The 129,295-nt window shown below is 47.2% G+C and overlaps 1 protein-coding gene across 2 annotated transcripts; it reads left to right on the top strand.

Annotated features, from left to right (window-relative positions):
- Positions 1-21,410: 21,410 nt before the first annotated feature.
- LOC146858112 (gamma-crystallin-1-like) lies at positions 21,411-99,688 on the top strand. 2 transcript variants are annotated; one of them, XM_085648866.1, is made up of 3 exons: positions 21,411-21,489; positions 96,789-97,031; positions 99,359-99,688. In XM_085648866.1, exons 1-3 carry the CDS (start codon positions 21,430-21,432, stop codon positions 99,629-99,631), a joined length of 576 nt encoding a protein of 191 aa, XP_085504992.1. In that variant the 5' UTR covers positions 21,411-21,429; the 3' UTR covers positions 99,632-99,688. The 2 variants fall into 2 exon arrangements, with proteins under 2 accessions (XP_085504992.1, XP_085504993.1); XM_085648867.1 differs by lacking the exon at positions 21,411-21,489 and adding an exon at positions 86,891-86,922.
- The last annotated feature ends 29,607 nt before the right edge of the window (positions 99,689-129,295 follow it).

Here is a 129,295-nt window from a genome sequence, read left to right as displayed (position 1 = left end):
AGTCCTACCCCCACCCCTGTACATGTCGTACCACCGTGTACCCACACCCCAGTACGTTCGAGTCCTACCCCCACCCCTGTACGTGTCGTACCATCGTGTACCTACACCCCAGTACGTTCGAGTCCTACCCCCACCCCTGTACGTGTCGTACCACCGTCCATGTACACCCCAGTACGTTCGAGTCGTACCCCCACCCCTGTACGTGTCATACCCCCGTTTAAGTACACCCCAGTACGTTCGAGTCCTACCCCCACCCCTGTACGTGTCGTACCACCGTCTATGTACACCCCAGTACGTTCGAGTCCTACCCCCACCCCTGTACGTGTCGTACCACCGTCTATGTACACCCCAGTACGTTCGAGTCCTACCCCCACCCCTGTACGTGTCATACCCCCGTTTAAGTACACCCCAGTACGTTCGAGTCCTTCCCCCACCCCTGTACGTGTCATACCCCCGTCTAAGTACACCCCAGTACGTTCGAGTCCTACCCCCACCCCTGTACGTGTCGTACCATCGTGTACCCACACCCCAGTACGTTCGAGTCCTACCCCCACCCCTGTACGTGTCGTACCACCGTCTATGTACACCCCAGTACGTTCCGGTCCTACCCCCAACACAACCTCCTAAGTACGGAGCGCACCCCAGGCCCCAACATCACAACCGCATGTACGAGTCGTACCAACCCACACACAAGGACAGCACCGTACAACCAAATGGCCCATGTACACACCGTACACACGCTCAAAACGCACGTACGCAACCAGGCCAAAACTAAACAACACAAGAATACACCATACGAATGGCACAAAGCCACCAAACATGGCCAACAAACACTACAAAAACACTTTCACTGACCTGCAACTGCCAAAGACAAACAGAGGCCCAAAACACCACCACTACTTATAACACACCCACCCAAACTTCAAACACTGCCACACCCACCCATGGACCAATAAAAAGGGCCCACACACACAAACCATGAGCCTTTGCAACAGACTCACTGCTGCCAGACACCACAGAACCATACTACAAGCTACACCACACCTGACACTTGCACACCTTCACACAACCACCTTCACAAACACCCCCTCATCACATTCACACACACACACCCACAACCATCCACACCCCCCCCCCCCACCATCCCCACCCACACCCCTCACCATGCCCACTACCAAGAATCCAAAGTTCAGTACCCGAGAGTTGGAGGTCCTTGTTGATCAAATCCTCAGAGTCGAGCCACAGATCTTTGGAACATTGGTCAGAAACACCAGCCTGGCAGCAAAAACAGCCATGTGGCAGACCATCGTCGATGCTGTGAATGCTGTTGCGGACACCAGAAGGACCAGGCAGGAATGCCAGAACAGGTGGTACGATCTGCGGAGGAGGGTCCGAGCCAAGAGGCAGGAGGAACACGACCAGGCCAACGCCACCGGAGGAGGGCCCTCCCGCAGACCCGTACACTACCATCCCTGGGAGGAGAGGGTGATGGCCATACTGCCGGTGGAGGCAGTCGAAGGATTAGAAGGACTCCGAGACCCGGGTGAGTACACAAACAACGCACCTCACATGGGGGAAACGGCATCCACAACCAAAATCACTAACATCCACGCAACCACCACAAGCCATCGCATGACTCAACCACACTCCATGAGCACGCACATGCCACTGCTGCCACCATGCCCCATGCACCCAGCTGGACAATGTCAAGTCACAGGCCACAGAAGACAACAACACATGACACGGTAACCCGGATGGCGGGAGGCTGGGCACCAAAAATCACATAGTGCGACTCCGAAGCAGACAACAATGCACTCTGCCCATATGGCCTAGGTCACAGCCAGACAAACAGTGTGTCCCAACACAGGAATGACTTGCCAGCAAATGGCGGACGCCTTGCATCAACACATGGGGGTGAAGGCACTGTTTTGCACATGACAGCAGCTAATGAACAGCCAACATTGTGAAAGAGTGGCAGCACACACCACCACAGCAGCAGCGCACAGACACACATCACACCCAATGGGTGCCTGGAGATCAGAAACAAACTCACATCAACAAGCCAAGGGCCACTCAAAGATCTGCTAACAGTGTGTGCCCAGGAAGCTGGGCTGAGATGACAGAGGGTGACACACAGAGGGAGGGAGAGGGGGACAGAGAGGGAGGGAGAGGGGGACAGAGAGGGAGGGAGACACAGGGAGACGGACAGAGGGAGGAGGCTGACACACAGAGGGAGGGAGAGGGGGACAGAGAGGGAGGGAGAGGGGGACAGAGAGGGAGGGAGACACAGGGAGACGGACAGAGGGAGGAGGCTGACACACAGAGGGAGGGAGAGGGGGACACAGAGGGAGGGAGAGGGGGACAGAGAGGGAGGGAGAGGGGGACAGAGAGGGAGGGAGACACAGGGAGACGGACAGAGGGAGGAGGCTGACACACAGAGGGAGGGAGAGGGGGACAGAGAGGGAGGGAGACACAGGGAGACGGACAGAGGGAGGAGGCTGACACACAGAGGGAGGGAGAGGGGGACACAGAGGGAGGGAGAGGGGGACAGAGAGGGAGGGAGAGGGGGACAGAGAGGGAGGGAGACACAGGGAGACGGACAGAGGGAGGAGGCTGACACACGGAGGGAGGGAGAGGGGGACAGAGAGGGAGCGAGACACAGGGAGAGCAAATCAGCCGTGTGGCGTGTGCGAATGTCTGCTCGTCAGCAGGTAGACTGCGTGCATGTAGACAAGGGTGGCCAGTCCCAGAACCCCCCCTCTTCACCATGGCAAAACACAGGGCCATGTCACAACCTGTTCACGAGCACAACGACAGCTACCTGGATCATATAAGTGTGTGGATCCACTCCATGTGCACATGTACAGTGCTACACGGAAGGCGCCAATGCATGGCTCGCAACACCTGCCCACTCCACTGCTGACTGCAGTCACACTTGACGCAGCAAGTAAGACTGTGCCACACATAGTTAAAGGGGCCAAAGTGGTGCCCAAGGGACACACCCATGCACAAGTGCACTGTGAGTGGAATGCAAGACAGATCCTAATTCCAAGAGGAAATGTGCCAACTTTGAAACTGATGAAACATGGATGTTGCATGGACCAAAATTAACATTGTCTCTCTCACACACAGGTCAACGTCGTGGTGCACCCCCCAACACAGGGGGGGAAGACTCACAGGACCTGGATCTGCAGGAGCCCGATCCCACCGGCAGCGACCACTCTCACCACTCTGTGGATGACCCCGACCGACCTGGCCCCTCTGGTGTCCAACCACCTGCAGCACCTGCGTCAGGTACAACTGTGCCAACCACCACCCCCACTCCTGCCACATCCCAGGAGACACCCAGGATCCCTGCTCCAACACCACAATGCAGCCAGGCTGGCCAGGAGGGACACGGTGTCCCGGGCACCCAGGAGGAGGCAGGCGACAACGCCAATGCCACCCCTCAGGGGTCCCGGAGACCCGATGTGCCCACAAGGGCAGGCCAGGCGCAAGTGGGCAGGGGTGGTGGGAGTGGAGGACGGCGGAGGCGCGAGCCTGACCAGTTGGCTGGGGATCCGGTATTTTCCCATGTCCGTAACATCCTGGACTCATACCGGCAGGACACCACGGGCATGGCCCAGGTTGTGTCCACCCTCAATGAGATCAAGGGGAGCCTCGATGAGATAAAGACCCAGCAGGCCCAGCAACATGCGGAGCTACATGCCTGTCTACTGGTACACCAACGGAGGATGGAGGACAGACAGGCTGAGCAAGTGACGGCATTCCAGGGGATTCACGCTACACTCCGTCGGATGGCCGACAACATGGCCGACCCTCCCTGTGCCAGAAGGCGGAGAACATCACCACCCACAGGAAGGGATCAGGAGGAGGAGGAGGAAACATCCGACGGAGCATCCCAGATGTCGTCACGGCCTGCTGCTGAGGTTCCCCGCAGGAGGGCGGGTCGTCCACGGAAAGGACCGTGAGGGTCGGCGCTACATCACCATCTCCCAGGACACCTGGCCTGGCACCTGGCCCACTTGAGCAACAGCATCACAGCATCAAGAGACATTCTCTGCCACATGGCCCTGCTGGTCACTGGCTGACCAATGTTGACAAAGACTGTGGCATGGACTCTGAGGATTTCCAATGGCAAGGACACCAACTCCCCTACTGAACTTTGGATTCCAAAATCCCGGAAAGACCCTCACTTTGTCCCCCCTTCCCCCCCAATAATAAATCACACTATGAAGAGTAGATGTCTGCTGGTAGCATTATTACCTAACATGTGTCTTGTAAAGTCAAAACATGCCTGAGTCATCTTTTGTCTTCAACCACCCACACCCTGGGGCCTGAGTCTGGCACAGGACACATGGGTCACAGTGTATTAGGCAAGACAGACATGGAGCACCATACACACCCGTGATGGGCCCAACCAGCTGAGGGGGTTACCGAACAACCGTGCTGACACACACATTGAGTACAGCAACAGTCATGCGCAGAGGTCAGGGATCCAGTCCAGTGTCTTGGGGGGCACCCAGGTATGTGTAGACAGGTGGCAGAACCATGTCCTGCAAGCTTGAGTCCGGTGGATGCAGAGAATGGGGGCCTGGCCAACGTTGGATGCATGGGGATGGCACATGTCACAATACCCACACAGTCATGGACATCATGCCCAATACACAGTCTCAGCCCACACACACAGCTTGCATCTTGCCACTCGACACATTGACACATAGCCACAATCAGGGAATACCATGCCAGACAAGCAGGATGCACCGTGGCAACACACCAGCATTGACTGAGAAGAGGCACCTTGGAGGCATAGGGACACCTTTATTAGTCATGTATTCGGGATTGCAGAGGCAACTCGAAGTACACATGAACACATCATGTGGAGTAACATGTGGGTCCAACACTGGCACCCCCCTTCAGCAGCACACATGCGTGTTCGCCATGGAACTGGCACACAAGCGTCGGCTAACAGCTAAATACCCACAGCTGCACACGGAGAGCCTGCCATACACCATAGATCTGCTGATGTCGAAGTCCCACACCATGTCAAGCCAAAGCTAACCGTATGTGTCCGAGGGCAGTGTCACACACATTGATGCCATCATCACAATCCCCTATCCCATCACTGATGACTGTCAACCAGGCAGACCATCTATTCAGGTGTACACAGCTGCATGTCGTGTCCCATGGGGATGCGACATGGCTGCAGAGGAACCAAACATTGACAGGGGCAGTGTGCATACATCGTGAACAACTGCCACACCCAATACACCCCAGATGCATCCCTTACCCCATGGAGACTTCCAAACGTGTCCGTGCCTGTAACGCTGAGTCAGCCCACGATGTCATGTCCATGAGGAATAGCAGTGCCACAACAATGCAACCAGCAGACGTCATGCGCAGGTACCTGGGGATGAGAGACACACAAGAAGTCAGCCACAAAAAGCACAGCCACTTGCATGTGCATTTACTCGACACATGTATGGATGACAACATGCTAGGTCACAATTATGACTGGGGAAGTACAACCATCACTGGCACCATCACTCCAGTGACACACCCACACACACCTCTGACTCACGTGCCATACACGTAGGTGGAGACACACATCACAACGCATGCCACACGGGGCCAAATGCGTGCACACTCAGACACTGGTACTCACCACTAAGCAAAGAAGTCGCGTATGAGCCGAGTCCGGATGTCCTCTTGCGGCTCCACATCCTCCACATCACTAGCCCCATTGCCAAGCCCTTCGTCCTCCACGGGTGGATGTCCTCGTCATGTTGATCCAGGATGAGTGGCACAGCTCTTTCAACTGCCATGTTGTGCAGCATGCAGCAGACCATGAAGATCTTGCAGACCTTCGCCGGGGCATATGGGAGTGCGCCGCCGGTCTTGTGGAGGCACCTGAATCGGCTCTTCAGCATGCCAAACGTCCTCGCTATCACTCGCCTTGTCCGGCCATGGGCGGTTATGTAGCGGAGCTGGGCCGGCGTGATGGGGTTGCGGAGAGGTGTGAGCAGCCAAGGCATGTTGGGATAGCCAGCGTCCCCTACATGGGAAGCACATGGTCATCGTTAGAAGGGGTGAAGCGGTCGTGCTGGTAGGCTATACAGAATACAGGACAGACAGACTGTACCCACCAACAACACATGCCCGTTCGTTGCGCAGCTGCATCATCATATCAGGCATCCCGCTACGCCTCATGATGTAGGCATCGTGTGCTGATCCAGGAAAACGAGCACAGACATGTGAAATCACCATGTTGGACTGACACACCACAAGGGCATTGATGGAGTGGTAGTGCTTCCGATTGCGGTACGCCACCTCCCGTGCGTGTGGTAGTACCAAAGCTACATGTGTACCATCTATGGACCCAATGACATGGTGCATCCCTCCCAGGGCATAGAATCCACGCTTGACCTCAGTCATCTGTTCAGGGGTTGGGAACTTGATGAAGTCATGCAGGTGAATCAACATGGCCTCTAAGAAATCATGCAGCACACCGCTGAACGTGCTCTGGGACATGCCACCAACATGAGCTATGGTATTTTGAAAGGTACCCGTGGCAAGAAAATGTAGGGCAGCCATTACCTTCAGCTGGGGTGTCAGTGCCGTGGGATACCTGTGCTGCAGTTGCAGGTGTGGTGCCAGTCTCGCCGTCAACTCCAGAATCAACGGTTGGGTGAAGCGGTAGAGCCGGATGCTGTCATTCTCCTGCATGGCAGCCAAGTCTGGAATTCTTCGGGCAAGAGGCGGCGCTCTGCAGTAATTTGGAAGTGACAAGGAAGAGTGAGTGCACTACGACAACAACTCATGTGTACTGAGCACATGTTAATCTGTCAATACACACATGCTACATAGGGAGTCAGGTATGTGCTACATGGCCAGGACACGTATGGATGCAAGGTGACACTCCTTCCAAGACCCAGCTACACACGGAGATTGAGAACCTCCCCATGCCACGCCATGGGAATAGCTGTGTCCCAGTGCAAGTGAACAGCCAGACGCAACACAGGAGTGACATACGCCCACACATCAGCAGCAGTAGGATGCCGATTGCAGAGACTGGTAGCGGAACACTGGAGCCACAGGTCACATGACATTACACTAGGACAGCCCACACACCTTGCCATGAAGGTGCACATGTCATGACTCACCACACATACCTTGTGAGGATGCTGACATGTCCTTGTCACGCTACTCCGTGTCCCATGCATACATGTGCACCTCACATCCGATACCACATGTGGCATGGTGTGCGGAACAGTGTGCAATGACAATCTACACACAGACACATGTTGGTTGCTGCAACGGCTGCAGCTTTTGAGGGTGCTCCAACATCAACCTGATGGGAAGCCCCCACACATACATGACATAGTCACATTGTGCACCGTGGGTAGTGACAAGTCAGGTGTCATAACCCCTGTACCGGGTATCAGGGGACACTTCCGTGTGTTGGTGTCTGTGCCATGCCAGTGACGCTCACCCCAAGTGCGCAGTACGACATGCACACATGTCAAAGGAGTCAAGGGCATGCCTGGCACACATCGCACCATCACACAGTACATCTGTACACATCTCATCATACATCTGGTGCCTTCTCGACTCAGGAGTAATGTTCCACATCACAGGCCGTCACACCTGTGCCCCACACATGTAGTGATGCACAGATGATGCCTCGATGTCAATTAATGGACAAGTATGTCCATCCATGGACAAGTATGTCCGCCCGATCCCTACCTGTGTGCCGCCTGTCACCACTGTGATGTGTGAAAACCGCTGTACTGCTGCCAAGAGGGCCTGTGTACGTTCCCATATCACTATGGGAGTGCTGCCGTATGTGTACCCATCGTGATGGCGAGCGTACAGGCATGTGTACGGCCCACACCACTACGAGTACGCATACGCGAGGCCACCCATAGTGGTACGGGCCGTACACACGCCTGTACGCTCCCTATCACTACCAGTACGCATACGTGAGGACACCCATAGTGATAGGGAGCGTACAGGCGTGTGTACGGCCCGTACCACTATGGGTGGCCTCGCGTATGCGTACTCGTAGTGGTACGGGCCGTACACACGCCTGTACGCTCCCTATCAGTATGGGTGGCCTCGCGTATGCGTACTCGTAGTGGTACGGGCCGTACACACGCCTGTACGCTCCCTATCACTACGAGTACGCATACGCGAGGCCACCCATAGTGGTACGGGCCGTACACACGCCTGTACGCTCCCTATCACTACGAGTACGCATACGTGAGGACACCCATAGTGATAGGGAGCGTACAGGCGTGTGTACGGCCCGTACCACTATGGGTGGCCTCGCGTATGCGTACTCGTAGTGGTACGGGCCGTACACACGCCTGTACGCTCCCTATCAGTATGGGTGGCCTCGCGTATGCGTACTCGTAGTGGTACGGGCCGTACACACGCCTGTACGCTCCCTATCAGTATGGGTGGCTTCGCGTATGCGTACTCGTAGTGGTACGGGCCGTACACACGCCTGTACGCTCCCTATCACTACGAGTACGCATACGTGAGGACACCCATAGTGATAGGGAGGGTACAGGCGTGTGTACGGCCCGTACCACTATGGGTGTCCTCGCGTATGCGTACTCGTAGTGATAGGGAGCGTACAGGCGTGTGTACGGCCCGTACCACTACGAGTACGCATACGCGAGGCCACCCATAGTGATAGTGAACGTAGTCACGCGTGTACGGGCCGCTGCAATGCATTTGGGGTGCCCTAGGGCCCCGGAACGCACCGTACCTGTGTGTGAAGCTCCAAATTACATAGGGGACACATGAGGGACAAGTATTAAGGCCTACATGCATGCTGGTTGTCATGGAGACCAAGTTCAAAATTCGAATTTCTTCTGGAAGGTGAACAGCAGAAGTCAGTTGGAATTAAAATACTTTGTTGCAATGTGTTTGTGGAGCTGACATCATGCAGGAGAATGAAACCGATAGAGTACACACAGACTGCTAGGTTTGAAGGGATTGGTGGAAACATAGGATGCAAATGTGAGTGACCAATCACTCTGTACTCCTGTGCATGAGACAGGGCAGAAAGGCACATATAAGGCAGCCAGGTCCCATGAGGGAGAACTTGCCTGCACATCTTTGAATTCGTCGACCCAGCTGCTGCTACTGATTCCCTGGAACCATGTCAAGGGCTGTTGAGAGGTCACAGCCATTCACCCTGGAGGAGAACATGGCATTGCTGGATGTGATCCTCCCACAGTACCCCATGCTGTATGGGCGACCAGGGTATCAGGTGAGTGCATAGGCCACTGGCACAGACTGTCCCTATGTTGTGACTGTGACTTCTGGCATTGTGTCCTGGTGTGACACACATGCCATGTACTGTTGGGGGGGTCCCGGGGGGGGATGCCTGATGTCTCCCAGCAGTGCCCTGAGACAGGAGGGGTGGGTGTGGAGTCCTCACAGCAGTGCCCTGAGACAGGAGGGGTGTGTGCCTATCACTCCCAGCAGTGCCCTGAGACAGGAGGGGTGGGTACAGAGTGCTCCCAGCAGTGCCCTGAGACAGGAGGGGTGTGTGCCTATCACTAACAGCAGTGCCCTGAGACAGGAGGGGTGGGTGTGGAGTCCTCCCAGCAGTGCCCTGAGACAGGAGGGGTGTGTGCCTATCACTAACAGCAGTGCCCTGAGACAGGAGGGGTGGGTGTGGAGTCCTCCCAGCAGTGCCCTGAGACAGGAGGGGTGTGTGCCTATCACTAACAGCAGTGCCCTGAGACAGGAGGGGTGGGTGTGGAGTCCTCCCAGCAGTGCTCTGAGACAGGAGGGGTGTGTGCCTATCACTAACAGCAGTGCCCTGAGACAGGAGGGGTGGGTGTGGAGTCCTCACAGCAGTGCCCTAAAACAGGAGGGGTGTGTGCCTATCACTAACAGCAGTGCCCTGAGACAGGAGGGGTGGGTGTGGAGTCCTCCCAGCAGTGCCCTGAGACAGGAGGGGTGTGTGCCTATCACTAACAGCAGTGCCCTGAGACAGGAGGGGTGGGTGTGGAGTCCTCCCAGCAGTGCCCTGAGACAGGAGGGGTGGGTGTGGAGTCCTCCCAGCAGTGCCCTGAGACAGGAGGGGTGTGTGCCTATCACTAACAGCAGTTCCCTGAGACAGGAGGGGTGATGCACAGTGTGAGCCTTGATCATTGATTGTGACATTGCCATCATTCCACCTGTGTACCCACTATGGCACGTACTGCTTTTTCCCTCACCAGAGGATCATGTCCCTATGACAAAGGTGCAATGCGTTGGCTGCATGACATGCCTTGTTGTTACCAGCTAATTTGTTCTCATATGTCTCTCTGTGACATGTGGCTGGTGTATTGATGTGGTGTCACTTGTTCTTCCTCACAGGTAGGTGCCACTGCCAAGGAGCAGATCTGGCTGACCGCCGTCAGTGCCGTGAGGGGTGTGGATGGTCGGAGGCGGAGCCTGTCCCAGGTGAGGAAACGCTGGCAGGATATCCGGTGCTGGACGCGGAGGATTGCACGGGTCCTGCTGGGGGACTCACCTGAGAGCCACAAGAACCGCGGCCGCCGCCGTCTGAGCCACCTCCACAGGCGTGTGCTGCCGGTGGTCTTTCCAGACTTGGAGAGGCACTTACAGGCGAAGCAGCAGCCGGAAGGGGGTAGGTACATGTGTGTTTGTTGTGTGTCACCGGCATTTGTAAGGGCACAGTAGCATGAATTCACTGCCAGGGTTTAAAGGTGCTGTGCAGATCCAGTTTGCCCCAGTATAGCGCTGCGCCCCTGCCACCCTTCCCCTCCTTGCAATGTGTTCCCTGGTCTGTGTGTAGTCACTCCTTCACAAGGTAATGTAGGCTGGCGCTTTGTCCACGAGAACTATGCCTGTAGCATCATGTGTGGGGGTGGTGTGTAACAGGTTTTGGGACCTTGGCTGTGCCCTGTCAAGTTCACTGCATGTGGGTTCCATGTCAGTTGGCACTGATGCTGACTCAAGACATGGGAGTTGGTCTCTCATGTGTCATGCCTTACAGCGCGCATGTCCTATGTAGTGGCCTGTGACATGATGTGCATGAGTGTGCGATACGCATAGTGCAGGGATGGTGGCGTGTGTTGCAGTCATTACCATTCAGGAGCATGGAGTTGCGTGGCCACTACTGTCCCCTGGGGCACCTTTTCATCAGTGTTGTATGTGTCATCATAAACGTGGACACTCTCAGTGTCTACAGCGTAGGTTGTGCTCTGTGCCATTGTCCCCTGGCACCATGTATATAGACGTGCTATTTTGTACAGGTGTCCACTGTGCAGCCTGACCTGAATGTCCTTCTTCATACTCACAGTTGCTAGTGCCTGTGTGTCTTGTTATACTCATCTGAGGATGGCCACTGGTACCTCATTATTTGTACAGGTGCACCTTGGCTGTTTGGCGTCCAATCTTGCATTTTGCCTGCCCCTGTGTTTATCACCCAGACTATGAGATGTTGGTGCCACCTGTGTCTCAACTATTTGCCTCGTGTAGGGGGTGGTTGGGGCGGGCAAAGCCTATATGTCAAAACCAGATTTCTACTTGCTGGGTCTGGGCAGTGTGTGATGTTTGTCTGGACACACACGCAAGGTGCAGTGACCGAGTCATGTTGGGCATGTGCATAGGCTATGAATTGGCAATGAATTGTAAGCTGTAATTTTAAATGGAAATCTGAATCACCAAATAAAGAAAACTCACCTTCAAGACTTCGAAGTTTATTGTGAATCTTTGGGGATACAATATTCATTTGCTTATACATTGACTATGACGAATAATTGTGTCCATTACAATTGTATTCAAGTTGTGTGCTGAGCCACCTCTGTCTATGCAATGTTACCTATGTAGATTGGACTCATGTGACAGATGTGTACAGGTGTCTGATTAATTTCTGTCTCTCCACCCTGCCCACAGCATCGTCGGGGGACACAGAGGGAGACATGGACACAGACAAGGTGGAGGGACCGAGCACCAGTGCCAGCCGTGACATCGGGGCTGGCACATCGAGTGGGACAGAGGCGGAGGATAGTGCGGCCGAGGACCTGTCGACTGGCACGTCAGAATACGAAGCTGACAGGTCCGAGGAGGATGTCTCCGAGTGGGCGGTGGCTGCACCAGCAGCTGACAGCGGAACAACACCTCACACCGCCCCCTCAGTTCCCATCAGCCGCCTCCCACTTGCTCGTGTCCCTTCCCAGCGTGCCCGGTCACCGCATGTCTCCTTCATGCCAGGCACCGCACCCCCTGCCCCTGTCTCCACTGCTGCCGCCAATGCTGAGTCTGTGGACATCCAGCGGCAACTGCAGGTTGGTCAGGCTGCGATCCTTAATGTCCTCCATGCCCACGGCCAAACCCTCACCAACATCGAGGCATACTTGGAGGGCATTCATTCATCGCAGGCTGACCAACGCAACTTGCTGAGGTCCATAGACTCCACACTGACTGCAGCAGTGGGTCTCCTGCAGCGCGACCTCCCCCCCACCTACCCCTGCCCCATCCACACTTCCCCCTCCCATGTCTGTCCCACGTACACCCAGACGTCGGCATGCACCCACATCAACAGACACAGGCACCACACCAGCAGGGAAGGTCCACCGCACTCCTCCTGACACGCACACACAGGGTGAGGTAGGCACACCCACTGGGTCGGGGGGCAAACGTGTGACACGCAGCCATAGTGGGAGTCCGCATTCCACCCAGTCCACTCCCTCCAAATCCCCTCCCCTCAGCTCTCCTGGCCACATCTCCCCCAAGGACTCCTTCATGGCCGCTCTGTCCCTGAGCCCCACAGTGACACCACCACGCAAGCGGTCAAGGAAGTCCTCAGTCAGGGTGGTTGATTCTCCCCCCCTGTCTACACCCTCCCCCGGTGGCGCTGCGACCCATCCCTCTGACCCCCCCCCCCTCCTTGGGGCCTGTGGATCCTTCGGGTGCAGGGGAATCCCTGGAGGACCTTGCAAAGGTGTGTAGTGCCATCCTGGCCTCCGCCTTTGGCCCTGCCCCACCCCCTGTGGTGGAGTCCTCCATCCCTGCACCCACAACGCCTCCCCTTTGCCCTGATGTCCCTGCGGTGCCTGTTGCTTCCCCCCCCCATGATGCCCTCACCCCTGTGGAAGACGATGGCATGTAACTGTGCAGGCAAGGTAGGGGACACGCATCCCACTGTGTCCCCCATCCAGCTGAGACTCATTGACTGCCCTATGGGCTTTGTGAATATTGAACTGCCTGCGATCCACGGACATTGTGCTCATGCTGAATAAAGCTTAATTTTTTTTTCATTATAACACTACTGCTATGCTGGTATTGGTGTTGGTGGGGCTGCTACATGGTTTTGGGTGGTGTTTATGTGTTGGGTGTGTGGGATATGTAGTAGTGTGCTGCTCATTGGGGGGACCCTGGGATCTGTGTGCCATCACAAGGTGTTAGCTAACTTTCTTTGTTCATGTAAGCAGTTACTGCATGGTGCAATTGTCCCAGGGTGTATTCCTTCCTCTGTGTACCCTGATAGCTTCCCTGCAGGGTGTTCCCAATGTTTAGCGCAGAGCTGTGTCTACATGAGCTGTGTGTGTGACGGAGCCCTTCTACTTTGGCCATGCATGCAGGGCCATGTCTCCACCTGCAACATTCGTGGCATCCTTGGTGATCACTGTACTTGTGTGTGGAGTCTGTTGACATGAGTTCATGGGGACATGTTCCCTTGTAGGCAGTATGCATGTGGGTACTTCCAGCCTCACACACATGTGTTACACCCCTCCTGTCTCAGGGCACTGCTGGGAGCACTCTGTACCCACCCCTCCTGTCTCAGGGCACTGCTGTGAGGACTCCACACCCACCCCTCCTGTCTCAGGGCACTGCTGGGAGTGATAGGCACACACCCCTTCTGTCTCAGGGCACTGCTGGTAGTGATAGGCACTCACCCCTCCTGTCTCAGGGCACTGCTGGGAGGACTCCACACCCACCCCTCCTGTCTCAGGGCACTGCTGGGAGGACTCTGCACACACACCTCCTATTTCTGGATATGTACGCTTGGAACATACACGGTGGGGGTACACTCCATGCATTCGAGGTGAGGGTACGAGTCGTACTTACACTGGTGTGGTGGGGGTAGGCTCCATGCATACGGGGGTGGGGGTACGAGTCGTACTTACACTGGTGGGGGTGGGGGTACGGTCCGTACGTCCGCGGGTGAGGGTACGAGTCGTACTTACACTGGTGGGGTGGGGGTAGGCTCCATGCATACGGGGGTGGGGGTACGAGTCGTACTTACACTGGTGGGGGTGGGGGTACGGTCCGTACGTCCGCGGGTGAGGGTACGAGTCGTACTTACACTGGTGGGGTGGGGGTAGGCTCCATGCATACGGGGGTGGGGGTACGAGTCGTACTTCCACTGGTGGGGGTGGGGGTACGGTCCGTACGTCTGCGGGTGAGGGTACGAGTCGTACTTACACTGGTGGGGTGGGGGTAGGCTCCATGCATACGGGGGTGAGGGTACGAGTTGTACTTACACTGGTGTGGTGGGGGTACGGTCCGTACGTCCGCGGGTGAGGGTACGAGTCGTACTTACACTGTTGGGGTGGGGGTACGCTCCATGCATACGCGGGTGAGGGTACGAGTCGTACTTACACTGGTGTGGTGGGGGTACGGTCCGTACGTCCACGGGTGAGGGTACGAGTCGTACTTACACTGGTGGGGTGGGGGTAGGCTCCATGCATACGGGGGTGAGGGTACGAGTCGTACTTACACTGGTGTGGTGGGGGTACGGTCCGTACGTCCGCGGGTGAGGGTACGAGTCGTACTTACACTGTTGGGGTGGGGGTAGGCTCCATGCATACGCGGGTGAGGGTACGAGTCGTACTTACACTGGTGTGGTGGGGGTGCGGTCCGTACGTCCGCGGGTGAGGGTACGAGTCGTACTTACACTGGTGTGGTGAGGGTACGGTCCGTACGTCCGCGGGTGAGGGTACGAGTCGTACTTACACTGTTGGGGTGGGGGTACGCTCCATGCATACGCGGGTGAGGGTACGAGTCGTACTTACACTGGTGTGGTGGGGGTGCGGTCCGTACGTCCGCGGGTGTGGGTACGAGTCGTACTTACACTGGTGGGGTGGGTGTACGCTCCATACGTACGCGGGTGGGGGTAGGGTCTGTACATATCCGTCCCCACGCTATGTGATGCTTGTGCGGGCCGTACCCAGGCCTTTGCCACGTAGGTACGATCCGTCCCGCCATTGTTGGGGTGACGTGGGTGTGGGCGTGGTACGTCTCGTACCCACGCTCTTCAGGCGTGGGTACGGGACGTACCGGTCTGGTTGTGTTGCCGGTTCGCGTGGTGACGGACTTCCGTTGTGGCGGTCGCTGGCTTAGCTGGACACGCCCCCACCCCCTTGTAGTGACCGGGGCATGGGTGTCAGGTATGTCCTGGGCATGTGTGGTGTGTGACTTTGGTGGGGGTTTTGTGGCCTGCCCTGGTCCTGCCACCCCCACCCCACCCCACTTTCTCCCCTCCCTTAGTTATTCTGACCTTCTGCGGCGTCTGTGTCGTAACCTGTAGAGGAGGTGGACTGCTATGAGGGCCGGGATGACACGTAGGTTTGGGTCCATGTCTGTCCGTCGCGTACGGGTCCTCCTTGTTTGCGTCGTCCTGTGTGTCCGTCGCGTACTGGTCCTCCTTGATCGCGTCGTCCTGTGTGTCCATCGCGTACTGGTACTCCTTGATCGCGTCGTCCTGTCGCGTACTGGTCCTCCTTGCTCGCATCGTCCTGTCTGTCCGTCGCGTACTGGTGGTCCTTGTTCGCGTCGTCCTGATTTCCCGGCAGTTCTTGGCAGCCGTAAAATTTTCACCGTGCGGGATGACGTCGGTGCGAATCGTGATTCCTGGTTCGTGAATGGCAGGCTGCGAGCGTCCCGACGTCAGGTCGGCGCTTTCCCGGATCGCATTGGTAGGTTTATTTTGTTCGGTCGGGCTTTTTTACGAATCGTACGGAAATGGTGTTCCGTGCGAATCGTAATTCCTTGTTTGTAAATTTTGACGACCGGGTACGCGTCGGACGGAGAATATGCTCCGTCCGACGGTTCGTACCCGGTTTTTACCGGATCGTGATCGGCACCTTTGTCTAGAGAGTAATGATTTCAACACCATTGGGGGACTGTGGTACACATACCATGTCTCGGGCACCTATTGGATATGGTTGCCATATAAGCTACAATTTCTCTGCTTGTGACATGCTATTTCGCTTTTGACCATGGTCACGTGTATATATTTTTATTGACTATCTTAAACCATGCTTGTCGAATTTTCCTCATTTATCCTTCCAGTGACCAGTAGAGATAGTTCTCTCTTTCTACACCCACAGGTGCTGGATGAGGGGTGGATCTGTCCCTTTTTTTCTTAAAGATCTGTCCGGACTGTATGATATACAGGTCAAATGATTTTCATGATGGAGGATACATCGGGCATTTTATGATTATCTACTCATGTTTGTCCTATTTGGTGAGTAATTTTATGTAGTCACTTTCCAACATACCTCCACTCCTTACCATACATTTGTTCTTTAACCTCGACCTTAGCGCAGTGGGAGGGTTCTGGATCCAGTACTTAGTACATCAGATGAATTATTTCAGGAATTTTTATTTCTATCCTTGATGATATTATTGAACAGACTTAGAATCTCTATTAATGGATGAAGAATACCTTTCTCAGATTTTCTGTGGTATGCATTTACTGTTAGTAATTCTACCTCTTTCATCTTCTTGAGTTTCTGTCCACTCGCTTCTCATAATGTTACAACAGACTGGAACTCTCTTTGTTTTCATTTATTTCTGCAGACTCTTTCTGTCATCGGCAGACATCCTTTATTCAGTGACACTACGGGTGAATGATTTTTAATTAATCGATTAAACATGTTCATGAGCATATTTTTTTGTACAGCGATGTGATGTTCACGTACAAACTAGTGGCAGTGGAATCATTAGGGGATGCATTGTATGTGTTTTTTAACCTATAAATGGGTGTCTTTTCGAGGTCGAACCTAGACAGTGTATGCGCTGTCTGGAAGACCTCTTGTAGTAGGAAAAAAACTGGATAGGAATTATGACCCACCTGCATCTTTCCTATTGGTTTAATGCATTGTCGCTCCTCTTTGCTGCCTCTTTAATGGTTAAACGGCGCGATACCTCACTTCTGTTTAACGAAGAGCAGCGGCGACCAACTACAGTTACTCTCCGCCTGCATTGTTCATGTGTTCCTCAGAAGTACTCTTTTTCCAGTTTTTGGCGTGCCAAGATCATAACACCCTTCGCGGATCGGCATGCGCATAACTTTAATGTACACAGGCTCTGCTCTGTATTCTTTAGCACAGCGCCCATATCCTGGCGCCACTCCTTTTCCATGCTCCATATTCAGCATTATGGTACGGGCTGAATGAGGCGATTCTCCCTCACCACCCTGGTGGTGATTGCTTGTTTTTTATTTGCTTTGACTTTTTGGGTCCCAGGGGGAACTTGGCGTGAGACGGTGTCCCCCTGTGCATTTTCGCGCATTGGGACGGTCCACGTGGCGCGATAGGTTTAGTCAGGGCAAGGGACGCGACTAGCAGGTAAGTATTTATAGGTAGTTTTGGCGGGAGGCTTTATGTGAGGGAAACTAGTGGCGATTTTGGATAACCCACCCACCCACCCCCTTTTCTGTATGTACATGTTTTGTATATATATTAAATAAATAAATAAATAACAAAAATATATATATACATAAATAAATACATTTGAAAAAAAAAAAAAAGTTTACGTCACATTACGACAGGTAGCAGTTTCTTCATGTTTTAGGTAGTACATTATCATGCAGAGTTTTTTTGGGGGGGTCGGATAGTCTCGAGCGGGCTTATCCATCCCTCTGCGGTGGGGGGGGGGGGGGGGGGGGGAAAGTTCAATAAAACAAATGAAGGGGAAGGAATGAGGTTTTTCTACAGTACCTGCGGGGTATTTCTAAAGTCTTGTTTGAAATAGTTGGTTTTAGTATGATAAGATGTTTTGGGGGATTTTGAATTGCAAATGGGGGTTGTTTTGATACGGCAATGTTTGTTCTTATGGAAATAATATGCTGTTTACCTGTCTTAATAAAGTGACCTTTTCTGCTAAGATATTAATAACAGTGAGTGGATTGTCATTATTCCGCGAAAACATGTTATGATAAAGCACAGTCGCTTTACACACCAGTTTTCATTAAGAAAAACATTTTTGCACTTTGGTTTTCATTTAAGTTACAACCCGGATCAGTAATTAAAAAGAAAACAAATATTTGCAGCCCCCATGCTTTATTTTTAAACATGCTAAGCTAAAATTCAGGTGGCGCGATTTCTTCGAAAGAAAAAGCAAAAACAAATATATTTTTCTATTTCTTTACTTTGCAAAAATCACGGGACCCGCACTTTAGCTTACCATGTTTAAAGGTAAATCGTGGGTGCTGCGATTGTAACAAAAGTAAACAAATAGAGAAACAAAAAGCATGCAGCCGCCATTTTTTTTTATTTGTTTACTCTTGTTAAAATTGCAGCACCCGCGCTTTACCTTTAAACATGTTAAACTAAAGCGTGAGTGCTGCGATTGCTGCAAAAGTAAAGAAATAGAAAAAAATGTCTTGGTGAAACCCCGAAACCGGTCCTAGGATGCTTGTTTCCAGTCCAGGGAGGACCTGGCTTGGCAGTTCGGGCTGGACTGTTCCCATGAGGCACAGGGTCAAGACTGATTTGCATATGGCTGGGTTCAAACTGGAATGGTATGATGAGCAAAAAAACGATGGATTTAGGCCCAGATCTCTGTACTGGGGTGAATGTATGACATTGTTCTGCATTCTGTCCATCAACTGTTGTTTTTGCATTTCTTTACTTTTGCAGCAATCACGACAGCCACACTTTAGCTTAGCATGTTTAAAGGTAAAGCGCAGGTGCTGTGAATTACTTTTTTCTTTTTAATTACTGATCCAAGTTGTAACTAAAATGAACCAAAGTGCAAAAACCTTTTTTTAACGAAAACTGGTGTGGGGGAAGCAACAAGGGGTGAGGATGGATGGCTACTGTAGAACATCTACCAAACCTCATACATTATATGAAGACCAACATACTTTGGAAATGCTGTTTCAGAAAATGGAGACTGGAAAGAAGCAAAGTCTGCAGTGTGATTTAAATAATCCTATGTCCGTAGTGTATGCTTTCACTCCCAAACATTTCAGAGTCACGGAATTGAATGAAATGGAATTCCTTCCCCTTGGCAAGAGCAAACGGAGAGGAGAAGCGCGCGAGCACTGTAAGCCTATCTTTCTACCAATTCAAACAGCCTGCAATCTGTGGCGCATTCCCTCACTGCCACGAACACTTCACCGTATGCAAATACGGCGGCCCGAGGTGTAGCTCCAGTGAGTGGCATGCCCACAGTGCAAGTAAAAGTAATATAGCAATTTCATTGGGCCTGTCACATACTATGAGGAAGCAGGTCATTGGAAAAACGATTTAATTCTTGCTGGCTCAGGAGCTAATTTTCTCCTTCTGAAATTGTTCTTTGAACATTTCCTTTTTTGAAATTAATATTAGTCCCTGATGTTTCTTTATTGCTAATTTGGTTAATGAATGAGCCGTTGACAGTGGAATTATTGTCTATTTAAACATTATTTAATTGTGATTCTTAATTGTTAGCCTCTGTTTCAAGGTACACATCGACGGGAAAGCTGCACTTTCAGAAAAAACACGTAACCCACTTATATTTAGTAACTGAAATTATTGTAAATATTAAAGTCGGTCATACCATACCACGTATGCACCCCAACACCATTTTGTACGTCCTCCATAAACATTCACTGTGCGATGGACATTCCTGTTAAGTTGTCCATGAACCTTCAAGCTAATATTTTTCATCAGACCAAGCGTTACATTGGCTATTGCTTTGTACCAGTGAGCATTAAGCACCGTCAGTTATTTTAACAGGGCAGGAGTGTCCCATGTCGAGAAGCCAGTTCTGGCCACAGCGTTAAATGTGTTTACGTTTGGATTATTCCTCAGTGTGATTAACAGGTTTGTATTGTTCCAGACTCAGTGGTACTCATTTTATCTTCCTCAGGAGGATGAACGCTTGCCTGTTGCACTCCTACACCAAAATAAGTCTGGCCTGCAGGAAGCAGAGGCAACACAGTAAAGGCAGAGCAGCTCAGCTCTTATTTTAGCTGACCGTGCACAAGCAACGGTTGTAAAAGTCCGGCGTCTATTTCTTAAATAGATTAACAACTCCAATTGCTCCAACTTTTGACAATGCGAGACCTATTGCTTGTTGGAAAATTACATTACTCTGTATTTTGTTTTGTATGTCGCACTAGGTCGACATGCATGCTGTCTCTATTTTTAACATGTTGTATATCTCTTTTTGCATGTGGGTTTTTGTTCACATGTATTGTCTTTTTAGGTCTCGCTGAGCCCAGCGCATGCGCTGGCTCGGAGAGACATTTTGTAAGGGACTTTTCAGTGCTACCGCTGGCATAGAGCTACAGTGCATGAGGCGTGCACACGCGCAAAGCAGCCATATGGCTTTACATCGGGATCATGCGCTAGGCCAGCCAGCAGCACTAGCGCGTCATCGCGATCACTTTCACTTTCACAGCGATCGTGATCGCGATGACTTTCGTGGCTAATGCTTGTTTTCCTTAACTCTCGGTATAATCGCGGCACCCGTGCTTTACTTTTAACGTTAAAAGTAAAGCGTGGGTGCCGCGATTATACCAAAAGTAAAGAAATATAAAAAACATCTATTTCTTTACTTTTGGTAGGATCACGGCACCCGCGCTTTACTTTTAACGTTATAAGTAAAGCGCGGGTGCCGCGATTATACCAAAAGTAAAGAAATAGAAAAAAACATCTATTTCTTTACTTTTGGTATAATTGCGGCACCCGCGCTTTGCTCTTAATGTTATAAGGAAAGCGCGGGTGCCGCGGCTGCCTGGCAAGCGCTTGTTAGTAATCTTCTCTTAACCAGAGTTGCTGAAAAAACAATATTCATACTCCTTATTCTGGAACCTTTCTCACACCCGCATCGTTTGTCTTCTCCTCTTTAGCCAGTAGTTGCCTTTGATCCTTCTCAGGGTCCCGCCACCGGTACAATCTCTCTGAATAAAAACACAAGGGAGGCCTTATACAAACCCTACAATGCATTACAGTGTCTTCTCTTTCTATCTGTCTGTGCACTGATCTCGTGCAGCTGTTTGCACAAACAGCTGTGGCCAGATTCACTTTATTCATGTTTGTTCTGCCTACATCACAGGGAGGTAAGTGTCACTGATTCATAAGCACCAGGCATGCAGTTGGCACTGCAGTGCGGTCTCCATGCCCTTCACCTTTGTGATTCGTGCCTCTTTTTTGCAGGAGAGTGAAGTATTTGAACATGAAGGGGAAGTTTGTGAATAAGCATACAGTCTGCGGTTTAACAAAGTCGGGGAAAGAGGTGAGTGTCTGTGGAGCAGCGCTGTGAGCTGTGCGGTTCTTGTGTAGGCACCTGTGCAGCGAGGTTTGTGGTCATTGCATAGAGAATGCATGCAAGGTGGGTTATATAGGCCTGGCCCGACCAGTCTTTGCTTTCTGCTGCAACGCCTTACAATATTCCACATACACCCTATGTACCATCTACCTCTGTCCTTGCTCCAACACTGCGATTGGCTCCTGTGTCTGTCACTCTCATCAGTCATTCACTTCCCGGGTAAAGGCCGTTCCTGCCTGACCTCACTAGTAAACTGAGACTGATGTAGCGCCTTCTTTGAATACCTTCAGAGTTTGTATAAGCAGCCAGTTCACAGCTATAGGTCTAGGGGAAGAGGCGAGATTACCTTATGGCAACATTGGAGTTATGTGTTTGGGAATGCTGCATCTATGAACACACAGACAGGGTTCGAATGTCTCGTAACACAAATAGGGATTTTTACTGAGAGTTTTTAGCCTCCAAGGTGAGAGCATTTGTGCCCAAGGCTTATTGTCCACTAAGGCTCCTTAAAGCTGTGGCACTGTTAGCTGGCTCTGGTCTGTTTGCTTCCCATGTCAATACCATCCGCGAATGAAATAGGATTTTGTGGCAGAACTTTTTTTTTAGCTGATGCAAAGGTGTTGAATTATCACAACAGTGCATTTATGCAAGCATTATGCAGAATGTATTTATGTAGTATGACAAATAGAGTTACAAAAAAGTAGGAACATTCCATACAGTGTCAACAAGACCGCTTGAAAAGTTACATTCATGTTTTTTGCTAAAGAGAGATGCCCTTTCCTTTGAAACCGAGCATTGCCCAGCACAGGGGCGATCTGTATACAAAGCCTGTGCTCTCTGAGTACAGAGTCATCAACATCTCTCATAACAAAGTGTCAACATGGGAAAAGAATGCAGCAGATTTACAAGCCCCTTGCGCTGCCGATGTGTCACGTTGTGTCACGCACCGGCAGCGCAACCTGCTGCCTGTTATTTCCAAGAACACGTAAAGGCACTCTGAATGACTTTACCTGTGCTTGTAAATATCTTCCCTTTTCAAACAACACTTTGGGCCCAATTCTGATGCAATTTGGAAAAGCTTCCCGACCAAATCGGTTGGGAAATGGTTTCCGACCCACTCGGATCAGGAGAGTCCGACCGGCGGATTACGATGCATCCGGATGCTTTCAGAAATGATTTCGTTGGACTCTCATTGACTTCAATGGGAGCATATGTTCCTAACCGCATCATAATTGGGCCCTCGGTCAGGAAGACACATTCCCGATCCGATTTGGAAGGAGCAAATGCCATTAGGAGGCCTTTCTAACCGCATCAGAATCAGGCGCTAGGTGGGAATGCTTTCCTAACTGCATCAGAATCAGGCCCTTTGCGTGACATGGGTGTTCCAAAGCAACACCTATGTCCACTGATGTATTGCCAGTTTTATGAGCAATCGTAAATCTGGAAATGCGTCAGAATGCTACACCACGCTAGGGGTGGCGTAGCGAGGTGCAATGAGGAGAAATGTTTTAATTTCTCCCCGTTTTTTTCCTCTTTCAATGCGTGCTGCATTCTGTAGCACGCATTGGAAGAGGAGATCACCTCAATTGATAGTTTTTCTGCAGGAAGGTGCCCCTTCCTCACAAAAACAATCTCCCCACGATGAAGGCATCCTAGCACCATGGTGCAAGGGTGCCTGCGCCGGTGCATGGCAGCAGGATGTGCGCCAGCGGAGGGGGAAGTACAGAGATGCAACATATTGTTCTAAATATGTGCTTCGAAACTAACGCAGCGCGGCACAGCAACATGATTTGATGACCGTGCTGCATGTGTTTCTTGTAAATCTGCCCTTATATTTTTATTTCTCATGTATCTTAGAGAATGTAATTTAATATTGTACACATGCTTCTTTACAGTCTAGGGCAGATGCATCTTGTGTGTAAATGTATTGCTATATGCCATAGATGTATTTAATCATAACTATATCATCAGGTATAAAAGGTGTTCATGTGCTTTAATCCATAAAGCTGTCTAATGACATCACCAAGGCCTTCATTATGAGTGTCCTGGTAATTACAAGATTTCAGTAACTCTAGGTATCCATAGTGTTTAGCCGCGATCTCTGTATGAAATACTGTGCTAACATTTGGGTGGGTCACTAGGTATAGTGGGCAAAAATCAGCCCTGCGTATAAAGGAGCCGTAAGATTTTTCTGAACTGTAATTCCTCCTAGTGGATATTTTTCATGATGAAATACGTAGATGCGCAAGTCTGGGTTCGTTTTCACACCAGTGTTTCTGATTTACAAAGATTGCACTGGTCCCTATAGTATTGTGCACTGAGTGTATCAGCATTTGGAATGCTCTTTGCAGTTTTGCATTTCACAGACAGTACAAATGTTGGTGCATAGTTGCATTAGCCTAAATGAAATGTGTGTCGGGCCGAAATATTGCACCGCTGAATTTTTTGTAATCTGACCTGTTATGGTAATGCGAATGCACTTTATAATATTATTCAGAGATAGAGGTCAGCTGAATTTACATGTATAAGTTTGCTGATTCCTGTATGTTGCTGGTTACCTACAAGCTCCCTCTTCTTCAACTGTGTCCATAGCTGACGATGCTACAATGCAATTCTAGACCACTGCCTATGATTTAAGGAACTGCTTTGCGCTGAGAAGTGTGAAATATGGCCCAGCTGCCTAGGCAGGAGCAGCACATGGGACCAGATGTACATGCAATGCATTCAGCAAAAGTCATTGCAGTTTGCTCACTGACTATTACCAAATGCATCGGTATTTTGCGAACAGACCTACGTACTAATAAATAAATTAAACAAATACTGAACTGCAGTGGGTCTCAGTTTCATTGACTTCATTAATATTAATGAGGTAGGTTGCAAATTGTTTTTCTTTTTTTTTTTTTTTTAAATATTGATGTTTGGGCAGCTCAACATAATATGTGACCAATTGGCGTGTATATAATTCATGCAGCGAAAGCATTGAGAGGACTGGTTAGTGAACATCTTGGCTAAAACAGCGGGAGTTCGATACAATAACCACTTACTAAAAAACAACATCCTACGCCAATTAGCCCCTCTGAGAGTACAGAAATTTAACTTATTAATTGTAGACCAAATCTGAGGAGAGACTACGCAATTCTCATGATCAGCCCATTTCTTAATTGCTTTTGACTCAAGATCCGGTTGTTTGAGAGAAGCCAGGAATGTTTTCCAAGTACCTGGATTCTTATTGACTGCTTTAGCTAACAAATCCTCTACAAGCTGATTTTGGGTCATAAAAGAAGTGGGGTTTATTTCTACTAGATATTTATATAGACAGCCATAAGAGTTAATCAAAATAAAATCCTTAGCAATCCCTAGAGATATTTCTGCTACCGTCATCCAGTTACCATCCCTTAAGTAATCTGATACTTTAAAGTACCCGGCTTCCGCCCATTTTGATGTCAGGTGGATAGGTTGTTTAATTCCTATTGAGGGGAGGATTTCTTCTATTAAGGTGGGTGAATTAATTGCTGGGATAGAATATTTTTTAAAGAAGGCCTAACGTCTTTTGATAATACATTGGAGACATTTATATCGTACCAGCTTTGGGTACCTGAACAATAACATGGGAGGGTTAATCTTAGTTTCAGTACAAATTAGATTTAAAAACAAAATTGCAATAAAAATGTGTTTGTGGTAAAGGCTTGAACCTAGATAAATACTGTGCAAAGTAAGCATCATAGTAATATTTCAGATTCGGAAGTGCAAGCCCTCCCTGATCTATATCTTCATAGAAAGTGCCAAGTGCTAAACGTGTTTTTTTTTTTGCTCATTCGAAAGTTGTAAACATGGACTCAACCTGTGAGAAAAACAAGCTTGATTTAAAGAGAGAAAAAGATCATCATATGCTTTGGCATCATCTTCAACGGGTGCATAGTAGCTTACAAAAGTCAGAGGGCATGGTTTGGATCTAAAAGAGCATGTCACCCAACACCACCTCCCAAATAGATCCTTACCCGAATTAATACACTCTACTTGGAAGCCTTTTTTTATAAATATAGCAGTCCCTCTATGGGATGCAGAGGCAGATGAAAAACCCCTGTAGCTGGCCCAGGTTTTAAACATTAAAAATTCCAAAATGTTTATAGTCGAGATATGAGTTTCTTGTAACAGAATAATTTCAGGGTTTTCTGTTTTTAGCCATGCTTCAATAGCCCGCATTTTTTATGATTATTCAGGCCGTTAACATTAAACGAAATTATTTTTAGCCTATTAGCCATTTAAATAGGGGAAAAAGAACCAATCAATGTAACATTCCAAGAAAAAAAAAGAAAATGTAGCATACAAAATAACCAACCAAGCATTAAAACTACCGGTTGCATTTTCCCTATTTTTTAGTCCCCCAACCCACCCCCAGAAAAGTAGATTATCCCCCCTTCACCGCTCCTTCCACTTTCCCCAGCCCCCACTCAGTTTGGGTGTCATGTTATTACACCCGGTGAATCCGCCCCTTACCCACCCCTATGCACTGAGATACGTGTTACTTTTTTTGCCCTCCAGAATTCAATTTTTCGGACGAACCTTGCAATGGTAGTGAAGCCCTCTAAGCTAATCTTCCTAAACCAAAAGAATAGAGAAAGAAGGAAGGGAAAAGAGAGAGAAAAGAGGAGAAAAAAAAGTTCTTAATTTTCTCCTAACCTGGCGAGCTTTATATCGAGTTTACACTTATTTCCATGAATCCTGCAGAAAGGGGGCGAATATAGAACATTGGCTATATCAACCTAACACTATTCTAATCCCTCGTGATTTTCTCCAGAAAACCATGTGCCTCACCAACATCCGTAAACAAAAAAAACTTTCCCTTCACTAGTACTTGCAATTTGCATTGTTGTTCAATTGATGCTTGTGCCCCCTTTGCCTTAAATAACTGCAACATTTTAACAAATTCCTTCCTGCTGCGGGCAGCAGCGGCAGACATGTCCGAAAAGATTCTACATTTAATAGTCTCGTTGACTGTGAACTGTCTCTGCTGAATAGCCTTTGTAAGAACTGCTTCCTTGATTCAAAATCTGCAAAGTTGATCAGAATCGTGCGTGGAAGGGTTGAGTTAGGGAAAGGATGAGCAGGGACGCGATGGGCTCTCATAATTGTAAGGTCTTCCTGGAAGTCCGGAATAACTTTTTGTTTAATGAAGGTGTTGACCCAGCTTAAAGTTTGCGACCCTTCTATTCCTTCAGGTACGCCTACCAGGCGCAGGTTAGATTTACGTGAATGGTTTTCCAACTCCTCCAGTTTGGATTCCAACGCCTGTTTGCTTTTAGCTCCTACTTTAACCTCTTTTGTCATTTTATATAACTGGTCCTCCAATACGGAAATTCTCTCCTCTGCCTCCTGGAGCTTAACAGGGAGACTACCCATAATATTTTCCATTTTCTCCAGACGTTGATTTAAGGAGTCCAGTTCCGCCTTCTGAGTTTTTTTTCATATCTCGTATTTCATCTAGAATCAAATTTAGCATGTCCTTGACGCCGATCTGAAAATCTCCAGTCAGATCTATGGATCGATGAGGGTCCAGAACAGTATTAACATTGGAAGTGGATGACATTACAGTTGTGGCCCCTGGGGAAGGTAGGGAAGATCTTGACCCCCCTTCCTGAACTCCTTCCGCCTGATGTATTAGGGCCTCAGTTGATATAACTGACCCCACTTTCTTGGTAGAGTTAGCCTGCTTATCAAATCTCTGCGCCAAGCTTCATCCCTTCCTTAACTCCTGGGGATCACCACTAAGATCTTGACTCTGAGTGATAGCTGTAAAATCCGGACCTCTGTCTAAAACACTAGATGGAGCAGAGTTAATTAACTCGGTTGATAGTATAGCGAGAGCAGGATCTAGAGAAATCATGGGCTCATGATGCGACTGAGGGGATTGAGAGAGTTGAGGACTGTCTATATCTTTGATGAGCTTTTTCTGAAAGAGTGGAAATTGCTTGGTCGCCATTTTGTCACTTTTATCTCTGGATTTTTTCTGTGTACTGCCTTCGCCTCCTGCTTGCAGATTTATCGAAGAGGCTACAGTGTTTGTACTATCTGAATATTTAACAGCACTCTGATCTAACGAGGCTTGCTGTTGCCTATCAACTGCTGAGCTTTCTTCCTCTATTTCCCCCTCCGAGGTCTCTGCCGTAGAGTCTGTAAAATGAGAGGGCGGAGAGGGCGAGGCACCTTCTACACCGATTAAACGGGCTGCCTTTTTAGCCTCTCTTGCTTCCCTAGCAAGAAGTCGGTTGGTCTTCGCTTTCGCCAGGCGGGTATTCAGTAACTTCCCCATCTCTAAAAGCCCCGACCCACAGACTTATGATAACCTAAAGTCCACCTTCAGGAGCAGGGCTATTCTTTCTGGCTGGATTTCTCTATTCCACCACACTCTTTTTCACTTAGACGTCTGCACCGGGATCGAATCTTGAACCCAGGAGTGCCCGTAATAAATGCTGTGAAGTATGTCAAGGAGGAATATCAAAGGGGCTACCTCTCGAGGATAAGTAGTGCGATTGCACTACTCGAGCCTTGGAGCCTTTAAATCTTCGAGCTTTAACCAGAAAGCTGACAAGGTTATATCTTTACAGGGCTTTCCTCTCAGCGCCTTACAAATTCCTTATGCAGGTTTGTCATCATACAGCTGATCCAATCTCTACCGAACTCCAACACCCAGAATGCAGCTCTAAACACTATACAGAGTGCGGCCCGACACAGCTGAGCATTTTCACCTTCATATAGTCCGGATAAAGGCTCCTTATCCAAGCTGTAGTTTTCCAAAAAAAAAAAAAATTTACTAAAGGAAATAGCAGACCAGGAGAAAGCAAAACAAAAAAAAAAAGGGGGGTAGCAGTTTTCTCCTTTCTTTTCTCCTTTTTCCCCTCTCCTTCCTCTCCCCCCTTTGTAAGGTTTTCAAACTGTCGCTATCTGGCTACTGTCTCTTCTTAGAGTCCACTGTGCTATTTAGTGGCTCCAATTTGCAAAGACTAGTTAGCAGGCTTTTATGAGGCCGCGCACCTCCCTCATTTTGCAACCTCTTACCGGACGCGTAGTTAGTTGCTGGTTTTGCTCCTTAGTCCTCAGCCGTCCGCTTTTAGCATTTGTCTGAAGCTGCTTCCCCACAGCGACTCGCCGCCTTTCGCTGCAATCTTTACACCTCCATTAAGGTGCTAAATATGTCTGACAAATCTGCTCCCCATGGGGTGTCAGTAAGTGATCTTTATCAGCTTCACTATCGGGCTCATTAACCTTAGGGCGCTTCAAAGAAGATTTTCAAGCGGCGTGCCGCGTTCGCCATTCTCTCCACTCCACTCCACTACAGGCTTCCCTCAGGTGGGCGGGGCTTCAATCACCTCGGCTACGGCTACGGAGAGGCGTGAATCTCCATCCAGCCATCGCTCAGGTAGGTTGCAAATTGTGACCCACTACGATTTGTTTCCTTCACAGGGATGGTAGCCTGCTTAGGTCAGCTGATCATGTTGTATAAGATCGCTTTTATTTAGAGCAATCACTTTTTTATTTAAATTCAGTATGGCTTCCTAGGCACATTTTAAATTCAGAAAAGTTTTTCTGAATTGCTAAATGGGCTTAGCTCATTTGATGAAGGGTTTATTTGTTTGCAGATTCTATGATTTACCAAATCTGAGGGTTTGTAAACGATAAAACCCGTTGGACAACAAGTCCACTGCTCTGCACCCCAGAGCTGACTTGCATCAGTTTTTAGTGTATCTTATTGACACATCAGAGCATGAGGTAATCATGCATGCTTTTGGTGCCATAGTAAGGAGAGCCAGCAAAAGAGAGCCAGCATGCACAAATACGGTTGTAATAATTATGAGCAGCACAGTTTTTCTAGCAGATGACGGCAATTCTTTGCAAGATATGCACAGAGGATGGCACAAACCAGTGTGATGATGAGTAAGACAATGAAAGGAACGCCTACGAGAATATAATTCCATTGGAGTTAATAACATACAATCTGCATCCTTTGTGAAGACCATTTTGAAAAAGTTATTCGGAACACAATATTTACATCAGACAATATTTCTTTATACAACATTCTGACATGCAACCGTTTGTGAATGGGTATTTAATTTGTGATACGATCTTTACACTAATAAGTAGCACCGGAAATTGCACATTCTTAGCTGGTTGAAAATTGACTTGACTAATTAATATTAATTACGAAGGTTGAAATTTGTGAGCCCATGTAAATGTCTGTAAATGTCTGTGAATGAGGGAACGGTGAGCTATGAGAGACAACAGACCACTATCCTTTCCACTGCTTTCCCAAATTGTTCTTTTTTTCCGGTACTTTAAAATAAATTATTACTTGCTTTTCTTTTGTAAATGAATCTTTTGAGCTATTGGTAACTTTGTAATGGTCGTGGTTGCAAACCAATGATACATACCATTGTGATTTACAATTGGGAGGGGAGAATCCCCTTAAATATAGATCTTCCTAATAGTGATTTGTACTGATTTGTAAAATCCCTTTCGTGAACCAGAAAGGCTTTTCCAACTAGCAAAAGGGGTGTAGTTCATGGACAAAGAAACACTTTGCAGGTGCAAATCCTGTGATTTTGCAAAATCGTTTACTGCATGAAGCCCATGGTATAGTTACATGATAGTTCTAGATAAAAGTATAAGAAATAATGCAAAATGTATTGTTTGTTTGTCCCGATTGCATGAATGGCATTTCAGGGATGTATTCAGTTCTTTGATTGATCGACATTCTTAAATCAACGGAAGCAGTTTTTCCACTAATGCAAGCTTAGAAAGTAAACTCTAGGGATGGGGACTGGAGCCACCTACCCCTTTGAGCATCTTTATCCCTTTTAACATGGTTGCCATTGTATCTTTCCTATTGCATACGATAGCCCACACACGCATTTGAAGTATTTATTGGGAGGAGTGTGGGAACACAGATTGAAGTACATTTGCTGTTTCCCACATAGTTAAGTTGTAATGTAATACATTAATGGGACATACAACCACTAGCTGCTTCCCCATCTTACCTCAATACTGTTCTTGAGGATGGAGGGATGCTTTTGTGGCAGTTTATGTGGTATTCTCATGGAATGGAAGAGAATCTGATTGTCGAAAGTTGTGAGAGGTTTTGGGAAATTCAATGAGTGGTCAGTAAGAAAGCACATGCTAGTGGTTGATGCACAAAGGGTAATAAACATGAAACTAGAGATTATTCCTCAGTGCACTTACGTCTTCGCACTGTCAATGAGAATTGAATCAGAAACCACATGTGTAAAATGTATCACCACCATTTTTAGGTTGAGCCTAGGCAGTGCGCATGCGCGTTCTGCAGGACCTGCTGTATTCAATAAAACAAGTTTGCTCCCACCTGCTGCTTACCATAGGTTGACTCTAGTTTTGCTCTTCTTAGCTGCCTCCTAACTGGGTCATGCAGCGGATACGTCACTTCCATTCAAGGTTCAGGAGCACTGGCCAAGTACAGTTTCCCCACGCTTTCATTGTTTATCTGTTGTTTGGGAGAAGTCTTTTTACATTTGTCCTGGTTATTAAAAACCACTTGTTGCTGAAAAGTATTGCTTCGGTGCTGCGTACTTCGTCTGTTTTCATTACAGTTTGAAGGGGATGAGGGAGAGGCAGCCAAACTCGAGATTGGTGGTTTATAGCATGGTTAACGTTTGCAACAGCTCGTGCTGCTATCGAGAAGCTTAAATTCCGTTGCAATTTTAATTTCAGCACGAGGAGAGTCGGAGCTTGAAATATGTTGTCAGGCTCAATTAAATTGATCAGAGTTCATACTATAAGCCTGTTTCTAATGTTCTGGACAAAAATTCTCACTGTGCTGACTTGGCTGGTTGTGTGCTATTAAGTAGCTGCTCTTCACTCGCAAACTACAGGCAAGGCTTTCAGCCATATCCTTCAAATATTCTGAGTGCCTTAACAGGGATCATATGGTGTGTGCCAAACTGGTATACAGCATACAATCCCTTCGTTTGTTGGCCAGCTACGATGGTGTCTGTGCTAGTAATCCAATTTATTTGTGTCCTATAAAGCTGCAATTGTTTGACTTTGTATCAGCGCCTATGAGATTAGGACTGAAATGTTATTGTTAGAAATATGCACCGTATAATTGTACCAGCGCTGAATGGTTTTGGTATTGCCCAGACTTTCCTTTATTTTTTGGGAATAGTGAGGCATCACACTTCCCTTTTTAGTTCTCAACTCTCTAAACTACTCCATATCATTCACTGGAAAGCAGGGCACTTGTTAAAAAAAACACACAAAAAACACAGTAGCGGTATGAAAGACAAGGACAGTGGTGTATTAATTGCAATGCCAGTAACTTTTCTGAAAGTGATGTCACCGTCACATTTGTCCTAACCTTGGCGTTGTTTACAATGCATACGTTTTCTAGTGTTTGCGGAGTTTCATTGATCTATCTGTCCATGGAGCATTCTGTCCAGTCATCTAGATTGGAATTGTTTTTTTACATCTCGTACTGGGCGGTCTTCTTGTTCCTTCTGTTTTCCTGCTCACGTCAATATAAGTCAGAGGGTTAAGATTTCAAGGCTATCTAGAAGTGACATGTTTCTTGCTTCAGCTCCCATAGTGGTCACCCTCAAAGGTCATTAGGATGAGTACTCCTCTGTGTAATGGATTCCTATGATCTAGAGTACTTTATGCCATCGAGCTGGCAGCCTGATGACATTCCTCGTGGCTCTGTGGTTAACATTGTTGCAGGAAGGAGTTTAGTTCTTGTGATACCTGCATTAATGCCTGGCTCTAAACCCAATTACACTTTGCTTGCTTGAATGGTTAAGGTCCGACATTAAGTCACAAATGTGAAACAACAATTCCCAGAATCCAAAGTACAACAGCGCCTGTGTACCCAAAACACGCATGGCCACTGTTTCTCTACTCTAAAATGGAGTGTGCAGGAAATCAGAATGCCACTTTGCTTGAATGTAATTACTTCTCAGCTTTGGTCTCATTGTGTTATCAATTAGCATGTGTGTCTGTTTATGTGTTACATATGAGTGTTACTACTATGTGCACACATCTTATGTTTTATAATGTGGGAATATGTGTATTTTCATGCCTATATATTTGCCTTTTTTGTTTGCTTGCATGATTGTTTAGGTGCACCTTTATGTGTAAGTATGTGTATTTCTGTGTTTTAATCAATGTCTTTTTATGTTATTTATGTATTCTTGTGTGAACGCGCATGTGTGTGTGTTTGTGTGCACGTCCCACCTTAGTGGTAAAGAATGTTGCACACACGTGTTTATCATGAGCAGGAAGTTCACTGGGGCACTTGGTGATTTCAATCTCAGAGCCCCAGTCTCTGTCCTGAGATGTCTTCCCTTATCTGTTTTGTGTGATATGCATCCTGCTTAGAAGTGCAGATACTTCCTGCCCAGGGAGAGGTGTAAACCTTGGGCTCTTTGCACATGAACACCCAGGATCACAACAACACCGATTTGTTGACAGGCCCCTGGCATCCCCTTTTTAAATGGAAGTCTCACACCCTCACACCTACAATCAGACCACCAAGGTTTTTTTCATTAACTCTTCTGGATTCACATCCAAGACGCCCCCTTACCTCCACGCCCCTCCCTCGCCTCACTTCCTCCAGCACTGGAAGTACAAATACGTACCAGAGAATGGCACTTGGTTGTCCGGATGCCATTTAAATAACAACAATAAAGCATCGCTCTTCAACATGTCACTTACTCAACCTGCAGAGTGCCCAGCATCCATTGCAGATGCCGCCCTACTGCTCAATTCTCTCTCCAACCCCTGCCCTGTGTGATACTTTGCTGAAGAAGGCATTGGGGGAAGCTATTCCAGATCAGCAGGCCAAAGGGAGCACACACCCTCTCCCCATCGTTGCTACCACTCTTTCACTTCCCACAACTTGCACAGCTAGCATCAAATGCTCAAAACAATCTTTACATTAGAATGTGGATCACTAATAAGAGGCCAATAAATATAAAGGAAGTAATGTATCCATGGAGCTTCAGTAGTTTAGCTTGACCTCCTGTTTCAATGTCCAGCTTCCTACACAGGGCAAGTGCCACTGCACACCCTCTAAGCGCTCTAGTATCCCTCCTCATTACAGTTCTGCAGACTACCTGACTACCTTGCATACAGTGAGGATTAATGCGTGAAGATGCAAATCTTAACATGCACTAATGCTCACCAAGGGATTAAATAGTACTGTAGCCCATCCTTGTTTTAGATACCACTGTTTTTTAAGTGCTTGCTTCATCCCCAGGACTACCAACAGGTTAGAGGCAATCATTTTTATACACATTTTTATTAGCCATTAAATGGCTTCATTCCCAACCCTACTAGCCGTTTACAAGCAGTGGTATATTATATATCTCTGCTTTATAAATGGCTGGTTCATTTCTTGCCCACCATGCCCTGTTTTGTTCGGAAAGCAGTTTTATATACCACACACTCCAAACCAAAACACATAAGTAAGAAACATTGTTATTTACATCGCCAGTAGCTCTAGCTCTTGTAAATGCAAGACCTATTGCATTGCAAGTGCTTGTTAACATTTCCTGGGGAACCTGATATAAGGTGGAAAACATGGAAAAAATCCTTTTCAAAATACGGCAGAGTATGTGAGACAAGCTTAAGTTCTGAGACGAAGACATTTCTATAGTAAACCTGTTTAGGGACAGAAGGGCAAGAGGTATTTGACTAGTTACCCGAACTGCTAAGTGATAAAGAGGTGGATTTCAATGAATATGAGGAATGTATAAAAAATGTCACTCTGCCAAAAGTATTAATAATTAAAATATGTAATCGGCATAGAAAATAACCTGCACCCCAAAAGACTCCACCAGAGTTGCCAGTGGAGCAAGATAGATATTAAACAATATCAAGGTTAATACTGAGCCCTGAGGAACTCCGTACTACACAGACTTGGGCTCAGAAGGAAAAGGTGGCATCCACACCGATTGAAAAAACGCAGCCACTGCAAAGCGGTCCCACCTATATCAATATCCTGCAAACGTTGCAGAAGGATGGGTGGGAAACCATATTGAATGCTGCCAAATGTTCCAGCAGCAATAAGGACACCTTTTTTCCACTATCCACTGCAAGTTTAATAATATTAGAAACTTCAACTAAAGCCGATTCTGTGCTAAAAACCTGGGCAAAAACCCGATTGTGAAGGATAAAGCAGTCAGGGGTATATTTACAAGGCGGCGATAGAAAATTATCGCCGCTTTTGCGGCCGTTTTCGGCCGAAAAGCGGCGATAGTTTTATCACCTAATTAGCAAGGTCACGCTAACGCGTGAAACCTTGCATTAGCGCACAAATTCTTAACGCCCAGCTTTGCATCTCTAATGAGATGCAAAGTGGGCATTCCTGACCTGACATGACAGGAGAAATGTCGCTAAGCGACATTTCTCCTATCGTCAAGCCTCACGCTATAAAGCATAGCGGCAAGAAAAGTAGCGATAACCCCTGTTATCACTACTTTCCTTACGCCTGCTTCAGGACTGACTTAGCCATGATATTCTATGGAAGGTGGATATCATGGCTAAGTTTGTGGGGCCCTATCAACAAGCTAACGCCACATTTCGTGAGATTATCGCTGGGTTTCCAGCGATAATCTCACGTTTGGCAATTAGCGCCAGGATTTTTATCGTTTTTGAGATATGCGTTGCTAATAGCACGCTATCTCAGCGATAAAACTCCACGTTAGCCGGCGATAATTATCCTTGCGTTAAGTGCGCTTAGCGATAATTATTGCCGGTTGTTGCTGATATGCCCCTAATTTGCCACCAGGTATCTTGAGAGCTGATAATTAACCAGTTTCTCAATATTTTTTTTAAAGCCAGCAGCAAAGAGATTGGCCTATAATTTGCCAAGAAGGATTTATTCGGTGAAGCCCTCTTCAACAGCGGTATCAATGTAGTCCTCTTCCAGCACATTGGAATAATAGCATGTCATAAAGACTCATTTAATAATTAATTTAGAGCCAGTTTAATGGCCACAGTATCAGTAGCTAGAATCTGAGGTGGGAACGGAACTACATGTTGTACTGTTGTTATCTCACCAATTAAATGTATTCTTGTTAATCTCAGTAACAACCTCATGTCCTGGAACATGGTTTATGTTGTTTGAGCCTGAACCCCCCAGTGACTCCATATTATTACAGATCTTCTCCAAAAAATCAGATAATTGAGAGCGGAGTGTAGGTGAAGCTATTAATGTTAGAGAAAGAGCAGATGGATTAGTGAATTTGTTTGCAATTTTGAGAAACCTCTCTAGGCTTATTTTTGCACCAAAAAATTCCAGGACCCATGCAGGTCCTGGTGAACAAAGTACCTTAACTGGTCGGAAACACTGAGATGCATCGATCTTTTCCATGGAGTGAAGGTGATTCGTCAGTTCCTTAGAGAGGTGCTGTAGTCGAGAGGCATTGACAGATGTGCCGAATTCTGCCACACAGTCGAGGGGATGTGTTGTTGACAGCAACACTCTGTATAATGAGTCTATCTCTGAAGGCAAATTGCTGGTCCTATTGCAATGCGTCAATTTTACTTTCACAACCAGGTTGATGCGCCGGTTCTGCTACATGCAGAAAGGAGAAGCATTGAAATCTGTGTTGCACGTATCTGCGCCACTCCCAATGATTCAGGCACAGGAGCAAGGGTAGAGACTTTGATATCTCTGAGTCTTAAGCAACAGGACGCAAGCCAACACGCCCCTGGAGATCATTTAGAGTGAAGGAAGAGTCCAGCTCTCCTTCAGCAGAGTCAGAGAGCAGGAGGGCAACTAACAGAAAAGCAGGTCTTTCAGATCAGCAGTCCAGTTTAGTCCTTTAAGCAGCCCATCAGTTTTTCTGGCAGAGCTTCAGTTAAAAGTCCATTAGTGTCTGATTTTAGAAGATCAGAGACCCAGTACTTATACCCAAAAGGGCCTTTGATGTAAGGGTGACTTCAAAGCAGCTCCTCTGAAGTGCACAATTATACCTTTCAACCCAGTCCTGTCTGACAGGCTATCTGTGGGGGTACCCTGTCCTTTGAGTGGGGACAGAACACTGCCTTTTTAAGTGAAGGGTTTGCTCCTCCCTTCTGTCCTGCCCAGGCAAGGCCATCAGCATGCAGATGTATGTAGATGGGTACTCAGAAAAATCTATCCTTCCTGTGTTGTGCTTGTCTAGAGGGAATGAAGAAAATGTAGCTGTCACCCACCCCTGACTTGTGTTGGAGACAAGCTGTCAGCCACACTGACCAGTAAGTGCAGAGAAATCTCTACTTTCTAAATTTAAAATTTCTAAAACAGTAATATTAGATGCAACTTCACCAGTAAGGAGGATTAATCATTAGCATTCCAAACATATGGAACATGAAAAGGCTTCTCCTCGCTGATCATGAATTGCTGCCTAAACGTGTATTAAGGAATTCCCAATGCTAGTATATGAGAGGAGTAGGACTCACAGTAGTAAAGAATGACATAAACTGTTTGTCAAAACCAGGACATGCAAAGCATGAAGGTACATGTCCTACCTTTTACTTACATACACCCTAACCTTAGGGTTATTTAGGGCCTAGCTTGGGGTGACTTATATGTAATAAAAGTGAAGCTTGAGGTTTGGCAACTAGTTTGAAATGCCAAGTCAAAGTGGCAGTAAACTGCATGCACAGGCACTGCAGTGGTAAGCCTGAGACAGATTTAAAAGGCTACTTCTGTGGGTGGCCCAATCAGTGCTGCAGACCACTAGTAGCATTTGAAGTACAAGCCCTGGGTATATGGTATACCACTTTACAAGGGATTTATCAGTGCAACAAATATGCCAATGTCATCAGGTTTACTGGAGAAGCACATGCGCTTGCATATGCACTTAAGCACTGATTGGCAGTGGTAAAATGCTCAGAATACTAAGGCCAACAAAAAGAATCAGTAAAAACAGGAGGTAAAATGTAGAAAGTCTGGGGAAAGACCATCATACGGATGACTGGTCTAACAAAAAGCAACTAGATGTTTCAACAAAAGGAGTTAGTCATCCCATCATAGATCCTCCAACAGTTTTGAAGAATAAAGCTTCAGTCAACATGGTAGCAAGAGAATAATTGGTAGTAAATAGAATTTGAAGGGCTATTTCCAGGACTTTTATTGTCAATTTAAATTGTTTACTATGATGCGTCAGTGAAAGATGAATAATGAAAAAATAGTAGAAGATACACATATATATGGTCAATAGTAATACATGTTTATATCAGAGCGCCAGGATACCCGTGGGGTGACAGCAGCGCTATATATGAACGATACAATGCAATACAGTGGAGAAAGAACAACATTGAAACAAGAAGGAAATTAATAAAAGAAAAGCAGTAAATAAATAAGTTTGTCAAGGATTAGAGCACCAGAAATGTATACGCACAAGTTATGGGATGGGGATGAAAGAATTTACATTTCATAAAAATGCTATCAAATCTGAAGGCTCATGGATTTGGAATTTAGACAAAGTTTTTTTTTTTTTTTTTAACTCTTTATTTAACTTTTCTTGTCATACAGTGCTTCAACATTACACACTTATTCGGACATTGGCAATATGGGTAAATGAAAAAGGCATCATCAGCAATACAAAACACAGTGTACAGTCTAGGCATTGACCAGTGGTGATCCAGACCCCTCCTCTCCAGAGCTTCCTCCATTTCCCCCTCCTAATCTGTATAGAGTCTCTACCCCTCAGCGCGTACTTATATACCCTCCCCTGCCATACAGGGCACCTCCGCAGCCATATAGTCGTGCCATCCCACCCCCACTTTCAGAGAGCCCATACGGGCTATAGCGGCAGTGTGCTAGAACGTCGTGGGGGAGAAGGATCGCAAGACAGCCGCCAGGGGAACCCCCAGGGCCAGCAGAGTCCACCCCTCCCATCCGCAGACTGGACGCCCCTCCCCAGGAGAAACCGCACCACATGCATCCCCCCTAGTCCGGGCCATCCACCGGTGAGTCCACCCCTACAGGGGCAAGCGGTGATCGCTGGGCGCTGTTCGCCGCCAGGTACTGTGACAGGGGTCCCCAAATGTCGGGGGGACGGGATTTGGGTGGGAGCAACTCTGAATACAGTAGAACATTCTCCTGGCAAGTAACCATATCCCGCAGCCATTCCTTAAATTTGGGCCGCCTTCCCCGCCCCCATCGGCACGCTATGCGGCGCTTGGCGAGCAGCAGTGCACAGGTTACAAAACGGCGATCCGGCTTCGGCACATCCCGAGTATACCCCAGAAGAGCCTGTATAGGAGAGGGCGGCAGCGGGGATCCCAGCATCTCCCCCAAGGCCTCATACACCTGATCCCAATATTCGTCTATGCTGGGGCAAGTCCAGGCCAGGTGCAAGAAGTCCGCTCCAGGAGAATGACACCTGTCGCAGCGGTCGTCGTCACGTAGACGGAATCTGTGCATCTGGGCAGGAGTACAGTAAAGGCGATGGAGAAACTTGTAGTGGATGATGCGGAACCGACTACTAGACGAGATCATCTCAGTCTGCGAGCAGCAGAACCCCCACTGTTCATCCGTGAGCTCAGTGCCAATCTCGGCCTCCCAGCCCGCACGGGACCGCAGCACCAGGCCCCGTCTCGGTCATATATCCCCCGATACAATGCAGAGACCATATGCGAAGGCGATGGAGAAGAAAGCATATTATGAAACGGCTCAAGAACTGGAGGTTCATTCGGATATGCCGGCAACACTTTCTGTAGCCCGCTTCGGAGGCGAATAAAGGCAAAAGTCTCCAGAGGGGTAGGGACAACGTCCCCATAGAGGAGCGGGAGATCGCGAAATCTACCCGCATGGAAGAGGTCACCCCAGTTAGCGAACCCCATCTTGAGCTTGATTCTCCGGAACAGTTCTTCCCCAAAAAGCGGAAGAGCCGGGTGGTACACCAGGGGCATCAGAGGGGAGTAGAGAAACGACGACCCCAGACGATCCGCGATCGCGCCCCAAGCATGCGCCGTGGCCTGCACAGGGTTGCGATCCGCACGGGACAACGGCACCTCCGCAAGGACTGCCCCCTCAAGCGGCACCGGATCAGCCAACCAGTGTTCCACCGCCGTCTGCGGCATGAAGGGCAAAGGTCGATACCAGTAATACGCATAGTGCGCCTGAGCACAGTTATAATAAAGGTGAAAGTCCGGTATATCGAAGCCACCCTGCCCATAGGGCCGAGTAAGGACCGACCATCTGAGCCGAGGTCTCTTCCCCCCCCATACCAACCGGATAAGCTCCGATCTTAATTCCCGGAAGAAAAAGCCGCCCGGGTGAAACGGAATATTGAGGAAGAGGTAGAGCAGCTTGGGGAGCACAACCATCTTTATAAGGGAAACTCCACCCGCCATGGTTAGGGGCAGGGTCAGCCACCGGGCCACATGCGAGCGTATGTTCTCGAGCGCCCTGCCATAATTCATTCGCAGTACCTCCTGCCGGTCCCTAGAGACCCAAACTCCCAAGTATTTCACGCTCTCATCGCACCATTCCAGCGGATAGTCAAGTGGAATTCTCTCTATACCATCCGTGAGGGGGAAGACCGTAGATTTGCCCCAATTGATGTGAATTCCCGAGTAGAGCGCAAAGCGGACAAACTCTCGAAGGATAGGGTTCAGATTGTCCCGCGGGTGCTTAACGTAGAGTGTGAGGTCATCTGCATAGAGTGACAGCAGAACCTGCCGCTGCTGGCATTGCAGGGAGGCCGCGAGATAGTTCTGCCGAAGACTGGACGCCAGAGGTTCGATTGCCAGCGCAAAAAGAAGGGGCGACAGCGGGCATCCCTGTCGGGTACCCCTAGTCACCCGGAATGGAGCTGAGACTCGGCCATTGATGAGAACCCTCGCCTTGGGGCTACTGTATAGTATCTGAACCCACCGAGAAAACGCCACAGGCATACCCATATTTTGAAGGATCAAGTGGAGGTAGTCCCACTCGACCGAGTCGAACGCCTTGGTGGCGTCCAGGAAAACCGCCACCAGAGCAAGAGAGGGGTCCGCATTATTCAGCACCGAGAAAAGCGTCCGCAGATTGTGGGATGTGGAGCGGCCCGGGATGAAACCCGCCTGATCCGGCAGTATCAGCCCCCCGACCAGAAGGTTCACCCGGTTCGCCAGCACCTTGGCCAGGACCTTTACATCACTGTTAATGAGAGAGAGCGGTCTGTACGAATCGCAGCTATCCGGGGGTTTCCCCGGTTTAAGGAGAGAGACAATGAGCGTCTCCGACATACTGGGCGGGAGGGTGCCAGTCTCGTTTGCCTCTTCAAACACCTCACGCAGAACCGCTGCGAGCGGGTCGACGAAAGTTTTGTAATAGTCAATTGGGAAACCGTCCAGGCCCGGGGATTTTCCCGACGCAGTCTGCATGATGGCTTCTTTGATCTCATCCAGGCCTATAGGGGCCGCCAGTAACTCACGCTGGGCACTCGACAACCATCCGAGGGTGAGCCCAGACAGGTAATCGGTCATCTCAAGGGGCGCCACCCGTTGGGACGTGTATAGGGCGGAATAATGAGACACGAAGGTAGACAGTATGGAGGGTGTGTCGCGCTGCAGGGTACCATCTGGAGCCCTGACCTCCAATATGTGATTAGTGCCGCGGGGGGGCGAACCGCTCCCGCCAGGAACCTGCCGGGGCGCTCACCCTCCCCATACGCGCGTGCCTTAAAGTGTTTACCGCGGAAGCGTACCTCCCTCTCAGCCGCAGTCCTGAACTCAGTCAGCTTAGTACGGTAGTCTAATTGGAGCGCGGGATCTCGCATGAAGGCAGGGTCAGTTTCCAGGGTTTGCAAAGCCCGCTCCAGAGCAGTCAGCTCCGCGCGAAGCGAGCGGAGCACGCCCGAGCCCTTAGAAATACACACCCCCCGCATGGTGGCCTTAAAGGCCTCCCATACCGTCGCCACGCTATCCACCGTCCCCCGATTACGATCGATGAACTCTGTGATCTCCTGGCCCATCTCAAATTTAAACAGGTCATCCAAGAGGATGTGAGGCTGCATGCGCCACGGAAGTGGATCCCCCACCAGGCCGGACCGGGCCAGGGTAAGGAGCACAGGCGCGTGGTCAGAGTAAGTGCGAGGTAAGTGTCTTGCCCCCAAGAGAGAGGTCCCCAGCGTCCTTGAGAGGAGCATGTAATCCAACCGGGCCCAAGTGGAATGCAACATCGACCAGTGCGTGCCCTCCCTAGCTCCCGGGTGCATGTATCGCCATGCATCAAGCAAGGAGTGCTGCGCCATGAGGTCTAGAACGTAAGCCTGGGAGCGAGGGTGATGCGCCGCGCCCGCGTTGGAACGGTCTAGGGCGGGGTCAAGTGTAACATTAAAGTCCCCTCCCCAAATCAGGTGTGCGGAGCCAATCTCCAAAATAACTTCCCATAAGGCAATGAAGTGTGCAGGACCATCCACGTTAGGCCCGTAGGAGGAGACAAGTGTAACAGTGGCATTGCCCAGCCGCCCCCACACCACACAGAAACGGCCCTCTGGATCAAGTCTATCCCCCAGGTGAACAAACGGGGCGTGTTTCTTGACAAGGATGGCCACTCCTCTAGAGTAAGTGGAGTAGGAAGAATAGAGACTGTATGCAGCCCACCGTGACGCGAATGTAGGCGCCCTTCGGGGGTCAGTGTGTGTCTCCTGTAATAACGCTATGTGTATGCAGTGGCGGTCTAGATAACCCAGGACCTGGCGACGCTTGCGTGGGTCCCCCAGCCCCCTAATATTCCACGTCAATATATTGAGCTTACTGTGCGGATCCAGCTGCTCCCTCCGTCCCCCAAGCAATGTTACTCGTGGAGAGCCCATTCAGTGATCTTGGTGAGATCCCGCAGACTGTCCCCCGCTCCCAGCAGAGCAGCCCGCCAAGCAGCAGGGCAGTGCCAAACACCCCCTCGCAGGTCCCAATACCCAATGCAGTGGAGCTGGAGCCTAAATAGCGAACAATGCATGTGCCGAGAGTAAAGTGTGTTTTCACAGATACAAATCCCCCCTCCCCCAAAAAACAATCCCCTGAAACAACCCCCAACCCCCATCCCGCCCCCACCCACCGCAGCAGCCCAATCCTGCCGGAATCTAGACCCCCACCCCTCCCTGTCAACGAACATAACAATTGAAATGGGGTACACCCTCAATAGGAGCCGCTAGGGTGCCAGACCCACCCTCCCCAATCCCTCTTTGCACCCACCGCGCCAACACCCCTGCGGGTGAGGAGACTGCGTGGGACAGGGGGGGGAGTGCCAGGACGAAACAGTTCAATGTCCGGTCCAAAAAACGGCATAAACAGTGAATAACAGTCCAAGCAGGGTTCCAGAAATTAGGGGCCGCCAGCCCCCCAGCACGGAGGACAAGGCAGAGGGCAGTAGCAGTTCCCGCCAGGACAAAGGCGAGCCCCCTCAGACAAACAGACACTCTATGGCGACAGCCCGGTCCCCAACCCAGCCAGCTGTAAAAAAACAGGAGTAAAGAGGGGCAGGGTAGTGCCCACCACGGGGAAGAGACAGTCGTAGGGGGAGAGAGACACAAAAAAAGGAGAAAAAAACCAGGATAACAGTACTCATCCTTCCGATGCATCCAGCGGGGAGCAGGAGCCCGCCTGCGCCCCAGGGCTACGACGTTGTGATGCCGCAGAGGGCAGCTCCCGCAGGAAGTCCTCCACCTGCTGCGGGTTACCGAAAAACAGGGGCTTGCCGTGGAGAGTAATCTTGAGTTTGGCAGGGTACTGCATGGCGTATGGTATGTCCCGTTGTTGCAGCTTTTTCTTCACTCCGGCAAATTTGCGGCGAGCCTCCTGCACCGCCTGGGTGAAGTCAGGGTAGAAGGAGATGGTGACATTCTCGTGCAGGATCGGTTGTTTCTCCCTGGCGAGTCGTAGCAGGGCATCACGGTCCCTGTAGTTGAGGAATTTGATGATGACTGGGCGCGGCGGAGCCCCGGGGACCGGCCGCGGCCCCAAGGAACGATGGGCACGCTCCACTACAAGCTGCGGCGAGAAGGAGTCTCGGCCAAATTTGTCAATGAGCAGACGCTCGATGAAGTCTTCCATGCGGCCTCCACCGCTAGATTCCGCTAGGCCGACCAGGCGCACGTTGTTGCGTCGGGAGCGCGCTTCTAGGTCTTCATTTTTATCAGCAATGACCTTAAGCAGTCGGTCCATCTGCGACATTTTAGCCCTGCCAGTCACAGCGCCGTCCTCCAGCTCCGAAATGCGACCTTCCGCCTCCTTCAAGCGCTCCCCATGTTGGTCCAGCCGGTGTACAACCGCCTCCAGTCGCGTGTTCATATTGTCGATTTTGGCATCGATGGAGGTGAGGCTCTTCTGCATGCTTAGGAGGATCGTCTTCCAGTCTACTTCCTCCTCCTCACCTGGGTCCCGCTCTCCGCCATGCCCCGTCGGCGCCCGCGTTTTTTTCTTTGAGGCGTTGAATTGGAGCGTCGATTGCTTCGCATCTGATTTGCCCATGGCGTCCGCCGGCGAGGGCCCAAGGCCACCAGTATAGAGTCCCCTCAGCAGCTCTCAACGATCCGACCGCAGGCGCGCCACAAGTGACCAGCCGTGTCCGGGTCCTCTAATCGTCCTGTCCCCCCGCAGTCCGGCCGGGGCACCCGGGCCCACAAGGCCTCAGCGCGCGACGCTCAGCCCCACTCGGGGGTCCGCCCCCTCTCAGCGGCCCCCTCGGCACCAGCACCACGGCTCCTTGCACCAGCGGTCCCGGGGCCCAGGCCGAACGGGGTCCCCGGATCACTCCATCCGCTCCATCAGCTCCCTCTGGCACCAGGGGTGACGGCCGCGATCCAAGACAGCGCTGGGGATCCCCTCTCCGATCCCCCCCGCAGCAGGCAGAGTCAGGGAAGCGCTCCAGAGCCCCCAGGCGCTTAAATCAGGCAGGCGGGTACAAGGCAGGTCCGTCGCGGAAGGCGCAGAGGCAGCGCAACCTCACCTCGGGGGCCCAGCACATCCACTGAAGGAGGGATCACCATCGGGGGCAGCGCGAAGGGGGAGGGTGACCGGTCCAGCCTCAAGATAGTCCGCAGGAGGGGAGACGATCTCAGCCACAAGGCCCTGCGGATCCCCGGGCTCACGCAGGCAGGGTCCGCCGCACATCAGCTCCGCCCAGACCGCTGCTCCGCGCCCTCCGGCAACCGCAGGCTGTAGCTCCCGCGTCCGGTCACCGATGCCCTCCAAACTCGCTCAGGATGTCCAGCACCGTTACGTTGCCCTCTCGCAGCGTTTCAGAGTAAATTATCGGCCCGGAGGATGGTATGGCAGGATAGATTTTCGCCCGGCCGGCGAGAGCCTCACAGAAGTGCGGCCATGACGGTCCGGCGCCACCTAGCGCCCCCCGGAATTTAGACAAAGTTGTGAAAACTTGAGGAATTTGGTAATGGAGATAGTGAAATTCTCAAGAAAGATGATTGGAAGGACACGAATCCAATGGGAATGCAAAATCAAAAGGAAATTGAAAGTGAAAGACAGAAGATAAGAAATATTGTAAGACTGCAAGAGTTAGATGATAACATTCTTGTGTGACACAAATCAAAATTGCTCACAAACAAAGTCTTTTTTTTTAATAACCAATTTTATCAAAGGTTTCAGTACAGTAAGGCGTGACCGGCCTTCGCATAGATGCACAGACATTGTTGCAACAAGTCTCGATTAGACTAGTAATACATAATCAAACAAAACGTGCACAGACATGGCACTTTCCTTCAGAACCCCGTACATCCGTAATGCACATAGACACATGTATTGTATATGGAAGAGCGACCCTGTTCTATATCTTATGCCCATATGATTGTCCCTCCATCTGTATTAAGGTCAGCAGGCTCTACATGTGGTAATGGGATGACTTGATAATCTACCCATCGCCGCCAAATCCTACCGTGTTTCTGGGGCTAACCCCTTGCCTGGAAGACTGCAATCTTCATTCCCATGCACCTATCCATAGCTGTCTTCCACACTCCCACCAAAGGCGTCGACTCTGCCTTCCAGTTCTGGACTATGTCCTGCTTGGCTAAGGTATGTCCCAAAAACAATAGATGCTGCTTGTAGGGATGCTCTTAGTACTGTGAAGGAGAATCAGTTTAGGATCAAGAGGAATTTCCCATGACAAAACCCAGGCGAGGCAAGAAGTCCGCCCCCTCCAGAAATGGTGCAAAGCATCTCAAACTCCAGACTGTGTGGAGGAAGGTCTCCCCCACACCATACATTGGAGGTAAATGGGGGATGATATCACACCCATCCGCCATAGCGGTGCCTGGTATAATAGGCCATATGTAAATACTTAAATTGGATCAGACGGTGGTGAGAGGATATGGCCCCACCGCAAGGGGCTACCAGATCCTCTGTCCAATCATCATCGTCCTCTATGTCTCCCCTGCAAGTCGTCCGCAAAGATGTTAAAATATCAGGGCTATGCATAACAAAAGTCTGATAAATATGTCTGATCTTGTGGACACCTAAATCTCCCATCAACAGCCTACCCTCCAATTGGCTGAACTCCTGCAGTTCCTGTAGGTTCCGAATATATGACAGTAAAGCATGTCAGAACTGTAGGTATTTGTAAAATTGGCTGCAGTGGAGTTTGTATTCGACCTGTAATTGTTGGAAGGATTTCAAGACAGTCCCTTCATAAGATCTCCTTACATACAAAGACCATTCATGTCTCAGCCCCAAAACCCCAGCAAAGCAGACACTTGCCATACAAAAACCCTGTGTCACAGTGTGGTCCGGCCAATCTCTGCCACCAGCCCAACTACCGAACGGTCTGCCTCCATATCCATATGGCCACCCTGGTCACTGGGGGAAGATGCTCCACCCCCCTACAACCATATAGTAAGTCAAGAATCAACTGGTTGCCCTTCACCCATCTCTCCACAGTGTAAGCTGCATCATCCTGGTCTCTGTACCACAAATCATTAATATTGAGAAGGTGAGAAGCAGCAAAATACAAATGTATGTCAGACGCAGTGATCCCCCCACAAAATGTGGTCTGAATACACATTTGCAGAGCCACACAGATTGCTCCTCCTCCCACAAGAAATGGTCATGGACAGCATTCATTTGTCAGAACCACGATCTCGGGACATTGTAGGGGTAATTTTGGAGCTGAGACAGCATTCGCAGCACAGACACCATCTTAAAGATGGCCGACCATCCCAGCAATGACAGGGGCAGTGGGGCCCATACCTTCACCTCCTCCCAAACCTAGGACAGCAGAGGACCAAATATTATGGTGCCACGAGACAGCCAGATCAGGGGAAATATAGGCCCCCAAGTAATGAAAACCATCAACAGCACACAGCAAGTCTGTTACCCACGTCATCCTGTCCTGGACATCACACACCGGAAGGATTATCAACTTTGACAAATTCATGTAGTGCCCCGATGTTTCGCCAAAGACTGGCATATTCTGAAATATCCATGGGCCAGAAAAGGCAGGGTCTGTAAGAAAAAACAGGACATCGTCCGCGGATAGCGATATCCTGTTGCATATCTCTGCGGACCAGTGAAAGGGGGTCTCACCTCATCCATGCAGCCAGCGGCTCCACAGTGAGTGCGAACAATAGGGGGAAAGCGGACACCCCTGTCTGGTGCCTCTATGTATAGGGAAGGGGTCGGACACTACACCCACCACTTGAACAGTATATAAAAGGCGAACAGTATATAAAAGGCGAACATACAAGAGGAATTGTAAGCCTAGGGCAGGACACCTTCGTCAGTGCATTGTGAACCCGTCAAATATTATGGTCCAACATGGCATAACACTGCCTGGTCTGGGTAAACCAGTTCGGAGATATGTTGAAGAAGTCGATCGGCCAATACTTTAGGAAGCAGTTTCACTTCTATATTTAAAAGTGAAATTGCCCGATAAGAGGACGGTTCTTTTGGGGGACGACCTGGCTTATGGAAAACCACAATTTCTGCACGTCGCCAGGCGGGCGGAAGGATCGCCATATAGGAGGCCTCCTGGATCACCCCCAACAAATGTTTCCCCAAAGAAACAAAGTCTTTGGAGGTATTTAGTACTGGTGTAAATAGGTTTCCACCATTTTGTAAGTATTTTAGTTTGTAGCATTTCCTGCCTTATTTCCTTTGTTACATGAGCCCATGTTTTTAGTTAAACAAGTTATATATGTTAAGTTATTATGTTTTACTAAGAGGGAGGTGTGATATATTCCCATGGAATTTAAGGGAGTTGAAGTTTAAGTAGATGCAATGAGTGGGCAGTTAGAACTTTAAAGCAGGCACAGTGGCTTAGGTGCAAAGGAGAATACATTTGAAAAGTTAAGATTACCCCTCTGTGCACTTTGTGAGTTCATTCTAACAAGATTATAAGGATGGGTATATGTTATACATATATGCTTAAAGAGAGTGTGAGATATAGAATATGAATTATGAGCCTCCCACCGCCCTTCTAGCTTATCCTGTAATACAAATTGGGGTCTTTGTGGTTATTACGAGTCTAGTCTGAAGCTCAGGAAACTGCACAGCTCGAATCGTCAATAGCTGCTCACCCCTACACATATGATTAGTAACACATTTGGCGCTGAACACCCGCTCGTGGAGGAGACTCAGGCAAGAACTCTAAACAGTGCTAGCAGCATCAACCACATCAAGCCCTGTCCTTGTGCCATTCTCATACCTCCGATGTGCAGACATCTGGTAACTCTCTGCTCCTCCTCTTTTGAGCAGCAAGTCTGGTGAGTAGGCACACATCTGAGAGAGGCAGCTTCTGCCTCTCCCAGCTTGCTAGCTAAGATGGTCTACTTCATTAGAAGTGCGGCACTGATTTATATAGAGACACCCTGCCATTTTGCAATTCCGCGCATGGAACAATTTTAGGTTCAAGAATATGAAAAGCTGTATGTTTGGATTTATTCTGACATTTTGTCCGGTGCATCCCCACATTCTGCATATATTGATGCACTGCATAGGAGCAATTGCACAATATTGCATTTCTGTATCTTCCAATGAAGTATAAATAAACATTGAAAATCTTTTGACATCTCCTGAGGATTTCTACCTTGAACATTCATAGAAGCATCTTGTTCTCAGAGGGCCTCTGTCCAAGCCAAGTAGACTCCCTAAATAAAGTCACCTACAAGCCCAGCTACTATTAGCGGGGGAAAAATAATTTCACTAATTAGTTTACACTGTAAAGGTCTAATTTGTGAATCATATTGTTTTAAGTAAGTTTGCTATTAGTTATCTGCCAACATATACTTATTTGGAATGTAGATTGTGAAATATTTAATATGAAATTTGTATGATCTAAACAAGCAGCAAAATCATTTTATTGCCACATTCTTTAATGTTGGCTTGTTTATCAAAGTTGCATGGCACATTATTCCTTTTAATACAGTCTTAGTTGGCTCTGAGATTGTCCAATATGCACAGGAGGTACCAGCCACTAAATAAAGCAAAGTATTCCAGTTTGTAGACATTAATTTTATACGGAAAATGGCAATACATAGTTTGGTTTTTTTCACAAGCTTAACTTTTCTGGATTCATTTATGTGGAGATTTTATTTATCTTTTTCAGATTAAAGAAAAGGTTGACAAAAATAGACAGATTACAAATGTTCATTACTGCCCCATCCTGGGGCCGATTCCGATTCCGGCCGCAAAACGAACCAACCAACACGGACCTGGACCGAATACCGACCGACACGGACCAGCGCCGTACGACCCGTGCAGTACGATGCAACGCGTGTGAATTACAACCGACACGTACGGAATACAAGCCGTACGACCGAGCCGTAGGGCAAATAGTGATCGGTTCGGAAAACCGATGCGATTTTCACCGGCCGACACAAACCCGGAATGATCCCGACCGACCCGTACCCGCGATGTACGATTCACGCAGTACGATGCAATGCGTGTAAAACCAGACCGACTCGCACAGAGACCAAGCCGCACGACCGACACGCTCAGACAACCGGGCACACAAGCAATAGAGACCATCGTGACCAACGCGTACCAAACACAGAAGATAGGCAGCGTGAACGAGGCGGAGAAGCACGCACGAGACAACAGCAGCGTTCGTTTCCGTCATATGAAGGTCTCCCTCATGCCTACAAAACCCAAAGGAAAAAAGACAAAAAAGGACCAAACAAGCAATGACAAAGCCAATAAATGCCAAAGAAAAAAACATGGGACAAAGACACACCCACAACTCAACCTATATAAAGGACGACAATCACTACCATCATCCCTTGCAAACAGGAGACACAGCCAGCAGCAAACACCATTACCCAGCAACCACAGACACACTCACAACTCACCCATCACACAACTCACACACCATCAGCACCTCATACAAAAGCACACACACATACACCCAGCAAAACCAACACCAAACCACCCTCACTTGCACCCTGACATACACATCCCTCACCACCACCACCCATCACCATGCCCCCAAAGAAGAATCCAAAGTTCACAGATAGTGAGTTAGAAGTGCTGGTAGACGAGATCATCAGAGTAGAGCCACATTTGTTTGGTACATTGGTCCAAAGGACCCCCATCTCACAGAAAACCAAGATGTGGGCGAGGATTGTGGACAAGGTGAACGCTCAAGCACCAGCAAGGTGCACAAAGGACGATATCCAGAACAGGTGGTATGACGTGCGCAGGAGGGTCAAGAAACTCATCGAAAAAGATCACACCCTGAATCAGTGCACCGGCTGTGGCCCTCCTGCCAAACCAGTCTACTTCAGTACCTGGGAGGAGAAGGTGCGGGACATCCTACCACCAGAGAGCGTCCATGGCCTAACAGACATCCCAGAGCCTGGTGAGTACACAAACAACATACCCAAGATTGTGTGGCAAGGGGACAGTGAAACCATGCACCGCAAGCAAAGCTACACTAACCAATAGATAATCATCCCAAGATGTGTATGCCAGTCAGACAAACACAATATCTGCCATCTCATAGTGACTGGGAACTGTGTCATGACATGCTCCAACCTACAAACAAATAGAGCAAGCCAGTGGCACAAAGCCAAATAGACCCTGCCAGACAGTTTGCCACCACAAACACACCACCTCACAGTGCAGCTGACTGTCAGGAAGGAATAGTGGGGATGCAGGTGAAGTGAGTGTATCCAAAAGCATGATGGGGCCTGTAGTCACAGATAATGCTCCCCCTCCTGATTGGCCCATTAAGACCTCTCTGAAATATGCCCACATCACAGGGAGTGGAAAATGACTGACAAGATGGCTGACACTGGGACCTGCTGTGGGGAGCACAAGGCCCTGCTCGGGGTTGTGTGCAAATCAGAAGCAGGACACCACTGACTGACATCCTGATAGACAACTTGCACGTCCTACAATGGAAGCACGTTTCATGATGGGAAAGAGGACTGACGGCCCTGACCATACTTACCAGCATGGGGAGACACCACCCAACACAAACTCCACACAACTCACCGGGTACAATGCATTGACACCAGTGCTTAATTTGTGCCGGTGCTTTCCGGTGCTTAGCACCGGCACTTATTTAACAGGGCCGGGGCTACAGCATTTTTCTCACTCATGCGATGGGCCAAGTGATTATTCAAATTAAATGCACCGACCTGTACTGCTTCGGTTCGGATGCATGTTTGCCTGGTATGTCTAAATGATGGCCCACCCAGGTCCAGGCATGATGACTGCATCACGTTAGTTATGTCAGTAGTGCACGCCTGCCTGAGTACATCCCTCCCATTGGTTTATTATGGTTGAGGGTGACACGGGCGGGCTGTTAGGTGCCGGTCGGTGACCTGGGTTCGAGGCAGGCTGGGTTCTGGAAAGTTTAGGTCTGTAACATTTATTTATTTATTGTACTTTATTTAATTTATTTAAACATCACATGATTACACTGCATGTTTTATTTATTTATAGTGGGCGGGATCGGGAGGGCACGGCGTGCCCCTACTTCTATAATTCATTAGATCCCGTGCCCCTACTTTTCTCGTTTTAATAATGCGTCGCAGGACGGCAGATATCGCCAAGGCCTGCAGAGAAGGCTGGTCGTTCCCGCCGTTCGGTGACGGCCGGTGTGCAGAGAAGGAAAAGGACTCTGTCTTTTCTTTCTTGCCAGAGAAGATAAGGACAGTGACCACTTCTGCTCCGTCGCTGGCAGCTGACCCCCCCTCCCTTTCTTCCTCTTAAAAACCGTGACTTCAAGAAAGGGTTCTCATCCTCTCTTTCCTCCTTTCGTGTATTTGTTCCCCTGTGAAATGGATCCAAAAAAGAAAAGTACTTTTGCTGCAAGTGTTGTCTTTTTCTGACATTATTCTATTCCAGAGTACAGCTTCGGGACGGAGAGAAATGAATGGTTCAAAATATGAAAAATAAAGAAAAAACTAAATAAAGCATGACAGTGTTCACAAAGCGGCCATATTGAGTTTCCCAGTGAAGCGCTACTTTTGTTTTATCTTTTCTTTGAAAAGCATTGTTTTTTCTGAATGAGGATGTGCACCATTCCTGGAGATACTGCAATGCCGGATTGATGGGTGGATTGGAAAATAAAATGCGTTTCGCGGCTAGGTGTTAATGGATGCGGTCTTTTTACCATACTGCTTGCCTTTTATAGCCCTTTTGTCTTCTGTAACATTTCCTATATAGTGATTTACACACGTATTATTGATTGTCTCTGTGTAGTGTGTGTGGTGTAAAGTGCTCTGAAACCCTACACTGGTATGAGTGGCGCTGTGAATCAAATTAAATGCATCTGAGAGAGAGCGTGGTTATGGAGACATTCGGGGCACTGTTAAAGGGTGGAATTGAGGGAATCTGTGGCAGAGGTGGTCATTGGGGGCACCAGCAACATTGTTGCACAGGGCGCCACCAGCGCTAAAGCCGGCCCTGCCCTTGAGGCCAGTCCGCCTCACCCATTGGTACCTCCATTGGCCTTGTTTCAGCAGTAGTAGCTGCAACTCACCAGGGATTGGCAAAGCAGGATTTGCATGCACAGCAAGCTATGTTCACAAACTTCACAGTCTCTCTGCTTCATGCTCAAGCACTTTTAAGACATGCTGCCTGCTTTGGGGCCACTGGAATTATGCAGCAAAAGAAGACAAAATTACGTCGCATTGTTGACTAGATTATGCAGCAAAAAAAGGCTGCAACATAATGCAGTATATTTTCTGACACTATTATTTTGACATTTTTACATTTGCTAACAGTCTCTGGAAAGATTTTGCCTCATTAGTACCAGTTTAACAAACAAATGCAGCAGTGAGAAAGGTGATCAGTCAACCTTTGCAAAGGGCCGTCCTCTTCGCAGCAACACAAGTCACATTTTTTTAGTAACTTTTCATCCGTTTGAGCTACAAACAATTTATTAGTTAAAATTGTCAGATAATGTAGCAGATATTGTATTATGTGGCAAATATGCAGAACCATAATTATATTGAAAACTTTTGCAAACTAGAATATTTTGTCATCTATGTTTGAACTGCTCTTGTGGAAAAAGGGAGAAGTGCTGATGACAGAAACTCCATGGACCAGAGACAAATGGTTTGTGCTTCCACTTTTAAGCGTATTTGGAACATTCTGTGATTGGAAACATATCCCACTTTGTGATTGTATTTTAATGTCAGTAACTCATATTAAACCTTAAATAATTATGTGTATCCATTCATTGAATTAAATAACATGATAAGCTGTAAGGGGTCAGTGAAATGTCCAACAAATACTAAAAATTGGGAGGTTTTGCGCATTCTGACCACACCTCTGACTCCGCCCACTGATCCAGTTCTTGGGTTATTCCTGCCCTCTGATTCTCCACCCACAGTTCCCCTACTTTTTTTACCCCACTTCGACCACTGGACTAGAGTGTGTCATGCACAGTCAGTGTAAACTGCATGTGCATCGAGCCACACTTGGTGAGATTGGCCTCCGCGCCAGAGATTGTTTTCATCTGAGTGTTGCCGTGCTTTGTAACGGCCCGGCACACTTAGTTGGCAAGATTGTTCATGCCTGCTGCAGGGTTGAATGCGAGGGATGGGGAGGATCGATCGATGATGTCACAGTCACTCTGTGAATCCTCGAGTTCTCATCTTTCTGAACGCTTGCAGCACAGCGCCCTTCTCCACTAACGCTGCAATCTATGCTAGAACTGGTCAAGCTTTCATCAGATTTTCCTTTCTGTTTCTGCTGCGGCCAATGCCCTTCAGGCGGCAACAGTGCAGCTGAAAGGCAATGGGTACAAGAATGTAGTTATTGCTATCTATCAACCCAGGCGTACCTGAAAAGGAAGATAATATCTCGAAAATTAAGGTACGACGAGAATGTTACTTCTTCCAACAACGTGAAATACTCATTGTGAAAATTTTTACCATTTGCATACTTTTGAAGAAGGCTCCGAACGTCATAATTCTTTCCTGTATTTAATCTGAATGTGGCTACGACCTACCACTGATATGTAAAAGACAGCACATATTGTCTTTTCTATGACTGGTGCATTTTAATGCCAAAGTGGTTTTCATTGGTGACATTAAAATGTGACAAAACTCTGTGTGTATATTGTATCCCTAAACATTTCAGTTGTAAATTTAATCTGTTTGACAGACGTGTATTCTAGCGCGGTTCTATGGTTGCAAGGAGCAGCTGTTTTTTGATGTCCAGGTTACCTAAATGACAAAAGTCAGATAACCTCTTTATTGAAAGTTTTGTGGCGGGTGTTATAAAGACTTGGGGGTAGGTAGCAAGTTGCAGCTTCAGCTTTGCAATCAACATGCCTTTTTATATTGTTTTTTTTTAAAACACATGTGTATTACACAAAACTACAGGGCCAGGCTCCGTGATTTAAAGTGATGTTGTGTACAAAGCCTGGAGTGATTGAACATGTCAGACAAAAAATCGAGCCTCCTAGCTGCGTTCAAATTGACACTCACACTACTTGTACAAATGATGGGAAAAGGCTCTAGTTTTAGAAAGGACAGATCAGAGACATCTTAAGGTTTTTGGGGGCCCAGGCCGAACGTATTTTGTGGGCTCCTGTTCGGAGCAGGTTTGAAGTTATGATCCAGTGGCCTACTCTCCAAATCTGTGTTTTCATCTAATCTTCAGGGATAGTGAGGTGTGTTTTCAATATTTTAATTGCCACAGTTGACTAATATAAATGATCTCAGTGACACTTTCCTGTTTTGAATATGTGAGGTCTTGTTTCGATCTAAGAGAAACTTTATGGATGTTGTATGGTGTGTATGATCAAAGTCCCACAGGGCCGTGGACCGCGTAATTTATCCCTCTGGTAAAGGTCTTGTGGTAAGACACACACGTTGTAAAAGCTGACAAATGCCAGAGTGGTAAAGCTCCCAGTAGAAGGATTAAGTTCTGTTTGTGTGGTAAAGTGCCCGGCGTGTGGAAAATGTCTATGTGGTAAAGTAAGTCACTAGGTTAAGATGATCCTGCATTGTGATTGTGTGTTAAACGTCCGAGTACTGTGTATTAAAATTGTTTTGTGTGATGCATGGTTCCTTCCATGTGGTAAATGTTCATGTGGATAAAAGGTCTCCCTTATGTTGTAGGGTCCCACTTCGTAAAAGTGTGTTTCGCGTGTAGTAAAGTGTTACTTACTGTCCATCAGACAGACTGGTGTTGAATCACTACATGTGGCTCAAGGCCCTGGGAACCACTGTATCTGTGCAGTGGTATTACCTCTGGCTTTTAGCAGTCCCAGTTGAGGATTTGTGAGTGGAGCTGATAACGTGAGTGGGTGGAGCCAATGGAGAAAGTGGGTGGAGCCTTGGACGTGGGTGTGGCTCCCCCAAAAATTTGTAGCACCTGGACTTAATATTTTACAAATTAAGCACTGATTGACACACACCTCATTGAAATATCAGCAAACGATACCCCGTACTGGGTGCTGCTGTGTGAAGCACAGGGGCTCACTTTGGACTTGTAGCCAAACAAACACCAGGATTTCACAGTCAGCCATCTTGCCACTGCTGTCACACCCCCTCACAGGGAAGCAGAGTCAAGAGGGAGGAAGTATGGGCATGCTGGGAAGGGGGTGTAGCCAAGAGTATGATGGGACTCGCAGTCACAGACAATCTACACCCACCCACATGGCCCAGCAAGATCAAACTGAACCATACTCGCCTAACAGGGAATGGGAAGGTACTGACAAGATGTCTGACACTGGGCTCTGTTGTGGGGAGCACAAGGCCATGCTGGGAAATGGCCAACAACAAACATCAGGACTTCACAGTCAGCCATCTTGCCATTGCTGTCACACCCCCTCACAGGGAAGCAGAGTCAAGAGGGAGGAAGTATGTGCATGCTGGGAAGGGGGGTGTAGCCAAGAGTATGATGGGACTCGCAGTCACAGACAATCTACACCCACCCACATGGCCCAGCCAGATCAAACTGAACCATACTCGCCTCACAGGGATTGGGAAGGGACTGACAAGATGTCTGACACTGGGCTCTGTTGTGGGGAGCACAAGGCTATGCTGGGAAATGGCCAACAACAATATCAATCTCTGTCCATGACAAGCTGGAAAAAAGCAGTGTACAGGCAGGCATCTGTTCGAAAAGTAGAAAAAGTCATGTTTGTGAACCATCAATGCATGTAGAAACATAACTCACATTGTGTGTCTCTTCCAAACACAAGTGGTGCTGGGCACCCAGCACCAAATGATGAGGATACCCAGTCCCAGACTCTGGCGTACACTGAACTCTCTGGTCTGACTCTCTCACTGTCCTCTTCGGATGATGACGACCAACCTGGCCCCTCCAGTGTGTGAGCTATCATGCAGCACCAGCAGCATCAACATCTGCACCCCCTGTACCCATGCCTCCAGCATCTGGACACTGACAGGGCACCCCCGCAAACACAGACAGACCAAGGTCAATCAACACCCACAGAACAGGGACACAGGAACCCCTGGAAGCTACAGCAAACACCACCAGCAACACCACCCCAGGGGCCACAGTGTCACCTGTGCGTCCTGCCGCTGGTCCTGCCCGTGCGGATAGGGGTGCTGGGAGGGGTGGGAGGCAGAGGGCGCGCCTTGCAGAGGGGTCTAGACTGCATGATGACCCGTACCTGGCACGCATCTTAGATGCGTATCAGGTTAGCACCGGAGGATTTGGCCAGGTAGTGGGGATCCTCAAGGACATGCAACACGAGCAGGTCGCCCACCATGCCCGCATGGAGGACAAGTGGGATGCCATTACTGCAGTGCATCGGGACATACTCCAATGCCTCAGCCAGATCAACACCAACCTGTCCACACCTCCGTGTGTGGCCACAACATCTGTCACAAAACCATTTGCCAGTGCCACAGGGAGGGAGGAGGACTCTGGCGGAGAGTCCCCTGCACCGCAGAGGACTGCACCTGAGGATACCCCCCCCCGGAAGAAGAGGGGTCGTCCGAAGAAGGACAAGTGAGAGGCAGATGTCCCAGCACATCCCCAGGGCCTCTAAACCTGTTCTGGACAATGTTCTTTGTGCGCAACCCGTTCACCTTGTCCAATCGCACACAACTCGCCCACATGACATGGAGGGTTCATGTTGGGCCAATGTAGCAGATGACTGTGGACTTTACTCTGGACATTTCATCTACCAGCACTTCCAACTCCAATGTGAACTTTGGATTCACAAACCACTGTACAGCACCATCATCCTGTGCACTTCCCACACACATGTTTGTAAATAAACTCACCCGTACACCATACTTGCCTCTGTTGTGATTCCAACTTGTCATGTTCAGGGAGATGTCAATCTGCTACACAACACAGTGCATGCCAAATACTGCAACAATGTGACCAAAGTAAGGTGAGTCATGGTGATGTGACACATGTGGGGGAGACACACCACTATGGCAACACAAAAGATGCTCACCATGGCCATGTTATTCATCACACACAATGATGTTGACCTGAAACACATTGGCATGCACAGACACAACACCAACCCCAGTCAGTGGTAACAAGTCCAAAGGTGAGGTAAGCAGATGCCACTCAGATGTGGGAAGACAGACAATGCACATAACAAAGCGTAGCGCAGGTTCATTACACATCAGCAACACGTTTATTCCACAATAGTTGCACGATAATCCTACGTAACAGTGGACACACGCTCTCAATGTGTTGGAGAATGGAAGTCCAGAGATGTGTGGTACATCAGTTGATGGGAATTGTCAACTTCCACACTGGTGTTGGCTTCTGGGTGTTGGGGTTCAGTGTTGACCACACAACAGGCAAAGTACCCTGGGAAAGACAGACAAGATACAGTCAAAAGCACAGAAGAACAGGAGAGAAATGCAATACACATACACAAAACATGTTGCAAGACACCTACACAAACACTAGTTAGCAGTACTACCCTATTGTGGAGTACACACACCCTGAATGGACACATCACAGCATGCATCCAGTCAAGTGGCACACAGACACACTCAGACAGCAACAGAGCTGGCACAACACATTCCAGCCTACCTCTATACATTCACATAACAACCCTGGAAACTCACATTCAGGTGAAGAAGTTGTTGATGAGCTGTGAGCAGACTTCACCATCATCTTCATCATCACTGGCATCTTGGCCCAGGCCGGGATCCTCCACAGGTGCCGGACGTTGGTCATCGTCATCCTGGATGAGAGACACCTCCTTCCGCACCGCCATGTTGTGTAGCATGCAGCAGACAAGGATTATTTTGCACACCTTTGCAGGCTCATATGGGAGGGCCCCTCCGGTCTTGTCCAGGCAACGAAAGCGGCTTTTCAGGAGGCCGAATGTCCGCTCAATCACCCTCCTGCTCCAACCACGTGCCTCATTGTAGCGCAGCTCGGCTGGTGTCACAGGGTTCCTGAGGGGTGTCAGCAACCACAGCATGTTGGGGTATCCGGAGTCACCTATACACACAAAAATGAACAAGTAGCTGAGTTTTGTAGGAGTGCGGAAGACAACATTGACAAACACACACAATGAGAAACAGTTAGTACACACCGACAAGCCAGGCATGCTGAGCTGGCATCTGTGACATCAGCGTTGCAATGCAACTACTCATAATGTAGGCATCGTGCGCAGAACCAGAGAACCGAGCACACACATGTGTGATCGACATGTCAGCAAGACAGACCACCAGAGCATTGATCGAATGGTAGTGCTTCCTGTTACGGTATGCCTGCTCATGTACCTGTGGTGGTATCAGGGCAGCATGTGTCCCATCAATAGATCCGATGACGTTCGGCATCCTCCCCAGTGTATAAAAGGCATCCTTAATGTCAGGGAGTTCAGCTGGACTCGGGAACTTGATATACAGGTCGAGGAATTGCAACATCCCCTCCAAGACATCAAGTAGCACCCGACTAAACATCGTTTGCGACATCCCACCATCAGTAGCCACAGTGTACTGGAAGGTACCAGTAGCAAAGAAGTGCAGGGCTGCCATCACCTTCACCTCTGGGGTCATTGCTGTAGGGTATGTCCGGCCAGGTAGCAGATGTGGCGCCAACTGCTCCGCCAACTCCGCAATCAGTGGCCTGGTGAAGCGCTACCGTCTGATGCAGTCGTGTTCCTGCATGGTTGCAAGGTCATGGAGCGGCCGATGGACAGCTGGTGCCCAGCAGTACAGGGATGCACAAAGTAAGATTGTCAGTTCATCCACCCATGTGGCCATAACCACGATCAATATCACATGCTAGATCATGACATTACACAATGTACTGAGGTGTGTGCTGTTAGGTATGGACACATATGTCACATACAAGACCACCACCTCACATCTCAATTCCACATGTCCACATGAGTCCCATGTAGTGCAATTGCCAATCATCTGGCTGTGTCACCCAACATATGTGCTGCTGTAACATTCCAAACACACACTGTCATAAATTGGCTGCGATTAAATTAGCGTTAGCGGAATCCATCTGGTATTTAGAGGCTATCCTGTACATTTTATGGAATCCATTTTGTATTTCTGGCAGCCATTTTGTTTACCCTTGTGCTCTGTTTAAAGGACTGGCTATACTTAGACTCTGCTACTCTGCACATGCGCAGAAGAGTCTACCTGTCCATGCATCTGTTTTTAGTCCGTAGCTGTCAGGTTGTTTCTACCAGAGTCAGCAACTGTTAGCTACTCCTTTACTGTTGACTGTGCATTTCTGTATGACCATCTATGTATGTAATTCTCCTATGTGTGCTTGTACCGCCCTCTTTTTTGAGCCCCTGTGTGGGTATACTGCTAGACAAGCACTCGGCACACTGCTTAGAAATATACATATGTACAAAAACTGGCAGAAGTTATTAAGCTTACCTCTGAATTGCTGGTGGGCAGGATTGCAGTGGGTTTGCTGTCGTGCTTTCAGTCTTCATGGTCACTTTGAATTTGTACGACTGCATGACAACCTTGTATACAAGATGGAACAGCTGCATAGGTTAAAGGCTGAGTCTTACATTTAGAAGCAGGGCCCGGCTTCACATGAGCTTTGACATTTCGACATTTGAAAGACGAAATGGCAGGGCAGGGAAAGAAAGGGGTTTGGCTTACCTTTTTTTGGGGGGGCAAAAGCAAGTTTTTGTGCACTCAATGAACATAGTATAATGGTATATGTGACCTCTCTTTAAAAGACATTGTCTCAGCCATATATATAGCACTAATGCTTTTAGGGCTGAATTCAGGAAGCAGTGGGATTTAGTTTGAATTCATGCGGCCTCATGTTACACTACTACATTTGCTAAGGGACAATGGGCCTCATGTAGGAAGCCAAATACCGGTCGGTAACGGCCGATTTTCGGTAATTATACCGTTACCGACCGGTATTTTGGCTTTTGAGATGTAGGGGGAGAATTTCATGATTCGGTATTTACCGAATCGGTAAAATTACCGAATCGGTAATATTACCGATTCGGTAAATTTACTGATTCGGTAAATACCGAATCATGAAATGAGATGTAGGGGGAGTGTGTGGTGGGTTTGGGGATTCGTTATTTACCACCAACTAAAGGTTGGTGGTAAATGACGAATAGGTGACAAAAAGCATTTTTGTGCACGTTTAAGTGTGCAATGTGGCAGACATACATGCCCTTAGGGCATGTATGTGCGCCACATGTGCACACATGGCCGAATCAGGGGTGCAACAGGGTGTCAATGTGACACCCTGCCACCCTTGCATGTGCTCCCCCATTACCGAATCAGTATTTACCGATTCGGTAATGAGGCATAGCTTCCCATCAATGGGAAGGTATGCCTCATTACCGAATCGGTAAATACCGATTCGGTAATTACCGAATTTTTCCGAATCGGTATTATTTACCGACTCATTACCTACATTGCATTTACCACTTCATAAATACCGAATCGGTATGATTCGGTATTTATGAAGTGGTAAATGCAAGCTCACCTACATAAGGCCCTATGTTCTTTAGCTAGCTCAATGTGCTATTTAGCTCCTCAGAGTTTGTTTATGCCCAGTTGCTATACATTGGGGTTGATAGTGTTGACAGAATGAAACCTATTATAGGTTTCCTACTGTCAAAACTGGGGGAGGAGGCTAGCTCCTCTACAAATTAAGGGTAGGCAAATGTATGTGTTCTCTCTCTTTTTCTAAATTTCTTTTGAGCCTGTCTAAACTGTCTGTGAAATAGCCATGAGACATTTAATTGGCTATTCAGTAATACTGTTTTAAACACTATTAGAATAGAATAGAATAGAAATAGATTTATTGAGCGCGGTTGCTGCCCAAGGGCGTCCAAGCGCTGAGATAAAAATTGGAGAGACATGCTGAGTGACAGATTAGAGCTCGGAGGCTTTGGTGAATAACAAAGTTTTCAACTTTTTTCGAAAAGATAGCAGGTGCGGGTTGGAACGGAGTGAGAGGGGGAGAGTGTTCCAAAGTTTAGCTGTGTTCAATGAGAACAACCTGCCCCCGGATCTGGCTCTCTTCACTCTAGGAACCTTTGCCAGGAAAGCCTCAGTGGAGCGGAGGTTCCTATTTGGGTGATAGGGGATGACAAGGTTGCTGTTAATTGCAGGCCCTGTTTTCCAAAAGGCCTGGTGCGCAATGCACTGTGCCTTGAATGTCACTCTGTACTTGACTGGTAGCCAGTGAAGACTTTTTAATGCAGGTCTAGCTGACTGGGCTCGTGGAATCTGTAACAGGGTGCGTGCTGCGCAATTTTGCACCACCTGGAGTTTCCGGAGAGTCATCTCGGGAGCCCCTACATATAGGGCATTGTTTGAGTCCAGGCGGGACTGGATGAGGCCTTGTACTGCCACTTTCTTGGCTTCTAGGGGCAGAAGTGGAAGGACTTTCCTCAGAGTCTTGAGGATGCCAAAACAGGTGGCGGACAACTTAGTAGCCTGGGTGGAAAAGGAGAGCTTCCTGTCCAGCCACACTCCTAGGCTCTTGACACTTTCCTTGGGGGTAGGGGGAGTGCCCAGAGCTTGGGGCCACAAGGAGGTGAAAGGTATTGGCGAGGCTGGGCCTAGAAGCAAGAGCTCTGTTTTATCTCCGTTTAGTTTAAGGGAGGAGTTGGTCATCCACTCCTTAACATTTTCTAGGCAGCTCAACAGGCCTCCATGGGGTTGGCTGATGTTCTCTTGAGCCAATGATACCACTAACTGAGTGTCGTCGGAGTACGACACAATTTTAATGCCGTACGGTTTGACGATCCCAGCCAGTGGTTTCATGTAGATATTGAATAGCACAGGGCTCAGAGAGGAGCATTAATAAAATGAATAAATATATTTTGCTATGTTACTACCCATCCTCTCTGATGGAATTATGAGAGGATGAGTAGCTAGATTGCTGTTTCCTTATTTGATCTTTAAGGGGAACTAGCTGTGGGTAGTTTTTGTTCGAAAATTCTCAGGTGACAACACCACTATTGCTTGTTATTCTCATGCTACATACAGTTTTTGCAAGGGCATTGCTAGTTTTTATTAGCTAGTCTGTGTAAATAAACTGACAGTCCTTGCTAGAACTGATGTTGCATAGTTTGGATTGAGAAAAAGTAGAATGCAGGGAAGATGCCCATGTGATCCTTAGCAAACATTTTTGAGGAAAATATTGTTTTATAGGAGTCTGTTAGTCACAAGATGTTCCGCTGAAGAACATGTACCCATTATGTTGAAATTTTTAGTTCTTTATGTAATGGGAATCCTTGTTAAATTAGCAGTGTTAAATTTTCCTGTTGCTCCTATAACATGAGAGCATGGTCCTAAGTATACAATGTAGGTGCTTTTATTAAGGAAAATCATTTTAGAAGTGTCTGCAGTCCTGTACAAGTAATGCAAAGTCTATGAGTAAAAGTGTAGAACATTTCCTTTTTTCTTGAGGGTCTTTAGATGATTAAGATAGGATATACAGATGTAAAGATTTGGAGAATGTCTGTATTGTTTTTCTCTTTTCCTCAGAATTTGGTAAATGAACACAGACTTCCTTGACTGCGTGGGATTGGGTGACGTATTACTCTTGTCAGTTCACCAAAGAGTTCCTTTTATACTTGCCAATAGCTCCAGGCTGTTGTTTTATTTACTCTCACATAGATTAAAGTGGTTCCAGGGTGCCTTGTTAATATATGGGGCGTCCCTAGACTAGGAAGTATTCTGAGACTATCCTCTCTGTTGATAGATTATTTCTGTGCCTTGTCTAAAGACCTTTTGTTCTGTCCACCATTAGATATTTGCTGCTTTACAACCATTGCCAGAGGGGCGCGGACATCAGATCCAGCTTGAGGAGTCAGCACCAGTCCAGCTTGAAGTCAAAGTGAAGGTAACCAGCACAGGCATTGCTGGCAACCAGGACCTCAGTGAAGGTAGAAGGCCAGAAGCACTGGGATGTGAAGTATGTACCCCTGCCACTGTCTTGGGCGAAAGACGGGGTCACAAATCAGAAAGGAGAAATCGTGGATCAAGTTTTTGATGCCCAGCCGAGAGTCACAGACCGACCAGGAAGGCGAGAAAGTTTTTGCTTGAGGTAACCCCCTTTGAACCAAGGGCTGCTTCAGAGATACTAGCATCAGGCCTCTGAAACCTGGTCCCAAAGTGGCTGTAAAGTTTTTACCTTTGTTGGTCAAGAGATACCTGGGCACACTGAATGCAATCTATGGCCCCAACGAAAGAGCAATGTGCCAGCAGAGCAATACAGGAGTTAGGGAAGGACTTGAGTTCAGGGTACAGGTGCTGTGTCTCTGGTGCCTGTTAGATTGAAATGAAGAAAACTGGTGCACTGCCTGAGACACTGGACAGGATCGCTGAGCGCATTTGCCCTGGTGGGTGATTGCCCTATCCTGAAAGAAGAAACTTTTCCCTTGCAACTAGGCCATGATTCCTGAGTTGCGAGTTGTGCAGCTCCACCGTGGGAACAACAAGAGCCTGCCTGTAAGGCTCAAACGGACACAGGAAGAAGACTCCCCTCTGGTTGGTTGTACAGCGGCTTTAATTTCCCAAGGACTTCTTTTTCTTTTTTGTTGAAAATGTACCCCATTGATCGTCCCATTTTTGAGGAGGAGCAGCCCTTTGCAGCTCTTCATCTTAATTCTCATGGTCCTGTGTAGTCCTCCTGGTCCTCTGGATCCAGGATCATTTTTGTAATAATATGTCTGACTGCTTTAATGTTTGTATTGGGTATAATGATAGATACTCTAGCCCTCATAAAGGAAACACTTGAAAAGTCTAGTGAAAATGTTTTTATTAGATATGTGCTGTTGAACTATTTTGATATTGAAATGAATGGTAACTGAAATGCATAGGAGCCTTGAAAATGTTTTTACTGGATGGTTCTAGGATTTGCTTAGGACTAGAAAGCTAATAGTTCTGTTTCTGATAATAGTAATTACTCTCTCCTGCTATCTGTGTGACCCAATTCTCTGTTCCCTTTGTACGTCTGCTTATACCTTATACATACCCGCTTAACAATATTTAGAATGAGAAATGCCCACCTAGCAATGAATTAGGATGTTGATAAATTTATGAAAAAAAAAAAAATTATTAAAAATTAATATGTTTATTTTTCGTTTTCCTACTGGATTATGGGAGATGTCTTCAGCTAACGCTAAAAGGGTCGTCTGTCGTAAATTGGCTGCGATTAAATTAGCGTTAGCTGAATCAATCTGGTATTTAGAGGCTATCCTGTACATTTTATGGAATCCATCTTGTATTTCTGGCAGCCATTTTGTTTACCCTTGTGCTCTGTTTAAAGGACTGGCTATACTTAGACTCTGCTACTCTGCACATGCGCAGAAGAGTCTACCTGTCCATGCATCTGTTTTGAGTCTGCAGCTGTCAGGTTGTTTCTACCGGAGTCAGCAACTGTTAGCTCCTCCTTTACTGTTGACTGTGCATTTCTGTATGACCATCTATGTATGTAATTCTCCTATGTGTGCTTGTACCGCCCTCTTTTTTGAGCCCCTGTGTGGGTATAAAAGACCCATGGTTGTTCTACTCTGTGTGCTACATTCATTCAGCACCACAGGGTGCTGGGCGAATGTGGTTCCACTTCATGAAGGTTTATTAAACTTTGTATTTTCTATTCCAGTTTCTGTGCCAACTTCTTCCCAAAAGTCTGAGGACTCTGTGCAGAGAAGGGCAAACCCCTTGCACTGGTAGGCCTAGCTGAGGTCTCTTTCAACAACACCACAGTGACAAGTGAGGCCTCTTGTCTCCCAGGCATCACAGATCATTGCCATGCAGAAAGCCAGGGTCCCTGTATTGCCACATCAACACAGCAATGGACATGGCGTAGCATGTACACACAACAAAGCAAGTGTAAGTCCCACAGGTAGTGGCCACTGTTGTTCCTGCCGGCCCTACATGTATGTCTCTTAGACACACACCCCATCAAGGATGATGCATATACCACATGGATGTGGAGACTGTCACCCATTGGGCACATTTGATCAGACACATCTGAGACACAACATGCACACAGACTGTGGGTGCACATCTGTATTGTGGCTACAGGTCTCACTGTGACGTACATGCCATCACCACCAGGACTCAGGGTGTATGTGACCTGTCCTAAACATATCCAACCTGACACTGTGTCCGTGACTCATGCCCATTACTGTACAATTGCACATCACAATTGTAATGTGCACAACACACAAAGGATTCTGCCCCCATGTACAAGTGCACAGCCTGAGAGTGGCTGCACAAAGTGCCAGCCAAAAAAACAGATGTGGCCCCCCCAAACACCCAGGGAATGCAGCCTTACATGCCATGGGACACTGTGTGGCCAATGCTGTAGTGTGGTAGGTGTGCACAGGTGTCCCTGGCCAGTATATGTGTGTTGCATCCATATAATAGTCACACTAATGAGGTCCGACGCGGGTGACAATGCGTACGCATTGCACGGGTCATGTCCGAGCCGTGCGTACGCTTTGTCATTGAATGCAATGAGGTCCGACACGGGTGACAATGCGTACGCATTGCACGGGTCATGTCCGAGCCGTGCGTACGCTTTGTCATTGAATGCAATGAGGTCCGACGCGGGTGGCAATGCGTACGCATCGCACGGGTCATGACCGAGCCGTGCATACGCTTTGTCATTGAATGCAATCAGGTTCGACGTGGGTGACTATCATGCATACGCGTCGGACAGGCATTGAATCGTATGGAGACGGGTGCATGTGTATATTCAAAATACGGGTTGTACAGTCAGTTGAACGAGCTGGGAGCACCTATTGGTTCCGGACTGTCATGGAGACGGATGCGGATTCAAAACTTGTACGAGCTGTGCACTGAAAATTCAGTTGAATGCCTACAACAATGTTGCAATTTCAAGTGTTCCATGAAGGTGAAGATTTGAACGATGCGGAAGGCGTGTACGAGTCGTACTTTTAAATGGATTGGCCAGATTCATAGAATGCAACCGTGTTGGACCTATCACTTGGGACACATGGCACAGAGTCTGCCTCTGCAGCACAGATATAAGGCTGGCTGGCCCCCAGGGAGCTCACTTGCCTGCACTACATGCTACTGGGCCACATCCCTGCTACCACGGCTGCTGTCTCTGCATCTTCTGGCTCCTGCTATGGCACGTACTCTGGAGACAGCCCCAGCCTTCACTGAGGAGGACAACCAGGCCCTGCTGGACGGGCTCCTTCCACAGTACCGGAAGCACTATGGGAAACCAGGGAAACAGGTGAGTGTACAGTCCACTGCCTTCCTAATTATGCATGTTGTCTGACTAGCAGTACTAGCAGGGTGTACACCAGTGGCAAGCATTCTCACTGACTATTTACAATCCCCAAAGTGTGTAGGTACATGTAATGAATAGGTTTCCTGCTGCTAAAGTGCATTATTGCAAGCTTAAACTATCCAGGCATTGTTAACATGTCAGACATGCATGGGATTTTTCCTTCCCCATGGTTGCACTACCTGTGTAATTCATTTCCCTTTGTGATGATGACATGTATATCCAAATGTGTGCTGCACAAATCTGGGGCATGTGTGTTAATGTACTTTTCACTTTGTCATCCTCACATTTTGAGGCCAACCAGAAGCAGGAGATCTGGCTGACCATCGCCCGGGCAGTACGTTCTGTGGGGGTCTACAAGCGCCAGATCCGCAACTGCCAGAAGAGGGGGCAGGACCTTCGGGGCTGGACCCGGAGGATAGCTAGAGTCCAGCTGAAGCTGTCACCTCCACACAGGAGGGGCGGACACTGGACCCTGACTCCCCACATGCTCCGTATCCTGGCAGTGGTCTTCCCGGACCTGGATAGGCAGCTGAAGGCCAGACAGCAGCAGGAAGGGGGTAAGTCTGTGCCTTATCTGTGCACTATGTCTGACATGCTAATAGCAGTCTTTTGGCCTGGTCACACTTCCACATTACGTAGGTCTTGTAGTCCAATACTCAGGTCCCTCAATTGTGTGATGCACCCTCCTCATGTGTTCCACAGGTGTGTCCCCTACAGTCTCTTGCTTGTGTCACTAGGGCACTGTGTCCCGCTGCAGTCAGCTATGCTTCAGCTACCGGTCAGCATCTGTTCCCATGACTCTGTTGTGTGTTTCATGGGTGGGTCAATTGTTTACACAATGCCTGAGATCTGACATGTGATCTGTGTGTGCCCTTGAGATGTGTACCAATTGCTGGTCTGACTCGCAACTTGTGGCTGAGGTATTCCAAACAAACCCATGCAGCAGGGGACTCCAATTTTGGGGCCTCAGGAGTATGTATATCAAGTATGTCACACTTGCTTAGCCACCTGACTACTGTCCAGGACCAAACACTGTTTCACGTAGACCTGGCCATTCATGCCTCCTCAAGGGCATTTAGAAACACTTTTTAATCCCACTCCTATGTATGAAATTGCAGGTTGTGCTTAGTGACTTGTGCCTCTGTGTCATTAGGGTGTGGCTTGTTACGTACAACTGGGGTGTCCATGATTCAGAAGGTCAGCATGACATCTGAGATGTGACTGTGAGAGATAAGACCTGTGTGACATATAGGTGTGTGATCATCTGACAGCGCACAATGATGTATGTAACTGTGTCCTTCATGCAGCTGGGTTACATGCATGGCAGACTGTGATGTGTTAATGTACAGTGATTTGTGTTTGCAGAGACTCATATGTCTGATTTGCATGTTGTGAGGTCTTCTGGGTCCTGGATATGTTGTTTGCCGGGGATGGGCAAGTGCACCTGTCATCTGCAGAGTTAGCTTTACCCTTGAGCTAGGATTGTGCGTCAGTGCATATTGTTGTTGTCTGGATTCCCTGCCCCTGTGACAGGAGACAGTGTTGACTGACTTTCAGGGTATCCCAGTGCCATGGCATTTAACTTGCTATGAGTGATCCTGCATTGTGTTCAAGTGTGCACCATGCACACCATTGTGGCATTGCCCATCAGGACATGAGTACATCATAGTGTGTGTTGCTGGCATGCATCACACACATGTGAAATGAGTCTCTGCCCATCCCTTCATCCGGACACCTGTACTGAGTCAGTAGCAAGAGATGAGCTGTGTGTATAGTGACATACTCCTACATGTTCACTTGCATGTACAACTAATGTGTGGGTGGTGCATGTTGGCACATTGGGGTGTTAGCATCCAACATGCAACAGACATATGTGTGAAAGTCAAGGAGGGAAATGTGTGCCATGGTTGATGTTGAGAATGACAATTGTCTTATTCTTGGCACTTTGAGCTGTGTTCAGCTGATGATGCCAGGGCTTGCCCTGTGATGTGATGTACTCACTGTGGTGTGTGCAGTCGGTGCAGGTGACTGATGTTGTTCTCTTACTTCCTATTCCTATCCAGATACATCCACGGCCACAGGAGGGGACAGCTCCACAGACCAGGAGGAGCCACAGAGCCTTACAGGGACAGAAGGAGAGGAGTCGGGTGGACCCAGTGGCACGGAGGGCGAGTGGAGCCACACAGAGGAGTCGTCAGCACCATCCCCCCAGCTGAGGGCCACAGCAGCTCTGAGGATGAATCCCTTGTGGAGGCGGGTGTCAGCAGCCACCAAACCCCAGCTAGTGAGGCGGTCTCTGCCACCACCACTACCACCACCACTACCCTCCCATTAGCTCCCATCCCAGATGTCCCTGTGGGCTCCTGTGTTCGTGAGCATAGCTCCTTTGTGCCAGGCACCGCAGCCCCTGCCCCTGTGTCCCCTGCTGCCCTGAGTGAGGAGTCTGTGAACTTACTTAGACAGATCCATGTAGGGCAGACGTCGATGCTGAAGGTCCTCCATGCACACACAGGTCTGTTGACACAGCTGGTGTCATTCATGGAGGGCATTTCCTCGGGCATGTCTGCCCTACAGAGGACCAATCAGTCCATGGCCTCCTTCCTGACAGCAGCAGTGTCCCTCCTCCAATAGTCCCGCACCCCTCCTACCCCTGCACCATCCACGATTCCTAGCACCCTACCTGTCCCAAGCACAGAAACACCCAAACCAAGGTCTAGACGTGCACACAAGCAAGCGCAGGGGACTGATACCACACTCACAGGGGCTGGTTTGCCGACAAACACACAGTCATCCACAACCACTCCGCAGTCCTCCGAGACCTCTCCCTCCCAGCCCCCTTCCCTTGCATCACCTGCAACCCCATCTCCCCAGAAGCTCTTCCTCTGTGACCATGGCCTCTTCCCCACCGACCCATCAGATCCTGATTACAAGGGGAAGAGGAAGTCCCCACACACAGAGGGGTGTGCCCCTCACACCCAGACATCCTCCCCCAGGCACAGTCAGACAGAGACTCCCACCGCAAGTCCCCCCGTAGCCAGAAGAGCAAGACCCCCTGCCACCGCGCAGCTCCAAGGCAAAGTCTCCCGTCCTCTATCCTCCAGGCCACCACTCCAGAGGTTCCCCCGCCACTCCCTGCCCCAGGTTCCCCCACCCACAGATACACCATCCCCAAAATGCTAAGGCCCTCCCCCCTGGCACTTGCTCCTCCACACCTGGTCAGACGGTTAGTGCCATTGATGTGGGGGCCGTGTCCCCCCCCCCCACCCTGCCGACCTCACCTGCCCCCCATGGATGTAGGCACTGCATTGGAGTCCACGACCACCCCATCTGACTTGGGCACTGCAGTGGTGACCCAATCCACTCCATCTAACCTGCCCACTGGAGTTGTGCCGGCACCCACTCCATCTGACTTGTGCCCCACAGTTGTGACAGCACCCACCACTTCAGTCAGCTCCACTGCAGTTGCAAGTGTCTCGCCTGCATCCACCACCCCTTCACTGCCTCCTTCTGCTGTGCCCTGATCCTGTCCCTGCGGTGCCTGGCCTGCCCCCATGTATGCCCCTCCGAGGGGATGACCCCGGTCCTTAGCAGTGCAGGTAAGCAAGGTGTGACAGTTGTCACTCTACTTCACTCCTTGGCATTTGGACATGGACTGGCCATTGGCCTTTTGTTTGAACAGACGTTTAACTTTTAATATGCTGAATAAAGTGTTTTTTCTTTATCTGTGTGAACTTGATTTAGCTGTACATTATGTTGATGATGTTTAACATGCCCTTACACCTGTGATGCTTGGTTTCCAATGTTGAATACTGATGTGTTGCTGTGAGGTACTCCCTGTGGTCCATGAGATATGTATCCTATTCTGGCGGATATCCATGTCATACTTTGCGGCTACCTGGGTGGGTCAGGATCAACTATTTGTGGACATCTCTGTGAACATTTCATTTGTATGGGCACATCTGTGGCTGGCACCCCTGAACATATGATGTGCTTCCCATTGTCCAATTTGTCACTTCAACAGACTTTGTGCTCCTCAACACTGGACCTACAGGTGTGGGCATCATTGGTATGGGAGCAACTGGGTCCTCTGTGCAACTTGCTAGAGATATGTTTTGGGAATGTGCAGATGACTTAGGGGAGACTCACGTACCCAGGCTGTTGTGACCAGAGCCTTCATTGTGTGGTAACTGATGGCTGACTGACCAAATGTTCTGCAGACATGAGTGAGACGTGCGGGGAATGTGTTTGGCACAGCTGGGCTTCCACAGGAGTTGGGTCCCCTCAAGTAAGTGTGTTGTCCAGTGACATGGCCTGGGCCCATGGTGTGTGTTGTATGAGCATGTGTGTGTGTCCACATCCCTGTTCATACACAGACAGTGTTCCCTTGATATGTTCCTGTTGTTGATGCTTGCTGAGTGGTACTGAGTTCATCCCACTACTTTTCCAATTGGCTACCAGATGTGTGGGTGCATGACACACTACTGTTAATCAGTGTATCATCATTGGGATTTGTCAGTTCTGAGTGGTGATGATGTTGTCAGACACAGATGGGACACACTCAGGGTTCCCCAAGGCACCTGTTTATTTGCTAAATCGTGTAGTTGTCCCTAGGTGGTACCTTTCAGTGATTGAGACATTTGTATGTGTGTGTGACTGCTCCCACTTGTCGGGTTCATGGCTGCGATGCTGGCAGGTGTCAGCATGTGTGCCTTGTGGTTCTCCTTGGCTTCTGCATTGTCCTGGGACTGTGGCAGGGATTCTGAAAGTTACGTGAGCTTTGAGGTCATGGCCATGTACCGCATACTGTGCAGTATGTCTGTCATTCCCCAGGGTTGTAAACGGTCCTTGTGTTATGTGGCTGTGCACCTTAGTTCCTCCCAACATTCCTGTGTTTGTCATGGGTGCATGTGCAATGTCACCTGTCCATGTGGGCTTCACAGATGCACATTGTTGCAGTTCAGGGTGTGTGGTGTTGCGGGTGGACTGATGTAAATGTTTGCATGGATGGGCCCCTAGATCCCATTTGTCCATGGATGAGGGGCCATGCTGAGTGATTTGTGTTTGTGTGATGTACGTTTGTGGCACAGGACACATGTCTGGGTTTCCCAGTTTGTACGACATCTGCCTTTGTCATCACAGTGGAGGTGTCATGCATGCTTGTGTCACCCCAATGTCTGGTCCCTGGGGGTAGTGGTGTTGTGTGTCAGTCTCTTGCTGTGTAAGTTAGTGTTCATTCCAGCTTGTGTCACATGTGTCTTTTGTACTCCCTCTCATCTCCCAATGCCTGATTGCCCACTGAGGGTGTCCCAATGATGGTTTACTTTTGTGTGGCACTGTGTCCACATCTGTGTCACTGTGGTTCGGCCCCCCTCATGTGTTGTGTTGTTGCCTGGGGATACGGTGACACACACACACACATGCTGTGTCAGATGTGCAGTGTGAGGTTGCCTGTTTGTGTTTGTGCATCTGCACCAGTGAATTGGTATTGCTGTTGTGGGCCTTTGTCTGGATGGTGTTTCTGTGATTTTGCCTGCTGTCCCTGTGAGTCATATCATATCATTGTGCACATTCATCCGGGTTGTTAGGTGCCATTGCTGGCATGGAATTTGTGTTTGTGAGCTGACACCTACAGTCTACACATGCTGTTTTGATTGGTGTGTCTATTTTCGAGATGTGTGCATGCTTGGTGATGGGCACTTCTGCTCTTATGTTATTGCACACTGTATGCATTGTCAGCCCCCATGTGTGGTGCTTGTCTGCACATGGCCGAGAGTGTGTTATGTTTTCACAGCACCATTAGCCTCACCACATCTCTGTGGGAAGGGGACACAACCACTAGTTTGCCCCAGAAGTGTTTAATGTGTTGGGAGCAGTGATCATACATGCTGTTTGTTATTTGCAGCTTTGACCATGATGACACTTACCTTTTGGTCACTGTGATGAGGGGGGGGGTTTAGTCCCCATCACCACAATGCTCAACATCTGCTGCATTTTGGAATACCACACTTAGCTTCTGTTCTACACAGTGAGGGGGTGTTCTTTTTACATTGCCACAGTGCTATGGTGATGCTTGCCTTGTGTATGTCACACTCATTTGTTGGTCACACATGTGCTGTTACTTACATTGTATGTTCGTAGTCATAATCACTGTTGTGGGCATTTGTCACAGACTACACACTATCATGATGTTAGTGGGGATGTATTTTGCTGACATACCTGATGTTGGAGTATGCTGGAGGTGTTGCTCATCACCCATCCTATGGCTGGGGGTGGCAGTAGTGATGGGCAACATAAGCCCTATGGCTGGGGGTGGCAGTAGTGATGGGCAACAGGTCCCCTATGGCTGGGGGTGGCAGGGGTGATGGGCGATAGGTCCCCTATGGGTGGGGGTGGCAGTAGTGATGGGCAACAGGTCCCCTATGGCTGGGGGTGGCAGTAGTGATGGGCAACATGTCCCCTATGGTTGGGGGTGGCAGGGGTGATGGACAACAGGTCCCCTATTGGTGTGGGTGGCAGGGGTGATGGGCAACATACACCCTATGGCTGGGGATGGCAGTAGTGAGGGGTAACAGGTCCCCTATGGGTGGGGGTGGCAGTAGTGATGGGCAACATAAGCCCTTTGGCTGGGGGTGGCAGTAGTGATGGGCAACATTAGCCCTATGGGTGGGAGTGGCTGTAGTGATGGGCAACATAAGCCCTAAGGGTGGGGGTGGCAGTAGTGATGGGCAACATAAGCCCTATGGCTGGGGGTGGCAGTAGTGATGGGCAACATAGTCCCTATGTCTGGGGGTGGCAGTAGTGATGGGCAACAGGTCCCCTATGGGTGTGGGTGGCAGGGGTGATGGGCAACATAAGCCCTATGGCTGGGGGTGGCAGTAGTGATGGGTAACAGATCCCCTATGGGTGGGGGTGGCAGTAGTGATGGGCAACATAAGCCCTATGGCTGGGGGTGGTAGTAGTGATGGGCAACATAAGCCCTATGGGTGGGAGTGGCAGTAGTGATGGGCAACATACGCCTTATGGCTGGGGGAGGCAGTAGTGATGGGCAACATAAGCCCTATGGCTGGGGGTGGCAGTAGTGATGGGCAACAGGTCCCCTATGGCTGGGGGTGGCAGTAGTGATGGGCAACAGGTCCCCTATGGGTGGGGGTGGCAGTAGTGATGGGCAACATAAGCCCTATGGCTGGGGGTGGCAGGGGTGATAGGCAACATAGTCCCTATGGCTGGGGGTGGCAGTAGTGATGGGCAACATAAGCCCTATGGCTAGGGGTGGCAGTAGTGATGGGCAACAGGTCCCCTATGGCTGGGGGTGGCAGGGGTGAAGGGCAACAGGTCAACTATGGGTGTAGGTGGCAAGGGTTATGGGCAACAGGTCCCCTATGGGTGTGGGTGACAGTAGTGATGGGCAACATAGTCCCTATGGCTGGGGGTGGCAGTAGAGATGGGCAACATAAGCCCTATGGCTGGGGATGGCAGTAGTGATGGGCAACAGGTCCCCTATGGCTGGGGGTGGCAGGGGTGTTGGGCAACAGGTCCCCTATGGGTGTGGGTGGCAGGGGTGATGGGCAACATGAGCCCTATGGCTGGGGGTGTTAGTGGTGCTGGCCATGCAACCCCTATGGTGGGCTGTTATTTGTGGCCAGGATGTGGATCCCCTGTGTGTTTGTGCCATTTTGCGGGTACGTGTCGTTTGTTGATGTGGTAGGCGTCTGACTTACCGCCTGCGCTGTCGGCGTCGGTTCCTGAGCCGGTCATAGATGTAGAGTACTGGTATGACCTGCGTGATGGGATTCATGATGTGTTCGTGTCGTACACGCTGCTTGTTGCTCCGTCTCGCACCCGCTGCAAGCTGGTCCGTCTCGTAGCCGTGTATTGAGTTGTGGCGCGAATCGTAGCTGATATGCTTGTTTTCCGGATGCTGTGACGTCCCATAACGACCCGTCCGGCGCGTAGGAAGTACGCATCGTACTTGTCATGCCGGAAACTGCTATGGATACTGCTTCCGGGCGACTCGGCTCAGCGTTAGGAGTTACGGCTCGGACAGAGAATGGAGCTTCAATCACAGCCTACGTGTCATTCGGGTTTTTGGCAGTTATGCGCATCGTACTTACTCTGCAGGACGGACCGGCTCCGGATACGTGTCAGTTGCACAGTAAGGCTACGGACAGCTGTCCGACAGGGTTTCGGAATCGGCCCCTAAGTAAAAAATCGATATTTTAAACAACTTTATTTTTGCAAACGATATTAATGACTTCTATATTTTTAAAAACGATATTTGTTACCTTAAAATTTATATTCTTGACCACAGTATTCTTGCTGTCGATATTTCTGACTCCCGATATTTAAAACTCGATATTTCTGTAGGTCGACATTTCCAACTCGATATTCTGTCTCTGCATCATAGATACATTAAATTTTCTAGTCAAAACAGACCCTTTTGTTTGAAACTTGGGTAGCTGTGGATTTTGAACTGTAGATCAGCCAGCCCCTAGGCAAACCTGAACATTTCTGAAAACTAGACAAGCAGGGGAGTCCATGGGTCAATGACTTGAGTGGCTCTCCCAATGTAAAATTTACCCAGGAGTCTTTGCAAATGTCAAACTTTGATAAAAACACATTTTCCTCAAATTTTTGTGTACGAAAGTTCTGGAACCTTCAGGGAGCCACACATTTCCTATCAACCTAAGTTCCCACAAATTTCCTGATAAGAATAGTACCTCACTTGTGTCAGTGGACCAAGAGACCATGACACATATGGCTCTAAAGTGCTAGGTTAAGAGATAAGGAATAGAGTTAGCTGCTGTATTTGTAGCCGTCCTGTTGCACCACCCATGCAAACCTATGTACCACAGTCATTTTTGAAAACTAGATGACCAGGGGAGTCCGGGGTGGTGTGCCTTGGATGGATCCCACAAGGTTTTCTTACTCACAATGTTCTGCAATCCTCAATATTTGCCTGAAATCACATACTTTCCTTCCATTTCTGTGATGGCACCACAACACGACCCCAAATATAACAGCCACCCCTATTGCTTATCTTTCAACGTAGCACCTTCATGGCAGGCATGTGTAGGAGATTATACAGAGGCATTTGTTAGTTGAGGTTGTGTGGAGGTGAGTAATACATAGACAAAACAAGCATTTATGGCTGCTTAGCTAATAGCTGTGTACTAGCAATCTTCAGAATTGATTATGAGGGAAAATGCTGGCTAGTTCAGTAGACTTCATGGATAATTTTTGCATGGGGCAAGAATGGCCTCCTCCTCACCAGGTCATACTCCTCCTCAATAAGCTCCTGCTCCTCCTCCTCTTCTCGAGCAGTATTGGCCACTGAGGTAGTACATCACAATCATCCCATTTCTCTTTCCTTAACAATATTCTGATCATACCCATTGTGTCAGGAAAGTGTGCACACACATTTCAAATGGGACTCAAATATCCCATAGAATAACATGGATTGCTCTTTATCTTTAGGATGTGGTGCATCAACTATTACCTTTACCGAGGATTCCTGAATGGGCAGGCTGTTTAGGGCCTGCAAAGCCATGTTATTTCGGGTCAGACCCAGCATAAATCAATAGTCTTGGCAGTGGAGCAAACCAGTAAGCTTTCTGCATTGAAGGTTTGCCCCTCTGCTCCAGAGAGTTGAAATGCTGAATTTATACTATTTCTCAAAGTCTTGCAGAGTAACTAACCTGGTGATTCATGATTTGGTGTTAATAGAAAATTCATATTTTATGCGGGAGACAGCTAGGCCTAAGGTAAACTCTGCACTAATATGATTAAGTGAAACTCAAGATCTCATAGATCTGGATGTAAAAATGAATAAACCACTGTTTAAGCTTTCCTAAACATCCACCTTTAAGCAAAGGTCAACTGTAATGCCTGTTGTATCCTGCCAGCCCCCAGGTACGCTCCAATAAGCACGCCACACATAGAGAGTAATTTTATACATCTTTATACTGGTATGCGCAAGTCAGAACTCAACATTCTAATCCTGCCTTCAACTCAGCTCTCCAATGCTTACATCACTGGCCTGTGGTGTACAGTGGGAACCAAAAGAGTTCCAGCGCTCTTTTATTTACAAGACACTACTTCCCCCTCTTTGTTAGTTAAAAGTTACAACTTTTCAAAATAGATATATAAGCAAATAAATAAATAAATACACAAAATAAATACACAGATGATCATAGATATAATGCAATTACAGTTCCTCAATTTAGCGTCATGGCTCCTGAATCACACGTCAAATCGGGTCAATGGAAACCGTGAACTGGCAGCCAAAGAGTCAGTGATCTGCACAGATGAGGTGGAATTACCAGCAAACACAGAGTCATTAACAGTCTGTCGGTACCTAGTCTCTACATTGACATTGATGTTTGGTGAGTGATGGGCCACATGTCGGAAATGAGAGGAATATCTCATAAGGGACCTCTCAGGATGCTGGGCAGTCACCATGTTTATTTTTCTGTGTTGTCTGACAAGCAATCGATCTCTTCTTGTAAAAGTGACATCTTTTACATGATGATTAGTATCAAAAGGAGAGAGAGGAACAGGAAATAGTCTAGTTCACTTCCCCGTGGACATATAGAAAAAATCAAAAGGAGCTAGCTATTATGTAGAGATTCATGTAATGTGTGTCAGAAAAAACAACGTAGGGGTCTATTACAATGCCACCATAACGGCAAAAGGGACCGCCCCCCATATGTGCGGCGGTTCCGCGATTCAGTTTAGGATGCGCCCGCCACACTGGCGGTCGCATCCCGCATTCTTCACACTGTGGCGGTCGGTGCTGTTAGTAGCACCCACCGCAATGTAAACAAGCATTGGCAAAGCCAAATAGGTCTCGCTTTTGGGACCTTATAAGTATTTAGTTATGCAGCACAATATCCTTGGTGCAACAACATCAACTGTTGCATGGCTAAACATGTATAAGGTCCCAAAGGCGAGGTCTATTGGCTATGCCAATATTTGAATTCTTTGGGGTGCTCATTTACAATTAAGAATTTCTCCCGCCCTACATCATCCATCAGAACGGGAAGACTTATAAAGAGGCTAACCCCTTAACATAAAGCTATCTATAAAACATTCTAATTTTGCGCAAAGGAAGGAAATGTAAGCAGCTCCTAGCACTTGACTGATGCTCTCTCCCGGAGAGCACTTACTGCACGTCCACCCCTCACCCTGCAGCCTTGTTATTCTGGTGTTATTATCTTTGCAGCAGTTGTTACACAGGTCTTGCTAATTGGACATACCACCCACCAGCTCTTATCAGAAAGTGGCAGCTCCTGGTTCATCCACTCAGAGCTGGCAAGTGGGCTGGGGAAAGCCTGTCTCGTTCACACATGAGGCCCAAATCATGTGGAACACGGATAGGGGGTTAGTGAGGTTACATTATCAATACAAAGTCAGATATGGATACGTGTTTCACATCTCCACGTGCATGTAGTAAACACCAAGGAGTGCAAAACATTCTTGGGATCTAGAAGAGCCGAGAATGGTTAGTGAAAAATAGAAAGTACAAGGGACCAAACTTCACACAATTTAGACTCAAAATTTATAGTTAAAGGAAAAATCTCAGATCCAGAATGGCTCAACTCCTGATGATTAGTTCGAATCAAAAAACGCACATTTGTGGGTGCCTCTGCTGTGTGCAAACATGCAAGCTCCTGCCAAGGAGAATAGAGATTGTCAACTGCAATCTTAAATTCAGAAAAGTACTGATCTGTTCCCAAATAAGGACTCAACCGACTATCAGGCTACAAATCATTATAGTTTGCATAGTAATAGGCTCAGCCTATGTCTCACTCTCTCTTTGCAAACTGCTTCGATGTTAAGATCCTACCACGCACTCACATTCTTTCGCCCACACGGAGCATTTATGCTGACCTCACAGAACTCACCTAAACATACTCCTGATAGGCCTCAACTAACACTTTTCTCGGATAATACTAAGCAATGGATTAACTAGTTATGTGACCCACCTAGAGGACTTTGGGGGTTTCTGAAGGAGAAGGAATGTATTATAATGCTACAATAAAGTATTTGTAACACATTAAATCCCTTTTGTTTTTTAAATGAACATGGGACTATTTTTCAGCACTTCATTTTATGTGCATGGTGTTGAATTACTTGTCTTGTGATTGGCCCTGCTCCGAGTAAAGTGAAAAGTTCAATTAATGCCTATTAACAGTTACTGGGTTACCCACTTATGACAAATGTGGGAACTTGATTTATTGGCAAGTTATGTTGGACAGCTATGTACTACTTGATACCAATCTAATAAGTTTACCCCAAACCTCCAAGGGACAGGGAAGAGGGCCCAGAAGAGCAAGATGAAAGAATCAAGAAAGGGTGCCACCAGTATTCCACCCACAGCGATCCACCCGTTCCATCTCTGTGACCCGGAAATTGACCTGCGCCCAGGTTATTCCGCAGTACACATCCGCTCACACACAGAAAGCAGAATGGCTGAGGACTGCTCTGCAATATTAGCTTTAGGCGCACCCCATAGAGAGGCCTGTACTGAATGGCCAAGATGATTTCACACCTCCGGTGTATGATGACACATGCTTACTTTAGGTGCCAGGTCAGTAGACACAAAATAGACTAGAGTTTGGGTGCATCATCCTGAGCAGAGGTTTAGGGTATCGACATGTAAGCGCCAAGAGGCGACAGGTGTCAGGCGGTACAGGATAACGGGTTAGGAACAAATGACGATTCCCAGATGCGCTGTCATATAACATGCAAGAGGCTGCGCCAAGAGACCCTGTGGTAGTGAGCGTGTTTTTTTATTTTTATGTTTGCAGTTTTATATAGCGCAAACTTGACTCGAAAGTATCAGAGTGCTTTACATGAGCACCAGTTGCATTACAGACAGGCGTATTCATTTTTTAGGCATGGGAAGATTACATGATTTGCCAGAATCACAGGATGCTTGAGCCTCCCGCCAGATTGGAACTTGGATTCCCCCTGCTTCAATGTTGGTCGCTCTAGCCATTAGGCCACATCCCCAGCGTGGGATAGAAGTGATAAGCCAGTCACTCAGTGAAGCAACGACCCAGGGTGAGACTATGCTAGGTGTGAGACATGGACCTAAGAAGAGACTATAGGAGTGGCACTGTGCCATGACAGAGACCCTCTAATTGTTGTTTTCACACACATACATTCTCTGTTGAACCCCTCAGCTCCCCCCCTTCACTGTGGTCTCTACTCATAGTCTTGCAGTTCAGCCCAGAGTCGCCTGCCCACGAGCTAGTTATCAACAAGAAATCCGACTCCCCACGCCTCTAATAAATCCCAAAGTGTTTGGGTGATTTCTAAGAAATCAGGGACTTTTACAGACGTAGTAAAGCAAGTACCGTGGCGGGGAAACCTCAGCCTCGTTAAAGATCGGGCCTTGAGGAGCCCATTCTTTTTCTCGTTCCTAAAAATGTAAGGAACCTATTTCTAATGAGGGGGGCTGTTTTCATTAGAGGGGGGAAGTCACGAAGGAGATGGGGTTGAATAGTTCAGTTTAGCCGCACGCTAAACTGGGTGCCTTTGGACCAGCAGACTGTCAACACCAAACCAGCCCTGGCAATTACGTATGATCAGCGGAGGTGGGGGGTCGGGGTTGGGGGTGGGGACTGCTGCTGCGCCTTGTTACAGGGGGCCGATAAAGCGCTAGGCCAGCCAGCAGCACTTAAAAATCACACATACAAAATGTCTCTCCGAGCCAGCGCATGCGCTGGGCTCAACGAGACCTAAAAAGGCATGTTTTGCATTTGCATGCACAACGTGGCAGGCACCGCACGGTGCCTGCCACCTTGTACAAGCAAATGCAGGCGGGTACCATAGGTACACCCCATGTGTGCCCCTAACAACTGGGGGCCTGCAACGGGCCCCCTAAGGCAGATACCGCATGCCTTTACATGGTGGCGTTGCCGCCATGGAAAGGCACGTTTCTGCATTCATCCTAATATGGATGGTGGGGTCTTGCAGATACCACCACCATATTGGTGCCCTTTTTTGCCCGGTCGCCTGTCCAACTGGCGGAAAAACGGCAGATAGAAAGAACCCCCCCGCCATCGTAATATGCCCGGCCCGGGGGGGAAATGGTAGGCAGGTGGTGGGAATTGGCGATTCGCCCACAATACTAATGACCCCCCTTTTTTTTATGAAGGCCCTCACCCACCAACCTAGTTGGTGGCATGCTTCATCATCGAGCCCCACCCAGGGCACCGAGTGTGCCTCGGCTTTGCTGCAACATCTGTTTACAGCAGAGCAGATTTTGTTAGGTGAGTGTGTAGTGATGGTGTTAAGGGTGTAGATTTAAAAACTGTCCGAAGGGACTCAAAGTCCACAAGGGTAATTTCATCATTACATGAGTCTCTACATAATAGCTAGCTCCTTTTGATTATTTCTATCTTTTACATGATGTCGTCTATCAGCATATATGTTCATCTTCTGCTTGCTACCAAAGTCCGTAGCATGCACGCCTTCCTCATTCTTGGATCTGAGGTTGGTCCATTGGGGCAGCTTGGTCGTCATGGCTCTTCCAAACAAGAGAGTTGCAGGGCTTTCCCCTGTCATTGAGTGAGGGGTCGAACTGTAAGCTTGAAGAGTAGTGTTCAAAACAACTTTGAGGTCGAGCTTCTCCAATTCAGCACACTGAACAGCTTTCTTTAGAGTACTCATGAACCGTTCAGCAAGACCATTGGCCTGCAGCCAAAGAGAAGTGCGCTTTTGGTCCTTTATATTTAGGTAATTCAGAAAGACTTTGAATTCTTGACTATTAACAGGTGAGCCACTGGCAGAGTTTAGGATTGCAGGTACACTCCATGTCACAAAGATGTCATCTAACTTTTGAATAACCTTTTCGTGTGTAGTGGATGAAAGATCTTCTACCAGTGGAAAACGAGAGTATTCATCAACAATAACTAGAAGATGATGTCTATTCTCAAGCAGACCAAAGAAATCAATAGCAGTTTTCGCCCAAGCATGGTGTGGCAATTCTGACATGTTCAAAGGATGCTGAATAACTTGAGTTAAACACAGTCGCATATGAGACAAGTCTTCAAATCTTTTTTTCTACCCTTACATCGAGATACGGAAACTAGACTTGATCACAGAGAGCTCTCTTAGTGGCAACCATTCCTCGATGTCCCTAATGGGTCACGCCGATCATATTTTTTCGGAGACTCTAAGGAATAACAATTCATGTACCTCACAGAATGAGGCTTTCTTGAGTGACTGAAAGTTCATCTCTTACGTTTTTGAACTTCACATACTCACTGCCATTAGTGAGGGGGCAAGAGTGATGGTTCCACGATTGATGAGCAATAAAGTATTTTAACTTTAACATGTCACTATCTTGACTCGTGGCGGTGACAATTTGTTCTAAAGAAATGGCAGCTGGTTTGCCTGATTTTACAATAAAATTGATGGAATCCTCTGTCGTCTTAGATGGGGTACCAGTGCATTGCTAGGGCACTCTTGAAAAAAAACACCAGCAGGATTCTGATCTTTCCCTGGACAATGAAGAATTGTGTAGTTGAATTATTGTAACCTCTAAACCCAACGTTCAATTCTAGGAGGAATTTTGGCTTTGGGATTGCTGAATATTGTCAACAGTGCTTGATGACCAGTCACTACTATGAAGGGCTTTCCATACATAAACACATGAAAATATTCGCCAGCCCAAAATCACTTCCAAGCTTTCTTGTTCAGGATGCGAGCAAGCACATTCCGTTTGTGACAGGCTTTTACTGGTGTATGCCATGATATGTCTCAGTGCATTTGGCTCCCCATTGTGCTGTGCAAGGATTGCGTGTAACTCAACAGGGCTAGCATCAACTACAACCTCTGTATGACATGTGGGATCAAAGTAGGCCATTGCAGTGGCACTCTCCATAGCTTGGTTGATCTTTTGGAAGCTCTTCTCATATTCTTGTGATCAATGAAAAGACACATTCTTTTTCATTAGTTCTCATAATGGTGCACTGACCATAGCAGTCTCATAAATATCTCGAATAGTAACTGGGCATTCCAAGAAATGCTTGTAACATAGAAATGCCTTGTGGTGGATTTGCATTAAACAACGCTTCTACATTAGCTGGATCAGGTTTCAAATCCCCATCAGAAAAGACATTGCCAAATATTTTTAAGCTTTTCTTGTGAAATTCAAATTTATCAGCATTCAGAGCTAAGCCTGCATCATTCAGCAAATGAAATACCTGCGTGAGAGCTTTCTCATGCTCCTTCTGTTTAGCTCTGAAAACCAATATGCCATCACCATAGTTAAATGTATGTACTACAGGCTGTATGATACATCAAATTATATCTTGGAAAAGTTATGCAGCAGGGATATACCAAAACTCCATTGCATATAGCAAAACAAATCAATATGCATAGAAAAGGTTGTAATGTACCTGGATTTTTCTTAGAGCTCCAATTGGTGATATCCTTTCGAGCCGAGAGAAGAACTTCGCACCATTCAATTGAGTTATCACATCAGCTATGTGCATACTAGGATGTCTCTCGCATATTTGCCTTGTTGGCCTGACGCATGTCAACGCATATGAGCACAGCTCCTCCAATGTTACTTTTAGTAATTTTGACTACAAATGACTCTCTAAGACCATGTGTATACTTTAGTCTTTGACTTTGTAAAGTGTGGTAATGGAGATAATTCTTGATTCTTCTCCTCAGGCATGATATTTATCAACGCACCGCTATCAATTATGAATGGTATCGAATACCTGTTTATCTTTACAGTGATCTTCGGACAATGTTTGAATGCTTGTGCTTTTTTTTCTTTTAAATTTTTCTTTACCTTGTGTTTTTCCTCACATGAGACCAGTCCCACATATGCATGCCCTTTTGAAGTAAACATCGACATTACACAATTGTCATTGTCAATTTCAGTGGGAACTGATATTGAGGAACTCTTTGTTGATGATTTAGACAATGATTGACTTCGTTTGGTGTCAACTTGCATCAGTTGCTGTGACCGCTTAACCTTGTGGGAGTGCGTCAAACATCGCTGAGGTAGCGTTTGTTTGGGCATTTTGTCATGAAAGGTTCGCTTTACCACAGCTGATGTATATCTGTCCAATGACGGGACATTTACTTTTGTGTGGAAATGACAGTCCAGATCTGTAACACGTTTTCTTTTTCTGTGGCGACGTTGCCTTTTGTCTCTCGGCCTTGTATTTTGGCTTAATTTTCATGTTCATGAGTGACGCACTTTGGGTGCCTCCAGCCTGCACGTCAGTCGTGGGCAGCACGGTCTTCAGCGAAGGCAGCCTTAAGGACTTGTTCTAAGCTCAGAGTTTCTTTCAGCATTCAGTGTCACAAAGAATCTGACAGACATCCCTCCATCACTCTGAGGTGGGAAGCTTCCCCATCATTAAATTATTGAATTTACTGTGCTTCACCAGAACATCTAGTCTCTCAACAAAGTCATTGATGGTTTCACCTGGTCTCTGGCATTCATAACTGCATAACTGCATATGTATCTTTCATTTGGCACTGAATTAAATTTGACATTCAAGTTCATTGTGAATTAATTGTATGCCATTTCACCTTTTTGTGGCATCTTTTTCATGGCTTCTTTCACTCATTCACCAGTCATATTTCTCAGATAAGTTGTGATCTTTTTATCATCTTTTTTGTCTATGCATTGATGAAATATTCAAAAGTCTATATCCATGCAGTCCATCTATTGCTAATATTCTGGTTTTTGGCAGTATCAAATGTAGTTGGCGGTTTTAAGAATGCAGCCACCGTATATACATTGGTGGACAGTAGTGGTCTGTCAGGAGCTTCCTGTGGAACTTGATCAGAGGGAGCTTTTCAAGTGCCTAGTGATGTCCTGGTTTCGAGGTCAGCCTTAATGACTTTCGGACCTTGGCTCTTGCCCTGGCTCTCCATTGCAGATCTTTATCTTATGGCTGTCTAATTGTTCTGGGCCCATTGGTGGCAGGTTTGGAGGTGGGCCCCTTTGCCTGGGGACAGCTCTGCATGCACAACCCCTCTGGTCTTCCCTCTGGGGCCGTTCCGCAGCACGTTGTGGCATGATGATTCATTAATGGTTTTAGTAAGTAGAAAATCGATGTATTCTACTAGTCCATGGAAACAGGCAACGTTATGAGCAGCGTTGTGCTTAAATGTTTCTTCACAAACACCTGGTTGCATACGCCTTTAGCATTCTTACTTCGTATTGCGTATGGCATTCATTTACATAATGGTACAGTACCTTTTATTTGCATCTGTTTCATTCAGTTCCTGCCCACCGTCATGTAGACTTTTAATGCCGCTTTCTTTGTCTTTAAGCATTTATTACAGGCTGGCGTTGCACTGAAACTCCACCATTGCCAGCGTTGATACTGAATTTCGACTGTGGCACACACAGCATGCACAAGCAGTTTGCTGGACCATGCATACCCTCTGGCAGAGCGCTTTCTGTGTATGGGCTTTGTATTCCCTATCTCGTCACCAGTTGCAGCGTCCTGCCAGCCATAGACACCCGCCAATAACCATGCAACACACAGAGAGCAATTTTACACATCTTTATTCTACTAGGTGTAAGTCGGAACTCCATATTCTAAGCCTGTCTTCAACTCATCTTTCCAAACACTTATGTCACAGGCCTACGGTATAAAGATGGAGCCAAAAGAGTTCCTGTGTTCTTTTATTTACAAGACACTACACTCCCCACAAACAGTCTTGTTAAATGTGGAAAGACTTCAGTGCATAATGTGAGCTGGTGGTTGCCGGTGGTGCCCACTGGCACTCATTTTTGGGGACCGCCACTTATTTTTCCTCATCATATATTTCCCAAAAGCAAGAAAGGGAAATAAGACAAAATGGAAATACGGAGGAAGAGAAATAACAAAAATATATTGCAACGCAGGAAACTGTAATAGTGAGATAAAGAGGCAGGGATTGCCTGGTGGCAGATTAAAGAGGCATGATGTGGATTCCAGACTACCAGTCTTAGTATTCCCACAGTCGAGTTTTAAGCATCAGCACTTCTTTTGCAAATTATGGGGCACATGCATCAGACCATTTTGCGATCGCAAACAGTGCAAATCACATAAATTCAGCCATTTGGGATCGCAAAATGGCCTTTTCCAAAGCATGTAACTTTTTTTGCAATTCACAATTAAGGAAATAGCTAATTTTTTGCAATTCCCTTAATTGTGAATGCAGTTAGGGCATCGCAAATTGTGATTCCCTAAATGCAATGCATCATGCATTTGCAAATTGCATTTTCCCAATTTGGAACTGCAAATTACCATCAACTTCAAGTTGATGGTAATTTGCAATTCATTTGAAAAATGCAAAACAAATGCATTTTTCAAAGTGCATTGTGGTGCACACACATGCCGTTAGGTATGCACCACAAGTGCATACCTACCTATTTTTGGGGGTGCATCAGAGTGGCCTTCTGGCCCCCTTGCACCCTTCAAATTGTATGAGCGATTTGCGTGTATCTGTCTGTTACTCACAAACTGCGCATGCAATGCCATTCATTTCTATGGGCTGATAGGCCCGTAGGAATGAATGGGAAGCCATTCCTTAACTGCGAATCGCAATTTGGGAGTCGCCATTAAGGAATGTGTATGAATCACAATTTGTTTTGCGATTCCTACATGCATAAGGAATTGCGATTCCTAAATTGCAATTCCTTAAAAATTGCAATTTAGTAATCGCAATTCATACTTTAATGCATGTGGCCCTAAGTACTCAAAGACTTAAATATGTTGTGTCTATAAACTGGGCTGGTGTTTCCATATTGGAGATATACATATATATTTTCTAAGAACTCAAAAGTGTCATTATAACATTTGTGGAATATATCTATGACAAAACAATAACTGTTTCCCTTAGCGCTCTATGAACACATTCAAATTATGAAAGCGTTCTCCATGTGTTCAGCTTCCAGAAATATTTAACATTGTTTTTCCTCAGGAGCCAACAAAATGGTTCCAGAAACCTGTATGCTACACAAAGTGTCAGCAGTTAGGTTTAACCCACAATAAGCAAAAACAGAACAAGAGAAACTGAAAAAAGAAGACTGTTCCCCAATTACAGTGCAACAATACAGAAAGCTATACATTTCCCGTCCAGGGCTTGAGCGTGGTCCATTGTTTCCGGACTTCAGCGTTTGTGCCCTCGGTGTATAAAAGGGCTGAGGCCTCCGAGCACTGAGTACACAGCTTCTGACTGACACCAGCCAACATGGGAAAGGTAAAGCAACATGCAGGGCTTTAGCATTAGGAATTCCTCAAGTCTTATTGTCCCGGAAGTCGCTATACTATCAATCACTCCTTTGTTAGGAGCCCTCAAAGCTCTGATAAACAGAGTTGATTTTTACATTATGTTTTAACACAGACGGCTGAGATAGATTAATTTGCTTTGAACAGTTCCTTTGTACACTCTTCTGTTGTACGTGCTCATAGCGCAAAGAAAAATGTATTTAGCCTTACCTAGAGCACTGTGCCATTATATACCTAATTGCATTATTTGTTACAAACTTATGGACAAGAAGAAGCAGGCCAGGATATGTTGCAATGCTTGTGAGAGACAATCTTTCTAAATCACCAATGAGGCCGACTGCAACTGATCCGGGGAAGATCTATTTTTGCATTTCTCCCAGTGCCATACCTTTTATCCCCTTTCATACCTACTAAATAACTGTTTCCAGACTATTCCCCTCACAGTTTTCATTGTCCTTGCTCCTCTAACCCCCCTCCCACCCCACCTTCCTTTTCTTTGTCTTTAGGGCCATGTAACTTTCTGAACAACTGACTTGAGGGGTCAAAGAGTGTTTGATATTTTTGGTCAAGTAGGCATGTCTACTGTTTTTCTGTAAATTTGATTATTTAGTTGTGGGTTGCAGATCATCTCATTATTTCTTTCAATAAAAAGTGTATGAAAAAATATCAAGAACAACATTAAATCATACCATTTAACTCTTTTTTTCAAACAAAGGTTCTAGTGTGAGGATTTTAGGAAAGCATTGCTTTGAGAGGGATCCATTTTTGTTCCACCGTTCTTTTCTAACCCTCGTAGCTCATACAAACACGTACTGGTATATCTAACAGGTTTGGTTCAGATAGTGATTTATAAGCCATACTCACTGGATTTACAATTCTTCTTCAGCTGGCGGCAGCTGCTAGGAGGTCTTAGTAGTAGCCGCTGGCAGGGGATAGAAGGCACCAGGTGAATTTAAAGCAGTGCTGCAGGTACACAGTAAGGAATCAGTGACGGCATTCTGGTGGCAGGGCAGTCACGTGAAATCACAATGTTAGCAGCTGCTCAGCAGCAGGGCAGATGTGTGATTGGTTACTGTGCTTATCAGAAACAGATATTGAATGAGTGGTGATTGACCAAGTATTTCAGATGTATAATAGTCCCTCAGACATCCCATTAGAGGAGAGAGAATAGATTCAAACAGCAAGTAGAAAGAAGCTGAGACAAAAATACTCTTGCGGGCTGATACAAGCTGTGATTGACAATACCCCAGCCAATAGCTGAAAGGTCCTGAGTCAAAGAAGTCAAAAGAGGACCTGTATTCCCCTATATGTGTATATTTTTACTTTGTTGACAAAAAGAAGTCTTAGTTTACCAACGTGCTTAGCAAGCGGCTTATCAACCCTAGAAATAGTTGTGTGGTAGGGTGTTGAGACACAACAGTAATTGATGCTTCATTATTATGGATCAGCTGCCCTTTCTATAGGTAACACTGGCTGTGGCTTCTAGTAAACTGTAGGCTATATACCATGCATGTTAATTTCATTAACAATGTATTCACTCATCTCAGTGATGCATGAAGGACAGAGCATGCAACAATCAATTTTTACCGTATTTCATGGTTACCCTCTCACTAGGAGATGAGTTCCATCAGCTTTTCAATAATATTAAGCCTCAAAGCTATACACGACCACAATGCTGATGAACACAATTTTTAAGCAAAGTAATGCAGAAATATCAAGCTTGGATCTGAACAGTGAGTACATTGAACTAGTGGATGCTGGATTTCCTTAGGAGCCTCTACATATCTCCATTGGCGGAGAATTACCTAGATTATAGTCAATGAACACTAGACATCACAAATGTGACCCTTAACATTGCTCTAATGCCATTTTCTTACCAGGCTTATACAGCAGGAAAGTCTTTATGGGTGTAGTATGTAGTCTGTAGTGAACTCTGGAGGACACTGTCACAGATATATTACTAGAGCATGACTTTATAGAACACTATCACTTACAGACTGCATATTTACTATTGAAATGTCGAGTACTTTTGCAAAGACATGCAGTTTGACTGACAAAACTATTCAGCGCACAACCGATAATGTATGGCAATTCGGTTTCAGCATATTTTTTCATTTGCACATCACCAAGTGAAGTGTCTTGATTTGTTGTGAGAGTATTAACATTTCTGTTTCCATTACTCTTCAGAATTACAAACAGGGGGCAGATTTACAAGCCCCTTGCGCCACTTTTGCGTCATTTTTAACATGGGAAACGTGACGCAAAAGTGGTGCAAGGGGCTTGTAAATCTGCCCCATGTGTTTTCCCAACTGCTGATATATTGGAAATATTTGTACAGTTCATTTACAGGTATTTAAAGGTTCTTCTGTGTTAAAAAAAACGTGGCATGCTACAGCCTTGCCGTCCACACCCACTGTTCCCCAGGACGATTGTCACATAGTTCACTTTAGAAAATCCTCTAACTTTACAGAGAATGAAAAGTAAACACTAATCCCCATGTTAAAAGGATACCCCACAATCTGTCTGCACACATAGCCTGGCATTTGGGCTCTCTCTGAACACAGAGCAAATGTGACATCTAAAAAACATAATGTAAAGGAATCTTCATTATTGATTCCCCCTCTGAACTCAAGCATGGACCTTGTTGGCGGTGCTGTAGTATCCCCCACACCCATACTTCCAGCGCCATAAGGAAATGGCATCAGTGATGTATTTAGGAGGCCAGCACAATAGTGAGATTTGTGATGATTGGACAAATCATGCCATGCAACTTTAAGTTGAGATTGTGACTGGCTTTACACAGAGACACTTTGTAGAAGTTCCCATGTGAAGTCACAGTTTTTAGGAAACATGAAAATCAACTTCTCACCTGCACGAATTCTGCAAGATAATAGCTGTGAGTAACAGATTGTTTGTCTTTCTGAGCCCAATCCTGTGCCACAGAGCACTTCCAACTAAATATTGCTTTTAGTCATAATTCCTCCATAGTTAACATAATATATCTAACTCAGTGCTACATTGTCTGTAGCATGTAGAGGTGGTAGCACTACAATAACATGTATGGTTAAATCATGGGCCTAGAAATTGTTAGGACCTTCGACTTTGCCTTGTTGATCACCATTTTACCCCTCTATTAATGTATTTTGTAAAGAAAAAGACTAGCATTATTAGCTATAGCTTTTCTTGTGATTGGTGGGCCATTTTGATTGTTATTTCATTGTGTCAGACTGTATCTGAGTCTCTGATGCATAATCACCTCAAAGAGCAAGCTCTGAGTTCTTGACTTTACCAAGAAAGTGATGAGCATGGTAGGAGCCCATGGAACTTTGGAGCAAAGCAACAGTGCTTAATGTGTACAAGAATAAGTGGTGTGGATCAATGTTTTGCTCAGAAGCCTGCGGAAGGAGATATTGAAGGTCGGAGTGCTGAATACCAATGCTGTTTAGGCTGGATTGCTCTTGTTACCACCTACAGTACGGTTCCAGTCATCAGAGTGCGGCACGGAGATTTGTCTCCCATCGGAAATGGTCTGAGCACCATTTTGGACTACCCCTTGCTGTTTCTGCATCTTGTGTGACTAGTAACTTTGATTTATCTAGTAAAGAGACACCTGTAATTCATATTCGAGGACACTTATAAGTGATGCAATGCAATATAATCAGCACGCACACATCTTCGCTGCTTTTTGTTTATTGAGGACTGTTGCTGCTTTAAAGAAGTGCTGGAGTTCAGTTTCTCTATGAAATGGAATCAAGTAATCAGATATTTCTTGGCTGCCCTTCCACCTGAGAACTTTTATTGGACACTGTGTGCCCTGAGGAAGGTGCATGGCTCTTCGGACGCTTTGCACCGAAACACGCGTCGGCACCTGCAAACACTTGTGCTTCATCAAGAAGATTGCCTGATGATTTAAGAGGTTGGATGTAACAGATATACATGAAGACTTCATATCTAGTAAAAAATTCTACAAAATCTGACAAATATCCTATGTGGTGTCAGGTATGTCTTATGCACATAATTGAATTGAACATATTTCAATTGTGCATTCCGTGATACTTTCTCAGGGGATTCCAGGACTCTGCTCCATTCCTTAGCGGTCAGCTCCCTTCTCAGATTCCTCTCCCATTTCCCCAGCAGTTTCAGCAGTGGAGACAGAGAAGCCTCATGCAGGGACTCATAGAACCAATTAATTTGGTGTCTCGCTGTGCCCAGGGTGATCAGACCCCATGCGTCCCCGGTTCCTCTCTACTCCGGTCCCATAACTGCCCAAATGCTCGTTGCAAAGTCTCATATACAAGGAACTGGCTGGGGGGCAGGCCACAACCTCCACCAGTTCCGTAAAGGGGAGCAACATAACCTCTTGATAACAATCCCCCACATTCTCAAGTCCCACCACAGCCCATGGTGCCTTCTGTTCTGCAGCTATGACCCTCTGCGACTCCCTGTGTGGCAGCCCCACCAGGGGTAACTCCAGAGAGTATTACAGGGTATCAGGTACTTTCTTGATGCAACGTTTCCAGCACTGTAGTGTTGTGGTCTGAACTATCGAGGTATACAGAACTTTTATTGTATGGTCCAAGAGTTTTGCCAGCAGCAGCCTGGGATTTTGACCTGCAGCTGGGATGCCGTTGATAGAGCTCAAAATCTGTCACTACCCAGCTCCCTGCCTCTACAGGATGCCTCAGAGTCTGGAAGAACACTCTACGCCTACAGTTCCCCCAGACTAAGTCTTTTGTTAAGGAGTCTAAAGTGCGAAACCATCCCGTAGGCATCATAACTGGCAAGTTGGCAAAATAGCATAATAAGCGGGGTAACATGACCATTTTCTCCAGGGAGATCCTAGCCATTATGAGAAGGAGTAACATGCCTCAGAACTGAACGTTGGACAGGAGCGATCTAAGTGCTTTATCCAAGTTACCACCTCTTAGATCTTCCAAAGAATGAAAGGCCTGGATATCTAGGTATTAAACATAACTGGTGCCCAGTTAAGGTCTGCAGGTAGATTGGGAGGTCGTTCTAATTGTCCAGCCACGTAGAACAGGTATGCTTTACATTTATTAACCTGTAGACCTGACAGCTCCCCAAATGTCTCCAAGCAATGTAAAGCTGTCTCCACACTCCTAGTAGCATCGCAGAGGTAGACCATTAGGTCATCTGCATAAAAGAACATGATATATGTCCCCCTTCCTATCTCCAGGCCCACGACTTCCCCTCCTTCTTGAAGTAGCTTGGCCAGGGGCTCTATCGCCAAGGCGAATAGAAGCGGCGACAGGGGGCATCCCTGTCGGGTACCTCGCTCTATTTGATATAGTAGTGAGATATTTTTACCAGTCTTGACTCTGGCTGTGGGGTGCGTATACAATAGTCACACCCACGCCACCCAGTCATCTCCCATACCCAAGCGCCTCATAAGCGCTAGCAGGTAGTTCCAGCCCACGGTATCAAAGGCCTTTTCTAGGTCAATGGACAGAATATCGGCCTGTCGGAGGGATTGTGCCTCCGGGTGGTACAGTACCAAGTACAAGCGTCTGAGGTTGTACGAGGTATTGCGGAAAGGAATAAATCCATTCTGGTCGGCATTGATTAGGTTCTGCATATGGAAGTAGTCTAAGCGCCAACACCTCGCTTAATATTTTAATGTCAGTGTTGAGCATGGAGAGGGGCCTGTAATCTTTTACCCCAGCATCAGGCGCTGCAGTTTTGGGGCGTGGGATCACCAGTGCATCACGCATCCTCTCTGGCAAATGGTCCACCTGGAGCAACTCCGCATACAAGGTCACCAAACTTGGAGCCAATTTGGTCCCAAATGTCTGCTAAAACTCCGCTGGATGGCCAGTTTTCCCACTGGCCATAGTGGCGATTGCTCCCTGCACCTCTTGCAGGGTCAAAGGTCCTCCCAATTCCTGTCTTGCCTCTACATTTAAAATGCGGAGGTTAAACGGGTCACAGAAAGCACTGATAAGCGTGCTGGGGGCCTGAGGGGGATTGGCATAGAGTGTCTCATATTAGTTCCTAAATAGACCATTGATCTCCTCCTGGTCATGTACCGTCAAGCCAGCAGCAGTCAGAACACGTAGAATCGGGGATCCATGTATTTCCGGCCTGGTTGTCCAGTGCCCGGATTTCTTCCTCCCTAGCCAACAAGTCCCTGTGGAGGACCATATGCACTCCCACAGTTTGCCCCACACAGTGTCCTCGCACCACCACCTTAAACGCTTCCCACTCTATTAATGCAGAGGAAGTGGAGTGTTCATTTTCAGGAAAGAACTCTCCTATGAGGGAGTGCAGGGCGCTAGTAAATGGCTCGTCTTCTAGAGACATAGGATTGAGGCTCCATGTAGGTATGGGAGGTCTATCTCCATGCGGCCGGTATGTCAGCAGCATTGGTCTGTGATCCAACAGGGTCCGCCCTTGATATTCTGTACCTATGATAAAACTGCTGAGGGAGGGGGAGCACCAAAAGGTGTCTAGTTGTGTGTGCAGTTGGTGCATTTGGGGAATAAAATGAGTATTGTCGTGTCTCTCCATGTTGGACTCTCCAAATATCTTTCAACTCCCAATGTGACATCCACTCCCCAATCCAGTCGCCACTCGTTGGGTTTGAGCCCCGTGTAATGGAGGGTGGGAACAGTCCAAGCCTACATCTATCACTATTTTAACCCCCCCCCCCCATTTATAACATGCCCTAGCATCATGTCCGCTATACGAAATGGAAAGGTTGGCCATAAAGGCCAGTTGGTCCTGGCTGGGTGCATACACACAGCCTAGTGTGATTTCTCGCCCATATAGCCTCCCCATGAGAAACAAATATCTGCCTTCCTTATCTATTATGACCCAGCTCAAAGGGAACCCTGGATCTAACCCAGACTAACACCCCTGTGCGTACGCAGAGAAACATGTAGCATAGACCTGCCCTCTTCAACGCCTACGCAGTCTTTCTACCTCTGCTCGAAGGAGATGTGTCTACTGCAGGAGAGCTATCTGCACTCCCCGTCTCTTTAAATAATTATGTATGTTATGGCATTTGGACATGGACCCCATCCCCTTAATGTTCCATGTAAGGAACTTCAGAGCTTGGCACTGTGTTGACATCACAGGTAAAGCAGTTCATCCCCTTCCACCACCCTCCAACCCCCCTCCCAATCCAGCAAAAAGGAAAAGCAGTCAGTTATCTGCTCTACAAACATGCCAAGCCTTGCACAACAAAAAACAACAGAAAAACGGATCTTAACATGCACCAACTCCCCATTTCCCGAGCAGTGGGGCAACAGCCATCCGCCCAAACCCTTCATATGACTACAAAGGACAATCAAGGCCCAAACCAGCTATGGTATGGTCCGTCAAGGGGGTCATGGCTTCGTTCGATATCTCTCAAGAACGTGTCAAATATCAGGGCCTTTGCAGTGCACCGACCTCAATAATAGTCCAACCGGGGCCATATCGCCTCCTCAGGCTCAATGAGAATCAGCTACCACCGCATTGGCAAGGCACTGAGCCAGTTCCATTTTCTCCATACATGCTCTGCTATATGATCTCATCTGCAGTTTTTCGGGTTACTTGCGGCATGTTGAGGCTGTTTCCATTGGAGGAGTCTGAGTCCGATCCCCCAGTTCCCCTCTGTGAGCACGATCTCAGCAAATGCTGCTGCCCTTTCTACCTCTGTCTGTGAGGGAATTGTTTTCTTTGAGATGTTACCCGTCGGGCGTCTCCTGGAACGCTTTCCAGCCCACCTATTCTGGCGAGTCAGTGCCTGTTTTTGCGCAACCCGAGGGGTCTTGGTTTTATACACTTCCAACCAGTCCCATGCAGTCGAAGCGTCTTCACAGAAATGTGTCATTCCATCCACTACTATGCGAAGTCAGGCAGGAAAATTAAGGGAGTATTGAAGGCCTTCTGATCTCAGCACCTTCTTAACTTCCAAGAAGTAGGCGTGATTTTGTTGCACTTCAAGGGTATAGTCAATGAATATAGAGAATCTGATCATGCCTTTTGCAGTAAGATGTCTCTTTCCCTCTAATGCAATAATCGGGCCACTACTGGTCTCGGGGACCGGCCCGGCGCCGGCGGGCATTCTAGGATCCGGTGTGCCCTCTCCAGGGTGTAGAACTATATTAGCCCCTCCGGTTTAGCCACGGGGCAGAGCCATGGCTCCAAATAGGCCATCATGTTGCCGTTTTCAACCCCCTCTGGCAGGCCCGCAATGCAGATGTTGTTTCTTTGGCTACGCCCTTTACTATCTTCTGCCCTGCGCTCCAGTGTTTTAAACCTGTCCTGCAGCTCTGCCACCTGTTTGACCATCGCCTGGTGGGCCAGGGACAGCTCTTCAAGGCTTGATTCCACCACTTTCACTGTTTCGTTGAGCTTCTGTTGCTCTGCACGGAGTAGACCCATCCCCACCAACACTGTGCTTATATCTTGAAGCAGTGTCTCTTTTGAGTCTGAGATTGCCTCTAGAATCTTAGCGAGTTGTTGTTGTATGAGGTCTTCTAGCTGCTGCGCCCCGCATTGCTCTGCGCCTGCTCCAGTTGTCCCTCCTCTTGTTCTGTGGCAGTCTCAACTGGTTTTGCCTTAGGTTTGCCCCTCGGGTATGATATTGTCCTGGGGTGTCCCTAATGTCGCCTCTGCTCAGCCCTCACAAGGGTGCCCTCCACTCTATCGCAGGAATGTGGTGGTCCACTGTCGAAGGGAGCATGCAGGGGGGACCCCCCGGTCCACAACACTTGAGAGTTCAGCACGGTGCTCCGCAGTCCCAACAGTATTAACTGGCCCATCTCTCTCGTTGCTCCCGCATCCCAGGTGGCAGGCCTCAGTCAGGCAGTGGCCAGGTCCACCAGCTCTGTGTTGCGGTACCCGAGTGAGATGGGTCCCCCAAGTTCCCAACCCAGCAGTCACTTTTCCGTGGCTCAGTGCCTCCTCTTTACTTTATTCCATCTCTGAGAAGGCAATGCGGCACACCACAAAAGTATAGTAACACCCTGAGTCATCGTTTCCTCGGGTATTGTCCATCAGTTGTAGACTTCATACAAAGATACACATCATTGTCCGTTCTTGATAAGACTGTATATGTTGCGTTTATTGATTGGTAATCAAACAAATGTCTAATGTTCAGAACGCAGCCGACGCGCGTTTCGCCCAAAGGGCTTTCTCAAGGCTGCATGCATACAAAGAAAGAAGAAAAATAACGTCTAATTGACTGTATGTACAGGTACGCAACAAGTATTATAATCTGCAATACGCAGAGCATAAGAAAGGAAAAGACGGATCAGTTATATTAAAGACCTTGCTTAGGTACAAGACTGAAGATGAGGCTCAAAGGGAGATCGCCACCAAATGAGGTCCCATAGAAAGTGGCATGAAGAGAGAAGTAAGTGCCAGAAAAATAACCAAGTAAAATACCGATGTGGAATCGAAGCGGAAAGTAAGTGCCAAAAGGATAACCAAATGAAGTACCAGATAGTAAAAATACTTTGATAATACAAATAAATATATACATCCATACATATTTCTTTTGCAGGCTTTACAACTTAAGCTATATAAATTATATACAAACCACACGTTGAACCTTTCAAGGTGAGACATTGATTCTTCGGGCAGTAGTAACCCGTTCACACTATGGGGTTTTATTTTTACTATCTGGTACTTCATTTGGTCACTTTTTAGTATTAAGGTATGTGATTCCAACAGCAAGTGTAAATATGAGATTAGATAGCAGGTTTGAGGATTATGACAAAAGCCTATCTTTCATCGAGGTCAATGAGAACAGAGTTATCTGCTACGCATACAACACAGCATAGCCAATAGCTTATATAATGTTCCATTTTATCTTCCTTTTTACAGATTATTTTCTACGAGGACAGAAACTTTGGTGGCCGCTCCTATGAGTGCAATTCTGATAGTGCAGACCTGCACTCCCACCTCAGTCGCTGCAACTCCCTCCGTGTTCAAAATGGAAACTGGATGCTTTATGAGCACCCCAACTACAGGGGGCGCCAGTACTATCTGAGGATGGGGGAGTACCCTGAGTATCAGCGGTGGATGGGATACAATGACTCCATCAGGTCCTGTCGAATGATCCCTGAAGTAAGTCCAGCTTCAGCCCATATGCTTTTAGCAATTTTTACAGATTTACTTTGGTTTTTAAAGACACAAATATTGGAAATATATATTTTTTGCTTCTGTCTAAAATAGGTCACTAATGCAACAAGTGCTTTTCTAGAGCATCCACATTTCTATCTCTCTCCTCAAACAGTTTTGATAATTAAATTCCTGCACATCCTTTTTTGTATAGATGGAGACATATCAAAATCCATTCATCAACATGACACCCTGTTCTTTTATGAATGCATGTATGTATGTGGTACTTATATAGTGCGCCAGTTGCCGAAAAGCAGAGGGGCACTGTATATGGTACAAAGCAAAGACTCAGTCAACGTGTGGAATGGAGGGGTAGTAGTTGGTTTCAAGAGGCAAAGCAGACTGTTGCTACATCATGAGGTAGTGTTCTTCAAAGAGGTGCGCCTTAAGATGTTTCCCAAACTGGAGCAGGATTGGACAGTTCTGATGCTAATGAGGTCTCATCTGAATCACACATTTTTTGGAGATGCACTTTAGAACGGCATTAAATTGTTAATTTTTTATAATATGATCAAACTTGAGACTATTTACAGTGTATCGACTACAGGTTGGATTTTGTGAGTTAATAAATCATCGCAACTATTTATAAAAAACCTGTGAAAACATGCAGGAATAAATTGTAGAGATTGTGTAAGATACACATGACTTGTCCTTGTGCAGCCAACAAGGCACATATATACTGAGAGGTATGCATTCTGACTGTGCTAACATGATTTTTAAATATACAACATAAAAAATGATGGCATAGATTTATACTGCCTTTCTGACTCATTCCTGTCCAGTCTTAAGTGTGAAGTGCTCCCTAGTAGAATGGAAAGTGTAGCTGGGGCAGGACACCTTTAGTTGTTACAGCAATTTGTATGTGCATTGAAGGCACATGTTGCAGCTAGGTACAATGAAGTCTTTATTTCCTTCTTACATGACACGATATTGCCCTCCTTCCTGAAATGAGGCGCAAGTTTAATACTAAACACTGCTAAGGCATGGTTTAAATTGACTGTGAGCTTGACTCTTGGTGTGATCAACACCATGGCCCTTATTTAGAATGTTTACAGATGAGATCCTCCACAAACATTACAGATATCCCATCCATCACAAACATGACAGATATCCCATCCATCATATTACAAGTGCATTACAGACTATGACACTTCCAATACAGTGGACAGGATATCTGCATCATCAGTATCATCTCAAAATAGGCTGGATTACATCACTTAGGGCAGCATAACATCACTTTCCTTGACTAACAACATTATTTATAGTTCTGTCATAATTATCACCAATGTTCGGTTTACCATCATTTTAACTATTTGGATGTTGTTTGCTGAATGGAAGTCGTTTGTTATTGTCTTGCATTTAATTTTGTGTGGGCCAGAGTTATATTGTAAGGTAGCAGAGAGCAAAGAAGCAACACCTCCCTAAGCAGTTTGAGTAATCTAGATCCTCATATTGTAAGGCCACACATTTGAAATGCAGTGCCTCATTTACGATGCAGGGTCTCTATGACCAGAAGCCAGTGTTCAGAATAGAGTCAATGCATCTAAAGAATTTTCACCATAGTCCATATAATGAACGGGAACACTGTGGAAACATTGAAAAAGCTGTTTAGACACACCTACAATCAATGGGGTGCAGGTATCCTACCTGATGTGATGTGTCCCCTTGTTATACATTCCTACTTTATCTGCTTTTGTTAATAGAAGACCTAACTCCAGTTAGATAATTCATCTTCTGGTAAAACATATCTTTATAGTGTATGCTGTCAAGCTATCTTTCTCTTTGATGAAAGGAATATAATACAATTTCCTTTTCAGAATGAGACGTGAAAAAACATTCTGTATAAATACTGTATAAATATATACAGGGTGTTTCAATCTCATTTTAGTCAAAAACACGTGTTTTGTAAATGTATAAGTTGTATGTCAGAATATTCAGTAACAAAATATATTGATATGTGGAAATATCTTGGCCTGAATATTGGTAACCTAAATGTAATTAATCTAAGGTACATAGATGTACAATTCTTAACTTTACATCTATGTTATCTTGAAGATAACATATATTGTCAAAATACATATGTGTGAACCTAAGAATAGCTAATCTATGCTTACTGATATATACTTACCTTCACACTTTCACAGTAATTTAATAGCAGTTTAGGACCTGATATTCTGCAACTATGATATTTTAAAACTCGATATTCCAGTGGTATGCCACGTTGATCTAAAAATTGATCTTTTGCAACTCTTCTTTCCTCTTCATTTTCACAGTACCGTGGCACCTTCCGGATAAGGCTGTATGAGGAAAGTGACTTTGGAGGACAGATGATGGACTTCACAGATGACTGCCCAAATGTCTATGACCGATTCCACTTCAATGACATCCACTCCTGTAATGTGTTTGAGGGGCACTGGATTTTTTATGAAGAGCCCAACTATAGAGGACGTCAATACTACTTGAGGCCTGGGGAGTACAAGAGATACACCGACTGGGGAGCCATGAGCCCAAGGGTTGGCTCCTTCAGAAGAATGGGATATTTGTAAACTACTGTAGGTAGTAACTTTGTTTAGATTGTATTAATAAAACTTAAAATACCTTGATATCAAAGTGTATTGTTCTTCCCCACCAACAGTTGAAAATAAAGATCATCGCTGCTTTTCTTAAAACAGATGGAATCTATATGGTTGCTTTCGGAAGGTTGTTACTTACTAGTAAAAAGGCCATAATCACAAAATAAGGTCCAGTCTCAGTCTCAATAAATTATTCCCTTGCTCAGCCCTTGGTAACTGGCTGCGAATAGGCAGGCTTAATTTAGGAGACAAGGTTTTAAAGCAATTAAAAAACAGCAATACGTTACATACGTATGACACAACACACAATAGAAATCCAATAATAATTCATAAAAATAGGAAATATTTTTATGACTTAAATGACACCAAAATGGAAAAAAGTCCAATGTAGGAAACCGGAGATGTGATTTTTTTAAAAATATAAACTTTTTAGTGCCTAAAATCGAAATCTGGACATGCTAGACTCAGGTTTTTTCATTGCTGGTTCACTGCACATCCTCACATTTCTCCTCATTAGCATCTCTGCAGAGATAGTTGTTACCTGTTGCATGACACCTTGGTGCTTCAGCTCCTTCCCCAATTTAAACTAATGCCAGCACTTCAGAAGACCTTTTTCTATTTCTTATAAATACTGTAAAAAAGAGCTTAATATTAGAAAGTGAGCAACATGATGCACACATGCAGGATTGTCCTGTTATTTCCTTGTAAAGGTGATGGGGGTGTATTCTTGATAAACCATTTCTAGTTCATAATCTTTTGAACCATTCGACGTGTGAGTGGTCTATGTGATACATTTCATTGAGGACCAGCCTGATTAAGAAGGAGGTCGGCTGGGGTTGTTCATCAATTAGATAGACTCATCAAGGGGACCTGTGCTTTCTGCCCAATGGGAGACTATGCCTACCAAATAAACACAGCAAACACAAGGAGATGATGGACAGAGCGCTGAAACCTTTTAGACACTCACCCCCCAGTCAAAGATCTGGGTTGAATCCATCATCGTTCTTTAGCTCATTTCACCACCCAAGTTCAGACTTGACCCTGTTCCTTATGGGAGCAGTCCAGCCCGAACTGACAAGCCAGGTCTTTCCTGGATCGCAAACAAGCATCCTGGGACCGTTTTTGGGGTAACACCCCTCATCAGCCAGTCTAGCTTTGAATCCAGTGGAAAAGTGAACAAGGAACCCGTGTCTGGGCATACCCTGAAAATTTAGGACAAACAAAGCAAACACATGGAGATGATGGACAGAGCGTTGAAACTTTTCAGACACTCACCTTCAGTCACAGCTCTTGGTTGAATCCACCATCGTTCTTTAGCTCACTTCGCCACCGCAACTCAGACCAGCCATATTCAAGTCAGTCTTGACCCTGTTCCTCATGGGAACAGTTCATTCCGAACTGACAAGCCAGGTCTTCCCTGGACCAGAAACAAGCATCCTGGGACCGGTTTCGGGGGAACACTCAGGCATCAACTAATTGTTCAGTGCCTCAGTAAATAAATGCAGGAACGCCTGTAGGGGGCATAAAAATCTATAAATTAATAATTGCATAACAATTGCAAAGTTTGATGAGAAATCCGAGAGAATCATGAAAGAGTTGGGCAGGAAAGAGGTGATGGATGGCCAGGTCGCAGCAGTATTAAAAAGAAGAAGGCATGTCTAAAGGATCATCCAACAAGGTTTCGACGAGACCTCAGAGAGGGGGTAGATCAAAAGGTTGCTCACCGTGTGGTAGTGATTTCCACACCAGTGATACAAAATGGTGTTTTGCGTCTAACAAGGAGTGCAGAAGGTGTGGGTGCCTGGGTCATTATGCTTGTGTGTTCAAGGACTCATCTAAGTCACGTGTGGCTGGCACTGAGGAAACCTTTTGTGAAAGTGACAACCAGGATCGTGTGTTGATTGTTCGGCCTGAGGTGAAGGAAGGAAACAGGAGAGACACACCTAAAGCCTGGTTTGGGACTCCGGGCAAACAAGTGGAACTCATGGTGGAGTCCGGCTCATTGTACACCATCATACCGAAGACGTTGTGGAAAAAGGATTGTCCGCTAGTGTCTCTTCTGCCTAAAGACATCAATCGCAGGGGCTACCAGGGAGAACGTATTGATGTTTTGGGGTATTTTTCTTCTCCCATTGTGTTCAAATCATAGCCGGTCGTAGGGAAAGTCAATGTGATGGAGGATGGGCCACCTATTTTGGGGTAGGAGCATCAATGTGATTTGCATTTTATAATTGATGACCATGCTCCAGGTCAAGTGTTGCCAGTCACTGATGTTACCACTGAAGAGGTGTTGGGGAAATGAAGGATGTATTCAATGAGAATTTGAGTGAGATGAAGGGCCATGTCCACAAAATTGTGTTGGAGGAAGGCGCCATTCCTGTTAAACACAAATTGAGGAGGGTGCCCGTTGTAGTGAGGGGTGAGGTCAAGAAACCATTAGATGACATGCTCAATGAGGGAGTCATAGAGCCTGTTGAGGCTTCAGGATGGGTCTAGTAGATATTGCCAAGAAGAGTGACAGCAAGCTTAGATTCTGTGTGGATCTTCGCAGCTTAAACTAGCATGTTGTGACAGTTATTTTCCCCCTCCCAAGTATAAATGAGTTGTTGTTGCTCAAAGGTGGTAAGTACTTTTCTAAGCTTGACTTGAAAAGTGCTTATCACCAGATCAGGTTATATGAAGATTCACAGAATATATGGAGGGAAATTTTATCCTCTGCTGCGAGCAATTTTCAGCGGATCATGACTGAGGTCTTCAGGTGATTGGATAATGTAAAATTATTTCAAGATGATATCTCAGTTTTTGGTGTGTCGTTCCAGGAGCATAACAACACCTTGAGGTCTGTGTTGTTTAGGCTCAGGGAGGCTGGGCTCACTTTGAGGAGGGAAAAAGGTAGGTTCTTTGTGGAAGAAATTGAATACCTTGGCAATACTATATCGGGGCAAGGGGTTCCTCCCAAGGTTGACTTGTTGAAAGCTATCAGGTCTGCACCAGGTCCCCACGATAAGGGTCAGTTAGGGTCGTTCACGGGTTTGATTGAATACTAAGCTAATTTTGTGAAAAAAATTTGCAGGCAAGACTCAAGAACTGAGGATATTGCTACAGAAGGGGTGTATGTTCATATGTGGTGAGGGTCAACAGAGAGCATATGAAGTGGCGTATAAGGACATTTCTGAGGTGGGTATCCTTGCACCATTTGAAATCCAACTCAAAACATTTTTAACTGTGGATGCAAGTGCATGGGGTCTGGGGGATGTTCTTTCTCAGATATATTCTGGTACAGAGAAAACTGTAGCATTTGCCTCACGTTCCCTTATGAATTGTGAGAGCAACTATTCAGTCATAGAGCGTGAGGCTTTAGCTTCCTCTTAGTCAGTAGAACATTTTAGGACCTTCCTACGGGGTCTCACTTTTTTCATTCATAGAGACCATAAACATTTGGTCAAACACTTGAGTCCTGGTGGGGCAGGCAAGTTGTCCGTTAGGCGGGTTAGTCTAGCCTCCAGACTTCAGGAGTACAGGTACCAAATTGGACTCATACCAGGGTCAAAAATGCACAAGCTGATTGCCTCTCATGCTTATCTTTAGAGTGGTCAGAGGGGGATAGACATGGTACTTCAACTTGGGAAAAGGAAGTTGGAGGTTCATTCTCGGCTGAGGAGTGGCATAAGTGTATGGATCGTGATCTTGTTCTCCAGAAAGTGGGCAAATGGAGGTGTATGGGGGCGTGGATTATATGGTATGGGCTCATCGCATTACAATTCATTGTGTGACCAATGTTTCTCCTTTGAGAAAATTTGTGGATGAAATCTGGGAACTAAAATTACCTTGACTTGGCTTATTAGCACTGGGTGAGAGGAGAGTAGTGGGTTGAGTGGTGTCAGGAGAGAGCGAGTGAGTGCTGGTGACTGGGTCAAAATAAGGCATGGAATGTTATGCAAGGGATTGAGTACATTGTGGGGCCTATTCAAAGTCAAGGAGGTTTGTGACAGGTATGTGGTGTTGGATAATGGTAACAAGTGGAACATACGCAAAGTGTCATTGTACCAGAAAGTGCAGTTTGGGGACAGGAAAGAGTATACCTGCCTAGGGACCTCAATGGCTTCATGCTTATGAGTTAGCCAGCAACAAGTTAGGGGAGGGGAGTGTTCGTGTTGAGTGTGGGGGTGGTGATGCCAGTGAGCCTGTGTACACCGGCTCTCGATCCTCATGGTGAGGTTAGAGGAAGTCGCACTGCTAGACTGCATAGACCTCCCCATTATTTGGTGGATTATGTTTCGCTCTACTAAGCTTTATTGATCCCCGCATTATCTGCTGTACTGGTACTATTATTTATGCCTGTTGTACTGTTGTACTGTTTATTTTGCTGTTATTTCTTACAGACGGTGTAATTCATTTAAAATTGCTTTGTTTTCTTTTATTTCCACAGTTCATTTGTTTCTACTTTTGTGTAGAAGGGAAGGGAATGTGTTGTGATGTAGAACCTCAGTATGATATACTGAGGTTCTTGGGGAATGTTGTGGTAGCGTGATTCAACTGGAGTCAGTTGCCCTGTGGCTGGTTGAGGGAGAATCAAGCAATTCGCTGTTGATGAATACATGAGGGTTGCAGCTTGATCTGTTGCTGTGGTGGTGTCTTCATTACAGCTCACTGCCCAGACCTGCTGTTAAGTCGTACCACTGAAGGCAATAATACTTGGGATACCTGAGTGGAAAGTGAGCGCAGCACCATGACATAACCCTAGATCAGAGCCTCCCTTTTTCAGCCCTTGGCTTACATTGAGACCAAGTCAGAAAAAGAGCACAAAGCACATGAACCTGTGAGGAAAATTGGTTTCTGAACCCATAAGGGATGAACATGCCACACATGTGATGTTCAGTGCTGGAGAGTACCACATATCCTGCAGCATTTATGCTCTTAGTGTTACAGCCAAGCTGCTGTTTTAGGCCTTACTGCCTGTGCTTCATGCAACAACTTCCTAAAGGGCAGGTGTTTAATGCACTAGTATGTAAATGGAGTCTTTTGCTTCTCTGTACTCACCCCTATCAGATTCTGATGTAGGCAAATGAAATACCATTACTCATGATGACTGACATTACAACATTGTATGGCTGTACTGTGGGATATTGCAAATTGTAAATTCCACCTCTCACAAAGAAATGATTGAGTAAAGCTGAGCTATTACACTACTTGTTAGAAATTGGGTGCCCGATTCACAGAACTAATTTAAGACAAAGTCCTAAACTTACTACCATTTTCGTATTCACGGAAGGCACTTACTCATTTTGGTATTCACAGAAGACACTTACTCACTTCGGTATTCACAGAAGTTAGGAGTCCTAACTTTAGGACTCCTAAATGCCTTTTGTGAATACCGAAAGTCTTAAAATTAGGATTTTTCTCAGTTTAGGAGTCCTAAAGTTAGGACTCATAACTTTACTACTACTAAACTGCGAAAAATCCTAATTTTAAGGCTTTCGGTATTCACAGAAGGCATTTAGGAGACCTAAAGTTAGTAGTCCTAACTTTACTACTACTAAATTTAGAAAAATCCTTATTTTAAGACTTTCGGTATTCACAGAAGGCATTTAGGAGTCCTAAAGTTAGGAGTTCTAACTATACTACGACTGAACTGAGAAAAATCCTAATTTTAAGACTTTCGGTATTCACAGAAGGCATTTAGGAGTCCTAAAGTTAGGACTCCTAACTTCTGTGAATACCAAAATGAGTAAGTGCCTTCTGTGAATACCAAAATGAGTAAGTGCCTTCTGTGAATACCAAAATGGTAGTAAGTTTAGGATTTTGTCTTAAGTTAGTTCTGTGAATCAGGCCCTGGGTCTCTTGTTGGCAGAGGTTATAACCCTGTCCAAGTAGAGACCACAATCCTAGGCAGGGTAAGTCAGATACAAAACCTGAATTAACCTGGGCTCATCCTCTGGTAGCTTGCCACAGATCAGTAAAGCTTAACTCAAGAGGCAATGTGTGAAGTTTTTTTGCAGCACTTAAATTAAAGTAACGCAGTGAAAACACCACAGAAAGACTCCACATAAGTTCTGAATAAAAGAGAATATTTATCTGAGTAAAACAAGACTGAAATAACAAATACCCAATAAGTAGAACTGAAGATGTTATTTTTTAAAGAATAAATCCCAAAACAGTGCTTAGACATCAATAGCGCTATAAGGTTACTAGATTGGGTAAATCCCAAATTCAAGCCAACCACGATGGAGGGCAGGCCGGATACAGGACCCGTGCAGGCCCCCCTGGAAAAGTACCTTGTACGGGGCAAGCATCGCCATCAAGGACTTCCTGCGTTGGTTCCGATTTACACAGTCGGGTCAATGCGTCAGAGTCGAGTCTTGCAGTCAGTATTCCTGGGCCTTAGAAGCGGGTTCTGCAGCTGTTTTCGGAAAATATTGACTGGCATCAGACGACAGTGCATCGGTTCCAATAGCCGCAAAGTAGTAACTGCATCAATATTTTCTGAAAACATCTGCAGAACTTGCTTCTAAGGCCAAGGAATGGAGGAGGCACCTCAGGCAAGGGTAGAAATCTCAGATGGCTGAGTCTAGCAGCACCAACAGAGTTACACAACATCCTCTGTGACCCTGAGACTTCAGAGAACAGGAGGCAAGGCAACAAGCCCTTGGAGAAACGTGGGTTCAAAGATGTAGAGAGAAGGTCCAGTCCCTCTCACTCCCAGGCAAGAAGCATAAGGCAGCGGTTCAACAAAGCAGAATATGTTGCAAAGTCGTATTCCCCCCTACAGCACAGTAATCAGCAGTCAGCAGTCCAACACAGCATTGCAGGTAGCAAAGTGGCAGTTCCTCCTACAGCTTAGCAGCTCTTCTTCCAGGCAGAATGTCCTTGGTTCCAGCAAATTTGGTGGTGTCAGGGGTTCAGTACTTATACCCAAATGTGCCTTTGAAGGGGGGGAGACTTCAAGGAGACCTTTGGAATCACATGGTTCCTGTCTTTCCTTCCCTGGCTCCAGACTCACTACAGGGGGGTATGCAGCTCTTTGTGTGGGGACAGGCACAGCTCTATTCAGGTGCAAGTGTCAGCTCCTCAATCCCAATCTACCTCAGGAAGGCCCCTCAGTCTGTCTAGAGGGAATATACAAAGCCCTGCTGTCACCCAACCCATACATGTATTCAGAGGCAGACAGAGGCACAAAATGGTGAAAGTAAGAAAATATAACACAGAGAAATCCTGAGGTCTAATGGTAAAGAGAAAAGGTGGTATGTAAGGTGAGGAAGAGAGGCCTAATGTACGTAGTGGAAGGGAACAACTCCAAAACCAAGGTCATACAATCACCGTGGGTAACTAACCCCATCACATGGGATTTTCATCCCAAAGAAAATCTCAGAATCTCAAGGGGCAGCAGGGCCCTTTAGCGAGAAGTGAGAGCTTTGTGCTGTAGGTATTATGCACCAAGAGGGGGAATGAATCCACAAATGAACATAAAGTGAGTGGGGGTTGCAGTGCTGGTGTAGTAGTAGTGAAAAAAAAAAGGAGTGTGTTAAAACTAGTGACAGGACGGCCAGGAGACTTCTGTTGAACAATGCCGTACTGATGCTAGATTAAAAGAAGTGGAGGCAACACTAATCCGGTTTGATCAGTGAAGCAACATATGAGATAGTGGTCGACATGTTTCAGCCGTGGCGCCTAACTAGGCTCGGCTTTCATCAGGACCTGGAAGCTACTGCAAAGAGGAAACAACGTGACGAAGGATATAGTAGACACCCTCAACTTGCTTGTAGGGTGCACGTCTCCTCAAATGTATACACAACACCTAAACAACAAAAAGGAAGACAGTGTAAAAATGTGTGGAACTAATTTGCTCAGTCGTGACAAATATGAGAGTTGCAAACTTGAAGCAAAATCCACTCACCCGTACAAACTGGGTCGCTTGGAAAAGTGCTGGATTCTGCACGGAAGAAAAAATTCAAGCGAATTTTTCTAAAGAATTGGGCAAGTTCGTGATTGATGGAGAACATGTCTCCTTTGAAGGAAGGAACAAACCCTAAACCTTTATTCAGGAGGGAGTTTTCATCAGCTGTGAGAATTCTGCTGGATAAGTTAATGACTAGGTTGTGCTCGTGCTCGGAGCGGCTGGAGTGTTCCTCGAGCTCGATGATGGAGTCCCTTGTTGCTGGTCTAGCCACTGGACTTGGTTCCGTCTCCTTCCCCTTGACCGTCCTCGGCCAAACCCTAAAAAAGGCTGGTTGGAGTACATCTGTGGAGGCGGGGGATAGGGACAGGGTTGTCCGAAGGGAGGAGGTTGTCCAAATGGTGGAAACGGACAGGTAGGATCTTTACTCGATGGGTTCCACCTCCCCTGTTACACTTGATTACATTATTTTGAAGGCGCCAATTTTCGAGCGTTGTTTCCAAAGTGTTTTTCCTCACTTTGGTTTACCATTGGACAGACCTGTACTATTTCATACTGCTCTGTCTTTTTGCTCAGCGTTGGTCACGTTTCAATCTTTACTTTTTTAGATTGATTTACGATGATCTTGCTGAGCCAAGTTTTTCTGTGCAGACACTGCTTTTGGCAGTTTTCCCTCGTTTTTAGATGACCTACTCACTCACTTTTTTTCACACTCGCTCATGATTTGTAAGCCACCATCCTTTCACTAGTCTTACATTCTTTTTCCAGAGCGGTGTTCCTTCCTGAGCGGTTGCCAGGTGGAGGTCCATTTTCCACCCAGTTTGTACGGGTGAGTGGATTTTGCTTCAAGTTTGCAACTCTCATATTTGTCACGACTGAGCAAATTAGTTCCACACATTTTTACACTGTCTTCCTTTTTGTTGTTTAGGTGTTGTGTATACATTTGAGGAGACGTGCACCCTACAAGCAAGTTGAGGGTGTCTACTATATCCTTCGTCACGTTGTTTCCTCTTTGCAGTAGCTTCCAGGTCCTGATGAAAGCCGAGCCTAGTTAGGCGCCACGGCTGAAACATGTCGACCACTATCTCATATGTTGCTTCACTGATCAAACCGGATTAGTGTTGCCTCCACTTCTTTTAATCTAGCATCAGTACGGCATTGTTCAACAGAAGTCTCCTGGCCGTCCTGTCACTAGTTTTAACACACTCCTTTTTTTTCACTACTACTACACCAGCACTGCAACCCCCACTCACTTTATGTTCATTTGTGGATTCATTCCCCCTCTTGGTGCATAATACCTACAGCACAAAGCTCTCACTTCTCGCTAAAGGGCCCTGCTGCCCCTTGAGATTCTGAGATTTTCTTTGGGATGAAAATCCCATGTGATGGGGTTAGTTACCCACGGTGATTGTATGACCTTGGTTTTGGAGTTTTTCCCTTCCACTACGTACATTAGGCCTCTCTTCCTCACCTTACATACCACCTTTTCTCTTTACCATTAGACCTCAGGATTTCTCTGTGTTATATGTACTTCGATGGGGGAACCAATCCTGTGCGGTCTCTAAACTTGCTCCCTCTGACCCTCCGGTGTCTAACCGTCTTGTATTAGAAAGTAAGAAAATGCCAACTTCTAAAAGTAGCATTTTCAGACTACCATTTTAAAATCTGACTTCAACATAATTTGTGATTAATTTAAATTGTGAGTCCAGAGACATCAAACTCCAAATCTCTATCTTTTCCAATTGGAAATTACACATTAAAGATGTTTTAAAGCAATCCGAATTTTAACTTATGGGAGAGATAAGCCTTGCAGAAATGAAAAATGAATTCTGCAATTTTTCACTACCTGGACATGTAAAACTCAAAAGTACACATTCTGCCTTTTAAATATACTGCACCCTGCCCATAGGGCTGCCTAGGGCCTATCTAACTTAGAGGGGACCTATATGCAATAAAAAAGGAAGGTTTGGGCCTGGCAAGTAAGTGCAGTCCCACTAGTAGAGTGTACTTTATAGGCCTAGGACACATATAGTGCACTTTACGAGGCACTTATAAGTAAATTAAATATGCCAGTTGTGGATAAGACAATGTTACCATGTTTTGGGAGGGGGCACGTGCAGTTTAGCACTGGTTAGCCGTGGTAAAGTGCCCAGAGTAGTAAAACCAACAAAAAGGGTAGGAGAAAGGCAAAAAAGTTTGGGGGTGACCCTGCAGAAAGGGCCATTTCCAGCACCAATCTATGTAGGCTGAACTGTGGTCTGATTAAAAATATGAATGATGCTTTGAGCAACATATGGCTGTAGAGGACTCACCCTAGACATTTCCCATTGTATTATTTTTTACTTCATCGCATAATCCTTAGAGGTTAACTAACGCTGTTGTGCGAGGCATAAAAATATGTGACTTCTCATGGTAGGCCTCATCAGAGGAGCTCAGAGTTATCACAAGTCCTGTGCTAGCAAGTAATGACGCTTCAACATTGAGACCATTGATTCAGGAGATTATAGCTGATAGTAACCAATAGCAATGCCTCACATTTAGGCTGTGTGTAAAATCGTGATGAGCGTGTTGGGCTCTATGTCCACATGGACCTTACTCTTTTATTTCAGCTCAACATGAATTTACTACAGACAAAATAAAGCCTAGGGCAGTGACAGCACTTCACATGCAACTGTTTTTCTGTTTTATCTAACTTAGAGACACTTACCATTCCAGGGCAATACAAATACGTGGGTAGCCATAGCAATCCAAATTTAACACAATTGCATATATTAACTACTGACCAACTTTTATTATTTCCCTTATTTTCTCTTCCCACTCTTTTTTTTAAATATTTTTTTATTAGCATTTTGTTATAACAAATACGCACCAGTCACGATCATTTCTCAGCAAAGGTAGACAAGTAGTTAGGAAACCGTATTAGGCACAAAGACAAGGAGAAAAAACAGCTCATTGGCCACAACTTGCAGTGCTCATGAGCGAGCCCAAGAAACAGAAATCTCACTCATCCATATTCCTAATTTGGGTCATCCCTATTGTGGTGTCACCAACCTGCCCTAAGCATTGTCCCTGTAACTGAATAATGGGTGTTGTGTCCCGCGGGGCCCAAATGGCTCTGGGTCAGGAGTGAGGGGAGGGGTGGGAACATGGAGGGCAGATGAAGTAACAAGCATAGAAAAGGGAAAAAAGAAACAAAAGAAAAAAAACAATGTATCTCAGGGTGCATAATTCCTTCACAGCAGGAGGAATGTCAGGGGAGGTGCAGTTAATTCAGTATCAGAGGGCTGTGGGTCCTAGAATGCCTAATGTTCAACTTGCCACATCCAGGGGGAAGGGGGAGAAGAGGGACATGGGGCACATGGGGGGCACAGGAGTAGGCAGAGAGTCCAGCATGCGGGGTGTTGTAAGTTGTCTGATGTAAAGGGAGTATATACCCTTCAGTGAGCACGCTCCCTCACCCTCACCTGGATCTTCACCACTAGTTCCCTCACTCGTGCCCACCTGTTCTCCCTGTTCTGATTCCTTGTCTCCCTCCTGGGTGACCCCAGTCCCTTCAGTACTTCTGTCCATAGCCCTCTATACAGCTTTTCCTCTTCCTCCCAGCATCTTTCCTAAGCAGGACTCTTTCCTTGACTCTGACCCAGGTGGTGACATCTGTTATCCAGGTCTCAAATACGGGGCTCCTCACTGACTTCCACACCATTGCTATCCTTCTTTTGACCAGTATGAGGGCCAGGTCCAAAAACCTGGTGCCCAACTGGTGTGCCTTGAGTTTGGTGAGCCCCCGCCTTCCCCCGAAAGTAGGTCTCAATCATGCATTGAAGAGTGCGATCAAGTGCAGTATAGAATCTGAGAAGGACTGCTTTCCAGAACAGCTGAAGGATAGGGATGCTCCAAATCATGTGACAAAAGTCTGCATCTGACTTTTAACACCGGGGACATTTACGAGGTTCTCCCTCATAAATTACCTGCAGTCTATTCAGTGTTAGATAGCTCATGTGGACAAAATCAATTTGGATATACTTCAGTCTCGTATTCCGAGATGCCTTCTTAGAGCAGGCAGTATCTTACCAAATACTCTGTCCGTGATTTCATCGTCTAGTATTCCGTTCCACCTGGCCCTAAGTGCCATTAGTAGTCTCCACCCCATGTCATTCAGGGCCCCATAGAACCACGTGCTTAGGTGCCACACCAACGCATAAGGAGCAATAACTGCGCAGGGCGATGGTTCATTCCGATTCCCATTCCATAGTTCCGCAAAGGTACATACTAGAGCTTTGTAGGTCAGAAACTGACCCTGAAGCAGAGCGTGCTGCTCCGTCAGCTCTTCTAGTGAGGTGAGAGTGCGCAGCTGGTAGCAGTCGCCCAACAACACCAGTCCAGTCTCTGTCCAGTCCAAAAGCTGTGGGGTAGTGAAACAGGCAAAGGGGGCCCCATGGGGTTGTTCTACCAACAGAAAGGCAGGGGCATAGAGGGTACGCACTATACAACGTCACCAACTCTGCAGGGCCACTAACATCAGGGAGCCTGGTTGCAGAATAACCACTGAAGGACAGAGAAGCTATGCCAGCAGCACTTGCTGACAGGGGGTGAGGCCCAGCGGGTCCCATGGAGTCAACGGGCCACCCATTGGAGCCGCATCACAAGGAAGTACAGCTCAGTGTCTGGCCCCCAGTCCTCTCACCCCCGGTGGGTGTCTCAATAACCGAGCGACACTCTATGGTGGCCCCCATCCCATATCAAGTTATGGAGCAGGACATCTAACTGCCGAAATCATGCAACTGGTATCCTAACAGGAAGATTTGTGAAGTAGAGCAAGGAAGCATCATGATTTTAGAAATCGATATGCGGGCCATGATAGGCAGCCATAGGGACCTCCAGAAAGGGACACATGCTTAAAGAGTGCAGATTTCTCCCCCAGGTTACCCTCTCTCAAATCATCCAGGCTGTGTTACACCTGAATGGGCAAATATTTAAAGGTCATAGGTGACCATGTTAGAACAGGAGGAAGGTTCGGGGATGGTGGGTTCCCTCTGTGTTGGACCTGTCATCCTTAGGGGGGTCTTACCCCACCTTTTCACCTGCTTACCTCCACTTTGTGCTGTATCTTTTTGTTGGCCTTAGTACTGTGAGCACTTTGGCACTGCTAACCAGTGCTAAAGTGCATGTACCCCTAATAATGTTAACATTGCTGCACACCTGATTGGCATATTTAGTTTACCTGTAAGTCCCTTGTAAAGTGGTATACCATGTACCCAGTGCCTGTAATCTAAATGCTACTAGTGGGCTTGCAGCACTGGTTGTGCCACCCACGCACGTAGCATTTCGAGCATGTCACAGGCCTGCCATTGCAGATCCTGTGTGTGCAGTTTACTGCCACTTCGACTTGGCATTTAAATACACTTGTCAATCTTTAAACTCCCTTTTCATTACACATAAGAGACCCCTAAGGTAGGCCCTAAGTGTCCCTAACGGCAGGGTGCTGTTTAACTAGAAGACAGGAGATGTACTTTTAAGTTTTACATGTCATGGTAGCTAAATTAGTTTCTCACTGCTGTGAGGCCTACTCCTTCCATAGACTAGCATTAGGGATTCCTTAAAACACCTTTTAAGTTGTAATTCCTGATTAGAAAGGAGTAGCTACTTCACGTTTAATATCTTTGGAATGGTATTGATGAATCTTCTTTAAAGGGAAAGCTGGATTTAACATTACCATTTTACAAATCCCACTTTTAGAAAGATTTCTCTGCGGTGTGAGCCTTCAAGGCTGTCTCCAACGCACATCTTGGCAGGGTGACCGCTACACTTTGTGCATTCTCTTTAGGCAGCCACCACACAGCAGGGGCTGGATGTGACAGCAGATTCATTATTATTATTTATCTGCATACCAATACCAATAGCCTTCCTGGGCAGGAAGGGGAAGAGGTGGCTCACATTTTCAACTAAATAAGTTGCGTCCTGCCCTCTCACAAAGGACTGATGTACCCCCTATGGGTAGTCTGGAGCCAGGGCTGGGCTGTAAGGGATCCTTGTGCACTTCAGAGGATCCTTTGAAGTCACCCCCTATATCAAAGGCACTCTTTGGTATAAGTACTAGGGCACTGGCCCTAACAAAGTTGGACCTGGGAAGAACTCTGCAGGAGTAAAGGTTGTTGTGTTGTAAGCATTTCCACTTTGCTGTGACTGACTATTCCAAAGATCTGCTTCTCTGCTTTGCTGAGCTGCCCTGCTCAACCCAGAGTGACTCCAAGGGCTTGCTGGCTTGCCCCCTGTTCAGGAACTCTCAGGGTCAACAAAGGTTTCACCTTATTACCACTACAGTGAGACTCTGTCACTAGTGAGTCTCGTAGCTGGCTGTTGACAAGGATCGGAGCGTGTCTGATCGCCAACCCCATTGTGAGCAGAACAATTAATTTTTCACTTACTGCAGTCCAAGTGTTTTGCCGTGTCCAGAGTCAGCGCTTCACTGCATGCTTGTGCTGCACCCCAAGTCGGAGTTCTGTGAGTAGATAACCCTCTTTCCTCACGCTGGGCCAGTGCCTTCCTGGGCTGCATTGCTGTGGTGACTAGAGGCATTCCCGAGATGCATGTTTTGTCAGATGTATACACCCACAGGAGCTGCAGGATCCCCAGCTTACGGTTCTCCAGAGAAAGAAGCATTGACGACATGGGCCCTGAATTGAAGACCCGCAGATATCATCTCAGCAAGCTACTCGGTGCAGTGTCACCAGCGCTTGGGGTCCCTTGCAGAATCAGCACCCCCATCATCAAGATATAGTGGGTAACGGGGGCCAAAAAGATGCCAGTAGCCTGCTGGCGTGAGCTCGAAAGCAGCTGAACTTGGCTAAGTATACCGGTCTCCAGAGAAACTTCCCCATTCTCTTCAGTTTTGGCTAACTGTGCAAAATATTATTTCACGATCCCTGATGGGTAACCTTTGTCAGATACCCTGGTCTAGGGTCACTGTACCTAGCCCACTAGGTGCCAGTGACATGCTAGCACTGGGTTAACTTCTAAATTTGAACTCGTATATCTTGCACAGTGTACCTTAGATTTTTATCCTTTTTCAATTGATCTCCATAAATGGAAAGTATGCATTTTCTTTTTGTCATTTTGGCAATAATGGATTTATAATATAATAACCTATTTTCATATACACTGGTGGGGAATCTTTTTGTGTTTTTTTCATTGTGTTACTGTGTGTGTGTGTATGTGTGTGTGTGTGTGTGTGTTGCACAAATATTTTGCACATTGCCTCTTAAGTTAAGCTTGACTGCTCTGTGCCAAGCTACCAGAGGGAGAGTACAGGTTAATTTAGGGGGTGTATCTGACTTACCCTGACTAGAGAGGTGGTCCTTACTTGGACAGGGTGCAAACCTCTGCTAACTAGAGACCCCATTTCTAATGCTCTGTAATCAGAAACATGCAAGTTGTAGCTCTATAGACTTGTAAGCCTGAAACTGTCCCAAATTCATCCAGCCATGGAGTGCATATGGGGTGCCACTAGGTCCATAAGACTTGTACAAAAGGAGGTCCTCTGCTTATAGTGAGATGATATGTTAAGACCATCCACCACAATACCACTCCCTCTGCCTCCCATCTAAAGAGCTCAGCCAGAGGCTCAATGACCAAGGCAAACAGGAGGTGAGACAACGGACAATCCTGCCTCGTGCCCCGAACTATAGAATATGCGTTAGAGATCGTAGACCCTGTCTTGACTGTCACCATGGACCAGAGTATAGTAGTGAGTTCCATTTAATACAACTCTCCCCCAGTCCCATGCGACTCATGACCACTGTTAGAAAGTCCCAACGAACCAAGTAGAAGGCTTTTTCAAGGTCCACTGACATGAGCATGGCCTCAGCAAGGCCTGCACTGCCAGGTGATAAGGGACATGATATAGCCATCTAAGATTAAGTGAGATACGGCAATTCAGGATGAAGCTTTTGGTCCCTATGTACCAGCGCTGGCATATGGGTCAGTAATCTAGTCGCAAGTACCTTACAGGGAATCTTGGAGTCCATGTTGAGCATAGACAGATGCCTGAACGTGGATGATAGGCGGACCCAAGATTTTGGTCTTGGGGAATGGTTGTTTTGACCCCATTCACCTGAAAAACAGGTACTGCGGCAATGGAGAAAGTCCAACCTCTTCCTGAGTGTTTCACCCTCAACGCTGACTGGAAAAAAACCGTGGGTGGAAAAACACCAGGGGGATGGAGGTAAACAGCGAAACAAGGGAAGGATTGTGGATGTTCAGAGAGCTGGTTTCGTGGATAGATGAGGTTTTCTGTGGCCATCCTTCTAGCATCTAAGAGGAGGTCTATGATGAACCATGTCGCAATATGTGAGTGAGCCCACCTTGTCCAAATCTTGGATTTGCCAGGTTCAGTAGAAGATATATCAGCATTATACGACTAGGATCAGAAGAGTAGCAACTGGTAGTATCCCTCAGATACTCTCACCATAAAAACACCACACCATTTTTGTGCTGTACTGTTGATTTAGATCTGCGCCTCCCATTTCTCCCTAGGTGTTATGTAAGCTCAAGATGTAATTCAGAAATGCCCAAGATTAGGTTCTCTCAGAAGTTGAAGGTAAACACTGCGTGTGCTGAATTTCTTTTCCGATGTCCCAATCCAAACGCTCAGAATGTTTTTTTCAATGTTTTAGTACCTATATTTTGGCATCAGTTCTATGCTCTGTGCTGCATAGAAATAGGTTATTTGAACTTTAGCCAGGTGGTTCACCTATTACTAAAGTTTAAGGCTTAAATCATCCATGTCAGCTGTTATTTCCTCAGTACTGGTGCTTGCATCTAAGAAATCAATGCTTGTCTCTGCCAAGTTTCACAATTCATTGATGGAGGTCCCCTAGGTATTGACTGATTGCTGCAAAAATGAATGTTATTGAGTTACAAGTTGAGCTAATTAAACACTTTTCATACTTTCTTCCTGATGGAAGCGTATCTACCTAAGTATCATACCAAATGTAGGCTCTTCTATGTACCCCTTTTGTGTTGCTGAAAATATCCTGGGCACTGTTCTGTGGGTGGACCTTATACAAGTAGTTCTACTTCAATACTAGGCAATGGATCTGTTCAATAAAACTTCGAAGACACACAAGTATAGGATCCCTCCTCTACATTGCTTTCTTTATCACTTTCTTCATCTAAAGTCTCATTCCAAGGGAAACATGACTTACTTTCTGTGGTGAAAATAGTAGGCCGATTGCCTTCAAGACTCCAAGATGTGATTTCCACCTTTTTTCTTTACCTTTGAGGTATCATGAGAATCATGAGTACAAGAGTCTAGTCCATATACAGTTTTCTTTCTATTGGAACATTAGTATACTGCTTTCCAAAATAGAGATAGATGTCTTGGATGGCCTATGGCTATTGCTCAATCCTCAAATACAGCTGTAACTTCCCCTGGATATTACGACCTTGTTCAGATCTTTTCTCCTGCCACCTCCCATGCTATGCAAGAATTAGGGTGAGAAGGAGGTAGTAAAGAGGTCGGATCATTTAGTTGGTTGAATAGAGGTATATCGTCCTGATTCGACAGAACAATTACAGCAATTATTACTATTATTTTTGTTAGTTAATATTGTGACCAAAATATGTGTACCTCTTTTATACTCTACCAATACATGATGCTAAGTCATTTTTTAGTAGTGAAAGATACATACTTTAAGGATTATCTCAGGTCATAGAAGAAATAGATGTGTTTGACAATATCTAACGCTCTCTCTCTTGAATACCTTACCAGATTTGTATATATTTACGCTGTGCATTCTGTAAAATATTAATGTTGCTTACCCAAACTATGGTTTTTAGAACTTGCTTCAAGTGTGTGGAGTATTGCATATATTAAAATATTCCACAAAGCATATTGTGTATTGTTATGTTCTACTTATTTTATTTATTTATTTATTTACGAATTTATGTAGCGCATAGCTGCCCCAGCAACTGGGCGTCCCAGTGCTACCCAAAGATCAAGTGTCAAGAGACCACTCAAGTAAACAAAGCAGTTACGCTGAAAAGAGCCAGGATTGTATGGCCTTTCGAAATGTCAGATGGTTCTGAAGTTCTCTAATGGAAATCGGAAGGGAATTCCATAGATGGGCCGCCTGAACCTTAAAAGAGCGACCACCAGCTCTGGCTCTCTGAAATCGGGGGGTACAGACCAAACCCGAGTTGGCGGAGCGCAGAGGGCAATTTGGAACATAATGGACTAACAGATCCCCTAAAACCAGAGGGCCTTGTTGAGTCAAAGTTTTATGGGTTACACACAGAGGGGCCGATTCCGACTCCGGCCGCAAATCGTTCCGACTGACACGGATCCGGACCGGAGACCGACCGACACGGACCAGCGCCGTACGACCCGTGCAGTACGATGCAACACATGTGAATTACAACCGACACGCACGGAATACAAGCCGTACAACCGAGCTGTAGGGAAAATAGTGATCCGGATGGAAAACCGACGCGAGTTTCACCAGCCGACAAGAACACGGAATGAACCTGACTGACACGTACCCGAGATGTCTGACCCACGCAGTACGATGCAATGCATGTAAAACCAGACCGACTCGCACGGAGACCAAGCCGCACGACCGACACGCACAGAAAACTGGGCCCACAAGTAATAGAGATCTTCTGAAACACAGAAGATAGTCAGCGTGAACGAGGCGGAGAAGCCCGCACAAGCCACCATCAGCATCCTTATCCATCAGAAGAACGTCTCCTTCATGCCTAGAAAACCCAAAGGAAAAAAGACAGAAAAAGGACCAAACAAGCAATGACAAAGCCAATAAATATCAAATAAAAAAAACCTGGGTCAAAGACACACCCACAACTCCAACTATATAAAGGACTCCAATCACTACCATGATCCCTTGCAAAGAGGAGACACAGCCAGGACCAAACACCATCACACAGCAACCACAGACACACTCACAACTCACCCATCACACAACTCACACACCATCAGCACCTCACCAAAAGCACACACACATACAGCTAGCAAAACCAACACTAACCAGCCCTCACTTGCACCCTCACACACACATCACTCACCACCACCACCCATCACCATGCCCCCAAAGATGAATCCAAAGTTCACAGATAATGAGTTAGAAGTGCTGGTAGATGAGATCATCAGAGTAGAGCCGCATTTGTTTGGTACATTGGTCCAAAGGACCCCCATGTCACAGAAAACCAAGATGTGGGCGAGGATTGTGGACAAGGTGAACGCTCAAGCACCAGCAAGGCGCACAAAGGACGATATCCAGAACAGGTGGTATGACGGGCGCTGGAGGGTCAAGAAACTAATTGAAAAAGATCACGCCCTGAGTCAGTGCACTGGCGGTGGCCCTCCTGCCAAACCAGTCTACTTCAGGACCTGGGAGGAGAGGGTACGGGACATCCTACCACCAGAGAGCGTCCATGGGCTAACAGACATACCAGAGCCTGGTGAGTACACAAACAACTTACCCAATAATGTGTGGCAAGGGGACAGTGAAACCATGCAATGCAAGCAAAGCCACAGTAAGCAATAGATAATCATTTAAAGATTTGTATGCTAGTCAGACAAACACAATATCTGCCATCTCATAGTGACTTGGAACTGTGTCATGACATGTACCAACCTACAAACAAATAGAGCAAGGCAGTGGCACAAAGAAACATAAACACTGCCAGACAGTTTGCCACCACAAACACACTACCTCACAGTGCAGCTGACTGACAGGAAGGAATAGTGGGGATGCAGGTGAAGGGAGTGAATCCAAAAGCATGATAGGGTTTTTAGTCACAGATAATGCTCCCCCTCCTGATTGGCCATCAAGACCTCTCTGAACCATTCCCACATCACAGGGAGTGGAAAATGACTGACAAGATGGCTGACACTGGGTCCTGCTGTGGGGAGCACAAGGCCCTCGTTTGTGTGCAAATCAGAAGCAGGACACCACTGCCTGACATCCTGAAAGACAACTTGCACGCCCTCTAATGGAAGCACGTTTCATGGTGGGATGTCTGGCCGGGTGGAAAGGAGGACTGACAGCTCTGACCATACTTACCAGCATGTGGAGACACCCCCCCTCAACACAGACTCCACACAACTCACTGGGTAGAATGCACTGACCCATACCTCAGTGAAATATCAGCAAAAGATACCCTGTACTGGGTGCTGCTGTGTGAAGCACAGGGGCTCTCTTTGGACTTGTAGCCAAACCAACACCAGGGTTTCACAGTCCTTGCCATTGCTGTCACACTCCCTCAAAGGGAAGCAGAGTCAAAAGGAAGGAAGTATGGGCATGCTGGGAAGGGGGATGTAGCCAAGAGCAGGATGGGAGTTGCAGTCACAGACAATCCCCGCCCATCCACATATCCCAGCAAGCTCACACTGAACCATGCTCGCCTCACAGGCAGTGGGAAGGGAATGACAAGATGTCTGACACTGGGCTCTGTTGTGGTGAGCACATGGCCTTGCTGGGAACTGGGCAACAACACCAGGACTTCAAAGTCAGCCATCTTGTAATTGCTGACACACCCCCTCACAGGGAAGCAGAGTCAAGAGGGAGGAAGTATGAGCATGCTGGGAAGGGGGGTGTAGCCAAGGCCATGATGGGAGTTGCAGTCACAGACAATATACAACCCACCCACATGGCCCAGCAAGCTCACACTGAACCATGCTTGCCTCACAGGGAGTGGGAAGGGACTGACAAGATGTCTGACACTGGGCTCTGTTGTGGGGAGCACAAGGCCCTGCTGGGAACTGGGCAACAACAAACACCAGGACTTCACAGTCAGCCATCTTGCCATTGCTGTCAGACCCACTCACAGGGAAGCAGAGTCAAGAGGGAGGAAGTATGGGTATGCTGGGAAGAGGGATGTAGCCAAGACCATGATGGGAGTTGCAGTCACAGACAATCCACACCCACCACATGGCCCAGCAAGCTCACACTGACACATACTCGCCCCACAGGGAGTGCGAAGGGACTGTCAAGATGTCTGACACTGGGCCTGAAAAATGATGTGGCTGACAATCACACATCTGTACTGACCAAACAAAACCTGGTCCCACACACTGCCATTGCAACCATATATTCTAAATCATTGTCTGGTGATGCAGTGTCCAGGGGTGCTCCCTGGCCGGACAGAGGAGTTGTGTCTTGCAGATGACAAATGTGGAGAGCCATATATTTGATACATTGTACAAAATACACAGGAATTCACATATACATCATTGATAGGGGAAGTCTGACAGTTAATGGAATGGACACACCAATATAGCCGACACCATAGCATGCTCACATTAACACTCGGTGCTGTTGTGAGCTGCATTCCACCCCTACATCGTCCTGAAACATAGGCATCCTTCACACAACACACCACTCACTGACATAGACACTGTAGACACAAGGTCAAACATGGACATCATTGGAGGAGACATGCTACTCACAGCAGCCAAACTGCAACACACACACCACCGGTCCTCACTGTCATGAACATTGAAAAGCCAGAGTGCTGCCTTGCCCAATCCATGTCAACATGTGGAACATTGACAAGTCAAATCACATATGCACGTACAAAACTCAGCACCAGAATCATTAACGATGGTGACATCATCACTTGTATGAAATGAGATGGGAACTAGGAACACTGGAAGAAAACACTTCCTCCAAAGAGATCACAGGCATACCGGACTGTGACCATGTTGTACCAATACACCAATGTGGCACACAAAGCCTAGCAAACTCTGCTACCCTACATGCCCCAATAGTACAACATATGTCCAGTGGAATAGCACGTATGCCCTTGTTAAAGCTCACATGTGTACAGGGATGACACACCTGTGTCAGAAACGTGATGGCCCTTGAGTGGCAATGGTCATGTACAGACAAATCTATCCGTGAGCTGGGCATGCACACACTTCGACATGCTCATTGAAATGTTTCTTCAAGGCTGGGCAATGTGCAACAACAATATCAAACTCTGTCCATGACAAGCCAGAAAAAAGCAATGTACAGGCAGGCTTCGTTCGTACATTAGAATATGTCATGTTTGTGAACCATTGATGCCTGTAAAAACTTAACTTACATTGTGTGTCTCTTCCAAACACAAAGAGGATTTCCAGTCCCAGACTCTGGTGGACACTGAGCTCTCTGGTTTGACTCTTCCGATGACGACGACCAACATGGCCCCTCCGTTGTGAGTCATCATGCAGCACCAGCAGCATCAACATCTGCACCCCCCGTACTCACGTCTCCAGCATCTTGAAACTGACAGGGCACCCCCGCCAACACGGACAGACCAAGGCCACTGAACACCCACAGCACAGGGACACAGGACCCCCCGGAAGCTACAGCAAACACCACCAGCAACACCACCCAAGGGGTCCCAGTGTCACTTGTGCGTCCCGCTGCTGGTCCTGCCCATGTGCATAGGGGTGCTGGGAGGGGTGGGAGGCAGAGGTCACGCCTTGTAGAGGGGTCTGGACTGCATGATGACCCCCAACTGGCACGTATCATAGATGCGTACCAGGATAGCACCGGAGGATTTCATTTAGCCAGGTAGTGGGGATCCTCAAGGACATACAACAGGAGCAGGCTGCCCACCATGCCCGCATGGAGGAAAAGTGGGATGCCCTTACTGCGGTGCATCGGGACATACTCCAATGACTCTGCCAGATCAGCACAAACCTGTCCACACCTCCATGTGTGGCCACAACCTATGTTGCAAGACCATCTGCCAGTGCCACAGGGAGGGAGGAGGACTCTGGCGGAGAGTCCCCTGCACCTCAGAGGCCTGCACCTGAGGATCTCCCCCCAAGAAGAAGAGGGGTCGTCCAAAGAGGGATATGTGAGAGGCAGATGTCCCAGCACATCCCCCAGGGCCTCTAAACCTGTTCTGGACAATGTTCTTTGTGTGCAACCCGTTCACTTTGTTTAATCGCACACAACCCGCCCACATGACATGGAGGGTTCATGTTGGTCCAATGTAGCCGATGACTGTGGATTTTACTTTGGACATTTCATCTACCAGCACTTTCAACTCTAATGTGAACTTTAGATTCCAAACCCAATGTACAGCACCCACCATCCTGTGCACTTTCCTCACACATGTTCGAAAATAAACTCACCAGTACACCATACTTGCCTCTGTTGTGATTCCAACTTGTCATGTGTCATGGAGATGTCGATCTGCTAAACATCACAGTGCATGCCAAATACTGCAACAATGTGACCAACGTTAGGTGAGTCATGGTGATGAAACACATGGGAGGGAGACACACCACTATGGCAACACAACACATACTCACCGTGGCCATGTTACTCATCCCACACAATGATGTTGACCTGAAACACATAGGTATGCACAGACACAACACCTATCCGCAGTCAGTGGTAACAATTCCATAGGTGAGGTAAGCAAATGTCACTCAGATGTGGAAGACCGACAACGCACCTAACAAAGCATAGCACAGGTTCATTACACATCAGCAACATGTTTGTTCAAAAATAGTTGCAAGGCAATTGTACGTTAGGGTGGACACACGGTCACAGAGGGTCTGAGAATAGTAGTCCAGGGATGTGTGGCACATCACTTGATGGCAATTGACTACTCCCACACTGGTTTCAGATTCTGGGTGTTGGGGGTCAGTGTTGACCAAACAACAGGCAAATTACCCTGGGAAGGACAGACACAAGACACTGTCAAAAGCACAGCAGAACAGGAGAGAAATGCAATACACATGCACAAAACATGTTACAAGAAACCTACACAGAAACATGTTAGTAGTACTACCCTATTGTGGAGTACACACCATCTGACTGGACACATCACTGCACGCATCCAGTCAAGTGGCACCAGACACACTCAGACAGCAACAGAGCAGCCACAACACATTCCAGGCTAACTCCATACATTGACATAACAACCCTGCAAACTCACATTCAGGTGAAGAAGTTGTTGATGAGCTGTGAGAGGACGTCACCCTCATCCTCATCATCACTGGCATCGTGGACCAGGCCGGGATTCTCCACAGGTGGCAGAGGTTGGTCATCGTCATCCTGGATGAGAGGCCCCTTCTTCCGCACTGCCATCTTGTGTAGCATGCTGCATACAAGGATAATTTTGCACACCTTTGCAGGCTCATATGGGAGGCCCCTCCGGTCTTGTCCAGGCAGCGAAAGTGGCTTTTCAGGAGGCCAAATGTCCGCTCAATCAACCTCCTGCTCTGACCATGTGCCTCATTGTAGCACATCTCGGCTGGTGTCACAGGGTTCCTGAGGGGTGTCGGCAACCACGGCATGTTGGGTTATCCGGAGTCACCTACACACAAAAAAATGAAGTAGCTGAATTTTGTAGGAGTGCGGAAGACAACATTGCCAAACACACACAATGATAAACATTCAGTACACACCGACAAGCCAAGCATGCTGATCTAGCATCTGTGATATCAGCGTTGCAATGCGACTATTCCTCATTATGTATTCATTGTGCGCAGAACCAGGGGAGCGTGCACACACATGTGTGATACACATGTCTGCAAGAAATAACACCAGAGCATTGATCGAGTGGAAATGTTTCCTGTTCCGGTATGCCTGCTCATGTGCCTGTGGTGGTATCAGGGCCACATGTGTACCATCAATAGATCCAATGACGTTCGACATCGTCCCCAGTGTATAAAAGGCATCCTTTATTTCAGGGAGTTCAGCTGGGCTAGGGAACTTGATGTACAGTTCAAGGAAATGCAACATACCCTCCAAGACATCGCATAGCACACGACTAAACATAGTTTGTGACTTCCCACCTGCTGTAGCCACAGTGTACTGGAAGGTACCAGTAGCAAAGAAGTGCAGGGCTGCCATCACCTTCACCTCTGGGGCCAGTGCTGTAGGGGATGTCCGGCCAGGTAGCAGATGTGGCGCCAACTGCTCCGCCAACTCCTCAATCAGTGGCCCGGTGAAGTGGTACCGTTGGATGCAGTCGCGTTCCTGCATGGTTTCAAGGTCTGGGAATGGTTGATGGACAGCTGGTGCCCTGCAAAACAGAGATGAACAAAGGAAGATTGTCGGTTCATCCACCCATGTGGCCATGACCAGGCTCAATATCACATGATACATCATGACATTACACAATGTACTGAGGTGTGTGCTGTTGGGCATGGACTCATATGTCACCTATATGACCATCACCTCACATCTCAATTCCACATGTCCACATAAGGCCCATGTAGTGCAATGGCCAATCATTGGGCTGTGTTACCGACCTATGTACTGCTGTGACATTACAAACACACACCACAGTGACATGTGAGGCCTGATGTCTCCCAGGCATCACAGATCTTTGCTTTTTTTTACAGGGACCCAGGGTCCCTGTATTGCCACATCGACACTGGCATGGACATGGCATATTACGTACAAACCTCAAGGCAAGCGTGAGTTCCACAGGTAGTGGCCACTGTTGTCCCTGCATGCCCTACATGTACATCTCTTAGACATACACACACCATCAATGGATGTGGAGACATACACACACCATCAATGGATGTGGAGACTGTCTCCCATTGGGCACATTTGATCATCCACATCTGAGACACAACATGCACACAGACTGTGGGTGCACATTTGAATTGTGGCTAAAGGTATCACTGTGACGTACATGCCATCACCCCCAGGACTCAGGGTGTATGTGACATGTCCTAAACGTATCCAACCTGCAACTGTGTCCGTGTCACATGCCCATTACTGTACATTTGCACATTACAGTGGTAATGTGCACAACACACAAAGGATTCTGCCCCCATGAACACGTGCACAGTTTGGGAGTGGCTGACCCAAAGTGACACACAACAAACCAAATGTTGCCCCCCCAACACACAGGGAATGCAGCCTTACATGCCATGGGACACTGTGTGGCCAATGCTGTAGTGTGGTAGGTGTCCACAGGTGTCCCTGGCAAGTAATTGTGTGTTGAATCCGTCAAATAGTCACACCAATGAGGTCAGACGCGGGTGACAATGCGTACGCATTGCACGGTTCATGACCGAGCAGTGCGTACGCTTTGCCATTGACTGCAATGAGGTCTGACGCTGGTGACAATGCGTGCACATTGCACGGTTCGTGACCGAGCCGGGCGAATGCTTTGCCATTGACTGCAATGATATCCGACGCGGATGGCAATGCGTACGCATTGCACGGTTCATGACCGAGCCGTGCGTACGCTTTGCCATTGACTGCAATGAGGTCCGACGCGGGTGGCAATGCGTACGCATTGCACAGTTCATGATCGAGCCGTGCGTACGCTTTGCCATTGACTGCAATGAGGTCAGACGCGGGTGACTATCATGCATGCACATTGGGCAGGCATGGTACGAGACAGGCGTTCGCCTTGGCCATTGAATCGTATGGAGACGGGTGCATGAGTATTTTCAAAATACGCTTTGTACAGTCAGTTGACCGAGCCGGGCGCACCGATTGGCTCTGAACTGTCATGGAGACGGATTAGGATTCAAAACTTGTACGAGTTGTGCACTGGAAATTCAGTTTGGATGCCTACAACAATGTTGCAATTCCTAGGGTTTTATGAAGGTGAAGATTGGAACGATGCGGAAGACATGTATGAGTCGTACATTTCCATGGATTGGACAGATTCATAGAATGCAACCGTGTTGGACCTATCACTGGGGACACATGACACAGAAACTACGGGCCCGATTCACAGAACTAACTTAAGACAAAATCCTAAACTTACTACCATTTTCGTATTCACAGAAGGCACTTACTCATTTTGGTATTCACAGAAGACACTTACTTACTTTGGTATTCACAGAAGTTAGTAGTCCTACCTTTAGGACTCCTAAATGCCTTCTGTGAATACCGAAAGTCTTAAAATTAGGATTTTTCTCAGTTTAGGAGTCCTAAAGTTAGGACTCCTAACGTTACTACTACTAAACTCAGAAAAATCCTAATTTTAAGGCTTTTGGTATTCACAGAAGGCATTTAGGAATCCTAAAGTTAGGAGTCCTAACTTTACTACTACTAAATTGAGAAAAATCCTAATTGTAAGACTTTCGGTATTCAAAGAAGGCATTTAGGAGTCCTAAAGTTAGGAGTCCTAACTATACTACTGCTAAACTGCGAAAAATCCTAATTTTAAGACTTTCGGTATTCACAGAAGGCATTTAGGAGTCCTAAAGTTAGGACTCCTAACTTCTGTGAATACCGAAATGAGTAAGTGCCTTCTGTGAATACCAAAATGGTAGTAAGTTTCGGATTTTGTCTTAAGTTAGTTCTGTGAATCAGGCCCTACCTCTGCAGCACAGATATAAGGCTGGATAGCCCCCAGGGAGCTCACTTGCCTGCACTACATGCTACTTGACCACATCCCTGCTAACACTGCTGCTGTCTCTGCATCCTCTGGCTCCTGCTACGGCAAATACTCTGGAGAGGGCCCCAGCCTTCACTGAGGAGGAGAACCAGGCCCTGCTGGACGGGGTCCTTCCACAGTACAGCAAGCTGTATGGGAAACCAGGGGAGCAGGTGAGTGTGCAGTCCACTGCCTTCCTAATTATGCATGTTGTGTGACTAGCATTACTAGCAGTGTGTACACCAGTGGTAAGCATTCTAACTGAGTACTTTCATCCCCCAAAGTGTGTAGGTACATGTGATGAACAGGTGTTCTGCTGCTAAAGTGCATTTGTGCTAGCTTAAACTTCCCAGGCATTGTTAAGATGTCAGACATGTAGGTTATTTGTCCTTTTCCATGGTTGCACTACCTGTGTAACTCATTTTCCTTTGTGATGATGACATGTATATCCAAATGTGTGCACCACAAATATGGGGCATGTGTGTTAATGTACTTTTAACTTTGTCATCCTCACAGGTTGATGCCCACCAGAAGCAGGAGATATGGCTGACCATCGCCCTGGCAGTTTGTTCGGTGGGGCTCTACAAGCGCCGGATCCGCAACTGCCAGAAGAGGTGGCAGGACCTTCGGGGCTGGACCCGGAGGATTGCAAGAGTCCAGCTGAAGCTGTCACCTCCTCGCAGGAGGGGCGGACACCGGACCATGACCCCCCACATGCTCCGGATCCTGGCGGTGGTCTTCCCAAACCTGGATAGGCAGCTGAAGGCCAGACAGCAGCAAGGAGGGGGTAAGTCCATGCCTAATCTGTGTACTATGTCTGACATGCTAATTGCAGTCTTTTGGCCTGGTCACACTTCCACATTACGTAGGTCTTGTAGTCCAATACTCAGGTACCTCAATTGTGTGATGCACCCTCCTCATCTGTTCCACAGGTGTGTCCCCTACAGTCTGTTGCTTGTGTCACTAGGGCACTGTATCCCTGCAGTTAGCTATGCTTCAGCTTCCGGACAGCATCTGTTCCCGTGACTCTGTTGTGTGTTTCATGGGTGGGTAAATTGTTTACCCAATGCCTGGGATCTGACATGTGATCTGTGTGTGCCCTTGATATGTGTTCCAATTGCTAGTCTGACTCGCCACATGTGCCTGGGGTATTTCAAACAAACCCATGCAGCAGGGGACTCCAATTTGTGGGCCTCAATAGTATGTATATAAAGTATGTCACACTTGCTTAGCCACATGACTACTGTCTAGGGCCAAACACTGTTTCACGTAGACCTGGGCAGTCATGCCTCCTCAAGGGCATTTAGAAACACTCTGTAATCCCACTCCAGTGTATCAACTTACAGGTTGTGCTTAGTGACATGTGCCTTCAGGTGTCTGCCTCTGTGTCATTATGGTGTAGCTTCCTGTTACGTACAACTGGGGTGTCCATGATTTTGAGGGTCAGCAGGACATCTGAGATGTGAATTTGAGAGACAAGACCTGTGTGACAAATAGGTGTGTGATCATCTGACAGTGCACAATGGTGTATGCAACTGTGTACTTCAGGCAGCTGGGTTACATGCACGGCAGACTGTGATGTGCTAATGTACAGGGAGTTGTGTTCGCAGAGACTCATATATCTGATTTGCATGATGTGGGGTCTTCTGGGTCCTGGATATGTTGTTTGCAGGGGATGGGCAAGTGCATTTGCCATCTGCAGAGTTTGCTTTACCCCTGAGCTATGATTGTGACACAGTGCATACTGTTGTTGTCTGGATGCCCTGCCCCTGTGACAGGAGACAGTGTTGACTGACTTTCCAGGCATGCCAGTGCCATGGCATTTAAATTGCTATGAGTGATCCTGCATTGTGTTCAAGTGTGTACCTTGCTGGCATGCATCACAAGCATGTGAAATGAGTCTCTGCCCATCCCTTCATCCGCACACCTGTACTGAGTCAGTGGCAAGAGATGTGCTGTGTGTATAGTGACATACTCCTACATGTTCACTTGCATGTCCAACTAATGTGTGGGTGGTGCATGTCAGGACATTGGGGTATTAGCATCCAACATGCAACAGACATATGGGTGCAAGTCAAGGAGGGATATGTGTGCCATGGTTGATGTTGAGAATGACAATTGGCTTATTCTAAACAGTGTTGGCACTTTGAGCAGTGTTCAGCTGATGGTGCCAGGGCTTGCCCTGTGATGTGATGTACTCACTGTGGTGTGTGCAGTCAGTGCAGGTGAATGATGTTGTTCTCTTTCTTCCTATTCCTATCCAGATACATCCACAGCCACAGGAGGGGACAGCTCTACGGACCAGGAGGAGCCACAGAGCCTGACAGGGACAGACGGAGAGGGGTCGGGGGACCCATTGGCACAGA

Source organism: Triturus cristatus, chromosome 3_2 (assembly GCF_964204655.1).
Source record: "Triturus cristatus chromosome 3_2, aTriCri1.1, whole genome shotgun sequence".
NCBI lineage: Eukaryota > Metazoa > Chordata > Amphibia > Caudata > Salamandridae > Triturus > Triturus cristatus.
Note: the sequence above shows the minus strand (reverse complement) of the source record. Positions and strands in the feature narration are given on the sequence as shown.

Coding starts and splice junctions, on each gene's coding strand:
- LOC146858112 (XM_085648866.1), top strand. CDS start 21,430: ATGAAGGGGAAGTTTGTGAATAAGCATACAGTCTGCGGTTTAACAAAG. Junction 21,490..96,788: donor TAACAAAGTCGGGGAAAGAG/GTGAGTGTCTGT, acceptor TCCTTTTTACAG/ATTATTTTCTACGAGGACAG. Junction 97,032..99,358: donor CCTGTCGAATGATCCCTGAA/GTAAGTCCAGCT, acceptor TCATTTTCACAG/TACCGTGGCACCTTCCGGAT.